The sequence below is a fragment of the Sceloporus occidentalis genome, unplaced genomic scaffold (assembly GCF_023333645.1).
Source record: "Sceloporus occidentalis isolate IW3139 unplaced genomic scaffold, rSceOcc1.0.p SCAF_1, whole genome shotgun sequence".
Lineage (NCBI taxonomy): Eukaryota > Metazoa > Chordata > Lepidosauria > Squamata > Phrynosomatidae > Sceloporus > Sceloporus occidentalis.
In genome coordinates, this window is record NW_028316981.1 from 70,950,612 (window position 1) to 71,067,255 (window position 116,644).

Here is a 116,644-nt window from a genome sequence, read left to right on the forward strand (position 1 = left end):
GAAATGGCACTGGGAATGCCAGGAAAGAACAAAGTTGGTTATACCCTCAGGACAGCACCTTGAACATTGCTCCTCCCCTGATTCAGACACCCTTGCCATTCCCATTAGTTTTCCGCAGATCCAACATGGCAGATGCAAAAAAAAAACCTCTGGAAAAGTGGTGTCAGGACAACCCGGGTTATCCACCGCTGATTCTGGTTTTAGCTAGAGAAATCAATCAAAGTTGGATCAAACGTGGATTCAAATGGGAATGATTTTCCTTAAACAAAGATTGAACACAAGTTCAAATGGGAAAGATGTTCCTATAATCCGATTCTTGATTCGATTTATAGCCCAGTGGGAATGGGGCCTAAGAAGTCATGGAAGCAATAGTGGCTATTTCAGCCTTCTGCCTCCACCTCATCCAGAGATCAGCAGCAGCTCCTACAAACTCTGAAACTTAGGCGCCAAAAATACGTATGGAATACGTATTAGGGTTAGGAAGGGGCGGTGCTTCCGCACCCCCCTAACCCTAGTACGTATTCCATACGTACAACATGGCGGCGCCCCTTCCACATGGGGGCCGCCATGTTTACATATCGGACGCATAGCATCCAGATGTGTCGCGGTGCCTATGACGTCGCGAATGCGCCAGCAGCGCCTCGCGACGTCACAGAGGCGCCGCAAGAAGGAGCTCCATTTTGGAGCTCCTTTTTTGCTCCACGCAGGAGGCGCGCGGTGTGGCTGCTGCGGCTCCCGCACGGAGCAAACGGCGGCGGCGGCAGACCGCCGCAAAGCGGCAGTCTATAACCCACCATATTCAAGGGTAGCAGTGTTGGTCATGCAGCAAAATATAACAAAATACAAAAACCATGAAAGAATGACACCCATATTGGCCAACCAAAATGAAGAAAATACATCATGCAAGCTTCCCAACCTTCACTGGCTTCTTCTTCAAGCAGATGTTAAAAATCATACAGGGAAAAAAATTCTGTTGTTAATTGAGTTGCAATTGTATTGTCTGTCTTTTATTGTCATTTACCCCCAGTCACCATATGGCTAACAGGAGTGGCCTCTGCGTTCATTAAGATCCCTCTCTGGAGCATCTTAACTGACAACAGAAATAACATGAGACAAAATGTAGGCATGTGACTCTAGCATTGTCACCTTTTTCCTCCTGTATGGTTTTTAGCATCTCTGCCTGATGAGGAAGACAGTGAAGCTTTGAAAGCTTGCATGATATATTTTCTGCATTTTGATTGTCCAATAAAGATATTGCTCTTTTATGAATGTTGTATTTTGTTGTATTTTACAAACTGTGAGTGAAACGTTTTGTGCTGGGTAAACCACAAGGACAAACAGTTGTAAATGCAAAGGTCATCATGTATTTAAGGCTAAAAGAGAGAGAAATATGTCACTGGACTAGCTGTATAGTTTTGTTACTCAGATGGAGATGATGTTAATCTTTGCATATAACTGGAAATTCACAATCTTGTATCTCTCTCACCACTAACTCCCAGCCCTGAGAAAATGGGAAAGATTTCCAAAATTGGACACATACATCAGTCTTTGGGTTGCTTTTGAAAATGACAAAGCTAAACTCTTTTGAACTCAGAATTTGTATCTTGCCTTCCTTGCTGAAGATGTAATATGATAAACAAGACAAATAGCCACACATCGAAACCAATGATCCCAGCTAAAGCAATGTCTCCATCCAGAAGGCAGATGGTTGGTTCCATTACAGAAAAACATGCTGTCTGGTTTCTGTACTGTGGTGAGGGAGAAAGAGAAAGAGGAGCACAGGCAGGAAACTACTTATGCTCTCCAGTTGCAGCCATCTCCCGAGGATGGTCTTGGAAATCTAAGTACCCACACAAAAGCACAATTGGCACCCTTGAGGCTCCATCCTTGGCGCTGAAATCATGGTGATTTCTCCTGCACAAATAGAAAACCTCCAGACCTCTTGTGTTCCATGCTTCTTGCAGCTAGTAAGAGCTCCTTCACACTACAAAACTATGATTCTATTTTAACTGCTATGGCTCCACATTATGGAATCCTGGGATTTGTAGTTTAGAGAGGGGTGTTGAGAATGCCCAGTCAGAGAGCTCTAGTGCCTTACCAAATTAAATACCCCAGAATTCCATAGGATGCAGCCATGAAAGTTAAAGTGTAATCATAGCACTATAATTAAGTACTGTGAAAGGGTCCCCAAGTCAGCAGTGAGAATTTCCTGGATAAAAAGCAACAATTCTCTTGCTGTTTGCCAAAGAAAGAGCTGAAGTATAGCGAGTTGCTTCTGCTGTAGAAAGCAACATCAGCTTAATAGGGTGTGACTTCTCTGACTTAGGAGTAATCCCAACCTAAATGCATTCCATGCAGCAGACTTAATTAGCACTATCACAGTGTATTAATAACTACAGAGTCCTGATCATCTGGTTTGATGCCTACCCTGGGATTTGTTAGTAGAGAAGATCTGACTTCAGAGAGAAATAGAATGAACTTAAATTGATTATATACTCTGCCATAACTGTTCCTCAAAGCACAGGACAAAGGAAGAAACTGAGTGGGAACTGACCAGTCATCTAACAACAGAAATCCAACCCAGGGAAAAGGTATTTTCATCCCACAGCATTTAAATCATGAAGGAAAAAAACACGATGTGGAGCAGTGGGCAGGGCAGGAAGAATAGAATTTTACTAACATTTTGAAAAGAAAGTCATTCATATTTACTCAGGACTTTATGCCGCAGTTATTGCAGAGTTTGAGACAGTGTCTAGTGTTCCACCTGGTCCAGTCTCTTGGAGGTGAGTTTCAAATGCCTGAAGATGTGGACAATATTCTTCAATCATTTCATCCTACTGCAAATAAGCTTAACCCTTGTCCTTATCGTATCTAGCAGAACTGGAATGATCAGTTGGTTTCAGCCAGCAGTATTTACCTTAGCAGGTCAGTATGAGATGATTGAAGGAGCCTTCCTGAAGGTGACCTCCCTGGACTCAGAAATATAGCGGAACTACCAACCAATATGCCTCAGCATTTTTTTGGACAGGGCACTTGAGAATGTGGTGGCTGGACGACTTCAGATGTTCTTGGAGAAAACCCATTATCTGGACCTATTTCAGCCTTTATCAGGCTAAAATTCAGTGTTGGAATGGCTTGGTTGCACAAATATATAACCTTTTCTGAGTGTTCATCCTCTTGGATCTCCCAGAAGAAGATCTCGAGCTTTTGATACCTTTGATCATGGCATCCAACTGGCTCTGTAGGATAAGAGTAGGAGGCACTCTATTAGGGTGGTTCTACTCTTACCTACAGGGCTCATTCAAGAGACTGGCACGGGGGGGTTGTGTGTGCTCCTATTAAACTCCATAAACGATGTTAATCATGATGTTAATAGGCTGTCACCTATGGATGCTGTCGCCAATGCTGTTTTATAGCTAACTGCAGGGAGAGGTCATTAGGTCTTTCTATTTCCCCTTATCTCTGGAATTATATCATTGGAACAGTACAAATGCCTGGATAGTGTAGACAGCCCTGGTGGCACAGTCGTTAAATGCAGCCAAAAGGTTGTGAGCTCGATCCCAAGGGCTCCAAGGCTGACTCATCCTTCCATCCTTTCGTAGGTTGTTAAAATGAGTACCCAGCTTGTTGGAGGCAACTGGCTTACAGATTGTAAACTGCGTAGAAAGTGGTGAGTTCACTGATGAGTGGTATAGAAATGGACATGCTATTGCTTTTGTAATGGGTAAGATGAGGAGAATAAACTGAAGCTGACAGTTGACAATACTACACCCAAAGGGAACAGGATAGCTTAGGATGTCACAGAGCTACTAGGATATAATAGAGCAGATCATGAGTCACACACAGCATTCCCTGTTCTGCAATCCACCTTATTTTCCACCTGATTACTGCTTCCACCTCCCTTTCCCTCCCTTTAACATAAAAAGGCTGAGCAGACTGATGTGTGGCTTCAACACTGTTAAAGGGATAATGGTGTGTGTGTGCAACAGGGGATTTGGGGCTGTCAGCTTTGATCCTTCATGCACTTCAGCATGTGTCTCTCAAGGTATCTGTTTCACAATGTCTAATGGCAGAGCTAGCCCTGGTAATTAGCAGCCTGGTGGCTTACAAACAAATCTGAAAGAGACTGAGAATAGAATTTCTTACTTCCATCTACTGTTGCACACAGTCAGGTCTCAAAAGTTGAAACTGAACTATACATTACTTCACTTACAAATCCTCAATTCAGCCATACTTTCAAAGGCCATCTGAGAAGATCCACATCTTCACAAAACCTCATCATCTTGTCAATTATTTTCATTTCCTTCACATGGCGCAAGCAAAATGTTAGCCCTCCTGGTATTATTGAACTGCAACTCCCAGCATTCCTCACCATTAGCTAAGCTGCCGATGGCTAATGGAAGCTGCACTCCAACAGAGTAGAGAGGAAATACTTTGTCTACTCCTTCCTAAACCGGATTAGCCAAGACCTTTAAAACATCAAGGAGCCAGGAGAAGAACTAATGTTGGTAACTTCTGCCTTGCAGGAGTGTTTTAACATTAAACTCTATTAATTTTACCTTTTTAGCATTTATTATAGGAGCTGCAAGAGGGAAGATTGCTAGAACATGGAAAAAAAACTCCAAAGACTCTAATTTCACAGATATCTTCACAAAATACAAAACACAGTTGCTCTTGCAGAAGACTGACAAGCTATTTTCACATGTCCAGAAAAGAAATAAAGAAGGAGATCTTTGTACCCATTTTGTACCCTTTTTAATGTATTTTCAAGAACTGAATATTGAAGATGGACCTCCATCTAATCAACTGAATTTCTGGGCAACCAAATATTAATATACAGTGGGCCTTTGGTATTCAATGGGGTTTGCTTCCAGGAGCCCTGTGAATATCAAAATCCTTGGATGCTCATGTCCCATTAAATGGAACAGCATAGTCAAATGGAGCTCCTTATATAAAATTGCAAAATCTAGGTTTGCTCTTTGGAATTTATATTTTTTGAATATTTTCAAGCTGTGGATGCTTGAATCTGTGGATAAAAAATCCACGGGATACAGAGGGCCAGCTGTGTGATAAAAGTAGTGCAAATGACAATAGACATTATATATAGATGGACAGATGGGTGGGTGAACGGTTAGATAAGATTGTAGACAGAAAGACAGACAGTTTATAGCTGTATTTGCTGTTTGCTGTTGTTGTTAGTTGTTGCCAAGTTGACTTCGATTTTTGGCAATTGTGTGAATGAGAGATTTCCAAGATCCCAGCCCTGCTCAGGTCTTGCAAACAAAGGGCACTCATGGCTTCCTTGATTGAATGAATCCCCTTGTAGTGTAGTCTCCTTTTCCTACTCCCTTCCACTTTACCAAAGATTATGATCTTTTCCAATGAGTCCCAGGGTCTCATGATAAGTCCAAAAAATGACAGCCTCAGTTTAGTAATTTTTGCTTCCAGTGAGGCCTCAGGCTTCAGTTGATCCAGGACCCGTATATTGGTCATTTTGGCACTCCATGAAAGCCACAGAACTCTCCATCAGCACATCTCAAATGAGTTTATTTTCTTCCTGTCAGTTTTCTTCATAGTTCAGCTTTCATCATTATACACATAAATCAGAAATACTATGTCCTGAGTGATTATGACTTTAGCTCATCAGAGGGGAGAGAAGAGGTGCAGGTGAAATCTTGCCCTTCCCAGTAGACTCAGGCAAAAGCAATCTACTGCAGGCTCTCTTAGCTTATGTGTTCTTCCTCGTTGATAGCTTTTGCCATATTGATCACACTCTGATGTTGCTTGGCCACACATCTCCTAGTTTTCATCTGTGAAATTTAAAGGGCATCCTTCAAATTGTCTATTGATATATGGTAACCCCATGAATTCCATAGGATTTTCTTAGGCAAGGAATGCTCTGATACCTGGTAGTCTTTGGTAGCCCCCATCTAGCTATTAATGAAGCCTGACTCTGCTTAGCTTCCAAAATCAGATGGGATCTATTGTCTGCATGGGACATAGGCCTCAGCTATATGACTACAGTGATCTTTATATAGGTATTTAATACTATCAGCAACTGTGGTTGATCCATACTTTAAACATGCCCTGTGCTCACACAATGGGCATTTGCTGGGAGTCACAACAGGCCCAACAGCTTCCTGAACCTTATTGCAAGATTCAGCTAAAGTAGATCTATTGAAATAGTAGGATTTACATACATGTTGACTCATCATTTAACAGCTGGCTCAGTCTATTCTATTTGGGGAATTTTTTTTAAAAGGGGGGGGCTGTGTTAGTCTCTTACAGCATAAAGAGGAGGAAGAGAAGGGGAAGAAAAAGAGGGAATGTGACAGCACTTATAAGACTAACTGGTTTTTATTCTAGTGTGGATTTTCATGGATATAAACCCACTAATTCAGATAATGTGCCAAGTGATAATAAGGCCTTAATGCCAGTCTGCACTGTATCTGAAGAAGTGGTTTTATATCCATGAAAGCTCATGCTAAAGTAAAAGTCATTTAGGCTTTTAGGTGCTACCATGTTCCTTTTTTCCTTCTGCCTCTCTTCCTGCTTTCTAGTTAGGATTATTATTACTACTATTCTGTCCTTCTTTCAGAACTGGGACCCATGGCAAATTATAAAAAATTGAAACCAATAACTATTAAGATAGCAAATAGAAACAAAACAAAACGCACGCACACACCCTAAAGAACTAAAGTAATGCATAACAGCCATTAAATGGCAAGGAAAAAATAGCACAGGACACCAATAAGAGTTTTTAGCAATTGTCCTTTGATTAATACTAAACTGGTACTTGGGGTAGCTTTGCCATGAAACATCTTGCCTTGAATTGTGCTGGTCTTCCATGCTGTAATCTGACAGTTTTGTGATAACGTGCCATGGACTTAATTGTGTGTCTCTATGTCTAGCTACCAGTTGTCCTCACGTCCACCTTAATATGGCAGAATGCCACATTGGCTCAGGAAAAAAAAGTTTTCCCCAGATGCCCCCATGCCTCTGATGATACAGACTATGGGATATATTCTTTCATAAGCAGTTCTTTGTTTCAAAAATAGAGAGAGATTGAGAATGGAACGGCTTGTACTTACTTGAACTGGAATGGACTTGAGATCTATTCCCGTAATGAACATGGCAGCTCTGGCTTGTTATCAGATCCTGACTTAAAACGGACTGAGATTTTAGGAATTTACAAAGCTTTAGCTAAGGAATCTTCTCTTATTATTTCCCAATTTAACATTAAATCATAAAATTAAAGAGCTGAAAGGCCATTTAATACAACCCCATCAATATAGGAATGCATAGCTAAAGCATGCCTGACAGATGACCATTCAAATTGTGTTGAAAAACCTCAAAGAAAGTCCATCATTTGAGGTAGTCCATTCTAGTGTCAAACATCTCTTACCATCAATAATTTTCTCCTGATATTTATGTGGAATCTCCTTTCCTGCAATCTGCATGCACTGATTTGGGTCCTCATCTCTGAACCACCAAAAAACAAGCTTGCTCCATCTTGCATACTTCCAAAAGTAGCATAACCATCATGCTACTTTTTGATATTCTCTTCTCCAGGCTAGGTTTATCCATCTGCTTCAAACATTTTTCAGAGGGGTTAGTTTTCTTTACTAATTTGTTTTCTTCTGAATACATCCCAATTTCCAAAAACTCTTAAGCTGGACACAATACTCCAGGTAATATCTGACAACAACAAAATAAGAGTAGAACTATAAGGATTCTTGATTTAGATGTTATACTTCTGTTCATGTAGTCTTGAATTGTGCCAGTTTTTGTTTTTGTTGTTACCATGATGTTTATCACACTATACTCTTAAAGTGCTACTATTCCACTTTGACTCCTCTAGCTGCCTCCTGCTGCATTCTGGGATTGGCAGTTTTAAGGAGGGGTAGTTAGAATTCTCAGGCAGAGAAGTTCTCTGCCTGAGAATTCTAAATACCCCTCCTTAAAACTGCCAATCCCAGAACGCAACAGGAGGCAGCTAGAGCAGTGAAAGTGGAATAGTAGCACTATAAGAGTATAGTGTGATAAACATCCATGTCAAATTGCTGACTCATGTTTATTAGCAATAGCAAGTACAGTGCGCCCTTGCCTTATGTGGGGGATCCGTTCCAGGCTCTCCCCTCCACATAAGGCAAATTCCACATAAGATCAAACCCTGTTTGCTCGAATGGGGCACATCCCTGTGGAGTGCACCATGGGCACGTGTCTCATTCACCATATTAGGGCTCAACAGGCGTGTAACCTTAAGTCTGCATATGGAGTGAGCGCGCTGTACAATTCTATACCACTTACTGATCTACTAAGCAGTTTACATAGTGTAAGCTAATTGTCCCCAACAAGCTGGGTACTCATTTTAGCGGCCTACAGAAGGCTGAATTGACCTGGAGCCTCTGGCCTCAAGATACTTTTCATACACACAACTGTTAAGCTAGGCATCATTCATTCAATATTTGTGCATCTCATTTTTCCTAAGTGTAGTAACTTACATTTATCTGTATTCAATAACAGGCAACTTAGGAATCGCATGTGTATTTGCACATGCACACACACAAATTTTTTGGCCCCATTTGTCTAAGCTGTTGTGGTCATCTTGAATCCTGATTCTATCTTCTAGGACATTAGCTATGCCTCCAAGTTTGGTATCATTTTCTAATTTGCTCTATATTCCAACCTCAAGTCATAGAATCATAGAATTGGAAGAGACCACAAGGGCCATCCAGTCCAACCCCCTGCCATGCAGGAAATCCAGATCAAAGCATCGCCGACAGATGGCCATCCAGCCTCCGTTTGAAGACCTCCAAGGAGGGAGACTCCACTACACTCCGAGGAAGTGTGTTCCACTGTCGAACAGCCCTTTCTGTCAGGAAATTCCTCCTAATGTTGAGGTGGAATCTCTTTTCCTGCAGCTTGCATCCATTGCTCCGGGTCCTAGTCTCTGGAGCAGCAGAAAACAAGCTTGCTCCCTCCTCAATATGACATCCCTTCAAGTATTTAAATAGGGCTATCATATCACCTCTTAACCTTCTCTTCTTCAGGCTAAACATCCCCAGCTCCCTGAGTCGTTCCTCATAGGGCAAGGTTTCCAGACCTTTCACCATTTTAGTCGCCCTCCTTTGGACACGCTCCAGTTTCTCAATGTCCTTTTTGAATTGTGGTGCCCAGAACTGGACACAATATTCCAGGTGGGGCCTGACCAGAGCAGAATATAGTGGCACTATTATTTCCCTGGATCTAGATACGATACTTCTATTGATGCAGCCTAAAATCGCATTGGCTTTGTTAGCTGCCGCATCACACTGTTGACTCATGTTCAGCTTGTGGTCTACTTGGACTCCTAGATCCCTTTCACATGTTGTCTCCTTAAGCCAGGTGTTCCCCATCCTATATCTGTGCATTTCATTTTTTTGCCCTAAGTGCAGTACCTTACATTTCTCCCTGTTGTAGTTCATTCTGTTAGCTCTGGCCCAGTTTTCTAGTCTATTCAGGTCATTTTGAATTTTGATCCTGTCCTCTAGAGTATTAGCTATTCCTCCTAATTTGGTGTCATCTGCAAATTTGATAAGTATTCCCCCAATTTTTTCCTCCAAGTCATTGATAAAGATGTTGAACAGTACAGGGCCAAGGACAGAGCCCTGTGGGACCCCACTGGTCGCTTCTCTCCAGGATGAAAAGGAGCCATTGTTGAGCACCCTTTGGGTTCGGCTGGGCAACCAATTACAAATCCACTTAACAGTTGCCTTGTCCAGCCCACATTTTACAAGCTTGTTTGTGAGAATGTCATGGGGAACCCTGTCAAAGGCCTTACTGAAATCAAGATATACTATATCCACAGCATTCCCTTCATCTACCAAGCTGGTAATTTTATCAAAGAAAGAGATTAGATTTGTCTGGCATGACTTGTTTCTCTGAAACCCATGTTGACTTTTTGTGATTATGGAGTTGCCTTCTAGATGTTCACAGACTCTCTGTTTAATGATCTGCTCCAAAATCTTTCCTGGGATTGATGTCAGACTAACTGGGCGATAATTGTTGGGATCCTCTTTCTTCCCCTTTTTGAAGATGGGGACGACGTTTGCCCTCCTCCAGTCTGCTGGGACTTCTCCTATTCTCCAGGAGTTTTCAAAGATGATTGCCAATGGCTCTGATATTACATTTGCCAGTTCTTTTAATATCCTTGGATGTAGTTCATCTGGTCCTGGAGACTTAAATTCATTTAGGTTAAACAGGTATTCCTGTACTATCTCTTTACTTATTCTGTGCTGAAATTCCCCTATTCTGTTCTCTGCTCCATTATCCTCAGGTTGAGCACCCTTTGCCTTTTCTGAGAAGACTGAGGCAAAGAAAGTGTTGAGTAATTCTGCCTTTTCTCTTTCTTCTGTTAGCATTTTGCCATCTTCTCCACACAGTGGCCCTACCGTTTCCTTCTTCCTTTTGCTGCGGACATATCCAAAAAAGCCCTTTTTGTTGTTCTTAACCTCTCTAGCAAGCCTGAGTTCATTCTGTGCTTTGGCTTTTCTGACCTTATCTCTACACTTGCTAGCTATTTGTTTGAATTCCTCTTTGGTGATTTCCCCATTTTTCCATTTCTTATACATGTTCCGTTTAAAATTTAGCTGAGCTGAAAGTTCCTTGGTCATCCATCCTGGGTTCTTGCGACACCTGCCATTTTTCTTTCTCACTGGAACTGTTTTAATTTGTGCCTTCAGTATCTCCCTTTTGAGAAACTCCCATCCATCTTGAACTCCCTTCTCTTTTAGTATTCCTGACCATGGGATCGCCCCCAGTATTTCTCTAAGTTTACTGAAATCCTCTCTCCTAAAGTCTAGGATGCATGTCTGACTATGCCTGGCTTCTCCTTTCCATTGTATAACAAACTCCAGGAGAACATGGTCACTTCCACCTAAGGATCCCATCACTTGCACTTCATTAACCAAGTCATCCTTGTTGGTTAGGATCAGATCTAAAATAGCTGATCCCCTTTTGCCTCTTCCACCTTTTGGACCATGAAATTGTCTCCAAGGCAAGTGAGGAATTTACTAGACCTTGAGGATCTGGCTGAGTCTGACTTCCAACAAATATCAGGGTAGTTGAAGTCACCCATCACTACTACATCTCTCTTTTCTGAGTGTATGGTCATCTGTTCTAGTCAGTGTGAGCCCAGGACAGAACCTTCTTGGCACTTTATGAAATATGGAGAATTTGTCTCCCACATTGAGTCTGAAGATTTCCCACACAAACAGCAGCAGCAAAAGATCAAAATGTTAAACTATAATTAAGAACAATACCCATGGGTAATTTGTACAAAGAGATCCTGTGGCACCTTTGAAACTGAGAGTAAAAAGTTTATAGCATAAGCTACAAATTCCATTTACAAACTCGGTAACTCCATCTGCAAAAGCTTATGCTACAATCTTCTTTCAGTTAGTCTCGAAGGTGCTGCAAGATCCCTTTGTCTACTGATGTGGACTAATACAGTTGTATCTTTGAATATTAGGTCATTTTATGGCTATATCTTTGAATATTGGATCAAGTGTGTACATTTCACTGGACTATTCTTTCTTTTCATGCTTTGGCAATTTTAAAAAACATACTAAAATATCTATGACCTGAGTCACCAAATCAATTCTCAGCTTTGAGCATACGCTCTTCCCTGCTGCAAACTGGAAAGTCATCTGTGGGATTTTCTGTGTAGTTATGGAACAATAGAGAAGCCCAGTCTGAATTCTCTGCTTGCATCACTATCCCATATTGTACTGGAAACAAATGAAAGAAACATTCCAAAGTGCAGAATTGAGTCAATAAATATTATTTTCTCAGAAAAGGTTGGTAAAGTAGCTGTGCTGGAGGATGTTTCTTCTTCAGGCATCTCAAGCTGGACCCAATCTCAGTGGACTTCCTCTAGGCAGAAAAACAAACAAAAAAAGCCACTGGCATGGTCTGACTGCTATTTTGACCACTTACCAACATCTGAATAAGGAAGGATTAGTATACAGTGGCTCTATTTCGACCAAGGAAGCAAAAAACTGGGGAGCACCCAATGAAAGCAAAAAACTGGGGAGCACTCAGAAGAAACTGGAGACATGTCTCAAGAGGCTCAGAAGATGGTTGTTTTATGGGAATGCGGGAGCCCAAGATATTTCAGCCTTGTGCATGCTTTTATGGCTTTCTTCAGGGGCTACACAGAATCCATAACTATTTAGAATCTTATTTCAAAAAAGTCTCTGGACCAAGAATTCTCAAACCAATTGCTGGACAAATGCGCACATGTGAAGAAAAACTGAAGGCTGCATACTGCACATTTTTTAAATGGCTAAATAGCACCAACAGCTGTTTCTATGAAACATGCAAAACTTATTGCTTTAAAAATATTTTATTTTATTTATTTAGAAAATACAGCATTCAATACAGTGTGCCCTTTCTCCCACATAATCATCAAATCCACAGCATTGTCCAGCTCAGTCAGGAATGTGCATCTCCTATTTTCTGCAAACCTGCTGTTCATGAAAGATTTGGGACACCGTTAATGTGGAAAAGGTAAATGCAGCCTGTGGCTTGCTTACTGCTGTGGCAAGTTAAATGGTAGAATGAAGGACCCATTGTTTTCATAATCTTGTAAATTAGTCATGTCTTTCTGACATAACTACTATCTATCTACAGTCTGCTAGAGCTTCGTCTGGGCTAAACATCATCACAGCTTCCTCTTAGCATGTGCAAGAGATTTCTAACATTTCCACAGTTTCAATGCTATAAATATAGGACTCTTGCAACACCACATTGGGGCTGCTACAAAATGGCCCCTGTCATTTCTATAAAAGCAAAATCATGTAGATCGAGTAAATTCTAAATATGAATGTTGTGGATGTTAAAGCAATTGCCCCGGCCTTTCAACTTCATGTGACATTAGACAATATAAGACAATAATTTAAAACCACTTAAGAGTGGTCAAGACCAGGTAGAGAAATTTTAATGTTAGACTGCTAGATAGCCATCAACTCCAATACAATTAAATTCAGTGTTTTAGGATAGGGAGCCTTTTTCACAGGCAGACTATGAATACTCAGATCTCCTACACTCTGAAAAACATTCCTCATTGATTTTATGACCTGTTTCTAATGCTCTGCAAATATAATTTCAGTGGTCCACAGAACAGCTGGGGTGGGGATTTTCCTTTCTACAGTCTTGATGGAAACTGGGAAAGAGCTGCATGGGGACAATGGATATTTATGGAACTGTCAGATTATTGTAATCTTCATTCTGCAAGGCTGATTTTAAATGCCTCCCTGCAAAATCTGGTTTATCTGCCACAAAAGACAACTGCCCAAATATTATCTCCGAGGTGTAATACAGATACCAGCTATGGGGATGGATATGGGTAGAGCAGAGGCTGGTGATAACAGCAGCCCTATCTTAAAGTATGAGATTTGGCCCTTAGTGGTAGGCCGCTGAAGAGAAAAGGATGAGACAAGAAGGGCAGTCCTGAGATGCAGAGGCTGACGATGATTCCTCTTTTCTTGACAGTGATAATAAATTTGAGGTACTCATGGGAAGATGAAACCATCACCATTGCATCGTGATGTTCTACTTTCATACAGCAAAAGAAATGATTCAGACCAGTCTGACAGCATTCAAATCCTCAAGTGAAACACAGCTACAATTCAGATGCTGTATCTACTCAATTCCTTTCGGATGTGTCCTGTGAGTTAATTCACATGGAGCAAATCCTACAGATTGTCAGATTAAAGGACATGCCAACAGTGGTTATTCTAGACACACTTGCAACCAGGAGTGGGCAACCTGCGGCATTCCACATGTTGTTGGACTGCAACTCCCATGAGAGTGAACCAGCATAGCCAACAGTAAGGGAACACAGGAGTTGTAATCCAAACATCTGGTGGGATGGAAGTTGCCCACCCCTGCTTTGAATAGAACAATATTAATTATCTCTGGCAGCCATGAGGCTATTAATGATTTGTGACTTCTGGGTCACAATGGAGAGCTTCCGCATGTCGAGGGTTCTTCCGAGAGGTGTTCCTTCTCTTGGGCCCTCTTAAAAACTGTGAGACTTATGGGAATGGAGCAACAAGAAGGACCAGTAATACAGATTTCCACCACCAAAAAGTCTTTGCCTGATTTACTGCATCTTCACAGTGGCAGTGAGATACCCCTAAAGAGTGGCAACACACAAATAGACTAGATCCTTTACAGCGTGTGACACATCCAACCTAGACCAACATCCCATTGAATACTCACAAATGACAGAGGCAGCGAAAACTTTCTGCTGGCCTACACAATGATCAGTCTTTAAGCCAGGTTGGTTGTTCTGCAGACAAAAGGAAACTGCTTGCATAAGGGGAGTACAGGATATTTTCTCCTATTACTATGTATGACTATGAGAGCTGGACTGTGAAGAAAGCAGATTAAGAAAATTAATTCACTTGAGATGTGGGTGCTGGAGAAGAGAGCTGAGGGTACCATGGACAGCTAAAAAGACAAACAAATGGGTCCTAGAGCAGATCCAGCCAGAACTCTTCCTGAAAGCCAAGATGACTAAATTGAGGCTGTCATACTTCAGTCACATAATGAGAAGGCACGACTCATTAGAAAAGAATGATGCTGGGGAAGATGGAGGGAAGTAGGAAGAGAAGAAGACCACATGTCAGATGGATAGACTCAATCAGAGAGCCCATGGGCCTGAGATTGCAGGGCCTGAGCAGGGAGGTAGAGGATGGGGGCTTGGGGACATTCATTCACAGGGTTGCCATGAGTTGAGATTGACTTGAAAGCAGCTAACAAAAATCCAGTATAGAGATGTAGAAATACACGACTATAACATCCCAATAAGACTGTAGCCTGAAAGCTCTAGAACACAATTCCTCCTTAAAAAGGTTGCCTCGATCTCATGAAAGAAGTGGGGCAGGGATAAACCAAGTTTGGAAAGAACACAGTGAAGTGTTATAGGGAGGTTTTTGAGGGTGACTGCGACCTTGGCATATTTTGGTTAGAAAATAAATAAAAACACAAAGCCTCCCCTACTACCATGACCAACAGATTCTTTCATTATGCCTATTTGAACCTGAAGCATGCCTACTAAAGAACCATGCTGGTTAGAACCAAATTTTGATCCAACTCCTTTGTCTTCTTCTTGACACCAAATATTGGAAACAAGAACTGACCATTTCTAAAGCATAGTGAAGGAAGTCCTAAAGGTAAGATAGATCATTCAAGATGGCAGAACAGGTGAGCACACAATCTGAGGGAGAGTTGACATCTAGATTTCTTCTCTGAATTCATGGCTTTGTTTTGTTTTTAAAAAAACAATTTTTACTCTGAACGTGGTGTAGTGTATAATGCTTTGAACCAGAGCTTGGAAAAGTTTTTTTAAAAACTAAAACTCCCCAAGTCTCCTAGGCTTCTGGTAGTTATACCCCACCCTCTACAACTTCTCCAAGATCTGTTTTAAAGATGGGAGAAAGCCAGGCTTCTTTTTTAAAAATTCAAGTCCCTGTTGCTTCCACTCCCAAAATGAATGCACTACAGCAAGACCAGGATTAAGAAAAATTCCTCAATATTTTGCTGCTTCAATTATGTGGTTCTGCTGAAACCTTTACAATACAAAATACACTGACTTTATATTTTAAAAGAGAGCCAGTGTGATATAGCAGTTTGAACACTGGACTAGGACATGGAGAGACAAGGGTTTGAATCTACCCTCAGCCATGGAAACCCACTTCAGAAGAAGGCAAGGACAAACTCCTTCTGAACAGATTCTACCCACCTTAGAGTTGCCATAAGTCAGAAATGACTTGATGGCACACAAAACAATTTAAAAACACATTTATTTCACTGATTTTCAGATGTCCCTAAGTAAGATCAAATTTGGGGCAAGAATCTTGTGGGAGTTTGGGTCAGTATCCACTCCTTTAAATGCCTTCAGAGCAGACTGACAAGGCTTCCCCCACCCCCTGCAATTCCTTTCTCCTTCCAATCTGCTGCTCCAATCGCTTTGGATCATGAGTAAGATTCTCATTCTGTAAGCTACCCCCTTCCTTCCACCTGGGTGAAACAGATTTACAACAATCGTTTTCAGTAAACAACATCTATCACAGGAAATGAACAACCCTGCAGGCAAAGTACACTCCACATGGAATACAACCCAATCAGTGTTCAGCGACCTGTGAAAGTGCCAGCATCCCCTTTGGCTGGGCAAAACTATTGTAGAGCTACAATACATGTGAGGTTCTGAACTGGAGTCAGCCAGTATTGGAACAACCATAGACTCGGCTGTGTGTGTGTATTGACCAACACCTGAGCAAACATCTCAGTGGGCCAAAAAACTGGATGGCTTCACCATGTTCACATAAAATCCCCATTAGAGGCACTATATGGAACCATCTAGCTTGAGAACAGGCTGTTCAGGCCCACATTTTCTCACTAAGTCAGAGAATAATCTCAGTATGTTAATGCCTCATCAGGCTGAAAGCTGGCAGGGTCATGTATGGTAAAGCAGACTACCTCTATAAAATGGTTGCCTCACTGTCACAAAAAAGCAGTTTATCAGGGACAATTTATCAAGATGATGTGAAAATGGATGGAGCCTTGACCTTTCTAAAAACAAAGATATGTCAACAGGACAGAGGTTTACACTTGTTTCTAAGTGCTTCTTGTCTTCTCTTCAGGTGTGCCAGTAACACAAAGCCTGAGCCATCCAAATGAGTTGGGGTGGGGTGGGCAGAAACCAGGATTAAATCAACTGGTCTCCAATGCATAGCTTTATAAAAAGGAATAAGATAGACAATAAGCCAACCCCTTTAACAAGAAATCTAGGCCCCACCTGGGAATCTGTGATGGAAGTTCACTCAAAGCTAGACAGAAAGGACTGGAATAGAATGTTTAGATGAATCAGTAATAAAATGAATGTAGTTCTAAGGAGCCCTGCCTCTTCTTTAGCTAGCAAGGGAGAGAGCAGCGTTAATGCAGGCCAGCAACATGCCTCTGTCTTTTTGAGAAAACTCCACTAGCCTCTGCAATCCCTTCCCCAGTAAATCCACAGGCTCAAACTAAAAACAGAAAATAATAAAAAGTATCAGGGGGAGAGACACAAGGAGACCACATTCACCCCTTGAATATACTCCCCTCTTAATCCTCAAAAAATATAATAATATTGACTTGGCTCCTAGGCAAACAAACCTGCCTTGGCAAGGGAATGGAATTAATGGTAGCGGAATTCCAAAGATTATTGATAGTGTGGTGGTGTTTTTTCTTCTATTTTCCTTGTGACAGAGGAGCAACAACAAGCCAATAGAGAAAAGAACATGTGAGTAGTTTACATGAAGGAAGGCAGATCTTGCTCTTTGCACGTAGACAACTTCCTCAGACAAAATTAAGTTTTCTAGCACAGATCCCAAGTAAACCAGGTCACAGACTAAGAAGTAACAGGAGCTTCAATTTTAAGAGTCATTTCAAACTAGAACAATTGGGGTCCCCCCCTACATGCCCTCCCCAGAATTTACACAACAACAGAGCAAAAGGGAAGAGAAGACAAGCCTGACAGTTCTCCCTCTTTGCTTCCACAGCATGAAATCAGGTGGACATGGCTCTGAAAGAAGAGGTGGAGGGGAAAGAGCTCTGGAGTTCAATGGACAGGCTCAAATGCCAAGGGGTGGATTTGGTTGGAGCTGCAACTCTGGAGGCTGATAGACCTTCACAGCCCATTTTCCTGACCCCCGTCCTTCTGTCCACTGGGGTTTAACTGTCTTCTCCATTCTCGCCTGGTCCTTTGATAAGCCGCTTCTGTCCTCTTTTCCCCACAGGCCCCTTGGGCTTGGCAAAGGCCTGCTTGAAAGCATGTTGCTTGGGGTGGACCTCGTCATATAAGAACTCTGCCGTCAGCTCAGCTCCATCATCAATTTCAATCTGGGACGAAGGAAGGAAGGAAGGAAATGTAGTCTGCAGTTTTGATCATAGGGATATCTAAATCTTAGGAAGACAGGCATCTTTTCTTCTGTCATGGAGTCACTGGCAAATCCCCTCATGTATTTTCCCAAAATACTTCTGATACCTCCCCATCCCTTAATACTATTTCTAAACAAGTATTCCATTTTATTTCCAAGATCTATGCATTGTACAGGAGCTCATTAAAGCCAGCTAACCTTTTCTCATTTTTGAGGTTGCCTGTGCATTTGAAATTATTCTTGACCCAAGATTCCACCCTTACTTTTGTGTGCCTTGTTTTTTTCAGTTTCCAGCAAACTGAAACCATCTGTTTTTGCTCAGACTCATCTATCACCCTCAGAGTAGGTCTCTCTTGAAGAATGTTCAGATGTATCCCACTACTCCTTCACAGCATTCAGAACATATAGGCCTAAATCTATTTTTAGTCCCAACTAGAGTAGACCTATTGAAGCAATGGGACTTACCTACATGTTGACTTATCATGCAACATCTGATTCAACAGATCTACTTTAATTGGGATGAACCAACAGTAATCAGGCCTTAGTGGCCAACAAGAAGGAGCAGGGTTTCCTGCTTCAAGGAAGGCTTCTTGAGTAAGATGCTATAATTTACCTTTTTTGCAATCTCTAAGCAGAAATCTTGCTCCACAGTGTCAAGCAGTCGGCTCTTGCAGCTGGAGTACAGCATTCGCTCCTTGATGCTACATTTGTAACCAGGCATCGAGTAGATAAACACTGTAAGGGAAAGAAAAGTGGATCAGCCATTCTTGGGGCCCAGTAAGTTTAAATCTACAAATTTAGGGTGTGGGTGGAGGAAATGATTGCCATCTGTACAATAAGGAAATGCATTTTAGATGCATTTTATAGAAGGCAGAACACAAAGACTGAACAAAACCTTCACGATAAAACATAGTACATGGTTCCAAAAAACACCATCTTTAGTAATCCCAGAATTCTTTTGTGGCAGCAGTGGTTTAGGAAACTGCTTCTGGTACATGAGGATTGCCACAAGCAAACATGTATTACCAGAAAGTAATCAGACATCCCATTGTCATAATCTCCATATTCTTGGATAAGCAAACCTACACAGGTAAAAACACACTGGTATACTCAGAGAATAAATTTCTCTGAACATCCCACAGGGACACCCACACTCTCACAATGTTAGTGAAAGGCACAAAGAAATTCCTTCCTTCCCTCCTTCCTTCCTTCCCCCCCACCCCTCCACTCTCTTGCTATAAAAAAAAAGAAGAAGAAGATAAGGCTGTAGACTTGCCCAGAGCTTACCAACTGACTCCAGGTAATCTCCTTCATGAGAATGCTTATACAGAAAGAAGTGATAACGGGCAGAATCCTGTGGAATTCTTTTAGGTAGGTCTGCTATCTCAGTAGCATTCGTGTGGACCAAGTCTATGGTCTCCCGCTCCAGGTCCAGCTTCTGTTTAGACATAGACAAGAGGACATACTTGAGAACAATATCTGGATTGGGATAAACTACAGAGATATAAAGAATGCAGCCTTGCACACACAGGACTTCTGCTGAAAACAGGAGGCATCTGAAGAATAAACGGAAAGCTTCAACACAACTCCTTACCAGCTGAATGTAATTGATTTTTTTCTGCTTGAGTAGGTGAATGGCCTGCTGTGCCTCTGGTTGCAAAGGAAAAGCCAGTCCCTGAAGGGTCTGGTGTTTGCTTTCTACACTGATTTCAGTCTTGACCTGGCAACAGAACAAAAGAAACAAACAAAAAATAAATAAATTGACAGACACCAAAGCAAGGACACTGGAGAAGAATGAAGAAGAGATACCAAGATGACAGCAAAGCACAAACCATGCTGCTGGTACTCAGGGTACTCATTAGCTTCAAGAAAGAGCCTGTTGCAGGAGGCTGCTGTTGCAGGCAAGAACCTTGTATGCACACCAAGATTAGGAGACTTGAAAGGGTGATGGGAACACTGCTTATTCCCTTTCCTGCTTGTATTTACACATACACTCCAAGCTGCTTTCTCACATCATTTCTAAGTAGGAACTGGTTTCTGCTTATTCAGGGCACTAGAGTAAGGGGAAGGGATGTTCTCTTATGCTCGACTCTCTTGAGCACTGGTGGGGAGTGTGCGACTCTCCAGATGTCGGTCTGCAACTCCTATCATCCTTCATTATGGGAAATGCTGGCTAGGGCTGATGGGACTTGCAGTCTGAAAACATCTAGAAGCGCACCTGTTCCTCTGACCGATGCACCTCTACTGTAGGCTTTGTAACAAAGAACAAATCAAGGAAACTGTTGACAGGGCTAGCTTTATAAAAGATTGGCTGAGATGTACTAGTTAAAAAAACAACAACAATAGACTAAACTCCGTTGTTAGTCCCACTGTTAAGTCAATGCTTACCTATACTCCACCAATTCATCTGGCCTACTCTGACTGGGATTAACAATTGGATATAGCCAAATATTCACAAGGTCTGGTGGACAGCTGTAAAGCTTACAGCTATCTACTAGAACTAGTGGACATTGTTTTTGCTTATACAGCGTAAAGAGAAGGCATGCCATTTCTTCCTTTCTTTTTGTTAAGCATACTATACACATTCCCTATGTAAGTCTCAAACTGAAAACAAAACAACAAAACTCTTTTACACTTTACCAGCCTCCCGCAGTGCCAAATCTTTCTTTGTACATTGTCTCAGAGGAGCTTATTAGTGAGTGATATTTATAAAAAAGGGAACAGAGAGGTTTTTCTTTATACATAAAAAACCCTGATTAATTGCTGCATTCAAAGCACTATATCTTAAGAAATCAATGAAATGACATTCTTTTAAAATCTAGTCTTCCAATAATTCTGAAAATATATCTTCATTAACTAAAATTGACTGACATAGTTTATCATAACTTTAAAAATGAAGCTGAAATGATTTTTTCTTTCTGAAATAATGGTAGAAAAACAGCCTTATATGGCTTCAGACAGAATCATCAAGGGGAAAAAAATTCATTATCTCATACTTTCATGCTTTACAGAGAAGGTAATTTAAAAAAAAAAATAGGTCACACGCTTTGTTGAGTAACCATCAATGTATCACTTTCATTCTTGATAATGGAGTGACTGGCTAAGTCTACTTTTCACCAAGAGGCAGAAAGATAACTTTCCACTGAATGAAAAATTTGCATTTTCATTTCTTATTTCAGTTATCAGAAGTAATTTCAGTTTCACTTCAAACTTCTGAAGTAGTCTTGATTGGTTATTAAATGCTTCCTTTTTTGTACTGTTAGCCACATTCCATTTTCCCCCAGCTATAGTTATTATTATTAAAAGTAACAGGATAAAAATCTAGCATATGGAAGAATATACGACTACCAGAAATAGAAAGACTGATGAATTGTCTGAAAACTGTATTATGTAAAATACATCAATTTATATTTGTTATCATATATGAGCTAGAGAAGAAATAGTCCTGGACAAATTTATGAAAAAACAGATTTTGCTTGTACCCCATTCAAGTAATACTAGATACAGAATGATTAAAACACATGATAAAATTTTACTTACAACTCACTAGAGCAGTTAAATACAGAATTAACAAACCAATGGAAGAACTAGTCTTCCTATGGAAGAATTAGGATGATATGTGAAAAGGAGGCAATGCCTCACTAATGTTTGGGAGGTGAAAATTTAATGGAAATGGAAAAACGGGGAAATCAAACAAATAGCAAGCACGTGTAGGGGTAAAGTCGGAAAAGCTAAAGCGCAGAATGAACCCAGGCTTGCTAGAGACATTAAGAACAACAAAAAGGGCTTTTTGGGTATGTCCGCAGCAAAAGGAAGAAGAAGGAAACGGTAGGGCCACTGCGTGGAGAAGATGGCAAAATGCTAATAGGGGACAGAGAAAAGGCAGAATTACTCAACACCTTCTTCGCTTCAGTCTTCTCAGAAAAGGAAAAGGGTGCTCAACCTGAGGATAATAGAGCAGAGAACAGAACAGGGAAATTTCAGCACTCAATAAGTAAAGAGATAGTAAGAAATATCTGGTTAATCTAAATGACTATAAGTCTCCAGGACCAGATGAACTACATCCAAGGGTATTAAAAGAACTGGCAAATGCAATATCTGAGCCACTGGCAGTAATCTTTGAAAACTCCTGGAAAACAGGAGAAATCCCCACAGACTGGAGGAGGGCAAACGTTGTTCCCATCTTTGAAAAGGGGAAAAAAAGAGGATCCCAACAATTATCGTCCAGTTAGTCTGACATCAATACCAGGAAAGATTCTCAAGCAGATCATTAAACAGAGAGTCTGTGAACATTTAGAAGGCATTGCCATAATCACAGAGAAAGAAGTCATGTCAGACAAATCTAATCTTTTTTTATAAAATTACCAGCTTCATAGATGAAGGGAATGCTGTGAATATAGTATATCTTGATTTCGGTAAGGCCTTTGACAAGGTTTCCCATGACATTCTTGCAAATAAGCTAGTGAAATGTGGGCTAGACAAGGTAACTGTTACATGGATTTGTGATTGGTTGAACAGCCGAACCCAAAGGGTGCTCAGCAATGGCTCTTTTTCATCCTGGAGAGAAGTGACCAGTGGGATACCACAGGGGTCTGTCCTGGGCCCAGTGCTATTCAACATCTTTATTAATGACTTGGATGACAGTATTGGGAGCATACTTATCAAATTTAATAATAATAATGATAATAGGATTTATTTATATACTGCCCAATCACTGGGAATCCGAGCGGTTTACAACAGAGGGGATAATAGACGGTTCCCTGCCCTCAGGCTTACAATCTAAAAGACACAACACAAAAGGAGAAGGGAATGGTGAGGGGGATAGGGAATCAGGTCCAGCAGTTATTCTCTCCCTCTGAGGCCTGGACCAAGGCAGATGGACTGGAGGGAGGGCTCTTCTTCTTCCAGGCAGGCTTGTTGGAGCTAGCCTGCCTCTCCCTCCCTCAAGATGGTGGATGAAGGGAGGGCTTGTCTTCTTCTAGGTGTCAGAATCCTCCTTCATTCAGTGAGGATTCTGCCATGAGGATTGTATAAGTTAGTGAGATAAGTAGGGATAGCTTCTAGACACATAATCGTATGCTTTGGGGATTGTGCAATGGGATATTAGTTGACTATTCATATGCTTTAATGGACTGTCATGAATGAGTGGTATGCTGGGGTGGACAAGGACTGGAGGGAGGTTGCAGAAGGGAAGTCCAGTGGGTTTAGCTCTCACATATATATAGTTATATAGATACATGGGTAGACAGATAAATAGATAGATATATAGATAGATAGACATGATGGATCTTATGTCAACAACACCTGTATCTACAACTCAGGGAAAGGCATTCTGGGAAAGAGTTGCTGCCACCATGGGCTATGCTCAGGATGATCACGTATCTGGAACTTTCAGCTGAGAGCAGCAATCAATTTGCGCCAGTCAGGCAGTTTTATGACGGGGTGATGTTTAACAGATACCCTCTATTCCGGTATCCATAGATCTCTCAAGGCAGAAGAGACTATGAACCAACTGGTGCTTTCGTTAGTACTGCTTTGATGTAGAATTCCCTCCTCTGTGGCGAAGGGGGGTGAATTGGGGGGAACGATCTGGGTTGAACAGGAAAATAAGGTGGGGGCTGCGGTTTTAAAGTGGAGTTTCTCTTTGGAGTTCTTCAGATTCAGCAAAAACGTGATCCAGTGTATTTCTACCTTCTCTACAATAAATTTTTGTTTTACAATAGCTGTTGTGGATGATTGGTTCAGAATACCCAAGTCTCACACTAGGCAGGCCCAGTGGAGCTAGCCTGCCTCTCTCTTCCTCAAGATGGTGGATGAAGGGAGGGCTCTTCTTCTTCCAGGCAGGCCTGGTGGAGCTAGCCTGCCTCTCTCCCCCTCAAGATGGTGGATGAAAGGAGGGCTTGTCTTCTTCCAGGCAGATGACACCGAACTAGGAGGAGTGGCTAACACCCCAGAGGACAGGATCAAAATTCAAAATGACCTTAATAGATTAGAAAACTGGGCCAAAGCTAACAAAATGAATTTCAACAGGGAGAAATGTAAGGTACTACACTTAGGGCAGAAAAATGAAATACACAGATATAGGATGGGGGACACCTGGCAGAATGAATCTATGTGCGAAAGGGATCTGGGAGTCCAAGTAGATAAAAAATTGAACATGAGTCAACAGTGTGATGCGGCAGCTAACAAAGCCAATGCGATTTTAGGCTGCATCAATAGAAGTATAGTGTCTAGATCAATGGAAGTAATAGTGCCACTCTACTCTGCTCTGGACAGGCCCCACCTGTAATGTCCAGTTCTGGGCACCACAATTTAAAAAGGATGTTGAGAAACTGGAACATGCCCAAAGGAGGGCAACTAAAATGGTGATGGGCCTGGAAACCATGCCCTATGAGGAATGACTTAGGGAGCTGGGGATGTTTAGCCTGGAGAAGAGAAGATTAAGAGGTGATATGATAGCCCTGTTCAAATATTTGAAGGGATGTCATATTGAGGAGGGAGCAAGCTTGTTTTCTGCTGCTCCAGAGACTAGGACCCGAAACAATGGATGCAAACTGCAGGAAAAGAGATTCCACCTCAACATTAGGAGGAACTTCCTGACAGTAAGGGCTGTTCGACAGTGGAACAAACTCCCTCGGAGTGTAGTGGAGTCTCCTTCCTTGGAGGTCTTCAAGCAGAGGCTGGATGGCCATCTGTCGGGGATGCTTTGATTGTGATTTCCTGCATGGCAGGGGGTTGGACTGGATGGCCCCTGTGGTCTCTTCTAACTCTATGATTCTATGATTCTATGACTTAGGGAGCTGGGGATGTTTAGCCTGGGGAAGAGATGGTTAAGAGGTGATATGATAGCCCTATTTAAATATTTGAAGGGATGTCATATTGAGGAGGGAGCAAGCTTGTTTTCTGCTGCTGCTGCAGAAACTAGAACTTAGAGCAATGGATGCAAGGAAAAGAAATTCCACCTCAACATTAGGAGGAACTTCCTGACAGTAAGGGCTGTTCGACAGTGGAACACACTCCCTCAGAGAGTGGTGGAGTCTCCCTCCTTGGAGATCTTTAAGCAGAGGCTGGATGGCCATCTGTCGGGGATGCTTTGATTAAGATTTCCTGCATGGCAGGGAGTTGGACTGGATAGCCCTTGCGGTCTCTTCCAACTCTGTGATTCTATGATAATTCCACAATATCTTTGAACAGTGTGCTCAGATACCCCAAGTGGATACATTTTATGTTTCCACTTCTTTTTCAGTTTAATAAACCCTTTATGACAGATAGAGATAAGGAAAGACAGATAGACAAACAGGAAAATTGCAAAGGAGGTTCAATATAAGTAACTATAAAGTAATACATATTGAGCTAAAACTTCTATCATAAGTGAAGCAGGAAAGGGTGCTGTGAATAAAGACATCAACTCCACACATAATAATCAGGAAAAGGGAAGCACCACACTCACAATCATTAGGAAAAAGACTCAAAATTTAATTACTAGGATTACAAAAGTCTTATAGAAGTTCATGGTGCACTGATTGGTAACAAAGAGAGAAAAGAAAGCACTACTCTACAAAACACATGATTTGTGGAATTTGGCACTACATATTGTGGCGATGAGTCAGTATGAAGATGGTGTTAAATGGGGATTAAGCAAATCCATAGAGGACAACATCTTTGTCCTCTATGGATTTGCTTAATCCCCATTTAACACCATCTTCATACTTACTCATCGCCACAATATGTAGTGCCAAATTCCACAAATCATGTGTTTTGTAGAGTAGTGCTTTCTTTTCTCTCTTTGTTACCAATCAATGCACCATGCAACTGCGTATAAATCTATATATCTATATATCTATATATCTAGTTGTAACCCACTGTAGGGGGCAGTGCTCATTTCCATTACTAAGCCGAAGAGCCAGCATTGTCCAAGGACTGCTCTGGTGGTCATGTGGTCAGCATGACTGTACCTAACCCTGTTACCTTCCCACGGAAAAGTGATACCTATTTATCTATTTGTATTTACATGCTTTCAAACTGCTAGGTTGGCAGAAGCTGGGATTTGTGACAAAAACTCACCCCATCATGCAGCACTCAAGCCTCGAACTGCCAATCTTCTGATTGTCGGAACTGGCATCTTAATCACTAAGCCACCACTGCTCATTAAAAAATGAATGACACATAAGGCAAAAAAACCCATACCAATACCAAAAAGTGAGATGGAAGTTGCAATATGAGAAATTTGGCAAACTAAATCACCAGAAACAGATGATATTCCAACTGAACTGCTAAAATGCACACTGACAGAAGCAACTCTAGTGGTAACTAATATATACCAACAAATATGGAATACAAAACGGTGGCCAACAGACTGGAAACAATCAATATACATCCAAATCCACAAAAAAGAAGACACAAAAGACTGCAGGACCATAAGACCACACCATTAATCTCCCATGCAAGCAAAATTGTGCTCACAATTCTGCAACATCGACTCCAACCATACATGGGGCAGGAGGAACCCCAGAAGAGTAAGTGGGGTTCAGGAAAGGAAGAGGCACTTGGGACCACATTGCAATTATACAATGGTTAATGAAGCAAACAAAGGAATTCCAGGGGGGAAAATCACCATGTGCTTCACAGACTACAGCAAAGCATTTTACTGTATAGATCACGAAAAGTTATGGATGGTACTTAAGATCATAGGAGCTGATAGTCCTGAGGAAAAATCTGTATTTAGGACAAGAGGTTACTGTCAGAATATAGAGAAACAAAATAGTTCACAATTGGCAAAGGGGTCAGGAAAGGCTGCATTCTATCACTCTATTTGTTCAACTAGTATGCAGAAAATATTATAAGAAGGGCAGGTTTAGACTGAGAAGGAGGAAGAGCGAAGATAGGTGGAAGGAACTTCAACAATCCAAGCTAGGCTGACAACACCATACTACTAGCGGAAAACATCACAACTTGGAACAATTATTAAGGAAGGTCAAAGATGAAAGTGCAAAGGCAGTCTTAATGCTGAACATAAAGAAAACAAAAATAATGACCAAGGAAGAAATACATAAATTCTACCTAGACAATGAGGAAATCGAAACAATAAAAGAGTTCCCATACCTATGACCAAGCATCAATCAGAATGGAGACTGCAGTCAAGAAATCAGAAGACTAGGAGTGGGAAGGGCAGCTATGAAAGAACTAGTCAAGATCCTAGAGAGTAAAGAGATACAAATGAACACTAAAGTCAGAATTGTCCAAACCATCATATTCCCAGTCACTATGTATATAGATGTGAGAGCTGTCCAATGAAAAAAAATGGATAAGAAGAAAAACAACTCATTTGAGATGTGGTGCTGGAGAAGAATGCTATACCATGGACAACCAAAGGACAAACAAATGGGTCCATGAACAGATCATGCCTAAAATCTTCTTGGGAGCCAAGATGATCAAACTGTCATACTTTGGCCACATTGTGAGAAGACACAACTTATTAGAAAAGACAATAATGCTAGGAAGGGTAGAGGGAAGTAGAAAAAAAGGAAGGCCGAACACCAGATGGATACACTCAACCAGAGCAGTCACAGACATGGATTTGCAGGACCTGAGCAGAGCAGTGGAGGGCAGGGGGTCTTGGAGATGTCTCAATCACAGAGTCACCATGAGTCAGGGAAGACTCAAGGGCAGTTAACAATAACAGTAACTGCTCAGGGGAGCAATAGCAAGAAGGTGTGCTGCCTTTATGTCTTGCATGTGTTTTTTCTCTAAAGCATCTGCATTTATAGCTCCCATTGGTCAAGATGGCTAGGGGATTCTGGGAGCTATAGTCTCAAAATTTTATGTTTCTAGGCTATGGTTGATTGTGATGGGAAAGAGAAACTGTAGTACATGGGCTTTTGGTCTGATCATTCAAAACTCCTCTCATAGAGACTGCAGTTCAGGAAAAGGTTTGCACTGTACTCACTACTATAGTATCCAGTGGAAAGCACAGAGAACAGAGCTCTGTCCAGCTTATAGTATAAGGCTACAGAGGCTAGGCTACGAAGACCTACTCTCGAGATCTTAGTGCAGAACACAAATGGTGGCAACTGGCTCTTTTCCATACCACTGAAACTCACTGAATAATATTCCTAGTGAGTTATGAACAGGCCCTCTCCCAGGCTGTACACAAAGCAGTGATGGTGGCTATAATTTTTGCACCAGGTGATTCGGACCTTATCATGTGAAGCCAATTTTTAAAATAACAATAATAATACTGGACTGGTGAGAGCATTTTTAAAGACTGGAATATTTCATATATACTCATAAAGCCAATGAGTATGGCAATATGAGTAATTTTATGACTGCATTTCTTTCCTTCATCTTCTACATAATAGCCATAGGGAAGGATCAGGATAAGGATCATGGCATGTTTCTTTGGGATAGAGGGTTTAATATTTTGGCACCAATAGAAGATAGTAAAAATATAAATAGTAGCTAGAAGACTGCTAAAACACTATGCACTCATATTATACAGCAATTAAACAAGTTGAACTGTAAAGCAAGATGAAGTGAACCCTTGTACAATCTCACCCTCGTAAATTCTTCCTATACATTGGCATTAACTGTGTATTCAGAAAGAATCCTATTAAATTTATATTGGGATACCCACCCAGATTTCCTTTTACTTCATTCTAAGAATCCCCCCTAATGTTCATCACCTTATCTACACACATTTGCACATATTACTACTCCAAGGCGGGTTACACACCACCATGAAAGTACGCACGGAGCGCGTACTAGGGTTAAGGAGGTGCGGTGCTGCCGCACCTCCCTAACCCTAATACGCGCTCTGCGCGTAAAAAATGACGGCGGCCATTCCAGACGGCCGCCGCCATGAGGATGTCACGGGCGCGCCACCTCTATACGGGGCGGCGCGGACGTGACGTCCTCACTCCATGCCAGGGCGCCTAGTGCGCCCTTAACACGAACCAGGAAGGAGCTCTGTTTCAGAGCTCCTTCCTGGTTTGTAGCGCCGCTTTGCGTTGTTGGGCGCAGCCTTCAGACGGCTGCACCCAGCGAAGCAAGGGAGAAAGGGGCCAAGCGGCCCCTTTCTTCCTCTCCCCGCCGCCGCGGAGTGTCCTTGGGGCTTGAAGCCCCAAGGACACCCCTTTTCAGGCTGTGGGGAAGCAGCGTTTTGCCGCTTCCCCGCAGCCTGAAAAGCGGCGGATCGGGGCCTCAGCGGCTGCCGTTCTACCCGCTGAGGCCCCGATACACCGGGGAAAGGGGCGGGTACAGCCCGCCCCAAATAGGCGGTCTGTAACCCGCCCAAGTCTCAATATCTATGTGCCATATTTATCCCTGTAGTACTTAAACAATTATACTGTGGATTACAGAGGGAAAAAACATGAAAAGGGAGGGAAAGAAAGAGTCATTGACCATAAGACAAATTCCAAAGTCCATATTGTCTAACTTTATTAGGGCAACCAAAAAGGCACAAAATTCTTTGTCTGTTTTCAAAGCTTGCACAGAGAATTTTCTGCCTGCTCCAAAGGGCTAATAGGGACTTGTGAATGAAGGTTTCAAATCACCATCTGGAAAACCAGCAGTCGCTCACAAGTGCCCCAAATTCACACAGAAAGGAAGACAAGGAAATATTTGTTCTATAAGAAATTCACATCACTCACAGGGTTACTTATCCTTCACATTTCTCTCAAGGCAGTTTAGAAATCAGGCCCCATGTGCATGACAGACACTGGTTTGTTGGAGATTTTGTTGTTTCTTTCCTTGGTTTGAGAGAAAATCAAGAAGGAAGTGACCACATTGACAGTCAAAAGAAAAATTCCCCCCCCCAGAGGGAAGAGAACACAAACTGCAGGCAGCAGAGCCTACCTCCTCAAGGTGAGGGTATTCAACCACTGATGGGCAGCAGCAGCAGCCCACTACCATCTGCATGGGGAATGTAGGGATATGGAGTCACATTGTGACAGAAACAAAAGGGGAAAAAAGAATTACCCAAAAGCTTTAGCATATCCCGGCTCAGGATGATAGCACATAAAACCCACTAAGCAATCTATCAGTATGCCATTGCTCTAAAACAGGAGAGTCATACAGCCATCAAGATGTGTGTGGTTGGACAGCAACTCCCAGGTGCCATTACAGCCAAGGAGGAAGAATGCTGGGAGTTTGGGCTCCACAACATCGGGAGGGCCACATGATTTCCATCCTTTTCTAAAATAAGATGGAACTGGTCTCCCACCCACAGAAATGGCATAATATTTTATTTTACCTGGACAGACATTGGTGGCAAGTAAGGGACTACAATTCATCATTGAGATAATCACTTTACTATGAAGATTTAATACAGCATTTGTAATATTGATTCCATTAGCCTCTTATTACTATTACATGTTTTCTACAACAGAGTCCAGAAGGACTTGGAATATTACTGGACTTGTTATGAGTAACTCTGTTGTATTTATTGTTGTATGGATTATACATGGTTTTCCCTGTTAACCACAGGTATTACTATATAACAGAATTTTAGTATCCAGTTTAAATTGTGGTGTCATTTGTTGGGATATATAGTACGTGCGGATACCCATTACCTTGTTACTTTGTTTAGTCTCCCCTTTGTATTTGATAATTGTTCGTGAAACCTTCCTGTTTTGTTCTAATTTGTAATGGGTTAAGGTGTCCCCATATTGCATTTGGGGAGAGGAGCAGAAGCTAACAAACAGTAACATTCTTAAGACCACCACAATTGAATTGAGATTAGAACTGGGGATTGTGCACTACCTTGTATGCACAGCTACCAAATATGAGCTCTACACATCTCCGAGCTGGACATCAAGAGTTTATAGATTCAGTAAGCTGCTGAATTATGGAACAAGGGAGTCTAACCAGCTCTTCTCTTCTCCTCAAGGGGAAGCTCCAAACTTGTGTCAGAGTTATTAAATGCAAGAGAAGAACCTTAGGAAAATGGGGAGAGGGACTCTGAAACTAGAGTCCATTAACTTCTGGGCCCAGTACAAGGTGTTTGTTATCACCTTTAAAGCCTTAAATGGTTTAAGGCCAAGCTATCTCCGGGACCGCCTACTCCCCTACAATCCTCCCTGCGCACTCCGCTCCTCTGGGAGAGGCCTACTTCAGCCACAAAAATCTAGGCTTTCGACTACCTCCCAGAGGGCATTTTCCATCGTCGCCTCCAGACTGTGGAATGGCCTGCCGGATGAGATCCGTCTGCTTACATCCTTAGACAGCTTTAAAAAGGCTGTTAAGACAGATCTCTTCCGGGAGGCCTTCCCAGAATAGAGAACCCGGCCTTAGAAAAACGTCTGGGAAAGATACTGCTGCTCCCACTGGTTGCTTGTTGGTATGATGTTGTTGACCTTCTAGTCAGTTTTTAACTTGTATGTTTATTTGTTTGTTGCTGTTTTTTGTTCTGTTTTTTAAATATTGCATTGAATTTAATACTTTTTTAAGGAGGGGAGGGTACCAGGGATTTTATATGTTTTGTATTTTTAACTTTGTTAGCCGCTCCGATTGTTCTCAGAGGGGCGGGATACAAATAAATTATTATTATTATTATTATTATTATTATTAGAGAGATACACAAGGTCCAGCCTACCATCTCAGTGTAAGACTCCTGGGAATCTGAATCCTAAGGATGGGTAGAGAAAAGAAATCAGATCAGCAATATCAATCCAGAGTCACCAGATAGATCCATTTTACAAAATGTTATCTCAAAAATTAAGCAGAGGGCAACAGATATTTATATATGTAAGGGGTGCCTTGGGGATTTAGCAAGGAAAAAAAGGAAAGCAAAAGAATACTTGGAGGAGACAGGCCTACCATCTCACTGCTGGAGGCCAGGTAATGAAGATCCTTGGAGCACAAGCAAAACAAAAATTGCAGCAAGGTTAGTTCTGTGCTAAACTTCTTCAGAAACTGATCAAAGTGTTTGGCTCTACCAAGGAAAGTCTTTGAGATATCTAAATGATCTAGCAAACTTTCTCAACTTCCTATGGAAAAGCAATATGTTTTTATACATTAAGATTTTCTGCAGGAGTTCCTAAAGAAGACATCCACATCAGCTTGAATGGAAGGTACTACTTAGATAAATACAACAAATACTCCACAATCATTTTTCCTTTTACAAAAAATTACCAGGCAACTGAGAGACAGACAAAATATGAAATTTCTATGTTTGGACAATCATCTCTCAAATTAATAAACCTATATGAAAGAGTCTTTGCTATTTGCTTTGTACAAGCCACAATTAGCCTTAGAAGGCTTCAATTAACCACAGTTGCCCATTTTATCAAAAGAGGGAAAGTATGATTATCCATTTGGGAACAAGTCAGGATCCTAAACCCCAGTTAAAAGTTGGCTTAAGATCCTGGATTGCTCCCAAACTGGTAATGAAAATGTCTATATTTCATTCAATTATGCTGTGAAGGTGAGATGTGAACAGAGCCACTATAAACCAAAGTGAAGGATGTAGAGGATCCATATAACAGAGGCATCAACGAATCCCTCAGGCCATGCTGACTCCCATTCTATTCCCAAACGGCTTTCAACATCAAGGTTTTTGTTTATGGTAGCAAAGATTATTTAAAAAGGAAATATCATATAGCAACAGCTGAGCTCTCACATACATCCTCTGCCACTATAACTATTTTATATTTATATCTGAAATGTATAAACCACTTACAGGGCAGTTTATAAAAATAAGGAAATGTTTAAAATTTAATACAGTTATCACAACATGCTAAACTAAGGAGTAATGTGCACAAAAACAGTTTTTAAAAACTGGGATAAAAACTGTGAAGAGATCCTGGATGTATGGATTTGCAATCTATACAGTTTATATAATGGTGTATATTTAGAAGCTGAGAATAAGGACCTGAATACTCAGGGAGAAGGTAAATCCCTAAAAATAAGACCTGTCTTCTGATTAAGGAGCACAAGTGTGAAGGTACTGTGGCTGAGTTCTTCATCAATGCTGTTGAAGCATAAAGCTTAGCCTTTTAATCAGGAAATCCAAAAAGTAAGAATGTAGGAGGTCTGGGTGTAAATAACCAAGAGGATTCTGGCTCTAAACACCCTAAACAATTAAAAGAGATTCTTATACATCCATGGAGTCATGCCACATCATGCAAGATGTACCAGTTTGTAAGAGACTACCATATACTTAAACATTACAGCACAGACCTAAGTATGTTTGCTCAGAAGCAAGCTCCACTGCGTTCAGTGTAGGAAGCTAGACTGAGTAAGCATGTGTATGATTCCTGTTTTAGTCAGTTTTGATCATTTTATCAGTGCATGCTTGGACAAGCTTTGTAGAAGGATTTTTAAAAAATCATCAAAAAGTGGGTGCGGGTAAAGAGCATGTTTTCCTATAAGAAGGGAAAAGGTTATTTGCATTTGTCTGCACCAGCATATTGTAATTCTATTTTGTCCCACCTTCCTTCTAGCACAGGATCCAAAGCAGCTTATAATAACGATGAACTTGTCTTGAACAGTTACAACAGGGCTCCTCTAAACCATGTTCACGTGTTTTCACACTTCTTAATGCCTTTCCCACTATTACAGAAAAGATGTAGCCACCTTACAACAGAAAACCTCTGGAACACTTTTCATCTTATAATGGGAAAGAGATTTTTTTAAAATATGTATATAAATGTGCATAGTGTGACAGAATATGGTAACTGGCTCTAGCAAGCATTTCACAGTTTAAGAACATTTTAAACATCAAATTGAATAAACAAAGACACCATGCTGTAGAGATCAAAAACCCCCGTCAATCACAAAACTGCCACTGGAATGCAAAGGTCTACTTGGTTCAAATGCAAGCGTATCTGGTCAAATACCACCATCTTCCAAGGCCCTGATCCCTGAAGGAGCTCTTGGACCATGGATCAGTGCTTCACGCTCTGCTGACAAAAAGGGAAGTGCCAGCCATTTCTCCATCTGCATTTCACTTCCACTCTGGCAAATGAGCAGCCAACTGGCTGCTTTGGTGGTAGGGCTGCTAGGTGTTCCTTTTTATAAGGGATTCCTCTTATCTGCAGGCTGCGAAACTTGATCCTTGTAGAATTGACAGGTGCCCTTCAGTATAAGGGACTCCCCTATCCCCACTGTATTTGAATGCTGGAAATATTTTTCAAACATATGGACTAACCAAGATTTCTTCTCCCCCATCCAATATTTTGGAGCTTGGGCCCTTTATAAAGACAGAAAATGTGTGCAGCATATATACTTTATGAATGTGGACTTTTAAAAAAACAATTAACTGAAATCAATACTTTCCTTTGGTATTGAAGTAGAACACAAGTTTGTTAACAGCTGTTTCCTGACTGCCAATCTTGTATGTCATGAATTTTGACGGTTCCTTATTGCTATTTTGAAAACCTGCCAATGCTATCTGGGTGCTAAGGACCTCCAGGACTTTAGTAACTGAAATGAAAATGCTAAGCAGCAGAGTCCCTACCTTCCTCTCCCTTAGTTATGATGAATGTTTCACTAAACATCTTCCACAGGAACAGGGAATTGCCCTTTCAGGAAGTCACCTATACTTAAATTATGCTACAAAGCTATACTCATTTTAAAGTGTGTGTGTGTGGGAGGGGGGAATCTAATAATATACTTCCATATACATATTTCCATAAACATGGAAGGTTTCTTCCCCTCCTGCTGTACCACAAAACTTGTTCCAGAAGATTTTCCAGCCTTCCAAAACTGGCTTTTCAAGTATACATAAGGCTATAGAAGAGACAGAAGACTGAATTCTCTGGCACAATAAGTCTAAGTTACACTGCTGTGTCTTGCTCTAATGTCCTAAAGGACTCATAGACATCCAAGAGTATTTGAACATTCTGTAACAAAAGCTACAATAAGATCCTTACTGTTCCTGTACATTTGCACATTTCTAAGGGAAGTCTATGCTGGAACTTCTGTCACGTTACATCTTTATGGCAAGTATTAGTCCAAAATGCCTTCAAAAGATTTAATGTGGCAGATACTTTTTTACATTTTGGATTGTGGATAGGTTCCAGATTTATTTACATTTGCAGTTTACTCTCTTCCAAACCACAAAGGACACTACATACCATTTTTCAGCTCTGTACTGGAGAAGCCAAGGTTTAAAGTTTTCATATCCATGCAGAGCAGTTTGCTGTTCTTCAGTTCACATAAACTGAGGTATATGGTATTTGCAATGAGGTTGGCAGTACTAAAACCACCTCATTTCTATATTGCCGAACTCACTGCAAATACTTAGCCATAGGATTTTAACAAACTAATTAAGTCCCCATTTTTTACTTCTATGCTTCTTCACATTTACAGTTGTTTCTGATAAGTCTGTGTCACAATTCCCAATTGTCTTAACATGTAGCATATAATGTTTCAATAGATGACACTTTCTAAAATTTTCTGACTTGACATATTCTGTACCAATCTAATGCGTATGATTATACGGATACCCCTCAAAGTGTTTTGCTTATTTATTTGATGTACAGTTTTCACATTTAGTAAAAAGAATGATCCCATCAAGACTTCACAAGTTTACCTTGTGCAAGCACATCATAGGGAAAATAATCCTAAAGTGAAGAAGACCTTTAATGTACAATTTATATTTTATAGCCCTTTGAAATATGGATTGTATGTAAAAGTGGAGCCCAAAATGGGACAAAACCCCTGTGGAGCTTTAATACCAGGCATTTCAAAGGATTTGGCTTCCACAGGCAGAGTACCACAGCTATGCATAACTCATAATAATCCTACTACTCAAGACGACTAATAAACATCAGCTAACAATCTTGTTTTGCTGCAGTGAGATCCAAGGTATTTATGTTGCAATCCTATGTGTGTTGGCTTGCTACTCACACAGCTTATATTATATATTCATGTGACACTAGAACATTACAAAAACTGGTAACAACTTCGTTGCTGTTGCAACATACAACATACTAGTTTCTTTTTTTTTTAAATTTCATTATAAAACATAAAAATACAGAATATATACGACACAAAAATCCTTTCAATGAAACTAGTTTTAGAGCATTTATTATAAATGCTACAATGATGGGAATGGAAAGTCAAGTTGTTCCAAGCATACAGTTCCTAAAGCTGTCCATGAAGTTATATGAGGCACAGAAAAGCCACACTCCAAGAAACCAAAAGCCCCCCTTTCAAGGGATACCAAAAGCACTGCACAAACAGGCAGACATGCACTAAGGACAAAAATACAATATCTGAAACAGCATGAGAAACACCACATTCTGATTGTTTCTCTGCCTTCCACGTACAGAAATCTACAGCTTGGTTATTAAAGTTGTAGATTAAGCTTGAAAGCTTCCCCAGTGGCCAAAATGTGTAATCCTCACTGGCCTAATGCTACTATTGTCTCCAACAAACATATACTGTAGGTCAAGGTTGGCACAAGCTTAGCCTTGGGATTAGCTAGTGAGTCTTACCTAACTGCAAAGTTCAAGAAATGCTGCCTAGTCCATCTAGCTAGCATTCTCAACATGCAACCCAATGGAACATGTGGAGGGAAAGGGACAATTTATGACTCAAAAATCTCAGTGGCACTCAAGAATGAAGAGAAATCATGACTTTTTAATCCCCATGATGTCACAGTGTTAGCACTTGAGATTTCAGGGTTTCTCAGTCAAGAACAATCATGCCCGTTGGCTACATGTAGGTATGCATCATTAGTATTGGATACTAAAACAAAGTACGCATAAATATTTCAGATTTTTATCTTCACAGTTGTACACAAGGGGCCATAAATGATTCACTTGGGGCCTAAATACACTCTCTTGGAAGCTAAGCAGTGTCAGCCTTGAGACTGATGAGAGACCATCAACAAACACTAGATGTTGTAGGCTATTTTAGAGGAATCAACTGGTAAAACCACCTCTGAATATTAAATACCTTGCCTAAGAAAACCCTATGACATTCATGGGGTTACCGTAAGTCAACAAGTGACTTAAAGACGCTTGCACACATGCACCATTTCTCTGAGAGACTGTCTGCATTACACCTGGGATGCCAGCCTGAAACATTTTCTGTTGGCGAGTCCTAGTTTATTCCTCACACATCACTCAAGAAAACAGGAGAGCAAAAAGAAGAGAAAGCAAGTAACAGGAAGCACTTACCTGGGCCGTTTTACCCTGCAAGACATAGGTAAAAAGTAGCTTAAATCACACAAAACTACAAGACTCACAATAAGATAGCAGTATTGCTCAATTAATCAAATCAGAGTAGTCCCAACTTTGTTTGAATCCATGCATTATAGCCCTGAAACTCTTAGCCTCCAAGACCTCAGGCTGCATTGAAGGTTGAAAGTGATTACACAGACATAAAGTGTACTCTCTACATACACAATAATACTGTTTTCTGCAGACTGACACCTGGAACCAGAAAGTCTATTCCAGGGCAAGGGCATGTGACTGTTGTGAGTGTCCCTTCCTAAGCTGTAACCCACAAAAATATCACAATGTGACAAAATTTCCCAAGTCTACGTGAGGGGTGATGTCTGCCACTGAACAAAGATGCAAGGAGTCTAAACAGAACCAGAGACAACTCTGGAATAGGAGAAGAACAGAATATGAGAACAGGAGTTCCCTGTTAATATTCTCAACCTGTGGGAAATTGAAAGGATGGGTTTTGAAACCTCTCATCCCTGCTGCACAGACTTATGGGTGATTCAGGCTAACCTTTTCCACTGAGCTGAGCATTTCCAGCATTTCCAATAGACAATGTGGTACATTTCAGTGCCTACATTTCCAAGGCTTAAGCCTTGTCAGGAACTGAGGAGACAACAAAAAACTTTAGGTAAGAGCCAAAAGGTCTGAGGATCAGCGAGAGACCTATGGCCGGATTCAGTTTAAAGTAGCTCTTTCAGATATGGGGTGGAGGAAGCATCCCAGAACAAGAGAATATTATTTGCTTATGCTGGGAAACATTCTACACTGTTAGTTGTACATTACAGCACCCCACCAAGTACATCCTTTATAAATTTGGTTCATGGGACTCAATGTACTGTATGGTAACTGTTGAGGGGGGATGAGAGAGACAGTGCAAGTGTGCAATCCAGAAGCTAAACTGGTGATCTAGGCTTTCATGAGTGATAATCAATTCTCAGAGCTTGTCCCCAAAACAAAAGTGACATCTCGCCTACCATAGTGACACTGGATCACATGCACACTGACCCAGCAAAGGAACATCGAACAGAGAAGGACTCTCTTCACAGCCTGTCATAATCATTCAACCATGCAGAGGTGTAGTAGGGTAGGAAGGGGAGGTACATGGGGGAAGAGGCAGCTTTGTGGCAAAGCAGGATGCCTGTCACCAGAAATGGTGACAGACGTATTTACAGAAGGATGCAGAATGAAAGATGATCACTGGGGCTGGGATTGTTTCAACAGCACTGCTGAAGAAGTAGGCAAGAGGAGAGACATTAGGGCTGCATCTTATATTCACAGGTCTGATATGTAAAGTATGCACTGGAAAGCAAGACTACTGAGGTAAGTGGCCCTTTCAAAATAAGCTGACCTACTGTAGGTCACAAACTATTGGTTACCATGATCCATCTCTCCCTGTCTCCCTCTCTCTCTGCATATATAATATATACCTATTTCAGGGTGGGAACTGTGCAACCCTCCAGATATTATTGAACTGCAACAGCAGGCACCTCTTGCCAGCATAGCCAGTGGTAATGAATACTGGGAATTGCACTTCAACAACAGAAGGCCAAATTTTGCCCATCCCTGATATATGAAATATATACAGATCTAAGAGGATGAGACGTCTGGTTCTTGCTCACTGTGCAGGAATATTGAGGAATACTGATCCAGAGCTCTCTGACAGGAGAGCTAAACATCTCACAAAGGCTAAACATCTCACAAAACTACAAATTCCCTAATTCCATTGCATTTTGTCTGTGTAACTGGTATAGCAGTTAAAGTGGTGTCAAACTGCATTATTTTTCAGTGCAGATGTCGCCCAAAGTGGCAAAATTGGTCTCCAAGTTAGCAACCTTTTTAGTAAGGAACCTTTTATCCTGTGATGGGCTATTTCTAGATCCTGCATGTATATTGGCAAACATCCAGTTGAGAAGAATAATTGAAGAACTCTGTTTAGGGACTAAAGGAGCATATCCTGCATTATGTTTAAATCCATCACTGCTGAATCCTAGCAATGTAGCACCTCTCCTCATTCTTGCATTCACTGAAACAAAACGACTGCACTATCCCTTTGCCTTCAACTACTAGTGACATGGAGGAAGGTGGTGTATTAATTTTAAAATGATCTGAATTTACCAGAACAAAAAATAAAATAAAATAAAAATAAAGATAGCAGTTAAGTGTAAAGGAATCCAGCAAACCCAACTTATCCAAACCAATTGGCAAGGCTAGCATGGGCCACTCATTACTATCCTTTTAATTTTGTTTAGTTAAATTGTAATTCTTTTAATCTGTAAATTGCCCTAAATCCTAGTTTTGGAAAAATGATAATTGATGTATAAATGATGATGATGATGACTACTATTATTATTACAGCATGCAGAATTTGGAGATAATGACCTGAGCACAACAAACTGTACCTTTGATGAAAAGCAAGGGTATTGCTGCCCACTGCCAAGCCTTTCCTGGTCTCATACTATCCCAGTCACACCCAATTTCTGTAACTAGTTCAACACACAGCTCCCAAGCAGGACCACTGCCTTGAGCCCAAAGCTCAGAAATGTTACTTTTTTGGATCACAGCTCCCAGAACTCCCCAACTGGCATAGAAGATTCAACCTCTGGACACTATTATCCAAAAAAAATTTTTTTCAAGTTCTACCAAGCATCAACCAACTAGTAACATATATGAACCACAGTACCCTATAGATCAGTTTGCTTTAAAGAAGTGGTTCCCACTTCTGGGCCCCCAAATACTGTGGATTTACAGCTCCTATTATCCTCAACCTTCACTGTCACATTGATAAGGGATAAGGTTAATTATTGTCCCTAATCACCAGGGACCCAAGGCTGCAAACTACAGTGCGCCCATGATATAGGTGAGCACCCCATAGGCGGCTTCCTGCTTACGTGGAAGCTGCATGATGGGAGAATGAATGGCGTGAGTGCCCATGACGCACACACTCTCCCATGCTGCAAGCACAAGCCCCATTCAACTGAATGAGACTTGAGCACATGCGTTTTTCGGCTTACGCGGGGGGTGGGCGAATGGATCCCCACATAAGCCAAGGGACCACTGTACTACCTTAAATCCACCATAAGTTTTCACAGAGGATTAGAATGTACTTTCTCATTTTCTTGCTTCATATGTTGGGCTCTCCCATTGTAGTGTCAGCATCATGATTATGTGAAGAGGTGTCTGGCCACCATGGGGCAAGAAAATCAGATTGGCATCAGCCAACATATTTGACTGTAATTCTATTTTGTCCATTTCCTTCTTTCAATGTTCTCCCCCCCCCCCCCATTTGTTTATAGATTTAGAAGTACACTTTCCCACCATTTCCAATGCTATGCATTTCTCCGTCCTTTAGTGAAAACTGACAGCCATTTTAATGTTTTTCAAAATGGAGGCAAAAAGGAGAATGCTGTCATGACTCATTGAGCACCACCCCCACCTCAGCAACAAAGTCATATCCTCTAGTCTTGAAATCACACTGTGGACCTTATCACACATAGGTCCTATGTACTTCCATCACAAAAATGGCTAAAGTGGTGGCATCCCAGAAAAACAAGCCCATTTGCTATTGGTTATCACACACAGAGCACAACAAGGGGTTAAAAGCACATTAAAGTGGGCCCAATGCGAATTTGACTATCAAATGGAGACAAACAAATCCTCGTTGTCTGCTTAGAAATACCTTCTCTGAGCATGCTCCAAAGTGTCATTTCCACAAGTACACACACACACACACACATGCTCCAAGGAGGGGAGGGGAAGGGAGGGGATATTGGGGGAGGGGAGAGAATCCTCTTTGCCACAGAAGCCCCAAAAGGTGTTTCAGAGGAAGGCAGAATGAGGCTGCCCTTTGCAGACTCCTAAAACTACACACAAACACACACACAAAGACAGACAGACACGAGAGAGAGAGAGAGAGAGAGAGAGAGAGAGAGAGAGAAAGGAGGGGCTGGGTCCATAAACCTGCCTGGTTCCAATAAGAGCTGATACTCCCCGTTGCCCTCCTTTTCCAGGACATGTCTTCTCTTTCTCTCTCCTGTCCAGGATGACTTCCCTCTGCCTTCTCCCACCAGCTTTGCCCTTAATTAGAGGCTCCATTACAGGTACAGGAGGAGAGAACAGGGCAAGGGAAGTGTGTGTGTATACCTTTAAGAAGTCGCTCCCAGGGACAGCAAGGCAGCTTGCGAAATCAGAAAACCAGATGCATCTGGAGGCTTGCATTTTCACACAGCAGCCATTACGTGACAGGAGTCAATTCGCAAGCAAAATGGAAACGTAAATCCGGTAGTTTTGCAAATTTACTTATTTCCTGATTGACCTACATCCTCTGTGGATTCTCTTCTGATTGTCTGCAGCGTCATGTGATAAGCAGCTGCAAATTTGTCCCTAAGCCCTGGATGACCCTGCATTGCCACCCCTTTAAACTTCCAATTTTGTCCTGTGTGATAACGTCTTGTGAGGGAGTAAGTTAAGAGGGAAATGGATGATGGGGTAGAACAGTGGGATGAGTGTCACAGTCTACTGCTTGCTCACCTCATTGATGCGGATTTGCTGAAGCTCTTGTTCAGCTGCAGTCAGAGGAGCTGGAGCAGAGTAGGATGACACATGCTTCTGGTAACCGTTGAGTGAAACATCTTCCTACAGTCAAACAAAAGAGGAGATGTAGCAACCACAGGTCTGAAACATGGGATATACATGAATCTATTCTTCTAACCATGTTCTCACTGTGCCACATCCTACTCACCAGCTTTCTGCCATGATGGACAGAGTGCCATGGGAACCATATCTCCATATATGAGTGTATTAGAGCACTAAAATCTTTTGAGAGGCCCCTCTCTCTGACCTCTACCTTGTCAGATGGAAACAAGGGAGAGGGACATTTGGGTGGTTGCTCCTAGACTACAAGTTCTTCTCAAAAGAGGCCTGGAAGAATTCCTCTTTGCTCTGTTTCTAACATCAAATAAAGACACTCCTATTCTACCAGGCTTTAGGTAATTGACTCTGATGAGCTTTTAACAATAATGTGGTGTGCTGTCTGTTGGGCTTTTATATTGTATTTATATTGTATTTTAGTGAATTTTAAAGTATTTTCATAGAATCATAGAGTTGGAAGAGACCACAAGGGCCATCCAGTCCAACCCCCTGCCATGCAGGAAATCATGCCATGCAGGAAATTTTAACTCTACAGGTTGTTTAACTATTTTTAAATAACACACCTATACACACACACTTATATTTCTGTATATTTTGAAATCTACACTAGTTTTAATAATTTGTAAGCCACTTACAAATTATTATATGTAATAATTATAAATCCCATTATATTAGGAAATGGATGTGATATAAATAATTACAAGTGTCATTATTAGGGAAAAGATGTGATATAAATGAATTTCAAATTGAGCCTCCCTTATCCAAAATGCTTGGGACCAGAAATGCTTTGAATATTTGGTTTTTAAATTTTATTTGGAATACCTGTATTTGCATATACATACATAATGAGTTTCCTTGGAGATGGGATCCAAGTTCAAACACAAAATTCATTTGTTTCATATATACCTTATACATATAGCCTGAAGGTAATTTTATATAATATTTTAATAATGTTGTCCATGAGACAAAGTTTGTGTACACTGCATCATCAGAAAGAAAAGGTGTCAATATTTCAGCCACCCATGGAAAGAGTTTTGGTTTTTGGAATATTATAGATTTTGGAATTCTGGATGAGAGAAATTCAACCTGTATAAAAATGGTAAAAACAACAACAAAGGACACTTGTTTCAGACAGGGGACATTTTCCCTGCCAGACCCATGGTCCTGCATGCACAGTTCAGTCAAATTACTTGGTCAGCTGCGTACTTTTCAATCTAGGAAACCATGAGGCAAAACAATAAGCTTTACATTTAAGCTCTTTACTGTTTTCTAATGCATCCAAGGTGAACTGCTCTGCAATGATCTTACAAACAAACAGGATGTTTGTCTTACATAAACCATGGCCTGCATGACTCCTCAATTAACAAGAAAGTTAAATTGATCCTTTTACAGATCAGAACTATGCACCCTTGACAGTGCATCAAGCAAGCCCATGTTACAAGCCACTCACAACAGTGCAACATCTGTCCATGATCAGTTGGGCATCCCAATATTGCCAACAACTATCTCCTAGTAGCTAGAGCTATCACAGATGCAGATCTAGGGAAAGTCATATTTTTGAAATTCTTGGCCATTAAGTAGCCAGGAATAGCTACTAGTTGGAGATTTAGGAGCTGCAGCTCTCCAGAGTAACTTTTTCAAGCTCTGAGCAGATGACATCGTGGTCTGAAGTTTGCAGCCTCAATTCAGAATTGAACTTGATGCTCTGACTAAGCCAATTACAGAGACGCCTCTGCCCATAATGCTGACTATGTGCATGTATCACTGTTGCTCTGCTTCTGGAAGCACACAGTCCAGCTCATATAAAAGCTTGTCATAAGGCTTCACAGGACTAACTTTGCAAGTTTTCCCATTCTGTAGGCACTGCTTAGAAACATAAAATACCATTGCTGAGAAGAACACACCAATGCCAGCAGTTAATGGGCCAAAGATGATTGAGTTGTTTATTTTCTCACCAAAGAGAGATGTGCCTTGAGGATTTCTCCATCAGATGTAACCACAGACAATTGTGGAGAGACAGTCAGAAGTGCAAGATTTATTCTACAACAGAGTGTGGGCCTCATTTCATAAGCACTGCTGCCACCTTATGGACCTTTCCTTGAAGCACAAGACCATGAGAGTGTTTGGCAAACCAGATTTTGCCACTTCCTAATGTATAAAGTGGTCTTAAGCTAGTCAAGTTTCACCATGGTGGCACAATCCAAGGGATGCTGATAGTACTCTAAAACTATTTGTATCTATGCAACTAAATATGCCTGATTGACATCTAAACAGTAATTCCTGTTTGTAGTTTTTTGTGGGGTTTTTGGGCTATGTGGCCATGTTCCTGTTTGCTTTTTGCCGAGGTTGCTGTAGTTTGGGCAAAAAAAATTTATACAGAATTACAGGTTTTCCCTTTATGATGAAAAGCATTCACACCCCAACAAAAACAGAAAGACATGGTGGTTGATTTAAAAAGCAAAACAAAACAATGCAACTAGCCCATCCGAATGCTTTTAATTTTTAAAATTCCATGTAGTGAGTTAGCAGTGAAGCAATAATAGACAAGTGATGATTTCCAACCCTACCTTAACTGTTCCAAAAAGTTCATCTTTTATGTGTCCACCTCCAAACTCTTTCTTCACTGTTGCTCTGGTTGCTGCATAGAGCATCTTCAGTCTAACCTGGTCATATAGAGAAAAAAAGGAAAACAGCATCAGTAATGAAGACAAGACACCCCATGGTTCTAGGAGCACATTTAGGGCCTCTGCCAATCTTAATACCAGATCAGTGATCCATGTGCCAGATTATTAGTGCTGCTGGAAGCCACTAAGAAGAACCTTCCTCATCCAAGCGTTATGTTCCCTTGCCATTATTTTTTCAGAGGTAGTTGTCTTTAAACTGATGGAGGAGGCTTGGAAAAGAGAGGAACTGAGGAGGCTTGGAAAAGTTTTTGGCCTAAACCTTCCAGATTCCCCCAGCTAGTAAGGCTAGGGGCAATGCTGGCTGGGAAACTATGAAAGTTGTAACCCTCCCCCCCCCCCCAAAAAAAAAAAGCAATTCTTTCAAGCTACATAAATTACCATAAATCCACGATGGCTATGCAAGTCCACAATCTATAGGACTCCCAAGAAAAACTATTACTTATGCATCAAGTCATTAACTTAGAGCCATTGCTTGAATGAATCATAGATTTTTTAATTTAGGAATACATCAGGATTTGGGCAATACCTGATGGTTATGATTTCCTATACTGTCAGAAGACTTACATTTTTAAAAGGGTGAAAATATTCCAGTACAGATGTAAACCAATTCACCAGTCACCAGTACTAGGAGTATTTTCATGTATCACAAGCTCATTTGAACATCTCTCACAATGTCTGTCACATTCGGTTAATGCAGACAGAAACTGGAAGTGATATTCTAAAATTATTTAGAATATGCACACGCTGACTTCAAAACAAAACAACTTCAAGGAAGTGCAAAAATTTAAAATCCAAATGAATCTTTAAAACTGTTAGAAAAGAGGGAGTAAATATAAGCTGGTTCCCATACTATCAACTTAAGGAAGGATTCAATAAAGATACAAAACAGGAAGGAATAATGTCAACTAAAACAGAATTAGATCTTCTTTGGGAGAAGAATGAGAAACGCTTAATCTCAAAATTTTAGAAGGTATGTTTAAATTTACAAATAGAAGCAACAGAAACAATTAAATCTAATATGACTCTATGGGCAAGGAATATAACACGTAATATACCATTAAAGAGTTGGGAGAGAGCATGGGGGAAGGATCTGAATTTTACCTCATGTGTAGACATTAAAGAAAACTTTATAAAAATGTTTTATAGATGGCATTTACCACAGGTAAGATTACCTAGTATGAACAAAGATACAAGGAATATGTGTTGGAAGTGCAAGGAGAATCCAGGGACCTTTTATCACATGTGGTGGACCTGTCCACAAATTAAGAAATTTTGGATTGAGGTTCATAGGATAATTCAAGAAATCTTGCAGATTAAGTTTGAACTAAAGCCAGAGATGTGTCTATTGAATGTTGTTGAAGAAGTGAAGGTCAGAAAGAAATTGACACAAATATTACATTTATTTTCTTCAGCAAGAATAACAATAGCAAGGAGATGGAAAGATAATGAAACCCCAGCAAATGATGAATGGTTAATAAAATTTGCAGAAGTTATTGATATGGATAACTTGACTAGATTACTGAAAGATGAGCTATATAAAGATGATGATGATATAAACTGGAACCCCTTTATAAAGTATTGTGAAAACAGATGGAAAGATGAAACATGAGTTTTATAGCGAAATATATGTATGTGGAATGAAAGTAAAATAACTATGTCTTTAAACTATATGGTATAAACACACAGAATGTAATAGAAGTAAGGATTGAAGTGACATAGAAATAGATATAGAAATATTTGTTGTACTGGAAAAAGTAAAAGATAAATATAAGGAGATTAACGTGGTAAATATAGACACTCTCTTCAAACTAATAGTAATGATGCATGATAAATTTGATAAGGACGAAACATAGTGCAGGAAGGAGGAATAAAAGGGAAAACTGTATAAGTTTATGTTTAACGTTACAAGTCATATAAAGCCAATATGCGAGATATAGTGTGTGTGTGTGTTTAAACAATAGGACTATTGTTATTTTTGTAGGTAACATGAAATATATGACTAACGATGAATTATGTATGAATTATTTATGTAGAAATGTTATGTTTTTAATACTTAAATAAACTTATTTAAAAAATAAAAACTGTGAATGCAGTACAAGTGGAAATGCAAAACAGAAACAAATTAATAAAACATTTGTTAAGCAACAGAACAGAAAACCTTCAAACTCAGAAGAATCTGAAGTCCTCTGAAGAAGTGTAGGATTTCCTTTTGGATCAAAGACCAACAGAAAGAAAGGGCAGGGGGGACAGGGACACAGTAAACTTTCCTGGGAGGGATTTTCACAGTTTTGATGCCACTGTTGAATCCAAACATATAAAGGAAGATTTTGGGGAATGGGGGGGTTTCTATGGATATAGCTTGGGTTCAGACTATCTGAAAGGCCATATCTCCCCATATGAACCAACCAGAGTTCTAAGATCTTCAGGGGAAGACTTTCATTCCTCCACCATCACAGGCTCACTTGATGAGGACACAAGAGAGAGCCTCCTTGGTGGCTGCTCCCACCCTCTGGAACTCTCTTCCATGGGAGATTACACTGGCCCCTTCCCTGCTTTTCTTCCACCCACAAGCAAATACTTTTTTGTTTAAATAGAGCCAGCCTGTAGTGGTTTGAGTGTTGGACTACAACTCTGGAAACTAGGGTTTGATTCTTAGCCTGGCCATGAAACCCACTGGGTGACCTTGGGCAAGTCACATGCTCTCACCCTAATGGAAGGCAACAGTAAACCTCCTCTGAACAAATCTTGTTAAGAAAACCCCATGACAGGTTCACCTTACAGTCAACATAAGTTGCAAATGACTTGAAGGAACACAACAACAACAAGGCTTTTAATGTGCAATTAGGCTCATTTTTTATTGGGGATGTTTTGCTTATCTTTTAAAAAATTCGTTGTTTTAAATTTTTATTGTAAACATTTTTAATTTCCCCACTCTGGGGAAAGTCAGCATATAAATGATACAAACAAACAAACAAATAAAGGCACCCTAGTTCCGCAGAAGGTAGACCTGGATCTTCTGATCTCTGGATGTCTGAAGCAGATTGGCAAGATTTAACTTCTATATGCTACATAATAGTAACAAAGAAATGGCATACACACACTGCCCTAAATAACACTGCTGAAGTGAATTAAGTTTTTTTTTTTGGGGGGGGGCACTAATCAGATTTTTTGTGCAGAAATATTGTTAGTTCTGCTGGACCTTTCAGCAGCTTTTGATAACCACCAGCCATTGTATCCTTCTGGGCTGCCTGACTGGGACTTGGAGACACCGTTTTGCAGGGGCTTCTTTCCTACCTGGAGGAGTGAACCCAGGTGCTGCTGCTAGAAGAGTCCCTTTCAACTCTTTGGCTATTTGCCTGTGGAGTGCCTCAGCATTCTGTTTTGTCTCCCATTATTTAACATATATGTGAATCTACTGGGAAAGATCATGCCGGAGGAGATCCGACATATAACCACTCTTGATGCCTTTAAAAAGGCTGTCAAGACGGATCTCTTCCAGCAGGCCTTCCCTGAATGATCCTCCCAGTCCACTGATATGGACTGCCCGTTTACTGCCCTAGAAGTCTCACTCAATTATGTCTGTTTTCACTGATTTTAATTTACATTTTATAATTGTGCATTTTAGTTTTAAATAGAGAATAAGGGGATTATGTAAATTTTAAGTATGTATATATTTTGTATTTTATGGTATATTTTTGTCTTGTAACCCGCCTCAATCCTTTTAGGAGAGGAGGGCTATAAATAACAACAACAACAACTTTACATCTCAGTGTTATCAGTATGATGAAGACACTCGACTCTATTTCTCCTTCTACTTCAACACAGATAAACTATTTATGTTCCAAACAGGTATTTCTAGTCAGCAATGGACTAGATGAGGGCAAACAAACTGAAGCTTAAACCAGACAAGGCAGAGGAATTCCTGATCAGTCAAAAGTGAGATCAAGCAACAAGGATTCAACCTGTGCTGGATGGGGCTACATTCTGGCTGAAGACACAGGTTCACAGTTTGGGCATACTCCTAAACTCAGTCTTGAACCTGAATACTCAGGTGCATTTGCACCATTAAAAGTGGTGCACCAACAGCAATTGTTCCTATGGACACCTGACTTGGCTATAGTCAGATTCCAACTATGTCATCACATGGTAAGCCATTACTCCAAGGATTTTGGTATCCACAAGGGGTTCTGGAACCAAACCCCAAGAGCCTACTGTGATTCAAAGAAACAAACCAGGTGTATCAAATATGTGCTTACCTGGTTACAAAAAGGAAAAAAAAGTTCTATTTTTTAGACTAAATGCAACATCTGAGAAAAGAAATGAAATCCACCCCCTCCTGCACCTTAGCTCCTTGTTGTACTGTATGATTTTAAATCACCCTGCCACCCCCACTCCCAGGGTACTTCACTTCCAAGTGAAGGGAAAGCTTTAAAGCAGCAAAATGTAAGAAGCTTCACTTTCTCGGTGTTCTACTTGGTTTAAAAAATAGAACAGAGCTTCTCAAAGTGGAGATTCATGGACTGGTGCCAGGCTACGAGCCGGTAGGTCCCTGGGGAATTTCCAGGAGAGAAAAAAGCAATTGTAGCCCAAAAGACAATGGTCCCTGGCACATGGGGGGTACTGCTTAAGAATCACCACAGAAAACATTCCACCCACACTCTGGCCCACCCTCCTTTGGAGCTAAATGGGCAGGTACACGTCTGAGTGGGCTGCCTGCAAGATTCGGATGTCAAATTTACTTAAGCTATCCACCAGATGGCGGGATAGCTCTAATATGAGCAGATTCTAAGGAAGAGTTCTGCAAGATTGTGGCAAAATGATTAAAAAGAAAAGGACATGGGAATGAGAAAGAGAATATGTAAAGAGAATGCAGGTGAACCCTCAATACCTGCCCTGTCCACAGAAACAATAATTCCAACTATGCCATCACATGTTAAACCATTATTTAAGATGTGAATTAGGAATGGGATAGATGTGTTTGCATGTGCATGTTCTAATCTAGTACACCAGTCATGAGGCTGCATTCTTTGCAGCCCTATTTAGACATTACAATTGGCCCTCCACATTTGTGGCTTTGAATATTTGTTATCTCTAGGAATTTCTACATCCTCCAGCGCAGCTGTACTGGAAACTGACCATAAGAGTTGCCCTGGAGGACATAAAGCAACACTCATTTGTAGGCCTTCCAGCATGATTCTGTGATCAACGTCTGGCAGATGTTGACCACAGATTTGCGCTGGAGGACCTAGACATTCCTAGAGAAGTGTTCTCTCAAGTGAAAACAATTTTTTTAAAAAATTTACAGTTTTCCCACTTTCATGGGGCTCCTGTGCCCCTATCCCCAGTGAATGTGGAGGGGCAACTGTAATCTAAAACATGGTGAGAGAGTCTGTAATTAGAAATCAGCAACTTTCAGTATGAAATAGGCAACAAACAAACAAAAAAAAAGTCCCAATCAAAACCCTGTTTTGTCGTAGGCATGGGGGATTCTTACCTACAAATGTGCATGACACATGACTCTCACTTTGTTCTCACAAAAACAAAGCTGCAATCTGGACACCAGTGACCTTTATATGACTAGTGCAATGCAATCTGTGCAGCTACTCTTGAAGCTAGTCCAGCTAGGCTTCTAAGTGGGGCAGTGAACACATTGCATTGGCTACCTATCTGCTTTGCAGTGGTTCTTAGCCTTTGGACCACCAGATGTTTTGGACTTTAATTCCCAGAAGTCCCAGTTAGTATTTTGAATTCTGGGAGTTGAAGTATCAAAAATCTAGAGGACCAAAGGTTGAGAACCACTGTGCTACAATGCCAAATTTTTGTGCCAAGATTTTGTTGGTAGTCCAGGTTGACTCTCCCTTATGTTTGGGACCAGAAGAGTTTGGGACTACATATATATATATTGCAATTTTGGAATATTTCAAATACAGATGGGACCAGAGTCTAAACATGAAATTAATTTACATTTCATACACACCTTCTACAAATAGCCTTAATATTTTTAATAATTTTGTGCATGAAACAAAGTTTGTGTACACTGAATCATCAGAAAGCAAAGGTGGCATTATCTCCGCCACCCACGTGAACAATTTTGGATTTTGGGGTATTTTGGATTTCAGCATTCTGGATAAGGGATAGTCAATCTGTATGTCAAGCCCCCAGTGCTTTGGGTCTGGGTTACTTAAAATAATTACTTCTCCCCAATAATCTTGTTTAATCACTTAGGCTGTATTCTGCACTGTAGAAATAATTCACTTTAACTGTCATGGCTCAAAGTTGCGGAATTCTGGGAATTATAGTTTTGTGAGACATTTAGTCTCCTTTGTCAGAGAGTTCTGGTGCCACAACAAACTATAAATCCCAGTATTCCATAGCACTTTTCCACAGCTTCCTCGGTTTTTGGGAGCAGAGCAATATAGCATGGTAGCATCCATTCTGTGGTACATTCTTCCCCTGACATTAAGCACTCTGTGATAATTCTTATTTTTTAGGTGCACGTTGAAGACACACCTATTTTTAAGTCTTCCTGGTATATCTTAACTACTTCCAACCTGTCATGTATGTAAGGGCTAATGTAAATATTGTCTATTGATTCCTTATACTATTTTATACTGAATGGTCTCCAATTGCTGACCACTGCTTTGAAATCTTTAGATGCTCCTGCTTTATAAATATTTGTATGCAAAGAAACAGGGACAAAAATATGCCTTGGGAATGGGGGAGTATTGTGGACATTTGATGTGTTCACATTTCTTGTAGTCAGCTACATTTTGGAAAACTTTAAGCAAACATTAGAGACTAGAAGAAGTAGCTGGTTTATGTTTTTTATTTTGGACCTCATTACTTTTCACCAAAGGGAACCTATATTAGAATGAGTTCATCTTCATACGATCACATAATAATTGGCAGCATTTTCAAAAGACTACAGAGTACATCTAGGTACAAAGCAGCAGGCAATCTGAAGGCTTCTTGAGAACACTGTTATTTCCCTGAGTAACGGCTGGTATAGGAAAACGAGCAACAGCTGTTCCACAAAGAAGCAGCTACCATGCCCTTTAACCCACAACTACACAATTATGAACCCTAGAGAAGACACTCCAAGTAGTGTTTCTTTCAATGGAAATACAATCACTTACAGGAGAGTTGTCAGGTGACCACGAGATAAAAAGCCATTCGTAGCCCTGTGCATTCTGGGTGTCCAGGCGGTAGAGAATGTAACATGGCTGCAGTTCATCTAGCAGTGGCAAAACGAAGGAGTCATAGTCCTTATCCCACCGCCGAGAGAGCTCTTTGTAGGCTCCAAGCACCAACTGCTCTAAAATTCAGGAAGAGAGAGACAAGATTAACAATCAAAAGAGATATAGCATGATAATCAAGACAGAGGAACTTACAGCCCTTAAGCTTCTTTGGTGTATCCTGCCCCTTCTGAGGTAGAATAACGAAAACCCCAACTTTTCTTCTGAGAAACCTTGGAAGCTGTCATGGTCACAGCAACAGATACAAATATTTGGTGGTGGTGGAGATATATAGTGCCATGTTTCCTGTCACAGTCTTCTCCCTTTGGTTAGTGGGGGAAGAGTGAAGGGAAGGTGTAACAGCAACAACAACAACAACAACAAAATCTATATTATTTTGTCCATATTTGCATTCCAAAGCTTTATAAGCTTTAGCGCACACCTGGATTTTCTATGCAAGCTTGGCTTTATTCATTCATAACTATCAACAGCTTCAACAGTGGACAAATTCCTCATTGTCCTTTAGAGCTGTCTAAGTGCCTGGATCATCTTGACCAGCTTGTGTTGTATTTACAAGTAGAAGGGGCACTGGTGAGATGTAAAGAGCATGAGGAACACAGATGTCTTCCTCCTTCTCCAAACATCAATTGAGCTGAGGATTTAAAACAAACAAAAAAAAAGAGGCATCACTGCTATAATTGTTTTTCAGGAATATATTGGAGCATCCATGATGTTTATGTAGCTGTAAGGTACCAGATAATCCCTTTCAAAATAACAAGACAACTTGTAAACTTGTAATCATCATCACTACCACTGTCATCAGGCCATCCAACAGATTAGGGAGATCAGCTCCTCCTAGGGACAGGCCATCCAAGAGATTAGAGAGACTAGCTCCTCCTAGGGACATAGGAATCTGCCTCACACTAAATCAGCTTAGACTAAGTCAATAGATCCATTTAGGTCAGTATTATGTGGACTGACTGACACCAACTCTTAGAGATCCATTTAGGATTCTTCTTTCCTGCTCCAACCTAGATGCCAGAGGCTGAGCCTGGGACCTTGTGCATACTTCCCATAGGCTCCAACACTCAGTTACAGCTGCTTCCCCTGAAAACAAGGCCTACTGAATGACCCTGACAATAATGCAAGGAGCACAATTCCTCAGAGCTATAACTAGGTAATGATCACTTGTTTTGCTGCATGCCAAAAATGTCATAAAAACAGAATTTCTGTAGGGGAAAACTGGAAGCAATATATTTATTCCCATGACTTCAAAGTTTCCAGAACCAGCATGGTGTAGCAGTTTGAGTGTTGGACTAGGACTCTGGGACACCAGGGTTTGAATCTCCACTAAGGAAGCCCACTCTCTCAGCCTTAGAAGAAGGCAACGACAAATCTCCTGTGAATAAACCTTGCCAAGAAAACCTATGTCATCAATGACAGGGTTACCACAAGTTGGAGTCATCATGCAGGCACACACCACCAACACCAAAGCCAAAACAACTACATTGTATTCAAATCTAGCATCTCCAGGTAAAAGCATAGGACAAGAAAAAATTCTTTATTTGAAACAGAATCAGTTCCTATCAGAAATGCTGGACTACATGGTCAATGGTTACATAAATATAATTAAATTTAATATATTTCCATGTTTTTTTAAGTATTGCTTTTGCTAAAATTCTGAATCAAGGGAATGCTAAACAAGGGAGTGTTGCATAAGCCTATCAGCACTGAGATCTACTGAGGAAGGCACTGGTGGCTGTCTGGGACCATGTGGCTGTTGTCTTCACAGAGAGAGCGATATCCATTTTGTTACACCATCTGTTTTGTTTGTGCTACAGATCAGTTTTCGAGGAAGGCCAGATCAGGCTGTGTCTCTCAGGAACCCTTCAGCCCTATGCTAACCCACTTTCCAATTTATTCAGGATAAACACAAACATAAAAGGAGCCAAGAAGGTCAAGGATCTTTGCCAGAATTACACAACGCACAGCCGCTCCCTGGCCACTCAGAAGAGTCCACAGGTTTTCTGGCCCACTGCCTGTTCCCCATACCCAAGTCTTTTAAAAATATTCTTTCGGTAACACACATACCAATACCAATACCTACAACAACAACAACAGTTTCAAGTCAGCATCACTTCTAATAGTGGGGAGAGAGATAAAGAATTGGGCTTATTAATGTGAGTTACTTAGGCTACTAAGACAGCCCCGAAATGCTCACCTCCCTTTAAAATGGAAAACATATTTTCAGATAAGCAACTACAGTGTTTCCTGTTGTGTATGCCACCCTTACAGAGTTTTTCTGTTAGAGGAAGCTAAAGGTTTAGCCATTTGGGAGGTTACTTTCTTTTCACCACTCAAGAGATTGATAGTACAACCAGATAAACACTGCCTTTCAGAGGGCAGCATCCAATTTGACCACTCCATTTTTTCTCACCAAAGGTACAGCACTGATAATACCAGATCCCACCTGATCCTGAAGGCTAAGCAGGGTCAGGTCTGGTTAGTCCTTAGATGGAAGATTGCCAAGGAACACCAGGTGCTGTAAAACATATTTCAGGGGAAGGCAATGGCAAACTATTTCTTGTCTAAGAAAACTAGTCTAGGAAATTCATGGAGTTGCCATAAATCAACAAGTTACATGAAGTCACATACATGTACACACAAGATACATGTGTACACACTCAATATCATGATTCAACTACATTTGGAAAACACTGAGCCATGCACTTCTACATTTCATTCTCTTTTAAGTTTAGATCCTGAAAGAGAAAGTTTCTGAAAAAGAAAGTACAGCTTCTGGAGACAGACAAGAAGCAATTATTAATGGCTTCAATAAAAACGTTATCTTGGGATACAATTCATTTTCTCACAAAATCATGCCATCATCATGTGAAGAGGTGACACAATCTGCACTGAATACATGAAGTCACCTCATTTAGATTTGTTTCATGGTCCGCTGTTGGATTTTATTTTATAAAACTCTGATCTATACATTTTTCCATGAAACCAGATCAGGGATGGGAAACTTGGTGCTCTTGATATGTTTTGGACTAGTACTCTCATAATGCCTAGCTATTGACTATGCTGGCTAGACTTTAATGGGAACTGTAATCCTATACCACTGGAGGACACTGGGTTGGAGAAGAATGTCCACATCCACTGCAGAAATCATCCCGTTTGACACCACTTCAACTGCCATGGCTGAATGCTATGGAATTCTATGGAACTGTACTTTTGTAAGACTTTTAGCCTTCTCTCTCAGGGAGCTCTGGTGCCACAATAAACTACAATTCTCAAGATTCCATAGCACTGAGCCATGACAGTTAAAGTGGCATGAACTTGGATTATTTCTGCTGTGTGGATGCAGCCTAACACAGAAATCTTATTGTCCATAGTCCCACGTATTCCTCTTCTTTATTAGTGTCTCTTTTTAATATATATGTACAGACTCTATCCCTACATCCATATTTAACAGAATAAAAGAAAGAGACACCAATAATTAATTAATTTTACACATCCAGACACCCATCCCCACACCCACATTTCTCAGGTATGTAGGTTTGCAAATGCCTATTTTGTATTAAGTATCTCCACATGTACCTACCACACATTAACACAATTTAAAGTTTCCCACCCAAATAAAAAACAAAGTTACAAGGACAAACACACTGTATAAATAATCCAGTTTCAAACTGCTTTAACTGTCCCAGCTCAGTGTTAGGGAAACCTGGGAATTGTAGTTTATTGTGGCACCAGTGCTCTCTGACAGAGAAGGCTAAATGTCTCACAAAACCACAGTTCCCAAAATTCCCTAGCGCTGAGTCAAGGCAGTTAAACCAATCTCAAACTGGATTATTTCTGCGGTGTGTTTTGTATTTGAGCAACAAAGAACTCATTCAGAAACTTCATGTTGCACAGACACAAAGGACTATACCTCCTCAGACAGATCTGATGGTAGATTGAAGAACTAAATTCCCTTCAACATCAAATATTCTCCACTAAACATTTGCCACTACTGTGTGCAATCACGTGGGGTTTGACTTATGGCAACCCTACAAATGAAAGGACCCTATTACTAAAAACCCTGCTCAGATCTTGCAAACAGAGTTAATTCATCTGTAATGCAGTCTTCTTCTTTTCCTACTTCCCATTTGCTGAGTACAGTGGACCCTTGTTATACACTGGGGTTTGGTTCCAAGATCCCCCGTGTATAACAAAATCTGTGTATGCTCAAGTCCCATTAAATATAATGACATAGCAAAATGGTGTCCCTTATAAAAAATGGAAAATAAAGGTTTGATATTTGAAATATATACTTTTTTTGAACATTTTCAAACCGTGTATGCTTGAATCTGTGTATAAAAAATCCGTGTATAAAAAATCCGTGTATAAGAAGGGCCGACTGTATCATTGTCTTTTCTAACGAGTCATGATGTTTCATGATATGGCCAAAATTACTTAATCTCAATGTAGTCATTTTCTGCTAAGAAACACAAACCTGATATCCCCAACATAAGGATTCTGGCCTACCCTACCCCTACAATTTAACAGTATTTTGATTTTTTTTTTAATGCTCAGGAAACATTCAAATAAGTGATCTTCATATCTTTACCACCTGATCATAAATGTGTTTGGCTTTCTAAGTCTCAGCTGTTGGAGGCAGCACTTGCATTCCAGATAACAGATCTTCATCACATTCGAATGATTTATAATCCAAAACAAATGTCACTCTTGTGGCTAAATCCAATGAGGGCAATGACTGGTGATGACCCTTTCTTTATCCATAATACCCAACAGGAAAAAAAAACTGGTATAATTGCAAACTGTGGCTTTAGAAATTTTTGAATTAATATATACATTTTAGACCACTAACCTTTCACTTTCTTGCATGCCCACCGCATATGGAAAAAGTGCCCTCCTTATCTTGACATCCCCAACACTGATTTAAAGCATTCTTAAAAACATTGCTGTAGATACCATCTTAGAAGCTCTGCCTCTTCTCTCAGAAGTGGACAAATAATTTAAGACTACGCCTGCTGGAACATACTGTCTCCTCCAAAAAAGGGGTCACCAATACTTTTGGGAAGTCAGTACATCTGTAACTTGGGAGTGTGTCAGGAGATGCTCTCACAAAAATAGCTGCCATGATGGTGGGGTGGGGGGGCACATCCATTCACAAAATAGTTCTCATGGTGGGTAAGGCTACTCACTGAATATTCATCTTTCAGAAGATAAACAAAAGCACAGGTTTATGCTCCAACATTCACTTCATAAAAGGCCAACGGATGAGACTCAGAAACAAATGCCAATATATGTACATGCCTCCACAAGGCACTCACACAAAAAATACTCATTCAAAGAAAACAAACTGATGGTATGAGCAAACACAGAGGCAATAATCCATTCACACCATCCACAAACACACATATACACATACAATCCAGCCCATCCAAAAAAAAAAAAAGCCCAAAGAAAAGTAAACCAGGAAAAAACACTCACGGGTAACAAAGACAAAACATTCCCTTCATTATATATACTGTAACTTTAAAAATTTTTACAAAGGCTCTCAGAGTGGCTTACAAAATGGTTATTTACACACTTCCTGTCAGTCTCTATCATCACTGCCCAGCTTGCCTTTTTCTGTTTTTCTGGGCTGCTGGGTGCACTTTTAAATTAACCTCTGGGTTGTAACCAGCTAGCATTTTTATCTCATCGCAGTAGTAGAGCCATTACAAAGAGCCCTCCTCCAACCACCATCTTGAGGGGGAGAGAGGCCTGGCCTGGAAGACAAAGAGCCCTCCTCCAACCACCATCTTGAGGGGGAGAGAGGCCTTGCAATTTTTTGTATTGTTTTGCAGTTTTACTGTACACCGCTATGATCATTGCGGAATAGCGGTCTAGAAATAAAAAATATTATTATTATTATTATTATTATTATTACCGGAGCTGAAAACTACAGTGGGGGCTGGTGCTTCAATTTTAGCATGACAGACTCTCCGTTATTATTTATTAAAAAAAACTTTTCCAAAAATCAGGAGTGGCGGGGGAGCCATGCATGCACCAAAGGCCCATCATTGGGACCCAAGCTCTAAAGCAAATAGAGATAAAAAAACGCACAAAATAATGCTTAGACTTATTGAGAAGGTAGGGGAGAGAAGAACAATTTTTGAGTGGAGAGGAGACCACAGATTATAACGCCAACAGTTTAGTAATATGCTTCAGCTAGAAGTATTTGTCTGCAGAGTGCCCTGGTACAATTAGCATTCGTGTAGGTGTGGAGTTGAGAAACATGGCTGGTAGCATTTATGTGGGAGGGAAAATGCAAAATGTATCTGCACTTTGCAGCATTTTTTCTCCAGTCAAAAAACAGGCAGTGAAACATATATGCTTTCAGTCACCTAGATAACCAAGCTGAAACAAAAATAAAACTTGGACATGTGTGCAAAACTGATAAGCATTCATTCCCTGTCTCCATTTTTCATCCTGCTTCTCACCACACTGGACAGGTCTGACCTCAGATTCAGAGCTGCATTATTCTACATAAGGCAAGATGCCTACATAAACCTATCATGCATAAACTGTGGTAAAGATACACACACACACACCTTACTCACAGTGAACATGTGCCCCAGACTGCCATAGCTAAAAGTCGCTCCCCAGGATATACCCAGCAATGATTTCTTGAGTGTTTCAAGATGAATACACCTTCCTTGCCCCACATTTAAAGGGAGACCCCCTGCAATAATTCAGCCTTTCTGTTAAATCAATGTTTATCACCCATAATCTGTAGCATTTTCCAAACAGTTGTAATTTCTGCCTATCCTTCCTCGCCAATTTATGTAATTTTGTTCTAAAGCCTCCACTACACTTGGAACTCAAACAGACCACTAAAAGCAGCACCTGTATTCCCAAACTCAGTTTATTTAGGTAGGTATCACGCCACACATTCAGGATCCTTCACAAAAGAACTGAATTGTCTGTTTCATTCTCTGGGAATAATCATGGGGAACACAATGTACCACAGACAAACAATGGGACAGTTTGAACAGCAGTTCTTATGGGCCACACTTTCAGATTTATTCACCTGTTCAGTCACTTTATTACTGGCATCATGACAGAAGGCTGCTTACCTCTGCAATTCTGTGCTCCCTGTGGCACAAACTCCTGTTCTACCAAGTTCCACCCTATTCACAACATATTATTGGACTGAAAGTCACCCACTGCTACCTTCCACAAGAATCTTTGATGCCAGGTGTAAAATCTTTAAGCTATCACTTTCCTATGGGAAACTCAGCAGCTTGCCACACAATAAAGAGGCTGTCTTATATTGATCCTGCATTGTCCACAATGATGGCAGTAACGCTCCAAGGCAGGAATGGACTACCTTAGATAGTCAAATCTGCCTTAGGTAAATCTGGGTTATCTGATTTTCTCCCCAAGCTCAAGTTTGTTCTGTCCCATTTCCCCATCAGCTTTCAAATTATTCTTTTAGAAGTCTGATCACAAATATGTCAGCATTTTCATACAATAACGAACCACAAATATAGGTATATCAGGTAAACAAGAATTACCTAATTCACCTGTGCGTATAAATAGCTGAATTAGGTAATTTTCATTTGCATGATACATCTGTATTTGTGGTTTGTTACTGTTTAGTTAAAGGCTGCCAGTGGTTTGTGTTTGGTAGCATTTTCATACAGAAATATTTGCATATATTTTTGTAAACTTATCTCTGATATACACATTTTTGCAAGCAAATCCTCTTAATAGATGCCTTTTTGCATGTTATTTTCCACAACATATGCATTTTTGTGTGCATTTTTTATGACTGGAGAACTGTATCAAAGTTTTTTGAACTGGGGTGTGATTTGGCTTACATATTGGGAAAATGTGCCTTGACTGTCAGTTTTCTCAGAATATTAATTTAATAAACAGTTAAATTATAAAAAACAAAAACAAGTGCATATCATTTTGCTTAATTTATATGGAACATAAACTCCAGCTTTTTTCAACAAAGGATTTGGATTTTCTTGGTGCAGTTGTTTATCTATAAAGCTCTGAATATTCATAGCACATAAGTCTTTCCTGTCATCAAAGGTTTATTATCACAATCCACTGACTGCTCTCCATAATTGTCAGAGTTTAAGACATGCTTCGGAAATCATGGACTCATCAGCTATCTTCACCTATTTGTTTTCTGACAGGAAACAAATGGGAGAACTAGAAGACAGCTGAATATTTAAAGCTGAAGCTTCACTGGTACAGAAATAAACAATCAACTGCCTGAGAATCAACTAAATAATCATATAATAATAATTATCTGAGAATCAATTAATCATCAAATAAGCTAAATGACAAGAAATTAACTTGAAATGTGGTGCTGGCGGAGAGACTGCAAAAATGACAAATACAGTGTGCCCTTTTTTTACATGGGGGATCCGTTCTGACACACACACACCCGCGTAAAAAAACCCACCATGTATGTTCGAGCCCCATTGAAAGTAATGGGGCTTGTGCATGCAGCGGCAGCACAGTAGCATGTGAGCGCCTTTGGCACGTGCGCCCCATTCATCTAAATGGGATGCACCGCTCCCTCACAGCTTTCAGCATATGCGTAAATGAGTCCAAGAGCAAACTATGCTCAGCCTCAGAAGAAGGCAAAAGCAAACCCTTTCTGAACAAACCTTGCCAAGAAAACCCCATGATAGGATCTGTAGGGCCTAAGGGCCACCATAAATCAGAAACAACTTGAAGGCACACAGCAATGGCAAATTAAGTTTGAGCCTTGAAGCCAAAACTGAGGCTGTTGTGCTTTGGACACATCATGCAACAACATGATTTACTAGGAAAGGTGGTAATGGTTGGTGAAGTTACAAGGAAAAAGAAAAGATTGAATTGTAGGTGGATAGACTCAATCAAGGAAACCACAGACCTGAGTCTCCAAGACCTGAACAGGGCTTCTGGTAACAGGGTGTCATGGAGATCTCTCATTCATAGGGTCACCACAGGTTGACACTGTTTTGATGGCCATTAACAACAAACAGAAATGGGAAAAGACCAACCTATTTATTACTTTCTTTTTCAAAACTGCAGAATTGTCCATCAGCATTTCCCCATTTTGCGCTTTGCCCTCCCTAGTATAACAGTGTTTCAGTAAGGAAACTTCCTACAGATTATTCCTCAGACCTTCAAGTTAGCTGTTATTTTTCCTGGACTCAGCCTCTGCTCGCTAACTGTGGTAACTCTTAACAGTTTCTGCAAAAACAAACTCCTGCTAAAAATCTCTTCTCTCCATAAGCTGGCATTTGTTTAGTAACTGTATAACTATTTGGTAGGCTAATTCACTGTTCCGTTCCAGCTTTTGAAATATTTCTGCTGTCTAAATATTCTAAAGTTTATGAAATGAATTAGACGTTAGCTCCACATCACTCATTGTCCAGAGACAGACATGGCAGATCTCCAAAGCACATATTTTCATAGCTACAAAAACACTCTACAGAACTAAACATATTGTGCATGTGTGTGCAAGAGGGAAAGGGGGCTTTTAAATGTATGCGTTTATTTCCAACACAGACTTATGATGAGAACTCAGGCATATTTTGACAAGTGTTTCCTCTCCTCAATTGATCCAGTTATGGAAGGGCTTGAGAAACAACCCACTAACCATATCTGTCTGTCTCCTTTACACAGTCATACATGGGAGAGAGGGAGCACATAAAAGGAAAGCAACATGGGCACACTACTATCTTTAGTAGGAATGAACCACATTCAGTGAGAGAGAGACAGCGACTCCTGTAAGGGAATTGACCCTGTGGCTGCATCCGCACTGCAAAAATAATCCAGTTTGACATCACCTTGCCATGGCTCAATGATACAGAATTCTGGGAACTGTAGTTTGTTGTGACATCAGAGCTCTCTTGATAGAGAAAGCTAAATGTTTCACAAAACTACAATTCTCAGAATTCTATCACACTGAACCATCATGGTTAAAGTGCTCTCAAACTGAATTATTTCTGTAGTGCAGAAGCAGCCAACTTCAAAGTCCTCTATTGCAGTCTTCAATTTTAAACAGCACTTCTCTACATGACTGCTAGGGCATCCTTTGCAGCATTCACAGAAAGTACTACTTTGCTTCATCAGCGATGCTGATGTTAGTCATCCGTGACCGTAAAAGGGGAGGGAAGGAGAAAGAACACTTCTGCAAAACTTTCTTGACTGGAGGAAATTCTGACTCACCACAGAAACAAGCAAGCAAGAAGTTACAAAGCTCTATTGATTTTTCTGAAGCTACAGTGATACACTTCATTCTAATATAGATCCTTTTATCCTTTCTAATAATGAAGACTGTTACTACAAACCTGAAGGGGTACAATAGAAGGAGACTACTAAGAAGGCCTTATATTTTAATCTTATATTTATTTATACCTTTTCCATCACAAGCAGGTTTTAAGCTCACTTACAAATTAAAACAGATACAATATGCATAAAAATATACAAAAGAGCATCATTAAAAGGTAATTAAATGATCAGTGAAATCATAAACAATTTAAAACTGACCTTAAATATAAAAATAAGCTATTAAAAATAGTGCAGCACCCTATTAACAGTCCTATTTTTAAAAAATAAACCTAATTTCCAGAAGCCTGTTGGAATCAAAAAGTGTTTGCCTGCTGACTGAAATATGTTGCATTGTTTATCAAATGCAAGTTGCATCACCAAAAAAGTGATGAGGTCAAATTCAGGAAATAACATTTCACCTTTAGGCAAGTAATATTCTTCTCTTCAAATGGAACATATATATCCATGTGTACAGAAGACTGTTAATAAATTGTACTTGTCAGGAACCATTTTAAGACATACTGCACATCAACTAGACCCAGTGAAAAAAGGAATGGGAAAAGTAAGTGAAATAGTAAGGAACAAGACTTTAACAAACAAGGCTATAAAGGACAATTCACATGGTACTGCAAGAAATCTAAATCTAAAAGCAAGCAGAGAAACTATAAACCAGGGGAAAGAGCATATCACAAATCAGTTTGCTCTGCAGTTTTAAATTCACTGATAAACCACTGCCAATGTCAACACATGAGAACAGTTTGCATGACAGCAGAAGACAAAATCTATTCTCAGAGAGTCATGGTTAACAATTTTCTGGAAACATTTCATATCAACGTTAGGGAAGACATTATTTTGTCTCTGTTTAGTCTTCTACCAGGATATTTTATTCAAAAAGAAAAATACTCCGTTCTTGACCACTGCACTGCTTCATACTGTTTCTCCAGCTCATCTTCTAGTAGAAGACAGGGTGGGCATGGTTGCCCATTAATTTCTATTTAGTACTTGGTGAGAGCCAGTGTAGTGTAGTGGTTTAAGCGTTTGACTACAACTCTGGCGACTAGGATTCAAATCCCCACTCAGCCATGGAAACCCATTGGGTGACCTTGGGCAAGTCATACCCTCTCACCCTGTGATAAGTTCGCCTTAGGGTTGCTGTAGGTTGGAAATGACTTGTAGGCACAAGATAACTTAAAGAAATAAACAGCATGACAATAATTACACTGTTGGAAGTTCAGAAAATATTTTTGAAGGCTGAAGTGTAAAGCCTCAGCTCCAATTATCAGCTTCCAAACTCATTTACATTGGTTGCCTTCCCCACACCATGGCAGCCTACATTACATGAAAATGTTTTTTCTGAATCTCACAGTTCACATTATCACCACAGACATGTGAATGCTAAACAGGGCAGTAAAACCCTCTGCCATCTGGGACTATATAATCAAAACACTCCTGAGAGATGCCCATCCAGCCTCTCCTTAAAAACCTCCAAAAAAGGACTCTACTTCTCTCCAAGGCAGAGTATTCCACTGCTGAACAGTTCTTCCCATCAGGAAGTTCTTCCTAATGTTGAGGGGGAAATCTCTTTTCATCTAGTTTGAATGCACTGCTCTGCATCCAAGTCTCTGGAGTTGCACAAGATAAACTTGCTCCATCCTTAGTATCACATCCCTTCAAATATTTAAACAGGGCTATCATGTTTACCCTTCTCTTCCCCAGGCTAATCATACCCAGCTCCCTAAGCAGCTCCTCATAGGGCATGGTTTCCTAGCCATGCAGCACAGGAGGAGGGTTTATAAGCATCTCAGATACTTGGGTACTAAACCCAGGGTGGGAATTTTTTCCTCTGTTAAAGGCAGCATCCTTTCAGAGTTCATCTGTCAAGAGCCACAGGCTAGGCACTTAGTGAGGCTGAAGGCAGTGGTGGACAAGACAAGAGCTCAAAGTAGGAGAGACCACCCTTTACTTTCAGTCACTGCATATCCCCAACTTTCCTCCCTCTTCCCCTCCACCACCTGACAGCTTATTGGGGAATAAAGAGATCACTCTTGCGGACCCCAGAACTGACTACCTCCACAGGATTTTTTAAATTAGGCCAAAAAGCGCATGAGATGAGTCTGAGGGCCACAGGTTGCCCTGTACTAAATTATGGCTTAGAATTACATGCTGCAATAGCAAAAGAGGTTAACAACAGAGTACTTGGGGTCAGCATTGACTAGTCCAACAGTTCTTTCCTGTTACACATTAACTGTGCATGACAGGGGGTTGAACTTACATGGCCCTTGTGGTCCCCTCCAGCTCTATGAGTCTATTATTCTATAATGCTGCTCTAAATGTGCAGGCATTTTTACATTCGCTAACAATGACACCTGATTTCTGGTTTAGTCATAAGATAGAGGTGCTCAAAGGAAACAGCTAAACCTCTGTGTGTGTATGTGCTTTCAAGTTGATCAACAGTCAAAAGGAGACCATTCTTTTTATTAAAAGTATATTGTTCACCATTTCTGTGTTCTGCAGAAGGGAAAAATTGGAAGATTAAGCCAAAATGAGTGCTTTCTTCCTGGATAGACTTTGGGAGTCGAGAAATTGTATTCTGAGTTAACTAGACTAAACTGAAAAAAACAAAATTGTGCAGAAGACATCACATTTTAAAGCCAGATTTGCTGAACTCTTTTTGAGTGTGTGCTGAAAAGTGGACAATAGCAGAAAAGCAAGAGACTTGTGCCAATCAGGATAAAAAGTATGTCAGTAATCAGTTAAACATGTTCAAGGAACATGAACCAATTTTTTTTTAAATCTGTGAGTCTGCTAACTGGAGGGGAGGGTTGGAGTGACAATCCTGCACATAGATTCACTCTCACTTTCTTTTTCTAACACTACTGATAGCACTTGAGCTTCGCCTTTAACAATCACAGCTCAGATTGGCTTTTTCTGGCCAGATGGCTCAGCACTTTCAAAACCAAAGTGGTGAGTTGCCTCCTGGAATTTAATATACTTCCTTCAATCACTTTGAGTTATCACTGTAACTTGATGCCCAAGTATTGGCATCTTCTCTCACCCCAACTCCACACTTCAGAAAATGTATTCTTTTTATTAGGTGGAATGTAAAACAAAAAACTAAACTTAAGTTTTGACTCAGTTCTTCATCAGAATCAGAAAAGGCATTTGTGAATCACCTTAATCTACAAATGTACAGTAATGTTTTTTTTTAAAAAAATTGGCACCACAGTGCTTTCCATCGGCAATTGCAGAAAAGGCTTTATTGTTGTGGACACACCCTGGCTTTGTGCGTCAAAGAGATGTTAATGAACAGAGATTAATTTTTTTTAAGTGAACAGATTAGAAATAACAAACGTTATTCTGTGCTAGGCCCATGGGCAGAGGGTGTGGAACCTGAAAATCCAGCCACAAAACTACAGTCCTACGAAGACGGGATTGTGTTTAATTAACTATAAGGAAGAATTTCTTCCATCGATGCTCAGACAACTTTGATGTGTTATGTTCCCTTTGTATCAGGATGAGGAAAAAAGTGTTAGCTTGGAGATGTGGGATATGCGGCCCTACAGCTATTGAGGGACTGCAACTCCCATTGCCTCTCACTACTGGTAGCTGAGGCTGCCAGGTGCTGCAATCCAACATCAACTGGAAGTGCACATATTCTCCACTGCTTTCTCAGGCTCAGGTGCAGACTCTCCTCTACGGATAATTTGCCAACAATGTGTTGCATGCATCTGGCCATGTATTTGCTGTTGTTAGCTGCCTACAAGTCAACTTCAAGTCTCTGTGAATGAGATACCTCTGTCACCCGATTCTCAATGGCCTGCACAGGTCTTACAGACTCAGGGCCATGTCTTCCTTCATTGAGTAGATCCACCTGTACTGTGGTACCCCTCTCTTCCTATTGCCCTACACCTTACCAAGCATTATAATCTTTTCTAGTGAGTCATGTCTTCTTATGATATGTCCAAAGTACAACAGTCCCAGTTTAGTCATCTTGGCTTCTAAGAGCAGCTCAGGCCTTATTTGCTATAGGACCCATTTATTTGTCTTCTTAACAGTTTACAATATCCACAGAACTCTTCTCCAGCACCATATTTGAAATGAGTTGATTTTCTTCCTATCAGCTTTCTTCACCGTCCAGCTTTGACAGCCATGCAGAGAAAATGGGAAATATAATGGCATGGACTATCCTAACTTTAACATTCAGTGATATATAGCATCTTTACACTTCAGGATCTTGTCTAGTTCCTTCATAGCTGCCTTTCCAATTCCTAGCCTTCTTCTGATTTCTTGACTGCAGTCTCTGCTCTGATTAATGACTGAGCCAACGTATGGAAAATCTTGACACTATTTCTAAGTCTTCATCATTTCCTTTAAAGTTATGTAAATCATATATGGTCATTATTTTTGTTTTCTTAATGTTCAATTGTAAACCTGAGTCTGCAGTTTCAGTTTACTCTTAACTTTTGGTATTAGTAGTTTATGGTCTGTGCCATAATCTGTTCCTGGTCTTGCTCTCGCACAGAGAATGGAGCTTCTCCATCTTCAGCTTCCGATTATGAAATTCATGTGGTCGCCATTTGGGTTGTCTGAAGAATATGTTTGCAATGAAGAAACTGTTGACCCTGCAAAATTCAGTCAGCTGGTGTCTTGCCTCATTTTTTGACCCTAGACCAAATTGTCCAACTATCAAATTGGGCTGTTTGAAGAATACAGTCTGCCCTCCTTATCCACGTATTTTTTATCCATGGAGTCAAGCATCCATGGCTTGAAAATATTCCGCAAAAGTATAACTTCCAAATAGCAAACCTTGATTTTCCATTTTATATAAGGGACACCATTTTACTATGCCTCTGTATTTAATGGGACTTGGAAAAAATATTGTGGTTTTTTTATTCACGTTTTTTGCACTTTCAAAGGGGTGCTGTGCTCCTAACCCCAGCGAATATGGAGGGCCCAGTGTACTGTGTAATTATCTGACTCAAAATGTCCCATTCCTGTCCACTTGAGCTTGCTCACCCCGTGTATTGCACTGTTTATACATTCCATTTCTTGTTTTTCTATGCCTAGCTTCTCCCCGATTCACACTTACACACACATTGTGGTGACATCCAAAGTCACATATTTACCAAAATCATCTCAGACCAAAACATTAATCCTAATTACTTGCATAGTAAAAAAATTCTGAGAAACAAAATATGCAGAGACAGAGAACTGAAATTTTCAAATGAATGGCGGTGTTCTCAATACACAGGTTACTGGCTCATCCAATTCCTTGCCACCTTGAGTCCCAATTTTGGGGAGAAAGCAGGGTATAAATAAATAATAATAATAATACAGGCATAGGCTCCACAGTTTCATCTATTTAGCTGAACATCTTATCTGATCCATTCACATATGGTGAGTCTCTTAAGAAACCAATGTACTATCCAACTGAGAATAATGCAGCCTTCCAAATATTACTGAACTGCAACTCCCAGCATTCATCAACACTGGCTGTGCTGGCTAGAGCTCCTGGAATATGCAGTCCAACAAGAGTTCAAGAACTGTGAAACTTGTGATCAGAGATATTACTGAACTGTGTTTCAGGATGACACAAAAGATCAACACTTCCTTCCAGCCAAGCCATAGAAAGAACTAAAATGTTTTCATTTCCAATCCTTGAAGGGATGGAAATATGCATGCATTTTTTTTTCCAGTCGAGCAGCCGATAGAGCCTCATCTCATACAAACCGTGCCTTCTCTTATTGCTAGGATATCTGCTATTGTGTTTTGCTGAAGCACCTTATTTCCTTGAACACACTCTGTGAGAAAATGGAAATTACTTTGAAAATTTCACAATGACACACCCTAGAGAGGATCAACCTGTAGCTCCTAATGTACATCAACATCATTTTCAGATCACTTCCTAAAGACAGGGTTTTCTATCATTAGAGGCTGCCCTAACAAAACAAAACACATCAGAGGCAAAGACAGGAAAAACATCTAAAGGCTCATGTGGCTTAGGCAGAGTCAGAAAGCAGGTGAAATGGAACAGCAGGGGCACTAGGAATGGAAAGGAGAAAGGTTTACATTAAAAATGATTCTTCCTTGGCACTCAACCTATGTCTGGAGGGCTCCGAGGAGCTTGTGGGTTGGCTCATCCCCTGGCCTCAATATGCCCAGCCAGTGGGAGAAACTATAAATAGACCAATGCACAGATAGTCTCCTTTCTACTACTGGACAAATATGTGGTTGTCTTAAGGGCATGACCACCAGGCCTATTGGGAGCAGATATCAGCAACAACCTATGAAGCCCCAAGCCCCCCCCAGGACCACATGTATCTTTACAGAACTTGGGGGACGCTTTAGCTTGATACAATAACACTGGGCACACTAGTCACATAACAATATGAAAATAACTGCATACTCTTGTAAGGTACATTCGTGGATTGACACCTTCCTTATTACAAGCTCCATATTGATACACAAGAGGGACATATATAAGGGACATGGGGGTATGCGCGCTTCTGCGCATGCCTTCAATTATGGCAACCTCATGAATTTCATAGGGTTTTCTTAGGCAAGGAATACTCAGAGTTCATTTCTCTGAAATAGCTATAGCAGATGCTGATCCTTGGTAGTCTCCCATCCAGTGCTAACCAGGGCTGATCCTGCTTAGATTCCAAGATCTGGTGCCTTTAGTGTATGTAAGGATGTAATGTTTCTGGATATTTTGAAAACATAAAAGGAAAAAAGTGTTCTTCCCTTGAAGGGAATGGATATTTTCAGGGGGTGGGGAATGTGATATTATTATTATTATTATTATTATTATTTACATTATTTATACCCTGCCCATCAGCCCTAATGGCTCTCAGATTATTATTACAATTATTATTTTAATAATATTAATATTATTAAAATATTATTATTATTAATAATATTATCTACCTTTATACAGTAAAAGACACTTTGTTTCTTTAGTAACAAAAATGCATTATGTATAATTTGTTTTGGCATAATTATCATGTGTGTGTGTTTGTGTGCCTTCAAATTGCCTGTTTACTTATGGTGACCCTACAAATTTTGTAGCATTTTCTTAGGCAACCACTCAGAAGTGGTTTTCCCAGTTCCTTCCTCTGAAATAAAATGGGCCCTTGGTATCCACTGGGGTTTGGTTTCAGAACCCTCCATGGATACCAAAATCCGTGGATACTCAAGCTCCATTAAATACAATGACACCGTAAGATGGTGTTCCTTGCATAAAAAGGCAAAATCAAGGTTTGCTTTTTGGAATTTATATATTTTAAAAATATTTTCAGACCATGGATGCTTGAATCCGTGGATAAAAAATCAGTGAATATGGAGTACAGAGTGTATAGCCTACAGCACCTGGTATTCCTTGGTGGTGTCCAATCCAAGTAAATAATAGTAATAAATAAAACCTTTATTTTTATCTCGCTTTTCTGTGACGAGACAATCAAAGTGGCTCACAACACAAGTACTAACCAGAGCTCACTCTGCTTAGTTTCCAAGATCAGATGGGATCTCGTACCTTTAGGGTATTTATCCCTAGAATAAATTATCATGCTTGATATATTTAAAATAACATTTATTCAAATATTACCAATTTAATTTGCTTGTTAAAATTTGTTATTGTTTACAAATGGAGCTACAAAGTCCTGAACTGTAGGATATACCTGAACTTTAAGGAACCTCTGTGGATTTGCAAATTTACTAGAAGGCAAAAAACACACACACCATAAAGTAGAAGAAACCATCAACATTAGTAAAACAAAGAAAATTATTTTCTCTCTTCTAGCTCACCATGTTACACATAAAGCAACCATTCTCATAAGAAGGATTGAGGAAAGAAAACCAAGATCAGGAATTGCAAATGTCTGATACTGCACGTAGTCTTCCATAAAAGTCTTCCTGTTATTACGGGAATAATTTTGGGGAAGTAAACATATGAACACCTTTTCCTCCTTTTGGGATGGGGAGGCTTTTTTCTAAAAAGGGAAAAAACTGTTCCATTCCTCCCCACTGGGCATTCATATCTGGACATGGGAAAAATATTTTCTTCCCTCATCAATATATATACTGCATTCTTACAGACAAGCATATATACCTGAAGCACTTCCAAGACAGTGCTTAAATATGTACATTAAAAGAATCAATTTTTTTTTTATTAAAATGGAGTCAACAATTCACTATTTATTAATGAACTTCTCATGCCAACTGTTATCCTGTTGTTTCAACAACAGTTCAGAGCAGATCAGAGACCATTAATACCTGAAGGTCAAAACCATCACACAACAATAAAAGAAGCTTTTCTGCCATCTTCCTCTTTCCATACAACTAGGAATAGACTCTTGAAACAATCTAACTTTTTTTTCTCTACCACGTTCTCCTTAGTTCACCAAATACAGAGAATTAAAAAGATTCAAGATTTAAATTTATTTTATGTAGGTTCCCCATAGGCCTTCCCATTTTATAGCCACACGTCATATAGATAAAAATATCTCATTCACTAATGACTACGAGCACTTCTTACATTGCATTCACAGAAATATATCCAACTAGTTCTAAATAGACTAACATTGAATCAGCTATAATGAAAAGCCAGGATATGCTTCATGCATCTGGATTCATCCTAGCAAGCTTCTTATGAGGTATAATCTTTTTAAAGATCATGAATTACCCGCCTGGCTTTTCCATACATGATGATTAACTCGGCTTCCACTGGTCTCTTTGGAAAGTTCTATTCTCAGAACTACAGTCAGATTTTGTATAACCTTCTCAAGGCCAAGGCTTGCAGTAGAATCAGAGAATCATAGAATCACAGAGTTGGAAGAGAACCACAAGGGCCATCCGGTCAAACCTCCTGCCATGCAGGAACTTACATCCAAAGCATCCCAGACAAATGGCCATCCAGCCTCTGCTAAAAGACCTCCAAAGAAGGAGACTCCACTACACTCTGAGGGAGTGTGGTCCACTATCAAAGAGCTCTTCCTGTCAGGAAGTTCCTCCTAATGTTGAGGCAGAATCTCTTTTTCTGTCGCTTGCCTCCATTGTTCCAGGTCCTATTTTCTGGAGCAGCAGAAAACAAGCTTGCTGCATCCTTAATATGTCATCCCTTCAAATACTTAAATGGGGCTATTATATCACCTCTTAACCATCTCTTCTCCAATCTAAACATACCCAGTTCCCTAAGTCTCTCCTCACAGGGCATGGTTTCCAGACCTTTCACCATTTTAGTCATCCTCCATCTCCAGTTTCTCAACATCCTCTTTGAATTGTGGTGCCCAGATCTGGACACAATATTCTGGGTGAGAGCTGACCAAAGCAGAATAGAATGGCACTATTACTTCCCTTGATCTAGACACTATACTTCTATTGATACAGCCTAAAATAGTATTGGGCTTTCTAGCTGCCGCATCACACTGTTGACTAATGTTCAACTTGTGGTCTACTAGGACTCCTAGATCCCTTTCACATATACTGCTGTTAAACCAGATGTTCTCCATCCTATATCTATGCATTTCATTTTTTCTCCCTAAATGCAGTACCTTACATTTGTCCCTGATGAAGTACATTTTGTTAGTTTTGGCCCAGTTTTCTAATCTATTACGGTCATTTTGAATTTTGATCCTCAATTTTGATCTGTATACACCCCTCCTAATTTGGTGTCTATTATTTCATCCAAGTCATTGACAAAGATGTTGAATAGCACCTGGCCCAGGACAGAACCCTGTCATCCCACTGGTCACTTCTTTCCAGGATGAAGAGGAGACATTGCTGAGCACCCTTTGGGTTCAACCGTTCAAACTATGCATACTAGGAGAAATATGCATGAAAATGCATATGAATATCCATGCAATCATTTTTTTGCAAAAAAAATTGCAAATTGAAATAAAAATGATTAATAAGAATTTAAGACCAAAAATGAGAAAGGGTAAAAAACCAAAATTAACAAATTCACCCATTTCTAGTTTGGAAACAACCAAAGTCAACAACATGGATACTTAATGTGAAGTTTACTTCTCCAGAAAGCAGTGAAACAGAACTTTGGAGACAACTAGCTGTAAGACAATTTACATATCTGGAAAATGAATGTTGTACTACAGATGAATCTAAGCATCTTCTTGGAAACCCCCCACCCTGACTAACTTCACTGGCCTTCCACCAAACTATTCACCACCATAGAGTCAACAGAAGTAAACTGGAATGGAGGATGGGATGTGGAAAATGCCAAATAGCATTCTTCAGGAAGAACAAGACAAAAAGCAAAGGACAGAGCTTAGAAAATTTCCTTTCTTGAATTCCAAGTAGAAAACTTCCAACTCCAGACAGTATGTTGGCTAGGAGATTCTGGGGCTTTAGGCCAAAAAAGTAATTTTTCTGAACTGTAATGAAGAATTGATTGGAAAATAAAAACATAAATGTATCATTGAGGAGAGAAACTTGTGACAAAGCTATATCACCTCAAATTGGGAAGTTCCCATGAATGAAAGTTCCTTCCACCAAAATATTTTACCACCACAGAAAATAGCATGACACAGAAGGAGAAGAGCTCTAGCTTTCACCTAAACATGATTACATTTGGTAAATCAATTAACCAACTGTTAAAAAACCAACGTGTGATCTGTAATTAGATATTCCCAGGAAAAAGCACTTGATAGAATTCTGAGCTGTTTCCCCCCCCCCCCCCCCAAAAAAAAAAAACCTGAAGGGATGCAACGGATATGTCTGATCTGGTAAGACTCTTCCTATGTTTACATGCATTTTTGTAGACTATCATCCAAAACGCACTGCAGAAATAATCCAGTTTCAGACCACTTTATCTGCCCTGGCTCAATGCTAAGGAATTCTGGGTACTGTAGTTTTGTGAGACATTTAGCTTCCTCTGTCAGAATCCTGATGCTACAATAAACTACAGTTCCCAGAATTCCCTAACACTGAGCCAGGGCAATTAAAGTGGTCTCAAACTGGATTTTTTTCTGCAGTGTGTTTTAGACCTACATAGGAGCCGACCCAACTTTTTGGCTTAGGGATTTCTTTCAAGAGTTTCACATGAAAAACCTAAACACCTGTTAGGGATTACTCTTTCTGGCAGCAAAACCTTTACTGAAGTCAATGAGACTTTCATTTGAGTAGACATGCATAGTATAGCATTGCAAGTGGGATACTATACCTGCTCCCCATGCAAAATGTCCCCACCTAGTCATTGCAAGGGTAGAAAACTGACCTTGGAAAACAGAACAATCAATTGTACAGCTGCCAAAATGATGATAATGATGATGACAACGACGAAACAGTTTTCTAGCAGCACCATTATTATACATGGCAACATCAGCCTAATCAAATCCCACCAACTAAGGATATTCATGGGAACAAATGTTTAAAAGACAAAGGACTTCATAATGTGTCTCACAGAGATTCCTCTTCAAAATTGGGCAGGGCAGACAGATACCAAATAAGAATATCTCTTGATCCTTTCAGGCTACAGCTGTGTTGCTTCCATATCATGCCACTACATTTCAGCAACTTCTACCAGCTTCCCTGGGTACTTTTTGTGATGTCCAAGTCAGATAGTGACAAAATTTGACAAAGTGCAGAGGAAAGAAAGAAGCTGGTGGAAAGAAACTAGATTAACATAAACTTACCATCTTCAATTACTATCTTGATGAGGCGGATCGAACCATTCCGAGCCTTGGCAAAAAAATCTTTTAATTCCGTAGTGGCTAAAAGAATCAGAAACATGTTGATCAGGATTTGAAAAAGCAACCCAAATGTTATTCCACTCTTTGACACAAGACAAATTAGTGTGGGGGAAAGAAAAAGAAAAGAAAAGGATGGCAAGAACAATTTTCCCCCCAAAAAGTAATTTCACTTCTACTAACAGACACTGTATGATGAAGTATGGACTCTCACAGAAGTTTCAGAGTTAAATACTGGCTGGAAACACATGTGACCCAGAGAACTTGATACTTGGCTTGGGTGAACATAATATCCCAAATTTAGCAGAAACTTTGGCCTGCAAAGGCGGGTGGTCTCAGGTGACAGGTTATTAAATATACAGTGTATCCCGAGGTATATACAAAGCAGGGGAAAGGACTAAAGGAAAGGGTGGTAGTGATGATGGGCAGAAGCAACTCTGTTTTCACTCAGGCTGTGACTTGACTGTGTTTTCCTTTAGACGATCCATCCTGAAGCATGTGACCTCTGCCCACCAGACTGCCAAGCAAAGGAACATAGACATTTAGAGGAATCGGAACTGGAGCTGCTCTGGCATTTACCCTCTGCCTGTCCTACTTTGACCCTTCAAGGATAATCTGCTATGAACCTGAAAGAATGACAACCATCTGAGCCCTCAGAGGCGGGCAGACTCTGCCATGTCAAAGTCTGCTGGTGATTTGTTACAAACAAAAACAAAGTTCCCTTGATGTACAACAGCAAGGATCTGAGCTGCTTTGGTTGAAGATTGTGTCATTCTCCAAATGTTCTCATCCCTTTTACCAAACATGGGCACACAATACTTGGACATGAGTTAGCAAGTAGGAATCATATTGTGCAAGACAGCATTTATTTCACTAGAGAACACTTAAGAATAACAGATAAATGAGCCAAAAGGCATTACAGGCACATGGACACCATTTATTTCACTATCTAATCACAATAAAACTAATAATAAATATATTATATTGTTGTTGTTGTTGTTATCTATCCTTGAGTCAATCTTGACTCATGGCGACTGTGGATTAGACACCTCCAAGTACCCCTATCCTCTACTTCTCTACTTAGTTCCCAAAAACCTATGCCTATGTCTCACTGACTGAGTCAGTCCATTTGGCATGTGGTCTTCCTCTCCTTCTACTCTGTACCTTTCCTAGCATTATTGTTTTTTCCAGTGATCCATGTCTTCCCATTATATAGCCAAACTACGTAAGTCTCAGTTTAATCACCTTGCGTCTAAGGAGATCTCTGGCTTAATCTATTCCAAGTCTTTTCGGCTGTCCTAAGAACTCTTCTCCTGTACCACATCCCAAATCAGTTGATCTTCCTTCTTTTACTGTCCAGCTCTCACATCCGTACATGGTGATGAGAAATATGATGGCTTGGACAATTCTAACTTTTGTGCTCAGTTGTATATCTTTTTAAATTAATGTATATTTAATATATACAAGATAGAGCTGAATAACATCTGATTTCTAGATCTGTGCAGTCTGGATTCTGTACAAAGAGAGATGGTGACATTGACCTAGTGTCAACATCATACTGAATCTCCACTGACATTGGCTTAGAAATCAGGATATCAGTTCTGGGAATATGTGTTTTCCTCCTATGCAATTCCTGGAATTGTAATCCAAACAAGTTTGCACCTTAAGCCAGATCTGATTCAGGGATTCAAACTCTAATTAAGTGGAATCCTGATCAGCTGACCATTTGCAAACCATGATGTAGCTCTGTACCAGGTCACTGCATCATTTACCATGTTTGCTGAGAAATGTTTCAAGATCAATAGGGCGAGCTGAATCCTGCCTACTCTTTCAGGGCTGAAAAACAAATATGACACCTGCCAGCTGTTTGAACTGTTGCAATCCACATTGACAGAGTCAACTCTAGTGCTAAGCAACATATGTCAACAGATATGGAAAGCAAAATGATGGCCAACAGATTGGAAGCAATCAATATATATCCTCATCTACAAAAAGGGAGACACAAGAGACTGCAGCAACTATAGGACCATAGCACTGATCTCCCATGAAAGCAGACTTATACTCAAAATTCTGCAACATTGATTCCAACCATAAATGGAGAGAGAAATCCCAGAGGTTCAAGCAGGATTCAGGAAAGGAAAAGGAACTAGGGACCACATTGCAAATATACGATGGCTAATGGAGTATAGCAGAGAGTTCCAAATGAAAATCAGAATGTACTTTATAGACTATACCAAAGTCTTTGATTGCAGAGATCATGAAAGGCCCTTAAAGACATGGAAGTGCCAACACACAGTCCTGATGAGGAATCTGTACTTAGGACAAGAGGCTACTGTCAGAACAGAACACAGAGAAACAGAATAGTTCCCAATTGGCAAAGGGGTCACACAAGGCTGCATCTTTTCACCCTATCTGTTCAACTTGTATGCAAAACATATTATAAGAAAAGCAGACTTGGACACAGAAGAAGGAGGAGTAAAAACAGGAGGAAGGAATATCAGCAATCTAAGATATGCAGATGACACCATAGTACTAGCAGAAAACATCAAAGACCTGGAACACCTACTGAGGAAGATCAAAGAAGAAAGTGGAAAGGCAGGCTTGATGTTGAACATAAAGGAAACAAAGAAACAAAGAAACAGCTTCATTTATATATCACTTCATACTGAACTAACAGTGTCTAAGCAGTTTACAAGTGTAAGCTAATTGCCCCTAACAATCTGGGTACTCATTTTAGCGACCTCAGAGGATGCAAGCCAGCGTCAAATTTGAGCCCTTTTGCTGATATTGAACTCACAACCTTATGGTTTAATGAGTGGCGGCAGTACAGGCATTTAACCACTGCACCACCAGGGTTCCTTCAACAAGCTAGAAAAGACTATAAATGCAAACAAAAATAATGACCAGCGAGGACCTTCACAAGTTCAACCTAGACAATGAAGAAATAGAAATAGTAAAAGAGTTTCCCAAACATTGAAATGGGGGGGGGGGGTGCAGTCAGGAAATCAGAAGATTAAGAATGGAGAGGGTGGCTATGAAAGAACTAGAAAGTATTATAAAATGCAAAGATATACAACTGAGCACAAAAATTAGAATCATACAAGCTACTGTATTCCCTATTACCATGTATAGATGTGGGAGCTGGACAGTTAAGAAAGAAGATAGGAAGAAAATCCATTCATCTGAGATGTGGTGCTGGAGAAGAGTCTAGAGGATCCCATGGACAGCCAAACGAACAAACAAATGGGTCCTGGAGCAGATCGAGTTAGAAATCTCCCTGGAAGCCAAGATGGCCAAACTGAGCCTGTCGTACTTCACACACATCATGAGAAGGGAGGACTCATTGGAAAAAACAATAATGCTGGGAAAGGTGGAGGGAAGTAGGAAGAGAGGAAAACCACATACTAGATGGATGGACTCTGTTAAGGAGATCACAGGTACAGTGGACCCTTGTTATACACTGGGGTTTGGTTCCAAGATCCCCCGTGTATAACAAAATCCGTGTATGCTCAAGTCCCATTAAGTATAATGACATAGCAAAATGGTGTCCCTAATAAAAAATGGAACATCAAGGTAAATTTATACTTTTTTGGAACATTTTCAAACCGTGTATGCTTGAATCCGTGTATGCTTGAATCCGTGTATAAGAAGGACCGACTGTATAGGGTTGCAAGAATTAGGCAGAGCAGTGGAGGACAGGGGGTCTTGAAGAAGTAACAACAATAGCTGTTTGTGGAAAAGATTTGGAGAATCCAGCACTTCTACCCTTTCCCATGTTCTGCCTACAGTTGGCAATCAAAGCTACATCCATATAAGGTATTAATGCTTTGCACATTCGGATGTGGCACCTTCTGGGATTATGGGGTTACTGAGAGAGCTTGGCCATACCTGATCACCCAGGTTCACACCCTATCTTGCTTGAATTCTTTCAACTATGGCAGCAACCGAAACAGGAATTGACAGACATGAAGATCTAATGTCCATTGTTTCCCAGTATGTATTTTAGGAACTTGTTGGCATGATTTGTATCTAACTCTATTACATTTTATACTATGTTGTAATCCTGCCTCAATCCACCTAGGAGAGGTGGGAAAATATATTATTATTATTATTATTATTATTATTATTATTATTATTCTAAATAGCCACAGAGCACTGCATATCAGGCTGATCCCAAAGTCTGCTTGGGGCTGACTTAATATACCTGAATTACATATGCTTAGCAAAAAATACAGAAAAGAAATCCAAATGCACTTTTATTGATGTAAATTTTCTATTATCCATACAAGTCTTTTAAAAGAAAGCCTTATATGTGCTCCTATCCAACTGTATTTGTGTCTACACACACCACATACACACACACTTTCTGTTCACACAGTGCCTTCAAAGTGCCACACATATACATCTAGGATGGGTTTAAAAGGGGATGACACAAAGGATGGGGCTACCACTGACAACTAATCATGGTGGCTCTTTAGTATATCCAGTGCCAGAGGTACTATACTTCTGTATACCAATTGCTAGCAGACACAAATGGGACCATGGGTGGGACAGTCTGTTCCAAAGCTGGATCAAAGACTTGTCTGGTCTGGGGCTGTTTCACCCTATGCAATTATAGCCCTATATTCTACTTTAACTGTCGTGGAAATAACCTATGGAATCCTGGAATTTGTAGTCTTTTGAGGTATTAGAGCAGGGGTAGGCAACCTGCGGCCCGCGGGCCGGATGCGGCCCGGCAAGGCCTTGGGATCGGCCCCAGCCTGGTCCTGCCACCGATTGCCGCCGGAGCCTTTGGCCTATCAGGAGGAGGCGGGCAAGGGGGGCAAGCAGCGGGCAAGGGGGGCAATTGTCTATAGAAGCGTCCAAAACATGCATTTATATTAACATTTTTTAAAAATCAGCAATTTTTTTAACGTGTCCTCCATTTTTTTTAAAAAATGTGTCCTCCATTTGAAAATTTTGCCCTACATTTGTCCTGGTTTATTTATTTAATTATTTTTTAATTAATTATTTATTTTTTGGCTTCGGCCCCCCAGCTGTCTGAGGGACAGCAACCCAGCCCCCGGCTCAAAAAGGTTGCCTACCCCTATATTAGAGCTCTATGACTGATCAATCTAAATGCCACTCTCTAATGCAACTCCTAGGATTTCACATGATGTTGCCATGGCAATTAAAGCAGAATATAGTGCTATAATTGTGTACTGTGAAAAGGCTCCTTTTTATGGCATTGACAGACAAACACATACCTCCTTCTTTGGGCTGTGATCAAGCCACAGTGACAGAGGAGAGATCTGATAGGACAGCAACAGGGACGTAGCCAGGATTTTAGGAAGGGGGGGGGGGGTCCAGACTAAGTGCCACCATTATAATGGGGCTTGGGTGCAGCAGCGCAGCAGCACACACCATTCATTTTTCTAATGGAAGGGGGGGGTCCGGACCCCAAGATCCCCCCCCCTTGGCTACGTCCCTGACAGCAATCACCACCTCAGGTCTAATATTATTATTATTAAAGACGTTTTTCTTATGATTTTTTCAAAGGTGCCAATCTGGATTGTGGAGCTGAGAAACAGAGGCATGAAATTTCACTTCCTGGAGACCTATGGATCCATATTTTCCTAGGGCAATAATGTCTTACAGACCCATTGTAATCCCCCTCTCAGAAAAATGAGGCTGCTTGTATTCCAGACCTTTTTTTGTGCATGATGGTAGAATAGTAGTGTATATACATAGAACCCTTCATCATCTTCAAGACTGAGAGATTTATGATAGCGTGAGCTTTCATAGATTACAATCTAATCTGTAATCTATGATCAAAGTAATGCTAAAATAAATTGAGGCCTGAAACAGATGGGGCAAATGATGCCGTTTCAAGCCACATTCTGGGTGTAGTGTTTAGAAGACGCATGCCCTAAATGCACCTAGAAGCCATGCCAACACTGCACCTTCCAAAAAGAACCAGCCCAAAAGAAGCAGAAAAATCCACTTCTTTTTAGAGGTCCAGTTCAGGACCAAATTGGGGCTGGCATGTGTGGTCACCGTGGCCTGGCACAAATGGCGCTGCAAATGTTATACTGTCTGCCCTCCATATCCACAGATTCTGTACCCACGGATTCAACCACCCATGGCCTGAATATATGGAAATTAAACACAAGCAATACAAAACAGACATTACAAACAAAACATTAATTGCAACACATACATAAAAATTTTGAGTAGGCTTATTTTGCGTAGTCACAAAAACATAAAATGCTTCCCAGCTGAGTTCACCTTGTTTATCTAACTAAATTTATCTCTTAAAGTATATATCATTTTATTTATTTATTTTAGAAGGACTTCTAATTCTTTTCCAAATATTTCTCTGTAATCTGTATTTTTTGTTTTCATTTTTCCTTTTAATCACTTGTAAATTTTATAACACATATCAAAAACTGAAGTATTCAGAAAATAAACTCCTATTTCATTGTCTGTAAGTCTGAAAAATATATTATATAAGTCTGAAAACATATATTTTTTAAAAATCCAAAATGCAAATCTTGATTCTGCCATTTTATATAAGGGACACCATATTATTATGTCATTGTACTTAATGAGACTTGAGCATCCACAGATTTTGGAATCCACAAGGGTTCTGGAACCAAACCCCAGTGGATATCAAGAATTCACTATATATGCATATGTAAGCCAAAATGACTGCCTCACCACATACCATATAATGGCCCTGGGGATGTGTGAATAAAAATAAAAAATAATAAAAATAATAAATGATAATACTAATATGATTGTGTAATTTAAAAAAAGCTGGACATGTCACCTTCCACACAAACCTCAGTCTTGGAAGCCAGGCTGAGAACATCTGGATAAAAATTAAGGGGAAGAGAAAAAACAGGGATGTCATTACAGGTGGGGAAGGGTCTACTACAGACCTCCAAGCTAGTCTTAGGACTTGGATGATGCCATCCTGAAATATAAGAACAGTCAGAATCACAGAGTTGGAAGAGACCACAAGGGCCATCTAGTCCAACCCATTGCCATGCAGGAACTCACAATCAAAGCATCCCCAACAGATGGCCATCAAACCTCTGTTTAAAGACCTCCAAGAGAGATGTAGTAGTAATGGGAGATTTCAGCTATCTTGATATTTGTTGGAAGTCAAACTCTGCCAAAAATTTCAGGTCCAACTAATTGTCTAGAGTAGGCAACAAGGGGAATGTTAGATCTTATTCTAACCTTCAGTTATGATCTGATTAAAAGGGTGGAAGTGGTGGGATTTTTAGATGAGTGTATAAGATAGATGAAATCAGGTATTTTAGGGAAATACTGAGTGTGATCCCATAGTCAGCAATACTAAAAGAGAAAGGAGTTCAGGACAGATTGGAGTTTCTCAAAAGGGCATACTGAAGGCACAATTTCAAACTGTTCCAATGAGGAGGAAAAATGGAAGGTGTCTAAATCAACTAGGATGGATGTCTAAAAAAACTTTCAACTGAGCTAAGATTTAAAAGGATCATATACAAAAGATGGAAAATAGGGAAAATCCCCAAAGAGGAATTCAAACAAATAGCCAGCATATGTAGGAAGAAAGTCAAAAAAGTTAAAGCACAGAATGAGCTCAGATTTGCTAGAGATGTTTAAAAACAGTGCTTTTTTTGTTATGTCCATAGCAAAAGGAACAGCAAGGAAACGGTAGTGCTGCTGCACAGAGAAGATGACAAAATGCTAATAGGGGACAGAGAAAAGGCAGCTACTCAACACCCTCTTTGTATTGGTCTTCTCTGAAAAAGAGAACAGTGTTTAACCTGGGGAAAATAATGCTGTAGGGAAAATGTAGCACAGAATAGGAGAAAAGAGGTAGCACAGGAATACATGGCTAGTCTAAACAAATTCAAGTCTCCAGGGCCAGATGAACTACATCCAAGATTATTGAAAGAACTAGTAGAAGTAATCTCAAAACTATAGGCAATAATCTTCGAAAATCCTTGAGGAACAGGAGAAGTACCAGCAGACTGGATGGCCTTTGGCGGTATCTTCCAATTCTATGATGCTATGATTCATCCAGCTGGTTTCCATTCCATTCTGCTCATTCACACAGTGGCTCCTCTAACTGATTTTTCAGAGATGGATCCTTTTATAGGATCCTTCAGCAATGTAGAATGTTTGCTGTGTTGTAAAGCTGTGCTGCCCTCTCATCATCTAGTGTATTAAGCAATGTAAAATGTTGGTCCTACAGCCCACTGCTCAAACTAGTACCTGTACCTATACTTGTAACAGCCATGTAAATCATTTCTCACTAGCATCTTTTGTAGGTTTGTACAGTTCAATGTCATTTCTAAGAAAAACAGTTTCCACTCTGCAAAATACCAAGTGTGGGTTTAGCAGGGATTAATTATTTGGCTCTTACTAGATCTGAGCTTCCCAATATTGTGCTGCAAGTGCTCATTACAAGCATCCTTTGTAATCTGGAGAGTTTAATCAGACTTTGTAACAGAGAACCTCTGAAGGAAAGACTTAACTCACAATGCCATCTGTAAAGGTGCGGAGTGAATGCTCCACCGATAGCCAATTTAGTTGATTTACAAAAGGAGACCATTGCAGTTTCACTTATTAGTAAAGAAAGCTCTGAAAGGCTCCCAGAGTCATCTCTCAGCGCTACTCAGGTTCATCAATTCCAGCCACCAGCAGAGGCTGTATCTCTTGCTCTTTGTTCCCTATTCATCTCAAAAGACAAACAGCATATGCTTTCTAACCAGGCAGGGAAGTGGAAAGACAAAAACCCAGATTTGTCTCTTATACTAAATTATATGTTCGTCTGTACTTCTTGACCCTGCAGCCAAGTCCTCCATCTGCAAACAGTTTAAAATTCTGTTAGGAACTGCATCAGAAGAAAAAGCAGTAAATGTAGATAATGCTGGGAGCCAACAATCAAATGAGGGCCAAAGAACAGAGAACAGGAAATTTATAGGGAGGGACAGGAAGTCCTGCAAGACATAAAAACCACAACTTACATAAAGCCCTGCCCATCCTCCAAGTACTTACTATCTGAGCCTTTTTCCAGTTTTTTTCTACAGCAGCTTCCCCCATTTGGACCGGAGGGACCTTGAAACTGTAGTACACGCTCTGGTAACCTCTCGATTGGACTTCTGCAACGCGCTCTACATGGGGCAACCCTTGTACCATACCCGGAAGCTGCAATTAGTGCAGAATATGGCAGCACGACTGGTCACCGGTACTTCCAGGGCCAGTCACATAACACCTGTGCTTAAAGACCTTCATTGGCTGCCTATTCACTTCCGGGCGCAATACAAGGTGTTGGTTATTACCTATAAAGCCCTAAATGGCTTGGGCCCAGGGTACTTGGAGGACCGCCTCTCTCCGTACAATCCGCCCCGCATACTCAGATCAACTGGGCAGCAATTATTAAGAGTTCCAGAGGTCACATTAGTTACTACCACCAGGAGGGCCTTTACCACCTCGGCCCCCAACCTCTGGAACTCTCTGCTCGGCCACCTCCCTGGCCCAATTTAAGAAGGGGTTGAAGACATATCTTTTCAAGCGGGCCTACCCCTGATTCTACCCCCCCCCCCCCAGTATACTCTCTCTCCCCTCCTTCATCAGCTGGTTGAGCTGGCATTAGTTTGCTTGTTTTTATTGTAATGTTTTTAATGTATTTTAATATGTTTGACTGTATGGATTGCTTGTTGTACACTGCCCTGATTTCTAGAAGGGCGGTATAGAAATAAATTTTTATTATTATTATTATTATTATTATTATTATTATTATTATTTCCATTGAAAAAGCTGGGACTTGCTGTCCGCAGAAGCTCAAACCGCAGATGGCAAGCCCACGGTTAGCATGGACACACTGTACAAGCATCCAGGAATCCATTCACCATCACTTCAGGAATGGAGTCCTCACTCTGGTTGCAGACATGATGCTTAGCAGTAGATGTATCCTCTCTTAAGCCCTCACTTGTTTCGTTGCTTGGAGAAGTCAATAAATAGCAGAAAGCCTCCACATGATTTACCCAAACATCTGTGCAAGAACCATTGCCTCCTTTCATACATCCTCTGCACTTACACTGAGGTGTTCATAAGAAGGGATAGTAAGAGTTTTTTCCCCACTCGTTTCTTTCCTGAAACAAGAGAGAAATTTACTATATCTCCCAGGCCATCTATTCATGACAGAAGATGTTGAAGAAGAGAGGAGGTAGACTCTCTAGTAGGTGGGCCAGCACCTGTAAAGTCTATCAAAATATCACCTTTGCAGGTCAAGCCCATTGCTTAGCCTGTCCATTATTGTGACCATATTAAGACATAGTACATTGGGCCCTTGTTATCCCCTGGGTTTTGTTTCCAGGACCCCCCATGGATAACAAGATCCGTGGATGCTCAAGTCCCACTAAATACAATGGCATAGCAAAATGGTGTCCCTTATATAAAATGGATAATCAAGGTTTGCTATTTGGAATGTATATTTTTTTTAAAATATTTTCAAACTGTAGATGCTTAAATCAGTGGATAAGGAGGGCCAACATAGTTGAGATGCATTTGGTGACTTTGGGCAAGTCACACTCTCTCAGCTTCAGGGGAACACAACAGCAGACATCCTGTAAACAAATCTTACCAAGAAAACCCCATGATAGGATCATCGTAAGTCAGAAACAACTTGAAGGCACACAACAAGGTAGTGCAGCATTCCTCTCCCCTTCAATCAATTCCACAATTTAAAGCAATTTAAAGCCAAGGCTATGCACTCTATTTGGCAGTGGTTTTCAAATCCAACTACTGCACTGAAATATTTGTTTATTTATGGGATTTATAGCCCACTTTTCTCCAAAACTGGGATTTATGAAAGACTCTGAAGTCTTTAACTTGTTAACATTCACTAAATGTATTGCACACACATCCTGGTACATATAATGTATTCCGTTTCCACTAGACATAGAGCAGGGCAAGGAGCTGCTCTGGATATAAGAACCTATCCAAAGCATCAAGAAGCCCAGACTATCTGCAGATCTTGCTTCTTCTTCATGTCTGCTTATGGCAAAAACACAGTTCACAGCAGTTTCAAGTCTGTTTCGTGTGCTAACTACATGCAATGCCCTTGGATTTTTATCTAGTTTAGCACAAACAATCTCTTTCCTTGTGTGTCTCTGGCATTTTATTATTCTTTTAACACTTTCAAGAAGTATCTGTTTCCCTTGTTATGGGATTAGTTGTTCTCTTGGTCCAAGGTAATATGAAATGGTACCTCCTGCACTATATAAAATATAGTCATCTCTTTATGAGTGAGAAAGAAGAGAGGTAGACAGTTGTGTTGGGTTCTGTTTTGCAAAAGCCATTAAGAAAGTAATGACAAGAAAGGAACTGGATGGATGACATTTAAAAAACCTCACTGGAAAATAGCTCTAACTTGATATTAGATACAGAATTCAGCATCATGACAATTTTCAATTCTTTGCTTAATAAACTGCAAACTATTCTTCAGGGTGGTGAACATGGATTTCAACATATCTGAGACAAAGGAATCATGGTAGAATTGACAGTAGTGAAAGCTATAGGTTTTTTATTATTTTGCTTTTTGTTTTGCTTCTTTCCAAGAAAATCAGGATAATTTATGAAAAAAGACCAGGGCAGACTTAACTTTCCTGCTTGTTGTCTTGTTTAATATCACTGCAGGTTTTCAGAGAGCAAACAAACAAACAATTAGTATCTCATCCCTATGGAGACATAATCAGGCATGTGGACTGAATGACCATGGGTTTGGATGACACCAATGGGCAAAAAAATGACATAGAGCAAAAATGCCTTATATCTTTACAAACCAGTACCCTTTTGCAGATATGAAAATTTGTGAGAAGAGTGGACCTAGCTTTCTCTGAGCGCTCCATTCTCTGTCTCCCAGCAGCACCTAACTACTGGATCAATAATATATGAGTCCTGAAATGGATGCCCTCCTGAATATGTCAAGCCACTCTGTCCTCCTGACAGGAAAGCTGAGCCTGTGGCTATCAATCTTTCATTCTCTGGATGTAATCTTTATGTTGAAGTGACTTCCAAGTAGCTGTTTTCAGTCCTCATTCACAGGGTTTGAGGAAGCAGCCACTATATTCAGTATTACTGTTCAAAGGTCGTAGTCTTACAAGTTTCCCAAGTTAGGCCATCTTGACCTCATAGTTCCCACAGATGTTTCTCATGTTCTCTTATTTTGATTCTGTTTCTACATCAGTCTCCTGCTCTTCTGGGCTTTTCCATTTGCTGTACTGCCATCTCTCCTCTACTATTATCAATACAGCCAAAGGCAACAATGGAAGCATCCGACCAGAATATAGATCTTTGGTAGAGGTATGACAGCCCTGAAAAATTAAGGGAGGGAGAACCACTTGCCTGTCCTCCACTGGACAAGTTTTGAATTTCCCAGTTAGGGGCGGGGATAGAAACTTGGATAACATGGGGCGGGGGGAGGAGGAATGTTTCAATGAAATTTTTCACTTTTGGAATGAATGCAATGTTTTCTAAGACAGGGTTTTTTTATTCATTCAAAATGCCAGGAACATGGCAATAAGAAAATTTGTATACAAGAGAATCCACATTAGAGAATGGTAATTCTGGTGCATGCACTCAGATCCAAGATGCATTTCTGCACCTGTTGGGGCCTGCTAACCTCATAAATGATGCATAAAGGAGCTATTCATTATTTGTGGTGGGAATATAACACTGAAGTATTCAGTACTTTCAATTGTAAATTAAATGTTATATCTAGATAGGTTGCTAGATAAGTCCTTATCAGTGACTTCCTGAGATTGTGGTTCCAACCTGATTCAGTCCCCAGGCTGACACGGTGATGGGTGGATGTTCATATGCCCGCCCACTACAGTGATGTGGAGTCACTGTGATTATGTCCACTCTGAAGCTCCCACCACAGCCTGTAAGGGCAGAAATGGGGTGCCTGGCTACACCTACATGGTTATGAGCCACCTTCCAGTCACAAGCCAATGACTGGAACCTTCAGAAAGGATGTTGATGCAGGGCCAGGTAAGGGGTATGCAGGGCCATCCAGTTTGCTGGCTGTCGCAACAGTTTCAGAGAAACTCCACCGCGAACAGCTGGTCTTTTTCATAGACTGAATTAAGGGCCTTTGGGGCCAAGATTGGTCCGGATCCACCAGATTTGTGTCTGACCTGCCCAACCCCGGCCTGGGGTTATTGTCCTGTGTTGTTCAGACAGGATGATGTCAAGTCAGGAAGAGCACAGTCCTTCTGGCCTGTTTGTATAGCCCCTTAGATATCTCTGTTCAGAAAACTCAGAGTGTAGCAATCTGAAGTTTTGTTTTTAGTATAGGTCATATTCATAATTTTGCTTCAACAAAATTAAGCCTTTAATTTTTAAAATAATAATAATAATACATCAAATATATTCCAATTTCCCCCCTGAATCCACCAGAAGACAAAAAGCAGTTTTTCCCCTGTGTCTTCAAAATTTCCAGAGATGCCACTTTGGGTCTCATATGGAAGAAAAACTATTAAATACATAAATCTCTGATCTTTGCCAGTATGAAATATAGTGCAATGGGCTAATCAGTGAAGTCCCCAAACAGTTTCCTCCATACGAAAACATAACTAGGACCTGGGCTAAAAACATATGTAGCAGTTGGGCCATCCATTACGCTCACTAAGCAGAGGATTTTGATAACTAACCTGGTGTGTGAGCTACTCTATACCATGGATGTGAGAAGCAGGAGCAGATCTGTAACAGAGATGCCACCATGCCACTACCAGCTTTTGCAAGGAGTATCTAGACGACAGAAATGGTGTCTGTACTTAACAGCTGTAAGTCATTAGCATCCATATGAGAAACATAATATTTAGGCCAATTGAATATATGAGGTAAAACCAATATCTTAAAATCTTGTGTATTTTTGGTTATACCAGGGAAAGCAGTGAGGAAAGGTCACTAACCTCATCATTGTGGCCACAAAGGGGTAAGAGCTGGCAAGAAAAAGCTACCAGTACCCAAGTGGAGTAGACATTCAAGTTGAGCAACTGCATGCTCTTGGAGTCATTTTTTCTTTGAAGATGTATGACCACCAAGCGTAAGCCAGCCTCCCCCCCCCCAAAAAAAAAAAAAACCTATGCAACTATCAAGCATTAATTCAAAGGACTAACTGACATCCGATTCCTTTTCTGCAATTTATCATAAATTGAGGCGGGGTTACAACCTGATAAAAACATACAAATACAATCAATAAAACAGAATAAGTCCAATACAGTACAGTACTTCATATCAATAATTTATCTTGTCTCTGTAGCAGTTCTATACACCTGTTTTTGCTTTGGTGAGTGTGGAGGGAAGGATGCGTCAGGTTCATCTAATTTAGACTTCACAATGCTTCAAAACATTTAATAGGAAGACAGTAGAATGTTAATGCTCCAGTGCATTTCAAACATAGCATTTAAATCCAGCTAGACTTTAAAGAGATTTTAATTAATTCATCACACATGTCTCAGAATGCATTTTATTCAGTTCACTTTAAAAAAATTGCTGAAATGATCACCAAGGCAATCAGAACAGCTATCACTACTTTCAGATGTCTTCTGGTAAGAAATCAGATGAGTTACTCACAAGAGAGACCCCTCTAATCTGAAACCCAGTATGAATGATACAGCTCCACAAGCAGTCAAGAGAACCATACCATTGTATATATTACTCTCTGAACTCCAGACCTGTAAAACAATCTCATCGTTGCTAGTCATTCACACACCCTAGATTCCCAAGAGCCAAGCAATGACTGGGTAAAGTTGGATCAAGTGTCACGCATCCATGGCCCCAGGACAGAACCAAACAGTCATCTTATTACATTAAAAGGCTCTTAGGTACATTCTTTTCAAGGGGTTTCCTCTATTCTGTTCACTTGAAATGCTCGGCCTTAATTATTCAGACATCCATAAAATTACAGCTCTGTATCAAGTGAAACTCTTTTGTTTAGGCTGGAGCTTCTGTCCATGTTCTGAACACTTCAGGCTTTAATATTCTCAGTGGATAAAGAAATACATGACATAATGGGGGCTTCAATTATGGCAAGTTGCTGATAAGACTATTCAAAATACTTTTTAATCTGCCTGTCTGGTATGGCACAGTATGTGCCCGTGTCTTTTCAATTCCAGTTCACCTATCATAGTTTGTTTTAGTTTCTAGAGTGTCAATAAAGTTTCCTTTATTGTGTAGATGTTAATGATGCTATCCAATACACATGCAGTTTGGAGTAAACATCTCTGAACACACTGGAACTTCTAGGTAGACATACAGTATATTGAAATGAACAGAGAACCCCAGACAATATGATGCATTTCATACAATGTTATGTGACAGTAAGTATCCATTTGCCAGTGTTTATAAACAGGATAAGGAACATGTCCTGGCTTCCTGACATGCAAAACTGACATGATTTTACAAACACATACTTATCATCATGCACAATATGAAGCCTTTCTTTGTGCAAACATAAACACTACTTTATTTAAGGAAGCATTTCCGAATGCAGCCTGATATTTTAACTTGGATTAATTTAATATTGTTTGTCTATAGTTTTATACCTTTTAGTGGAATAAGTTGCCTTTTTACTATATTTTATATTTTATGATTTTTGATTGTGCTCCTATGGCAGGTTTTATGTTCTTTTGATAACTCTGTAAAGTGCCATGTAACACTTACAGTGCTATATTAATAAAGGCTAATAATAATAATAATAATAATAATAATAATAGTGTATGTAGATATGAACAGATGATAGAAACCCCAGATATATAGCTGACCATAAACTTAACCCAGAACAAATCAATTTCTTTCTCAGATCAATGACATCTACCACTTGCAAGAACACATTTGTGTAAGAAAAATAAACAAACCTGTACCAGATTAAGAGATCATTTTTGATGTTAAAATTAAGTAAGTAATAGAGAAGCAAATGTCACATAAGTAACTGTGTCCTGCCTCCAAATATTGTCATTGCACCAAAAACATAACATGCAGTGCTCCTAATGCATTATGCACATGTCTGTCAAATCTAAAACACTTCATCAGGCAGGGTTTCACTACATACTCCTGGCAAAAGTTATTTGTCAACGACAATAGTAAATCTCATTGGAGGAGACACGAAAGTCTGGTAAAACCGAAGGAAGCTGGAAAAGAAAGAGACACCATTACAACTGGATTAATTCAATCAAGGAAGCCATGCCCTGAGTTTGCAAGACCTGAATAGGGCTGACAACAGAGTGTCTTGAAGTCTCTTATGCATGTGTGTGAGCGTGGCTTCAGGTTGCCTGTTGACTTAATTGTGTTTTCTTAGGCAAAGATTACTCATAGGTGGTTTTGCCAGTTCCTTCCTCTGAAATATAGCCTACAGCACCTGATATTCGTTGACGGGATATCCAAGAACTCCTTTTCTTCTCCTTTTTTTCCCAGCACAGTGCACAAGGAACATGCATATAACTTTTTACACCATTCAACTACCATTTCAAAACTCCATATACAACCATTTGTTGAAGTTCTGGGCTGTTGAATGCTGACAAACTATGAACAGCTGTTTACCACACATACAAGTCTCCACACACTTTTTCAAGTTAAAGTGGAATAAATCCATTGGCCATAAAAAATAAATCAAATATTTGTATTGGTGGAACAATCTAAATTCACTTTGGGTTACTGTGGCCTGTTACAGACAGCCAAAATAAAGCTGCTTCGAGTCACTTTGGAGGTATGGTATTTCAATGATACATGCGGCCTAAGAGTCCAAAGGCCGCACCAAAGCCATGCTCCAGTCCTAAGGACTGGAGTGCAGCTTTGGTGAAGCTTCCAGACTCTTAGGACTCATGCATCATTGAAATACCATACCTCCAAAGTGACTTGAAGCAGCTTTATTTTGGCTGGCTGTAACAGGCCTGTGCAAATCAAAGTCTGTTTCATGTAAGTAAAAGGCTATTCCTTCCCATTTCATATTTGTGTAACATTTTCTTTAAATCTGCATGATTTTTTTTTAAAAAACAATCCTTATAGTCCTATAAAGCAGTCCAACAACTGCATTTTAAACATGATTTTAAAAAAGAAAAAGGAAAGGTTAACAGCCTGGTTTTAAACAGGCAACAGCCACCCGGAACAGAAAAGAGTGCATGAGTGCATTGTAAGTGAGGCTGAAAATAACCTAGAAGTAACAAGCCAATGTTAGTGGTTTGAGTGTTGGACTATGACTCTGGAGACACTGCAAGAATAATCCCAGCTCGACCATGGAAACCCACTGGGTGACTCTGGGCATGTCACACTCTCTCAGCTTCAGAGGATGGCAATGGTATCCCCCCCTCAAAGAAACCTAACAAGAAAACCCCATATGTTGAAAACAACTTGAACGTGCACCACCACCACAACCACAATGGGACATGGCACAACATTCCTCACAGGGACACTGTACCGCGAACTGACAGCCATTTTGTTGTTACAATGTCCCTGGGTGAAATGACACATCACATCCAGCACTCCGAATAGCATTTCCACTATATGCATGGCAGCAGATGCACACAAAGTAAGAGACATTCTTAGGACCCACTTGTACAAATTTATCATGACATGACAAAATATCATGTTCTGAACCACATGGTAGTCCAGCTAATGCAGCTCAGGTGAGTTTGTGAAAGAATTTGGATCCTTGAATATCCCTACAAGACATACCTGAATTGTAAATATACTGCTGCTTGCACCACATGTCCCTCAAAATCATGGCATGTAGGTGATGTTTTAAGATTTCCAGGTATTATTTCCATATTTATTCATTAAAAAGGATTATTATTATTATTATTATTATTATTATTATTATTATATTTTCTTATATCCCACCTTTCTCCCAATATAGGGACTATAGGCGGTTATCTGATCATTGGATTAAAAAGCACTTCTGTGAGATGGAATTCCCATTGGGCCCATTCACAAATGAAGCCCTGCAGATTATCTCAATCCTGTGGTAAGAGCTGTATTCTTATATGTGCTGTGCCATCTGGCTAGTATGTCAATCCATTATGCTCCTTTCCTCTACCTACTATGCAATGAGGCTGTAATGTAAAACAAATAAAGCATTTTGTTTGTCTGTGGAAAGAAGACACTGCAAGAATAAAGACTAGAGAAAAGAAAAGCAATATACCAGATGAGTAATAACAAAATCTGTCACATGGAAGGCCAACTGTTCTGTTTCATAAAGGACTTACAAGAGAGAATTTTCTATAGTTCTGAATTTAGAAATATGTACAGAACACGTCAGAGGGGTGTGTGTCAAAATCACAAGACTCCAAATCAAGGGAATCTTTAGGGCTTGACAGACCACCCCAAAAAGGTGGGCTGGATGTGCCCGTTTTTGCAGCTGAGGGATACTGCAGTAGCCAAACCATGCGGCATCCGTTTCTGTGGCAGACGCCATGAGTGCACCATTGGCGCACTGTGGCGTGTTGATGATGCAAGTGTGGTGCTGCAGCGTGCAGACACTGCACCATACTTGTATCATCATGGTGGCTCCCATGTGTATGATGGTGCCACCATCATGCGCTAGGGTTTGGGAGTATGTGATTGCTCTGTTCTCCCAAACCCTAATTTTGGCCCCAGGCCACCGCAAAGCGGCAGTCTGTTCCAAGCTTTTAGTTCTCTAAATGTTTTTGATAACCAAAATCTTCAAAACTGGCCATGCTGGCTGGAGGTTGTGGGAACTAAAGTTCAAAGTGTCTGGAGGGCCATAGTCTCCTTAAAATTGCTTTATAGGCTCATTCATATGGAAACCTGAAATATATATTCTATGCACTATAGATACAGAGTTCTGCTCTGGGTTTCCAGACTCCCATCACCACACACTGAAGGAAATAACTGACATATAAATATTTTGTACACAGACTGTGCCACTCGCAAAGAACCAGTTACAAAACATAGACAGAGGGAGTGCATGGCCAGGCATTTTCACAAGTGTGTGGTGTAAACCATGGGTTATAAATCTTATTATTTACTTTACTGCATATAGAGTATACATATTGGACCTGTGGGTGAACAAGTCCTCATGCTTAAGCCAAGTTCCATGAAGTATTTATCAAATCTATGATTCAGTCCTGTGCTCCACTGTGAAATAACATCTAACATAACCTTCTTTGCTCACTGATAGACTTCACAAAGCCATCATATGAAAATGTGTGGTAGCATTATAGCAGGAAAACTATAACATTTCCCCAAAGCATTCACAAACAGGATCCTAGCTTTCAGTGGGATCACACTCATGGGTGTTGTTGTGGATGAGCTGTACTATATGAGTAATTCATCTTCACATCTTGTTTCCATGGGGAGAAACTCACATGCTCCCTATTAATAATTTGTTCTTCTCGGGGCAGTTCATTATGCTACACTAATTCCTAAGAGAAGAAGCGAAGTGAAAGCCTGAAGCCACAAGCAACCTCCAAAGTTGCTTTGGGGGAACCTAACACCTTAAACTGACTCCTTTCTGGCAAACATATTGTGAATTGCCCCCTGCATAAAACAAAAAACGTGTATACTTGTGCTCACGGTGGTGTGTGGCGGCGGCGGCACACACACCATGGGCTATTGTTTCTTCCGGCGCACAGCAACAGAAGCAGCAGCACTGCTTTCAGCGTATGCTGGAAGCAGCGTATAATGTGCCCGCATATGACGCAGGCACACTGTATTTAATTGTTTGGATTAAATACTTTGGTTAAAGTATTTTCAAGTTCATATGATGGGAAATGAAGTCTAATAACATCAGGAAGGCCAGACTTTCTCCAGTCCTATGGTTCAATCCTTTTCTGATTCCATACAAGTGAAGCTTAATTCCCACAGAAGCAGACAAAATCTTCAGTGTCACTGAGTACTCTATCTGCACATACTGTACATGAGCTCAGGATTTTTAAACTCCAGTGTTCAGCACTGTACACCTGAATACATTTTTTCATAGTATTGACCAGGATTGTATTTATGGCTTTGAGCCAAAATATTGCACTGTGTCATTGACTATGGGAGCACAACCTTCAAAGAAGACATGAAAAAACAAACAGCTTTGTCTGGAACCAAACCAAGCCATTCTTTACATTTAGAGAGCAGCTTGTATGTAAGAAGATATTGACTCAAACATGCTGGTTTGCATGTAATGCTAACCCATGGGGTACCACTAGATTCACAACCTGGAAAGAAACTGGGGAACCCTCTAGCTGGCAGATTTCCCCCTCCCCTGTTCCACACAACCAAGAAGTAGAAGTTACTGTACATTATGAACTTGTTCAACTAATCAGAATTTATTTTTGTTTTTAACCATGATTGTGGCCTTAATACAATGACTAGTCCCATCTAGAGCATATCCACTGAACCAATGAGAACTTGGTACATCAACGGTGTCCTAGTCTGATCTTTCAGTACCATTTTGGAATAGTAGAGCCCTTCTGGTCAGAGTCAGGGGTAGGTGCCTTCAGGCTGAGAAAAGGTTAAATCAGTTACAATGGGCCCTTGGTATCCACTGTGTTATGGTTCCAGGACCCTGCATGGATACCAAAATCTGTGGATGTGCAAGTCCCATTCTACACAATGGTGTAGTACAATGGCAAAATCGAGGTTTGCTTTTTGAAATTTATTAAAAAAAACATTTTCAAGGCTTGTTGAATCCATGGATACACAGGGCCAACTGTACTAGGTCAGGAATGCTGTAAGGAGAAGGGGGTGAAGAACAGCCCAATACTGAGACCCAGATAGCAAAACACTATCATAGATCTAAGGGATTCCATAGCAAACAGAGACCAATCCAGGGAGCATAACTGAAGATGTCAAGCCACAATGCGCCAAGGCTGTTATTGCTTCCAAGGCTGGCCATAACTTAATAACACTGAAGGCTCCCAGCCTCAACTTCTCAGCAGCTGTTAAATATTATTCTTGGATGGGTCCCTCCCAACAGACCTTGGTAGTAGCTTCACACACCATCTGAGGAAGAGTTTGAGCTAGCTGCTTTTGCCCATGCCTTTAGGGCTAAGTGGTTGTTCTGACCCTGACATGTCTTGCGCAACAGAAGAGGAGCCTGGCTGGATTCACCTGCCTGATTGTGTGACTGTGGAGTCTTCTCTCTTGCATGCTAGCAAGGCAAGTTTGTTCCTTGTCTGAGGAGCTTTCAAAGGGAACATGAGAGAGTGAGTTTCACTGATTCAATGTGTCTACTTTAATTAGGACTTGCAACTGAATTCAGATGCCTTTTATTTAGTTGGAGAAGGATTCTCCTCCTTTAACTCAAGCATGTAGTTCACTGGATTGCCTTCAGCTAGTCACTATTTCTCAGCCTAACACAGTCACAAACACTTGTGTTGCGTGGGAAACATGCAACTTGGCAAACTACCATCAGCCTTAAAGGGCAAGATGTATACCAGCTAAAGAAAAGAAATGGTTCAACAGAGGTGGGGTGCTAATCCCTGTTAATAATCCTGAGAATCTTCCAGGTAATTTAAACCTGGGACAAAAGGCAAAGCTTGGCAAAATTCTCACAAGCATGAGATGGGGGAGAAAAACCATCCCAGTGATATAACTGTGCAGATATTGCAAACAGAAGGTGCATTAAGATCTAAGCTGCCCGAATTCAATTATTTTTAGAGGCTGCCCTCCAGCAAGGAATGATGACTTTAATTAATGCGAAGCTACAACCAGATAGTTATGTTTGGTTCATTTAGCTAGAATAAAATTAGTGCCATTGTGTGGATCTTTTTCCTAAGCACATAAGAAGTTGGAACAATTCACAGTGCATCAGAAACAAACAAATGCCTAGTACCGTATTGGTAAAGCACTTGTATTTCTACTTTTCAAAGCAGTGGTTCTTTGTAGAGGACAGAAATACTGCAGTATTACAATTTACTAGGTAAACCCATGTTTTTCATGAATTACTAGCTGCAAAGCAAAACCACACATAACTGTGGAAAAGAGAAGGTAACATAATCTGGTATAATGCCCAGTCAGAGTTTAGAAAGGTTACTTTAGAGTCTGCATGTGACCATGTTGTTTAGAGATTATGGAAGATATAGTCCCCCAAAATAACTTTTCCCAGTTCTATGTTCAATTAACCATCACTAGGGATACAGATAGAAAAAAAAAGAAGAGACAGATAGAAAGGAGTACAGTTCCTTCAAGACATTTCATTTAGAATCAAAGAAACCTACAAGGTGCAGGACAGGAAGAGCTTTGCAGCAGAACACTGAAAAACAACATGATGAAAAGCATCTGGAAAATTATTTCATGCAAATTGCAAACACACCTATGTTAAGGAAAAAGCAACATGGGACATGCAGTGATTGAAATAAAACATGTATGTGAGAGTCAGGGTGACTCAGCAGAAGCAAGTAGCAACCACACAGGTGTATAAGGTAAAGTAATTAACAAGTCCTGAATGCCAAGGACAGAAAATGTAAAGTGGATAATTGAACACACCTGAGAATTGTTAAGTGGTCAAGGCTGAGATGATGAAATCATCAAATCTGGGTAGAAACAAGAGAACCAATGACAATGGATGTACACGCCCACTGGGTGGATACTGACAAGAGTGGGTGGTATGATCCAAGGACTATATTAATGACTATGAATCCCAATGTGTTTTGTGGGTAGTAGTTGGATAGTGGAGAGTAGTGAGGAGTATTGTTGTGTTGGATAGTTTTGGAGCTGTATATAGTAGAATAAAGTAGATCTTTTATATAAGACTACTGAGTTGTCTGGTGTCTTGACTGAAGATACAAGAGCCAGCTGGATCCTGAAGAAGTGTGAAGACTTCTGTGGAAGCAAGAGTGAGAAGGCTTGGAGAGTTTGTCAGGGTCTTCAGCCTATTCTCTGTAACTCTGCTGCTTTAGAGCAAAGCTTTAACCACTGACCAAAACTGGTCAGCGTCGGTGCGCAACAAGGTGGTGAGTTCGAGCCAGAGGTGAAGAGCTACAACTCCCATCATCCCTGACATCACTAGGGATACAGATAGAAAAAAAAAGAAGAGACAGATAGAAAGGAGTACAGTTCCTTCAAGACATTTCATTTAGAATCAAAGAAACCTACAAGGTGCAGGACAGGAAGAGCTTTGCAGCAGAACACTGAAAAACAACATGATGAAAAGCATCTGGAAAATTATTTCATGCAAATTGCAAACACACCTATTCACATACAAAAGACTGTTAAATTTCTAGAATTTGAGATGCAAACCTAAACAGGAAGCTTTTTCTCAACAATACACAGAGCATCAAACTATGAATCCACAATCCATTTTGGTTTCCATGCTTCAGATCCATTCATCTATTCCCAGTTTGGCTTAGGAATCTTGGACTCTGCATAGGACCAGGCTGTTAGCAAACAAGGAGCTTTGCCTCTCTCACCCAAGGATCTCTCTGCAATAGAACAACACAAATGGAAAACATGCTTTCTAGAAAGGTAGCTTCCACTTTACGGAGAGTCAGCATGGTGTAATGGTTTGAGCACTGGACTCTGGAAACCAGGTTTGAATCCCAGCTTGGCCATAGAAACCCACTGGGTGACTTAAGGCAAATCACACTCTCTCAGGCAATGGCAAACTCCCTCTGATGAAACTTACAAAAAAAAACCATGATAGGTTCACTTTAGTTGGAAACGACTTGAAGGCACACAGCAACAGCAGCAGCTTCCATTTTAATTGCAGCAAAGAAATTATTAATGGCTAACACAGATTGCCTGAAATCATATATGGGCACTTAGCTCTGCATGTGCAAGTCTGCATCTTCCCTTGATCTGGCAACTGCCAAGCCCCAGGAGGGTGCCTGCTCTGCTGTCACTTGCCAGTGGGAAAGAGAAGGAGGGAAAGCAGTCCGTCTCAGCTCAGTCATAGGAGGGGGAGAAATAAGGGTGTGCTCTCACATGGAGTGCATCTGCCTTCTTCAGGGTCTGAACTGTCATCCCTGTCCCTTTCCTTCCCTCTGGTAAGGTGTGTCAGTAACCCCTCTTCGGACTTAAGAAGTGCTGAGCAGTAGGGGGTTTCCATTTCAGTGCATGCAAACACAGTACTAACAGGATGCTGGCCATATTATGACATAACCCCATTATGGGTGAAACGCTATCACCAGTGTGTGTGTGTGTGTGTGTATGTATACAGTTCCCAGACTCTTCCTCCCAGTGGCTATACCAAATGGTAGATTTTGGATGTTGTAGTCTACAATAGTATCTTTTCCTAAGTCTGGTGAGAGCCATTGCTAAAAAGATGTGACAATCAAGTTGAGTTCCCCTATCCATGTTGAAAGCAAATCCACCTGAACTTCCCTAAGTTCTTAAGCTGCATATTTAACCCATGAAGATATCATCAGAAAGACTTAGGGCTGGAACAGACCAGCAAGAAGGGGCAGTTTGAAGTATTCCCTTCCAAAGATGGATTGGGGCTGCAGCAACCACATGCCGTGTCCCCAACCTGCCTTGAAGCCAACTCAAAATGGAGCAGAACAGATCAACTCTTTTTTGGGTCAGATGCTTGGACAGCATGTGGTATGTAAACACAGCACCGCTGGAGCATCTTGAAGCAGCCCACTTCTGGGTGGCTGCCAGACTTCTGGGCAGCTTCAGAGCATGCAGCATATAAATGCCATGCTCCCAAGGTGCCGGGACAGTAGCTTTAGAGGGATGTCTGTTCCAGCTCTAAGCCTGCAATCTATGCACATTAGGAATGCAGTTGGCAGACACTGAAGAACAATTCAAACTGGACTTTAAAGATGAGATTTTCTTGCCTTCCTAAAATTTGTCAGTCTGCTCCAGAATCAAAAGTGCAGTTAATAGAATCTGAAACAGGAAGTTGCTGAGTGAGTTTTGCACATTCTTCCCTCTGTCAGGGTGTATCTACACTGTAAGAATAATGCAGTTTGACACCACTTTACCAGCCATGGCTCCATCCTACAGAATCCTGGGATGTGTAGTTTTGTGAGGCACCAGCACTCTTTGGCAGAGAGCACTAAAGACCTTGTAAAACTACAAATCCCAGATTTCCATACGATGGAGCTGCAGCACTATCAAACTGCATCATTTCTACTGCACAGATGCACCCTCGATCTACATTTCTAGGGTTAACCTTGATGTTTACTGCCAAGATGACAAAACATATCTACTGTATATACTGTACTCATGTATAAGTCTAGAACAAATGGACTCTGAAAACCTGAGTCGACGTATCCATGGATCAATGTAAGTACTGTATTGTACTTTAATTCTTATTTTAAAAGAAAAAGAAAAAAGGAACCATCCCCTGGTGAAAGGCAGGAGTGTCATCTGTTCTGGAAGCACTTCACATCCCTTTATATTCTCTCATCTATGAAGCCTTTAGTATGAACAGTTATGCCTGCTGAAATTTTCTAAGTTTCTGGCACTGTTTTCATTTGCTTTATTCTTTGCATCCTTTGTTATATACCCCTAAGTTTTACTCTCAACTTATCCACAAGTCATATCAAAATCCATAATTTGGCCCCAAAACCTGCCCTCAACTTATATATGAGGTCCACTTATATACGGTATGTGTGGGGATCCTAAACTTTAAATGCATTTATCCCAACCCCCCTTTTTTTCTTTTAAATAGATTTTCCCTCTAACCAGGAATGAGGTGGCCCTTAGTGATGCTACATTAACAGCCCATGGAATCCTGGGATTGGTAGTTTACAAAGGGGCTTTTACAATTCTCAGACGGGGAGCTCCTCTGGTACATCTGCAGACTACAAAGCCCAGGATCTCCCAAGATGGGAGCCCTGACAGTTAAAGTGGAATCATAATGCTCATATTCCATAATATGAATAGGTCCCAGGGGTCATTAAGTTGTAACTCCCAGCATTCCTCACTGCTGGCTATCCTGGCTAGGGCTGCTGGGAACTGCTATTCATTAACATTTAGAGAGCCATGCAATTCCTATCCTTTCTCTAAGCAAACATACTTTGGAATTAACAACTGCAGTGTAAAAGTCTTAATATAAATGCCTCAGGAGTATGTTTTTAAAGGATGAGGTTGTGATCAAAACAGAGCCAGTACTCCTTGTCTGGCAGCATTTTCAGCTTCCCAAAGGTTTTGCTTGATCAGGAAACTGATTTCCTGTGTTTATTTCTTGATGAAAACTCTCTGTAGAGTTTTTGGTCAGGATACAACCGGCTTTATTGCCAAGTCAAGGCGGTTGAGCCACTAAGTAACAGGGACGATAATTTAGAGGTTTTTGTCAACAGAGTCTCATCAAGGTGTTCAACAACAGGAAGCATTCAGGAACGTCAAGATCTATTATTCTATGCAAACAACTAACTCCTGAAGACAGCTGGGGGGAAACATCCATGCACAATTCACTACAATTGAAATGAAAAGGGAATTGAAGAATTTGCATAATTGAGAACAGAGGGGAAACTGGTCCAGGAAGTCTTCAGCATCTCCAGGTTCCACACATTAATATTGATTTTGTTACATAATTTATAACACATTAAAAACCTCAATGGAGACTTCAAGGTAGTTAAAGTATATTGGCGAGGAGAGAAGACACATATACAGATAGTCCATAAGGCAGATTGTTTACAATCACTAAAATCTCAAATGAACTCTTGCCATGCCAAGTTACATCATGGCAACCTCTTCTGGGGAAACCTAGCAGTATACCAGCTTCCTAAGAGAGATGCCAGGGTATAAGTAATTCCTCATACATCAAAGCAAAGTATCCTAGTATTCAGACAGCTAACGAAAATGGAAGGATTTGATTTCATCAGGACCTACTCACAAAATCCAATGGCAGTATAGTTATTAACAGGACTATTAAACTGCAGTTCTTAATCTGTGTCAGGTTTGGTTAAACAAGCAATAAACTCCAGATCTTGCAGCTGAACTTTCATAATTCCATAATTCTGCTGTTTGTTGTTTGTTTTTTTTTTTGAATTACGGGTAATCACTACCGGTAAGTACCCAATACTGTATAAGAGTGATGGGACTGACAAGGTGTCAGGAGATGACTGACTGTGATTACACAAATAAATCCACAACAGAAGAATAAGAGTAGGGCAGACAGGAGAGTAAGAACTAGGCTACAGTTAGGGAGAAGTTTGATAATTCTCTTTCACTGCAGAAATAACATTGTACTAAGTGGCAGGGCAATGCACTGAATGCATTCATCAATGAAGAGTCACCTAAATGTGAGAGACTAGCAACTACAGTGGGCCTGCCCTATCTGAAGGGGTTGGTTCCAGGACCCTCCATGAATTGATTGTGAGTTCCTGCATGGCAGGGGCTAGACTAGAGGGCCCTTGTGGTCTCTTCCAACTCTATGATTCTAATACGAAAAAAACATGGGTGTTCAAGTCCTTATTATAAAATGCAGCAGTGTAGTTGATGGGAAGCTCTGGCCACCAGGCACCCATTTCTCAGCTTCTCCCGCCTTTGGAGAGCCCACCAGGTGCCCATTTGCACCTTGTGAATCAACGAGATAGCATTGGTGGTATGCCTCCTCATTTGTTTGCAGGTCAGAAACAGGAAAATGGCAGCTCCTTGTAGGTGGAAGAGGCTGAAGAATGCACTCCTGGCAGAAGAGACTTGTAGCAGCCTCCACTGCTACCCTGGGACTAGATCTTGGGGGAAAGGTGTTGTTGAATATGTCTGAATTTTCAATCTGTGGTGGGTTAAATCCATTGTTCCAGAGCTCACAGATAGGGCAAGACCAAGTTACTTTTAGATAAAGACTCTCTCACATTTTAGAGGAGAGGTTCAGCACCTGATGTCTACATGTTACATCAAGACTGTGGAAATCCCATTCTGCTAATTCAAATAGCAGACTGGACACTACAAAGATAAACTGAGGTTTGGTTCCAGGACACACCCCATGGATACCAAAATCCAGGATGCTCAAGTCCCATTATACACAAGGGTGTAGTAAAATGGTTTCCCTTATATAAAACAGTAAAATCAAGATCTACTGTTTGGATTTTTTAAAAATATATATTTCAAGCCATAGATGGATGCAGAACCCATGGATACAGATGGCTGACTGTATAACGATTTCAAGAATAGTATCATACACAAGTAGCCACCAAATATACTGATGAAAAGGTGTTGTACTGGACTGGAACTAGAGGGAAACAAATTCAAATTCACACTCAGTCATGAAGTTCACTATGTGACTTTGGGCTAGTTACTATCTCTCAATCTAAAGGTGCTGTTTTGTAGATAAAAATGAGGAGAAGGGAAATTCTATGTACTTGAGCTCCATGAAAGACAGGTAGAAGAAAAGTGTAACGTAAAGCTCACACGCGTGTTCCATCCCACTGGAAGTAACTGCATGTTCCCTGGCACGTAGAGCTAATTCCAACCTAAGTATGCACACCCCTATAATCCATGTCTTATGACTGGTCCTTAAAGTGCTAATGTTAACTTGGCAACCAAATCTGCTTTAACTGAAGAGGGCTTGCTTAAAGTAGGTGAATCACACATACCAATAAAACAGTTGTAATATAGCTTGAAAACCACAGGTACCCAGTAGATTATTTCCAACAGCAAAACGCAAATGTTTTATTTCAATATATGTAACAACCTCATAGCATTCTAGCATCTAGTTCAAAAGTGCTGAGACCATACATCTGTACTATGTTTATAAATCACAACTATCTCTACACCCATTTTCAGATGGTTTTGAAAACTTGCTTGTGAGACACATTCACCCCCCCCCAAAAATAAGAATACCCTGGTTAAAGGAGCAGTTTAACCAGGTGTGTCCTAGAAGATGACTTGCAGTTGCTCTCTTGAGATGTTTTCTTAGCTTCCAACCATATTTCTTATTACTCAGTTTCATACTGTTATGTCAAACTGTATCCTCACCACTCTGTAATCAATCCCATTCAGTTTATTACAGCATGCACAGATTTCAATGCAGCCTCTTCACGCAGTCAGTATTACCAGCATTTGAGCTCTTTTCTGTTGGAAAAAGTGCTATTTAAAGAATTAAAATCAATAGGCTAGGCTTACATTAGGCCTCAGGTCCCAACCTGCAATCCTCTAAGAAAATTCTTGGTAAAGAGTTAAAAAAAGGATAAGAAACAAAAACATGTAGGGATTTGTGTGTGTGTGTGTGTGTCATAGGTACTATTAGTATGATCAGTCTCTCATTAACACACTGTATTAGTGAACTGTCAAATCCAGACAGCTTTCCTGCTCAAACTGTCCATCACTTTTTGCCATCTGCAGTATGACACTCCTGTGCTGCTTTTCACTCAGATCTTAGTATGGATTTGATGCAATTTACGTTCCAAATTCTCATTTTATTATCATTTGTAAGAGTGCCTGGAAAATGCTAAAGACAGAAAGAGGCAGATAGCTGTAAGAAGGAAGTAGCTGCCTGCTATGCAGAAAGGGAAATGGCTCCTGCAATTATGATTCACACTGCAGAGCTGTACATGTCAAGCCATTATGGAGCAGCAGAGGGAAGGACCACACATTTCAAACCCTTTGCAGAGGAAAGACATACATGGAAATATACTGATCTCCAGGGAAGCGATTGCGCTGGCAGCCAGTGAACCAAAACAAACTGCTGTTGCTGCCTTTGCAGGTTTTACAGGAAAGAAGCTGCTCCACGCTGGCTGCAACTGCACTGAAGAAATAATCCACTTTAACTGACATGGCTCAATGCTATGGAACCCTGCAGACAGTCGTTTTCTGAGATATTTAGCCTTCTCGGTCAGAGTGTACTGGTGCCACAAGAAACTACAATTCCCAGAAGTGAGAGATGGCAGTTAAAGTGGTGTCAAACTGGATTACTTCTGCAGTGCAGATGCAGCCCCACTATGAAGACCACATGCAAGGGAAGATAGGAAGCTGCTCCCTGAGAGTGTTGAAGGAAAACAAGGGTCACCACAGACCCTGAAAGGCTGAATAGCAAAGGTGATTTATGGATAGGGTTGCCTAGAAAACACAAAGGAGCAGAGAAGACTCTGCACAAGGAGGTCCCTTTTTTCCTTTAAGCCTGGCAATAACTGCCGCAGGTGAACTGTTTGGACTCTGGCTCTAGTCCTCCTTGGCTCTGCAGGGGCTCCTGATAAAACCAAACCTGGCAGGGCACCTCTAGCACTGGAGCAGGACAGGTTTTTACCTGGCACTTTGAAGAAAATGAGCATTTCATTAGTATTATTATTTTCTTATATCCTGCCTTTCTCCCAATATAGGGACCCAAAGGGGCAGCCTTCTCACATTCAGGGCCACCTGGGCAGAATGTCCTCATTACCACAAAGGCACCACAAAATGGAGGACCATCAAGGAAAATGGAGGACATGGCCAGATTAAAACCTTAGAACGCTCATAGAAATGTAAACCCATGCTTCTCAGTCATGTTCAAAATGGAGGGCGTTTTGGGGATTCCTTTTGGACAGAAAGTTTAAGTGTAGGATATCTCCTGGAAAAGGAGGACCTCCACATTTTGGGACTCCTCCTGGAGAAGAGAATGAAAACGAGGGCTTGTCCGGGAAAAGGAGGACGCCTGGTCACCTTGCACCTGGACCAGGCACCCAACCTCAGGAGGCCTCCTCCTCCTCTTCCGAAAGCCCTCCAGTCTCCACTTTAAAGAAAGGAGGACTTTCTTGGGGGGGGGGGGCATTTGCACCTTGAAAACATTACAGAAACACACACACACACATATTTTTCATGTGGACTAAGATAGATAGATAGATATAGATATACACAGATATATATAATACTTGACATACACGTAACTATATATATATATATATATATATATATATGCCCACACACATATACATATATATGTTTTTCATGTGGACTAATATATATCTATATATAGATACATAGGTATATATAGGTGTATATAATGCAGACCTACATGTAACATATACACATTATATATATATATATATATATGTGTGTGTGTGTATGTTACATATATATAGCTTCAGCTGTGTTTTTCATGAAACATACACACACACCCATATATATTCCCCCAAATGGAAACCATGCTCCTGCCATTGTAGCCACAGGGACACACCATTTTACAATGCCACTGAATACAGTGGCAGTAGGGAGGAGGGGGTATCCCAGAACCAAGCCCCATTCTTTACAATGGAGACACACACCCTCCAAAACCATGTTCCTCCTCCATTTCCCCCTTCTTCCTTCCTCTCCAGAAAGAAAGCCGCCCCCCCTCGCTGGCAGCCTGAGCAGCAGCAGCAGGAGAAAGGGGCTCCCAGGGAAGCAGGGAGGGAGGGTCCTACCGTGGATGCCGGTCTGGTGAGTCATGGCTCCGCTCCCAGCCCAGACGCTCTCGCTCTCTCTCCCTGCGTATGCGTCTCCCTCCCGGGCAGGAAACGGCTCTGGCCCCACTTCCGGGTTTCCGGGGATGGAGTAGGAGGAGCCTCCGGAGGGAACGCCCCCAGGAGGAGGGAGGGGAGAAAATGGCCGCCGCCCCACCGTCACGTCACGTCGGAGCCCCGCCCCCAGGAACGCCACAGAGGAGAAGGGGCCCCCTCACAAAATGGAGGCCCTTCCAGGAGCATAGGGGGCGCTAACATAAAGAAAAGCCTCCAAACACTCACAGAAATGTCAATTCATGCCTCTCAGTAAAGCTCAAAAGGGGGAACAGTCAAGAAAATGGGGGACACGGCCAAAGGAAAGAAAGCTCTAAACATTCACAAATGGCAATTCATGACATTCCATAAAAGGGGCGGGGGGAGAGCATGACCAAAGGGAAGCTCAAAACAACCACAGAAAAACATTCCAGGCTTCTTAGGCATGATCAGAATGCAGGACAGTCAAGAAAATGGGGGACATGGCCAAAGGAAAGCACAAAACACTCATAGAAATGTCAATTTGTGCGTCTTAGTCATGTTCAAAATGGGGAACAGTCCATAAAATGGGGAACATGACCACAGGGTCACCTTAAATCAAGTCAACTCAAAGGCAGTTAACAACAACAGAAATAAACCTATTGCAGGATATTCTGAGGCTGAGAGGGAGCGACTCACCCAAGGTCATTCCAGTAGGTTTCCATGGCCAAGGCGGGGATTTGAATCCTGGCCTCCAGGGTTATAGTCCAACACTCAAACCATTACACCATACTGGCTCTCAAAAGCCTTCCCACAGTCCTACAGTTGGCCCTCTGTAGCCACTGATTCCTTATCCACAGAGTCAACCATCAACAGTTTGAACATATTCAAGAAATATATAAATTCCAAAAAGCAAACCTTAATTTTGACATATTATACACACCATTGTATTTAATGGGTCTTGAGCATCCATGGATTTTGATACCTATGGGGGGGGTGTTCCTGGAACCAAACACCGGCAGACACCGAGGGCCCACTGTATTTGCAGCAACAGACAAAAAAGGAAGTCTTGTAGTGTCCTGAAGACACAAAAGACCCGTCATTTCAGCCTAAGTTTCTTTGGGACTCTTGAGCACAATTCTTCAGAGGCATGGAAGAATATCTGCATTCTTTGCATCTATGGGTGAGTAGGGTATAGTAGTCACCACTGTACTGTTGTTCTGTGCCTTCCTGGGTGCATCTACACTACAAATAATGCAGTTTGCCAGCACTTTAAGCGCTGTAGCACCAGCCCATTGAATGTTGGGATTTGTAGTTTTACAAGGTCTTTATCCTTCTCTGACAAAAAGTGCTGGTGCCTCACAAAACCACAAATAAATCCCAGGATTCTCTAGGATAGAGCCATGGCAGTTAAAGTGGTGCCAAACTGCATTAATTCCGCAGCATAGATGCACCCCCTGTCGACTCTGACTGACGGTGGACCTTCTCTTAAGGTTTTGTTGGCAAGATTTATTCAGAAGAGGTTTGCTATTTTATTTTGTATTTTAGTTGTTTATTCAATTTATACTTCACTTTTTTCCTGCCAAGAGACCCAAGACAGCTTTAAAAACTTAAAATAAAGGTTAGCTAAAAATGTAGTTTTGCAAATACTGAAAAACAATCAAACATCAAATCCAATAACATCCAAACAATTATATTTTTATTGAGCCAACCAAAATGCACAACTACATGTTGCAAGCTTTCAAAGTCACACTGGCTTCTTCATCAAGCAAACTGGAGAAAGAAACTGAAGATGTTAGTCATAGGCCTGCATTTTCTGTTTCTGGTCTTCATCTCAGTTCAGATGATAGGAAGGGCTATCTGCAGGCTGGCATCTCCCCCTTTGACCTTGTGGTTTTATTTATTTTCGTAGAATGTAGGCCATAGGCAGATTTATTTTATCTATTTTAATTGTATGTACAGCGCTGTATACATTTATTGTGCTATATAAATAAAGCTTAATAATAATAATAATAATAATAATAATAATAAATCCGTTACGGTTCTTGTTTCTTCTCCTTCTTTCTCTCATTTAAATAAAAGCCTTGTAAAACTACAGTTAGAATCGTACAAGCCAATTGTATTCCCTGCTACCACATATAGATGTGAGAATTGGACAGCTAAGAAAGTAAATAGGAAGCAAATCAATTCATTTGAGCTGGAGAAGAGTGCTGAGGATCCCATGGACAGCCAAAAAGACAAACAAATGGTCCTAGAACAGGTCAAGCAGGAAACCTCCCTGGAAGGCAAGATGACAAAACTAAGGCTGTCATACTTTGGCCACATCATGAGAAGGCATGACACTGGGGGGAAAACCAACAATAATGCTAGGAAAGGTAGAGAGAATAATAAAATAACAATAAAATTTATTTATATCCCGCCTCTCTACAGAATGCAATCGAGGCAGCTTACAAGATTAAAATATACAGTCCGAACCCTCAACCCACCCACCTCTTAAAATACAATTAAACAATGTAGAATTTAAAACATAAACCATACTTAAAAACAATACAATAACTGTGGTGAAGTCAGAGGACAGCAATTAGATTTTCCTTTTGATAGCCAGAAAACTATTCAGGAAAGGCCTGCTGGAAGAGATCCGTCTTTATAGCTCTTTTAAAGCTGTTCAGAGAGGTAATATGACAGATCTCGTCTGGCAGGCCATTCCACAATCTGGGAGCTACAGCTGAAAAGGTCCTCTGGGAGGTCGTAGACATTTTTCCTGGAGGATCTAAGTGTGCGGGGAGGATTATATGGAAGGAGGCGTCCCAAAGATAGGTTGGACCCAACCAAGCCATTTAGGGCTTTAAAGGTGATAACCAACACCTTGTACTGGGCCCAGAGAAGTAGAAAGAGAGGAAGGCAGGCCACATGCTAGATGGATAGACTGGATTAGGAAGGCCATGGGTATGAATTTGCAAGAACTAAACAGAGCAGTGAAGGAGAGGGAATCTTGGAGAGGTCTCATCCACAGGGTCACCATGTGTCCAAGCCAAGTTAAGGACAGTACACAACAGAAACTGTAATTCAGGTTTGAACATGAGGAAGCAATTGCTTTGTATGCGCCAAGGGATAATCAGGCAGAACTGGTTGCATGCAGATTATCTCTTTATATTTTGCCTAGAAGCAGGAGGTACATACATAAAGGAAGTTCACACTTGGGTGCATTCTAGTCATTCACTCCTGAAATCCAATGCTACTTCAGTATTTGTTTTGTACATTAAAGGATATGTTAGGAAGGAATGCTGTTTTGCCTTTTGGCAGTCATCATCTGTGCCTCTTCAGGAAGAACCTGCCTGAAAGGCAGACCTTTCATTTCACCTACAGTTTGTAATGAATGGGGCAGGAATGAAAGCATTGTCCTTCAAATAAGAATTCTGTCCCTCTCCTCAATAAAATATTCCTCCGGTTCCCAAACTTTTAGCACCACAGAGAGTGAGACATCAGTAATGGAAAATACCTAGAATTCTTACATTTGCTGGGTTCACATTCCCTTGGTAGCATTCTTTGGATTCCTAAATACTCAACTAAAGTTTTAAGTTACTGCAATTATAGAAATTTAAGGACTGAAGGAAAATCTCATTAAGGGGAATGATTCTTACTGGGGAGGTCTTTATTTTGCCTCTCCTGTACCCAAGGGTGTCACTAGAGGTGTGGGGATTACTGACCACACCAGGTGATACCCAAAGGGGGGTGATACTACTGTTCCCCAAATATCTGCCTTTGGGGCAGAAATGGGCTATTGTGTTTGCCTGCGTCTCTTTAAAAGACTGAAGAGATGGTGGGAGTGGGGAATGGGCCAGTGGGAGGAAAAAGGAGAAGCCAGCGGTTTTTAATTTTTTAACTATATTTTAAAAAATAAATATTTTTTAATTATTCTTTTAAATTTTTCTTTAAAAACATCACATCTTACCAAATTTTCACTTTAACCACATGAACCTGTGTACATGTAAATACATTAAGGCTGTGCATGTGTAACTGTAATTTCATAGAAATCATAGAATCATAGAATTGGAAGAGACCTGAAGAGCCATCCAGTCCTAATTTAAAGATATAATTTTAATTTTGCTAGGTGTTTTGGTCACAACTGTTACCATTACAGTCAGTGATATATGGGAGTTACGATTTCTGAGTAACATTAGTACAAAAACCCACTAAACAGTGATACCTTTGTTGACCAACCAAAATGCACAACATACTTCTTGCAAGCTTTTGAAGCTCCACTGGCTCCTTCATCAGGCAAGAGATTTATAAAAAGTCCATTTGGGTGTTAAATTTTCTGGACTTTGCCCAATTGCCACATGGCTAGAGGAGGAGGGGGCAGCCTGCTAAAGATACCCGCCCCATACCATCTTATGTGTAGTACCTCCTGCTGCTGTGTGGACTTGCTGCTTGCTACCTGCACACTCCATCTCTCCTGGTGGACTCCTGGTCTCAGACTGCTTCCTGCCAGGTCCAGGCCCCAGGTACCGAGCCAGGAACACCTGTTCTCCTTGGGAAGGGGATAAAAGCTGGGTGCCTGCTGTGGCAAAGGGGGGGAGCCGCTTCGGGGGGCGGGGGGAGCAAGGGCCAGGGCCAGTCCGTTTGGCTGGTAGGGAAGGGTATATATTAATATGTTTTAATGTAATTAATTTAACTGTATTTTGATGCTGATTAATTTAACTGTAGTTAAGGGGATTAATTTTTAGTTTTGTATATGTTATGTAATTGTTTATGCATTTTTGTAAACTGCCAATCTGTTGGAAAGGCAGCATATAAATAAAATAAATTATTATTATTATTATTATTATTATTATTAAGGACAAAAACAACAAAATGCAAGCATCTTACTAACATCTCTAATTTTTTTTCCTGTTTGGTATGTAACATTTTGCCTGATGAAGAAGCCAGTGGAGCTTTGAAAACTTGCAACAAGTATATTGTGCATTTCAGTTGACCCATAAAGTTATCCCTGTATCAGTTATGGATGCCGACTATGAAAGCCTTCAACTTCACATATCACTGTTTGGTGCATTTTTATTTGAATTTCCTAAATGGCCAACACAGCTACCCCCCCCCCACCCTACATGTTTATTAGTACAAAAACATTATTAGGGATTCTGTGTGGTGCAGTATGGGAGGAGATCAATGGGATGTGTGACACCATGAGGTACTGCACCAATGCCAACCCTAGTGATGTCACTGTCTGTAGCTGCACCTCTGAGTCCATTCACAAATATTCAAACTAATGGTGTGAAATCAATTCACTAAAGTTCAAAGGCATTTCTTGGAAGTCATGACCTTTGCTGGATATCAGACTTCAACTCAGAAACCTGAGTTTAAGTTGGTGTCCTGCTGCCCTCTGGTGGGTTCCTTGGATTATGCATCTCCTGCAATCCTGAATTAGTAACATGGCTCTATGTATGGGAGAGCCTTCAAAGTCACCTGTCAATTCATGGTAAAGCCATGAATTTTATAGGGATTTTTTAAGATAAGGAATACTCAGTGGTTTTGCCAGTACTGTACTTTCCTTCTGTAGATACCAATAAATAATACAATAATACAATAATAACTTTATTACAGCCATTTGGCCAGCACATGTAGATACCATATTTGTTCCAGCTGATCCCATCATGACTATAATAAACCTTGGGTTGGAAAGAGGTTTTCAGACAGTTACAAAGCTTTGTCAGTGTCCAGTGGCCTAGTCTCCACCACTCCCTTCTCCTTTTTTGTGTTGTGTCTTTTTAGATTGTAAGCCTGAGGGCAGGGAACCGTCTGACTAAAAGATTGTATGTACAGCGCTGTGTAAATTTACAGTGCTTTATAAATAAAGGTTAATAATAATAATAATAATAATAATAATAAAAATATGTCTATCCTGCCATTTACTCCAAGCTCACAGGGCAGTGTACAAATTTCAAACAATATGAAAATTTAAAACAGTAAGAAATGACGGTCACAAAATATTTAAAATAAAACAGTCTAAATACCATCTACCTGCACAGATTTGGACAAAATCATTACAACTGTCAAAGGCGTTGATAAACAGTCATGTTTTAACTTGGTGCCAGAATCAAGCCACCATTGGTGGCGATCAGACCTGGAAGGAAAAGGTGCTTCATGCCCAGGATGCCATAGAATATTAAATCTGGAGTTCTTAATCTTCAATAACTAATTCTACAAATCCTGATTAAAACACATTATTTTACATACGGTGTACCTAGAGCAGAAGTGGTGGAAAGAAGAAGCATTTTTTTATTGTTTGTTGAGTTTTTCAATCCTGTAGGGAGGGAGGGAGGGAGGGAGGGAGTGTGTTTAAATGTTATTAAAGCTACTGTACTTTGTGGCTCCTCAAGCTGAATTTCTAGCATTGAACTAATTAAACCTTCATGTGAATATATAGAAATGCAGTTTAGCCAAAGAAAAGGGGGCAGGCAGGGGAATGTGAACACAGAAAATATCAGAGTTCTAGTTGTGAACAAATTTAAGTACTATTTCACTCTCTACACTGCTAGAAATTTGAGGAATGAAAGAGCATTTCTTTGAGGTCAGAATTTTTATTTGAGTGGCTAATGCCTTAATTTTGTGGTCCCTGTGCCTGCCCGGGAGCAGTGGCGTTACCAGGCTTGGTGACACCTGGCACAGGGGAGGGTGCTACTGAAGGAGGGATGGCAGTCTGCCCCAGCCTTCCCTCCCATCGCCTTGCTCACCTGCTGCCTTTGCCGCTGCCTCGACTCCCTCCCTGGGGAGAGAGTTGGCACAGCAGTAAAGTCATAGGATCTGGGCTTGCCCCTCCACCATCCTCACTGCAACCTTGGCTCCCTCCCTGGGGATAAAGCCTGGCTGGCGACAAAGACACAAGGTGCAATGTAGCCCCTCTGCCGCAGCAGGCTGAGAGCCCTGCCAGGTGTCACCTGGTGCTGTCCACACCCCCTGCACCTTTCTTTTTTTTTTTTTTTTAATTATAATTTTTATTGAGTTTTCTATTTCTACAAAGCAGAAAATATTAGTATTACAATGAAATAATCTAGCAAATCATAATTTCCATATTCGGATATTTCATGTTTAAAAAAGAAAAAAAAAGATATATTTTCCATTTACATACATATCTTAAATAATAATAATAATGGTAATAATAACAATTGAGTAAATAAACAGATAATATGAAAAAGAAAATAAATAGCCTCTTTTTCTTAATTTTCTAACAGACATTTCCATTTGCGTTTACACTGTTGCACTGTTCTGCCGAGTGATGACATTGTTAGGTTGTCCATTATTGCATACTCATGTATTTTTGCTTCCCATTCTTTAATTGAGGGGCCATAGGGTTTCTTCCAGTATTTGGCATACACATTTCTAGCTGCCGTTATCATATAAATAAGTTTGCTGCTATCATCTCGGTTCAACTTTAATATATTGGGATCGATTATATTTAATAGAAAGAGTTCCGGTGAGAAGGGCACATGTTTTTGCATATAAATTGTAATATTTTTATATATATTTTTCCAAAATTTCCTTACTACCTTGCATTGCCACCACATGTGAAAGAACGAGCCTGGTTTTTTTTTACATTTCCAGCAATTGATGTTATTAGAATTTTTAATTTTTGCCAATTGAATAGGTGTTAAATAACTCCTAAAGAACATTTTAAAATAATTTTCCTTCAAATTGTTACACTTTGAAAATTTATGGGTGTTTAGCCATGATCTTTCCCAACAATCCATTGATATATTATTCCCAATATTTTGCATCCACTTTAACATATTAATTTTCACAACTTCATTTTCCATCTCAGTTCTTAGGAGAATCTTATAAAATTTAGAAATCATATGTTTTTCCCCTCCTGTCAGTATTTTATCTACGATATTCCCTTCATTTTCAAAGCCATAATTTTTTTTATCCTTTTTAAATTCCTCTACAATTTGTTTATAGCTAAACCAATGAATTGCAGTTCCTTCCTTCTCTAATTCCTCTCTTGTTTTAATTCTTACCCCTCCTGTTGTTTTTATTAACACATCGTTATAACAGATCCAATGTTTTCTTTTTATATTCTGGTGCTTGTGAAATGCTTCTTGGGTGGAGTGCCACCCTGGGAGTTTAGTATAAAAATATTTTTTAAAGGAATTCCAAACTTTAAAAAGAGGTTTTCTAAAAAAATGTTGATTAATTTCTTTCCTTTTTTTACAATCTTCATAATTCAAATATGCATGCCACCCCATTGTTAAGTCAAAGCTTTCTAAATCTATTATTTTTTTATTTTGTAAAAGGATCCAATCCTTGATCCATGTCAATGCACAAGCTTTGAAATACACTTCTAGATTAGGTAGGCCTAGGCCCCCTCTTTCCTTACAATCACACATTACCTTAAACTTAATTCTGGGTCTTTTCCCCTGCCACAGGAATTTCGCGATATCTCTGTTCCAGATATGAAATGGCTTCTTGTTACTCAATATTGGTATTGTTTGGAATAAAAAGAGCATTCTGGGCAGTATACACATTTGAATACATGCAGTCCTGCCCAATAATGTAAACTGCTGTCTGTTCCATTTCTTAAGATCTTCTTTAATTTTTTTCCATGTATAATTGTAATTATTCTCGTATAACTCAGAGTTTTTTCCTGAGATTCTTATACCCAAGTATTTAACCTGTTTTATAATTTGGATTTCTGATTTGCTTTTAAGATCTTCCATCTCTTGTAATGATAAATTTTTAATCAGGATTCCACTTTTACTTTTATTAACTTTACATCCTGCTATTGTTCCAAAATCGTCTAATATCTCTTGTAGCTTATTTATACAATGATTAGCACCTTTCAAGTGACACCATTGCCTGGGAGAATCACAATTGCCCAGCATCTACACCACTGGGTTTTCCAGGTGTTGTCAGGGACATAACCCTTAATCATTCACAATGCTGGTTCAGGAAATGATAGAAAATGTGGTCTAAACATCTGGACCTGATGTAAAAAGAGAGAGAATGAGTCTCAGGATATGTAAAAGATGAAATTAGAAATAATTTTTTCATTTACACATCCTGAGACTCTCACTTTCTTAGCCTCAGAGGAAGACAAACAGAAACTCGCTCTGAACAAATCTTGCCAAGAAAACCCCATGATAGGTTCAGTTTAGGATTGCCATAAATCAAAAACAATGTAAAGGTACATAACAACAAGCAAGAAAGTCCTCGCAGTCTATATCGTGTAAAAGTTTATAAACCTCTACAACATCCTTGTTGTCCTTTTATCCTTTTTCTTAAACATTTACCTGTTGTTGCTCCACATCTTCAAATATCTCAGTCTTTCCCAATGCAAATTCCTCTAGGTATTTTTGACTGCAGTTCTCATTTCCAATGGTTAGGGTTGCTGTAGTCCACAACATCTGCAATGCACATGTAGTTCCAAATATCTGGGTAGGAGAAGACTGCATAAGATGGTGGCTACCCCTGGATATGTTTCCTGTAAAAATACAGTGCATTTTAATATCATTTCCTTTTATATGTTTTTGGTTGAATCTCCACTCATGTTTAAAATGTGTTACCAAGATTCCCTTGAAGTGCAAATGTATTGTTATAAATTGTTATATAAAACACTCTGATAAAAGTGAGACCACTAAACAGATTGTTTTTAGCACATTTAGGCTGAAATCCTGTTCCAAGTCTACTTTGGAGTAAGTCCCATTGAGCAGAGAAGGGCTTATGTCTGAGCAGGCATGTAGGAGTTTTTTTGGTTATTCGCACTCATACAAAACAGACACTGCCAGGGTTGCAGAACTGCCAGATTCATTTCCTCTGTATCTGTACCTGTCAGACCATTTAGTCTCTTAGGTGTGAAATTATTGGTGTACCTGTGAGACTAAGGTTAAGCAACAAACACAGGTGCCAACACTGTTTCCATAGTCACTCCACAACGGTGTTACAGGATCAAAGAAGGATGGGCATGTGCACTAACCCTCCGGGTGATACTGAAGGCCACTTCCTGTGACATATCAGACAGAAACAACAGGGCAATTTATTTGCAATACATGGACACAAGTGGGACATGAACATGCAGAAATCTTTGGGAGATTTAGAAAGACTATTGAATAAAGTTAAACATTAAGAAAACAAACAGTTAAACATTAAGAAAACAAAAATAATGACCACATATGATTTATAACTTTAAAGTGACAATAAAGACATTGAAACGGTCAAAGATTTTTTTGTACTTGGCTCAGTCTTAAATCAGAATAAAGACTGTAGGCTTCAAGCAGATGGGTAGCTTGGAGTGGCCTCTGGCTGCTCCAGCCCCAAGTGTGCCCTGAGCAGTGCAGGACCATGGCAACTAAATGCCAGACTCCTGAGGCTGGTCACCACCGTGGTCCATAACAAACCACCAGCAAGAAGTGCTTTTTTGTGCTCCTTTTGCGGTTGGGTTTGGGCCACTTTATGCGCCGCAGCACAGCTTAGGCCCAATCCAGGAGCATGTGTCATTTGAACGCCATGCCCCCAGATCTGCCCAAAGGTGGTGCTTTAGGCAGATTTATTTTGGGCCTATAGTCAAAAAATCAGAATAAGACTAGGACCTTGAGGTCATTTATAAAGGAACTAGAGAAGGTACTCAAGGGTAAAGCTGTTTTCCCCCCTTGTAGCAGCAACAGGCAAGACTTGCACCCAGAGTTCAGGGCAAAAGTTTGTTTTTTGGAGGGGAAAAGGACAGCAAACATGTCAGGAAATGGGCTGCCCAGTTCCATCCAGCACAAATGGGCCAATGGGAATGGGGCCCAGGTTGGCAACTGTCAGCCAGAGGACCTGCTGGAAGAGATTCAACAGCTGAACACACTGTCCAAATTAAAACAGCATTGAAGACCAGTCTTTTCTGGCAGACTTATTCTGTGAATATGTTATTTGTCATTTTAAATTGATGTGTATTTTAATTTATCTGCTCATTGTTGTTGTTTCCCACCTTGATCCATGGGGAGAGGTGGGCAAGAAATATATAAATTATTATTATTATTATTATTATTATTATTATTATTTTATCCAATATTGTGGAGGGTATCTTATGAGGTGTGGGGTAGGAAACTAATATCACCACAATCAGGAACCCTGTGTGAACTTACTGGCAGTCTTACAGGGCTAAGGTGGAAGAGAAGAACTTAGCTTGGGTACTCTCCCCTTCTCATAAGATGCAGCCTAAAATTCTGGGTAGATTCCACACCCACACCATCCCTGGAGAGGCAGTTCAAGGGGTAGACGGGACTACTCTGGAAGAAAGAGATGAAGGGACAGAGATATTACAGGAACTTGCCTTCTGCTTGTGTAATGCTGGATTGTGTCTAGCATGTTAAAAAAAAGATGTCAGTTTATCTGTTGAAGTTGCTGAAATAATCATGTGATTGTGACCTAAGACTGACTTTATAATGGGAGGAAGTGCGGAGTCGGTGGCAGGAGATAGGATGTTTTGGAACGGGAGACCACTAGAAGAGTTGGGTTTAACTTTCATCAGGTGTGGAAATCTGAATGTAAAACTTGTATTAACCAAAATGCCCCACCTCTGCTTTCACTTCCACGTGAGTGAAGC

General features: G+C 40.4%; 1 protein-coding gene across 3 annotated transcripts; it reads right to left on the reverse strand.

Annotated features, from left to right (window-relative positions):
* Window positions 1-12,369: 12,369 nt before the first annotated feature.
* Window positions 12,370-105,099, reverse strand: LOC149321570 (twinfilin-2). 3 transcript variants are annotated; one of them, XM_089524539.1, is made up of 10 exons: window positions 105,016-105,099; window positions 73,700-73,777; window positions 51,615-51,793; window positions 44,362-44,457; window positions 41,675-41,779; window positions 37,097-37,111; window positions 19,564-19,689; window positions 19,257-19,407; window positions 18,583-18,704; window positions 12,370-17,931 (listed from the first exon to the last, which is right to left on the reverse strand). In XM_089524539.1, the coding sequence occupies exons 1-10, from the start codon at window positions 105,038-105,040 to the stop codon at window positions 17,764-17,766; spliced, it is 1,065 nt and encodes a 354-aa protein (XP_089380665.1). In that variant the 5' UTR covers window positions 105,041-105,099; the 3' UTR covers window positions 12,370-17,763. The 3 variants fall into 3 exon arrangements, with proteins under 3 accessions (XP_089380665.1, XP_089380683.1, XP_089380673.1); XM_089524557.1 differs by lacking the exon at window positions 37,097-37,111; XM_089524547.1 differs by lacking the exon at window positions 105,016-105,099 and having other exon boundaries at window positions 73,700-73,796.
* Window positions 105,100-116,644: the final 11,545 nt, after the last annotated feature.

Excerpts from the sequence above, each read along its gene's own strand:
- LOC149321570 (XM_089524539.1), bottom strand. The coding sequence starts at position 105,040 with ATGACTCACCAGACCGGCATCCACG. Across the intron at positions 51,794-73,699 it reads CAAGATAGTAATTGAAGATG|AGCAGTTGGTGCTTGGAGCC; the intron begins GTAAGTTTATGT and ends CCTGAATTTTAG. Across the intron at positions 17,932-18,582 it reads GCTTAGAGATTGCAAAAAAG|ATTGAAATTGATGATGGAGC; the intron begins GTAAATTATAGC and ends CCTTCGTCCCAG.